This window comes from Leucoraja erinacea, chromosome 27 (genome assembly GCF_028641065.1).
Source record: "Leucoraja erinacea ecotype New England chromosome 27, Leri_hhj_1, whole genome shotgun sequence".
Classification (NCBI taxonomy): Eukaryota; Metazoa; Chordata; class Chondrichthyes; order Rajiformes; family Rajidae; genus Leucoraja; species Leucoraja erinaceus.
Genome location: NC_073403.1, coordinates 1918976 through 2061475, shown reverse-complemented (window position 1 = coordinate 2061475; position 142500 = coordinate 1918976). Strand labels below are relative to the sequence as shown.

Sequence of the window (142500 nt, the reverse complement as noted above, 5' to 3'; positions counted from 1 at the left end):
ACTGGTGCCTCCACAGACAGCCACCCCATGGTCCTTGACATATCTGGGTCAGGATCTAGTGACATCCAGAGTCCAAGACGACCGGAGACCCTTTTCTCCACTAAGGTTAGCCCTCGTCCTCCGCCTGTTCCACCGTTCAGGTCTTGGTTGGGTTGCTCTTTGTCAGAGACCTCCCCCTCGACCTTACCGCCATGGGTGGCCCTACCAGGAGCGTAGATAGCTCCAGACGGCATCGCTCTCAGGATCTCAGGACCACACAAGCTTCTCCTCCACAAGGTGACAATCCACGGAGAAGTTATTGTATTCTCTCTCCCTGTACGTTGTTCATCATTGGCCGAGATTCCACCTCAATTGGAACTGAGCAACAGAAAACCCAACAGTGTGTGAATTTACCTGGAAACATAGAAACATAGAAACGTAGAAATTAGGTGCAGGAGTAGGCCATTCGGCCCTTCGAGCCTGCACCGCCATTCAATATGATCATGGCTGATCATCCAACTCGGTATCCCGTACCTGCCTTCTCTCCATACCCTCTGATCCCCTTGGCCACAAGGGCCACATCTAACTCCCTCTTAAATATAGCCAATGAACTGTGGCCTCAACTACCCTCTGTGGCAGAGAGTTCCAGAGATTCACCACTCTCTGTGTGAAAAAAGTTCTCCTCATCTCGGTTTTAAAGGATTTCCCCCTTATCCTTAAGCTGTGACCCCTAGTCCTGGACTTCCCCAACATCGGGAACAATCTTCCTGCATCTAGCCTGTCCAACTCCTTAAGAATTTTGTAAGTTTCTATAAGATCCCCCCTCAATCTCCTAAATTCTAGAGAGTATAAACCAAGTCTATCCAGTCTTTCTTCATAAGACAGTCCTGACATCCCAGGAATCAGTCTGGTGAACCGTCTCTGCACTCCCTCTATGGCAATAATGTCAGATTAGGAGACCGTGGTAAAAGCCGTGGTAGATCTATATCTCTAAACCCAAGGGGGGGTTGTTTTGCCCCAATAGAAGGGGCAGAAGGTGGAATCTCTTTTTCTTCATCTTGCGTATGGCATTCACAGCCTAAAGTTGTGGAACAACTTGTTCTATTTGATCTTATCCTTAAACTGTGACCCCTTGTCCTGGACTTCCCCAACATCGGGAACAATCTTCCTGCATCTAGCCTGTCCAACCCCTTAAGAATTTTGTAAGTTTCTATAAGATCCCCTCTCAATCTCCTAAATTCTAGAGAGTAGACCATAGAACAATGCAGGAGAAGGAACAGGCCCCGTCGGCCCACATTATCTGTGCTGAACATGATGCCAAGACCCACTCTCATGTTCCTGCACATGTCCCTCCATTCCCTGCATATCCATGTGCTAATCCAAAAGGCTCTTATCCAAAATACACAATTCTTCAGGGGTAGACAAAAATGCTGGAGAAACTCAGCGGGTGAGGCAACATCTATGGAGCGAAGGATAATTTCTGCCTCACCCGCTGAGTTTCTCCAGCATTTTTGTCCACCTTCGATTTTCCAGCATCTGCAGTTCAATCTCCACTATAGGAAATAGGCAACGTTTCGGGCCGAAACCCTACGGGTTTCAGCCCGAAACGTTGCCTATTTCCTTCGCTCCATAGATGCTGCTGCACCCGCTGAGTTTCTCCAGCATTTTTGTCTACCTTCGATTTTCCAGCATCTGCAGTTCCTTCTTAAACGATTATTAAATGAGGAACAAAAATGGGCGCTTCTTAAATAACAACTGGAACTGAAGTTAGACATAAGGACATAAGGAAAGGGAGCAGGAACAGGCTGCTCCACTGATCAACCGCTCTCTTAGAATCAAGGCAGTCACACTGCCCGGTCCATCACAAGTGCTGACCCCCCTCCCCCCCCCCAAAGGGATCCAACATGCAAAGTTGGGATTATACAGTAGTTCACTGCCTCAATAACTGAGCAACAGCCCAACAGTGTGTGAATTTACCTGGAAGATAGAACATAGACCAATGCAGGAGAAGGAACAGGCCCCCATCGCCAGAGACCCCCACCACCCTGGCCATGCACTCATTTCACCCCTGCCATCGGGAAGAAGGTACAGGAGCCTGAAAACTGTAACATCCAGGTTCATAAACAGCTTCTTCCCTACAGCCATCAGGCTATTAAACGCTACTAACCTCCAATAAGGTCTGAACGACATATTCTTAGGGGGCCTGGTTTTTTGTCTTTGCACTATTATTGGGGTTTTTTTTTAATATATATTTTTTGTTGTTTATTATGTGTTTTACAGAGTGCGATGTTTACATATTCTGTTGAGCTGCTGCAAGAATTTACATTGTCCCGTTTCGCCACATATGACATTTCAACACTTTTGACTTGACTTTGTCTGGCCAAGTTGATTTCCCAAGATCCCAAAAATCTATCTCCCTCATCCTTGGAAACGGCATGGGCTTATTTTTGTCACACGGACCAAGGTATTGACTGAGTTCCCATAGCCTTTGAAGGAAATAAATCCCAATGGTTTACAATTTAGAATTAGAATTAGATTTAGAATTAGATTCCTTTATTGTCATTCAGACCTTTCGGTCTGAACGAAATTATGTTGCCTGCAGTCATACACAGAACAAATAAAAACAAAACATACAATAAACACAAATTAAACATCCACCACAGTGAGTTCACCAAGCACATCCTCACTGTGATGAAGGCAAAGTCTTAGTCTCCGTCTCTTCCCTCCTTGTTCTCCCTCTGCGCTGAGGCGATCGATCCAGGCCGGAGATTCCGCCCTCCAGTCCAGCGGACCTACGTGGTGATGTCACCGCCGCCGAAAGCCGGAACGCCGTCTCCGCTCCGAGACGGCCCGCCACAGCATCAGCTCCGGGCAACCGCCCCAGCTCCGGGTCCCGCAGCCGCTGCCCCAGCAGCAGTCCCTCCGCTCCGGGCCGCTGCCCCAGCTCCGGGTCCCGCAGTCTCAGCTCCGAGCCCCGCTGCATCAGCTCCAGGCCGCCGCCGAAAGCCAGAACGCCGCCCCAGCAAGTCGGGCCACTTCTGCCTCAGTCCCGAAGACGGCCAGCCTCTCGTTGGTGAGTCCTGGCTGGCTCTGCCTCCGGAGCCTCCAGGCCGCCAGCTCCGCCATTAGGCCTCAGTGCAGACGGAGGCAGAGAATGGGAATACCACACGAAAAAGTCGCATTCCACCGAAGGAAGAGACAGAGAACATGTTTCACCCCCCATCTAACACAACCCAACAAACTAAAACTTAACCAAAACAAGACAAAAAAACAACAGAAAAAAGTAAAGACAGACGGACTGCAGGCGAGCCGCAGCTGTTAACAGCGCCGCCACTTCCGGAAACTTCCGGCCCCTTCCAATGTGCCCTCGCCCAAGTACTAAATGATTCTGGGGCCGTTCCCAAGAGTTCTAGAGTCCACAACGTGAGGTAACATCTGTCTACATCTGCCCTTTCAAATCCCTCTCAAGAACTCGAACATTGGCACAGCGTGGTGGTGCAGCGGTAGAGTTGCTGCCTTACAGCGCCAGAGTCCCGGGTTCGATCCTGGCTACGGGTGCTGTCTGTACAGAGTCTGTACCTTCTCCCCGTGACCTGCATGGATTTCTCCGGGTGCTCCGCTTTCCTTCCAGACTCCAAAGGTGGACAGTTTTGTAAGTTAGGTACACAAAAAAGCTGGAGAAACTCAGCGGGTGCAGCAGCATCTATGGAGCGAAGGAAAAAGGCAACGTTGCCTATTTCCCCCGCTCCATGCAAAGAGTTGAACAATCTCCACTATAGGAAATAGGCAACGTTTCGGGCCGAAACCCTTCCGGGTTTCGTCCCGAAACGTTGCCTATTTCCTTCGCTCCATAGATGCTGCTGCACCCGCTGAGTTTCTCCAGCTTTTTTGTCTACCTTCGATTCTCCAGCATCTGCAGTTCCTTCTTAAACACAGGTTTGTAAGTTAATTGGCTTGGTAAAATTGTAAATTCTCCATAGTGTGTGTAGCGTGGTGTAAGAGTGCGGGGAGAGCTGGTCGGCGTGGACTAGGTGGCCCGAAGGGCCTTTTTCCGTGCCGGATCTCCAAAGTAAACCTAGGAAGCATCATAGATGTAGAACCATTATAGAATCATAGAGTCAGGCAGCAGGTAAACAGGCCCTTCGGCCCATCTTGCCAAGGGGCCAGTTTCAGCGGTATAACTCTGAAACTAAATAAAACGAAATATCTGAATCAATAAACTCCCATTTTTCTAAATTCCTTTCAGTATTTGACAACCTTCCTTAATCTCACTTCACATTTGAACTCCCTCAATCCAGTGAATGTACAGGCTCGAAGGAAAGTATATTCTTACTTCCTTCCCCCGTTGGCCTTGCAAAGTTTAATTTAGTTAAGTTGTGGAGCGCGGAAACAGGCCCTCTGGCCCAGCGAGTCCACGCAGACCAGTGCTCCCCGTACACTAACACTATCCTACACACACTAAAGGCAATTTACATTTTATACCAAGCCAATTAACCTACAAACCTGTGCGTCTTTGGAGTGTGGGAGGAAATCGAAGATCTCGGGGAAAACCCACGCAGGTCACGGGGAGAACGTACACACTCTGTACAGACAAGCTACCGTAGTCGGGATCGAACCCGGGTCTCCGGCGCTGTGAGGCAGCAACTCTACCGCTGCGCCACCGTAACGTTGGGGCCTAACGTTTGTTTGAGGCCCACCTTCTGAGATTATAAAAGGTCAAAAGGAATAGGAATAGAAATAGGCCATTCGGCCCGTCAAGTCTACTCTGCCAATCAATCATGGCTGATCTATCTCTCCCTGCTTGCCCCAATAATGTGGCTTTTTAACATTTTTCTTATTGCGAACACAAAGACTGATTTCCCTGGAGTTCTGCCCAGGATCCTGAAGCATCACACAGTTTGGAGATTAAATATCTGTATGGCTGAATTAAACATTGTCCAACTGGGCTTAATAAAAATAACTTGGACTTTATTTCTGTAATCCCATAATGTGTTTAATAGTGTGCCAATGGTTCTATTAGTGAAATATGAATAATAAAATGCTTATGTTAAATTGAAACTCCAGCCTTATCATTCTGCTGCACAATCATTGTTAATTCATGTTGACTGAATGATTTTAGCTGCTCAGTTCTGCTTAAATATGTAATTTACAGTTGATTCAACTGTGTTCATTCGACTGTAGTTAAAATCTGTGCAGGAAGGAACTGCAGATGCTGGTTTAAACCGAAGATAGACAAGAAATGCTGGAGTAACTCAGCGGGTCAGGCAGCATCTCTGGAGAGAAGGAATGGGTGTCCTTTCGGGTCGACACCCTTCTTCAGACTGAGAGTCGGGACTAGAGATATCGGACAAATGAATGGAAGACGTGCAAAAAGCAACAATAATCTAAGAAAGGTGGAGCCCACAATGGTCCATTGTTGGCTGTGGGAGAGGTGATAATGAGTTATGTGAACACTGATATTCAACAAGATGCTGGTGAAACTGGTTTGAGGACTGTCTGTGGTTACAGCTTGACTTACATACACCAGCTCCCTCCAGAAGTTGGGCAAGGCTCAGAAAAAAAGCAAATGGAAATGAATCACATTGTGAAGTGGTTTACATGTTGGGATCTCTTTCACTCCAAACGGGTATCACTGCAGAATTACCTTTCTGAATCGTGCCACATGGGCGGCACGGTGGCGCAGCGGTAGAGTTGCTGCCTCACAGCGCCAGAGACCCGGGTTCCATCCTGACCACGGGTGCTGTCTGTACAGAGTTTGTACGTTCTCCCTGTGACCACGTGGGTTTTCTCCGGGTGCTCCGGTTTCCTCCCACACTCCAAAGACGTGCAGGTTTGCAGGTTAATTGGCTTCGGTAAAATTGTAAATTGTCCCTCTCGTGTGTGTGTAGGATGGTACTAAAGTAATCTACATTAAACATACACCTGCCCACATCAGGACTGGGATTCCCTCTTTCCTTTTACTCGGTGGGTCGAAGCAGGCCCTTCTACCCACAGAGACCACGCAACCAGTGATCACCCCGAACACTAGCACACACACACACACACACACACACACACACACACACACACACACACACACTCACACACACACACACACACACACACACACACACACACACACACACACACACACACACACACACACACACACACACACACACACACACACACACACACACACACACACACACACACACACACACACACACACACACACACACACACACACACACACACACACACACACACACACACACACACACACACACACACACACACACACACACACACACACACACACCACACACACACACACACACACACACACACACACACACACACACACACACACACACAATTCTGCAGAAGCCAATTAACCTACAAACCTGTTCGCCTTTGGAATGTGGGAGTAAACCGGAGTACCCGGAGAAAACCCACGCAGTCACAGGGAGAACGTACAAACTCCGTACAGACAGGATCGAACCCTGGCCTCTGAGTTGAGTTGAGTTTAGTTGAGTTGAGTTTACTCATTTGAAAAAAAAAAAAATTTGAACGAAATTGGGTGCCTTGCAGTAATACAGAAAATAAAATAACACACACAATGAACACAATTAACATCCACCACAGCGACCCGCCGCAGCGCCACCACAGCCCCGAAGTGAGTCCGGGCTCTGCCTCCGGAGCCTCGAGGTCGGTCCCAGTCGGAGGGCACCAGCTCCACGATTAGCCCTCAGCCCAATTGTCTCTGTACTGTACACTGACAATGACAATTAAAATTGAATCTGAATCTGAATCTGAGATGGAGACAGAGATACGACAAAGAAAAGGTCGCAAACCCCCCCCCGAAGGATAGAGACTAAAACAAGTTTCTCCCCACCCCCCCACACATACACTCTGGCACTGGTAGGCAGCAACTCTACCTGATTCTCAAGGATAAGGCTCTGCCACTGGATACACAGAGGGGAATGAAGACAGCACTTTGATTGAAAATCTCACCAATGGGCACACCATTAAGCAAAGAACATAATGTCCATATCTAAAGCACACGGACTTGTGGCGTCCAGTTTACACTGAAGGTATTTCCAGACAGGCTGTTAGTGACCCAGACAGTCTGCTCCAACATGTCACTGTCCGAAAGGACATCAGAACTCCTTGCTGATTCCCTCCTCCGATCATAGTGAGAGATTCCTATCCGATTATTAATAGCACGTTCTTGTATAACATATAACATATAACAATTACAGCACGGAAACAGGCCATCTCGGCCCTACAAGTCCGTGCCGAACAACTTTTTTTCCCTTAGTCCCACCTGCCTGCACTCATACCATAACCCTCCATTCCCTTCTCATCCATATGCCTATCCAATTTATTTTTAAATAATACCAACGAACCTGCCTCCACCACTTCCACTGGAAGCTCATTCCACACCGCTACCACTCTCTGAGTAAAGAAGTTCCCCCTCATGTTACCCCTAAACTTCTGTCCCTTAATTCTGAAGTATGTCTGCTTGACTGTATGTTTTGTGTTTAGCGTTTAGAGATACAGCATGGAAACAGGCCCTTCGACCCATCGGGTCCACGCCAACCATGGATCCCTGTAAACTAATTCCATGTTATTCCCCTTTCCCATCTGACACTGTATGGGAGGGGGGGGGGGATATACAGGGGGCAATTAACCCACAATACTGCACATCTTTGAAATGTTGGAGGAAACCGGAGCACCCGGAGAAAACCCACGCGGTCAAAGGTAGAACATGCGAACTCCATTAAGACGGCACCCATAGTCAGGATCGAACCCGGGTCTCTGGCGCAGCAAGGCAGCAACTCTACCGCTGCTCCACCGTGCGTGCCCACACTCGATCTCGGAGCCGAGGTTCCCAGGAATCAGTAGAAATGTTGCATTTCATCAAGCAGGTTGTGGAGGCATAGAAACATAGAAAATAGGTGCAGGAGTAGGCCACTCGGCCCCTCGAGCCAGCACCGCCATTCAATATGATCATGGCTGATCATCCAAAACCAGTACCCGGTCGGTTCCAGCCTTTTCCCGCATATCCCTTGATTCCCTTCGCCCTAAGAGCTATATCTAATGAGCCTGTCCCACACAGGCGATTTTTCAAGCGACTGCCAGTGGCTGTCAAGTCTTAGCAGGTCGTTGAAAGACTGGCGACTGAAACGGCGACTGTCAGAGTGCAACACACACAAACACATTGCTTCCTGCACCAGCCAGTTATGCAGGCAAGGGACAGGGTGAGTGGGGGGGGGAGCGCTGTCTGAGTGAAGTTCACACGGTGCAAAGCCAATGTGATACAGACACACACCGCGATGAACAGGAAGGGTGGCGCAGTAATTAACGGTGAAAGCACAGCGTACGGGAAAAATCCTTTAAAAGAGGGCGAGAGAGGGGGGAGAAGGGGTGGGGGGGGAAGGAGTGGAGACAACATTTAAGAGGCCAGAGATACACGGCTGTGAAGCTCGGCGGACATTAACCTTACCGGTCGGTTATACTTGGTTCTGAAAACTACTGCTTATGTATTTTCTCCCCAATGAGCTGCGAATATTTACGAGAATGCGGGAGCTACTCACCACCTTGCAGGCGTCACCATGGCAACCTCCGGCGAACACGTGGCGATCTTGTGGTGAACTCATAGTCTCCTGCAGTTGCCTCAAATGTCGCGTAAGTGGGACAGGCCCATGACTCTCTCTTGAAATCTCTCAAGTCAATGGATATTTCTAAGGCAGAGATAGATAGATTCTTGATTAGTACAGGTGTCAGAATTTATGGGGAGAAGGCAGGAGAATGGGGTTAGGAAGGTGAGATAGTATGGCCATGATTGAATGGCGGAGTAGACTTGATGGGCCGAATGGCCTAATTCTACTCTAATCACTTATCATGACCTTATGAGGCTTTGACCCCTTCCCCCTTTCTGCTTGCAAATGTTAGTCTCTGTTACAGGCTATGATGAAAACCCAAAGCAAAGAGGCGGCACGGTGGCACAGCGGTAGAGTTGCTGCCTCACAGCGCCAGAGACCCAGGTTCGATCCTGACCACACGGGCTGTCAGTGCGGAGTTTGTACGTTCTCCCCGTGACCACTTGAAGGGAATTTTCTCCGGGTGCCCCAGTGTCCTCCAAAAACGTACAGGTCCAAATAATAAATCAGGGAAGGTCGTGCATCCGTGGATAACAAGGGAAATCAGGGAAAGTATCAAAACAAAAGATGAAGCGTACAAATTAGCCAGAAAAAGCAGACTACCAGAGGACTGGAAGAAATTCAGAGTCCAGCAGAGGAGGACAAAGGGCTTAATAGGAAAGGGAAAATAGATTATGAAAGAAAACTGGCAGGGAACATAAAAACTGACTGCAAAAGTTTTTACAGATATGTGAAGAGAAAAAGTTAAAACAAATGTAAGTCCCTTGCAGTCGGAAACACGTGAATTGATCATGGGGAACAAGGACATGGCAGACCAATTGAATAACTACTTTGGTTCCGTCTTCACTAAGGAAGACATAAATAATCTGCCGGAAATAGCAGGGGACCGGGGGTCAAATGAGATGGAGGAACTGAGTGAAATCCAGGTTAGCCGGGAAGTGGTGTTAGGTAAATTGAATGGAGTAAAGGCCGATAAATCCCCAGGGCCAGATAGGCTGCATCCCAGGGTACTTAAGGAAATAGCCCCAGAAATAGTGGATACATGAGTGATAATTTTTCAAAACTTTCGACAAGGTCCCACATAAGAGATTAGCATACAAACTTAAAGCACAGAACCAGTGGTGGTGTATCTGGACTTCAGAAGGCTTTCGACAAGGTCCCAACATAAGAGATTAGTATACAAACTTAAAGCACGGTATTGGGGGTTCAGGCATGATTTATGAAAGGTCATCCATGTCTGACGAATCTTATAGTGGAGGATGTAACTAGTAGCGTGGATAGGGGAGAACCAGTGGTGGTGTATCTGGACTTTCAGAAGGCTTTCGACAAGGTCCCACATAAGAGATTAGTATACAAACTTAAAGCACACGGTGGATAGAGAACTGGCTGGCAAACAGGAAGCAAAGAGTAGGGGTAAACTGGTCCTTTTCACAATGGCAGGCAAAGGGGAGATGCAACGAGACCTGGGTGTCATGGTATACCAGTCATTGAAAGTAGGCATGCAGGTGCAGCAGACAGTGAAGAAAGCAAATGGTATGCTAGCATTCATAGCAAAAGGATTTGAGTATAGGAGCAGGGAGGTTCTACTGCAGTTGTACAGGGTCTTGGTGAGACCACACCTGGAGTTTTGCGTACAGTTTTGGTCTCCTAATCTGAGGAAAGGCATTCTTGCCATAGAGGGAGTACAGAGAAGGTTCACCAGACTGATTCCTGGGATGGCAGGACTTTCATATGAAGAAAGACTGGATAGACTTGGCTTGTACTCGCTAGAATTTAGAAGATTGAGGGGGGATCTTATAGAAACTTACAAAATTCTTAAGGGGTTGGACAGGCTAGATGCAGGAAGATTGCTCCCGATGTTGGGGAAGTCCAGGACAAGGGGTCACAGTTTAAGGATAAGGGGGAAATAATTTAGGACCGAGATGAGAAAAACATTTTTCACACAGAGAGTCGTGAATCTGTGGAATTCTCTGCCACAGAAGGTAGTTGAGGCCACAGTTCATTGGCTATATTTAAGAGGGAGTTAGATGTGGCCCTTGTGGCTAAAGGAATCATGGGGTATGGAGAGAAGGCAGGGATGGGATACTGAGTTGGATGATCAGCCATGATCATATTGAATGGCGGTACAGGCTCGAAGGGCCGAATGGCCTACTCCTGCACCTATTGTCTATGTTTCTATGTTTTCTATGTAGGTCAATCGGTATCTGCAACTTGTAAATTGACCCTACTGTGGAGGATGGTGCTAGTGTACGGGGTGGTCGCTGGTCGGCACGGACTCAGTGGGCTGTATCCCCTAAGTCTAAAGTGTGCCATCTTAACTGGGCTACAGAAACACATGTTTTGGGGGATTTTTTTCTCCATAGGCATGGTACATATATATTTACTGTTCTTCCCTCTTAATCAATTGGTTTAGTATTTAGTCCAATGTATTACAAGCCCAATGAAGCACTTCCACCATGGCCACCGGCTACTTATATTACGCCTCTTTTTATTGAAACAATTGTTTACGCACGGTCTCATTTTGCGATCAGCCTCTTAAATCACCCAAATAATTTTTAATTCAGTTTATTGCCTTGTCTGGATGTGGAAGCCAAGTTGATTACTATTTCACATTTGGAAAAAAAGTAATACTTCACCCCCTTCTCATGAAACCAATTTAAAGTCAGTTAGCGAGGAAGTTAATATATTTATCTCATTGAAGTTTGCATATCTTCAGAATAATGTGGTGCCGTGCAGGGTCATCTTGTGTGGGTGGAAGAATCTGTCTTAATTGGAGCTAAAAATTAATTTAAAATAATTGTCCCAAAAGATGAGCTGGAACAGAAGAGTGATTTCATACCAATCCATTAAAACATTCCCTCAGTAATGTTAATCTCTGGTTTAGTTTAGTTTAATTTAGTTTAGTTTAGTTTAGTTTAGTGATAGAGTGCGGAAACAGGCCCTTCAGCCCACCGAGTCCGCGCAGACCAGCGATGCCCGCTCATTAACACTAGCCTACACACACAAGGGACAAATTACAGTATTTACCGAAGCCAATTCACCTACTAGAAACCTGTACATTATTGGAGTGTGGGAGGAAACCTGAGCACCCAGAGAAAACCCACGCAGGTCATAGAACCAACGTACAAACTCCACACAGACAGCACCTGTAGTCAGGATCGAACCAGGGTCTCTGGCGCTGTAAGGCAGCAACTCTACCACTGTGCCACTGTGCTGCCCTTTAGTTTAGTTTACACAGTAGGGTCAATTTACAAGTTACAGATGCCGATTGACCAACAAACATGTACGACTTTAGAAGGATGAGGGGGGATCTTATAGAAACATATAATATTATAAAAGGACTGGACAAGCTAGATGCAGGAAAAATGTTCCCAAATGTTGGGCGAATTCAGAACCAGGGGCCACACAGTCTTAGAATAAAGATGAGGCCATTTAAGACTGAGGTGAGAAAAAACTTTTTCACCCAGAGAGTTGTGAATTTATGGAATTCCCTACCACAGAGGGCAGTGGAGGCCAAATCACTGGATGGATTTAAGAGAGAGTTAGATAGAGCTCTAGGGGCTAGTGGAGTCAAGGGATATGGGGAGAAGGCAGGCACGGGTTATTGATAGGGGACGATCAGCCATGATCACAATGAATGGCGGTGCTGGCTCGAAGGGCCAAATGGCCTCCTCCATGTTTCCATGTTTCTAGTTGGTTAGTTTAGTTTGGTTCAGCTTAGTTTAGTTTCGAGATATATGATGGAAACATTCCCTTTGGTCACTGATCACCCGTTGACCGATGATCCACCGATCAATAATCACCCGTTCCCACTAGTTATGCCACTACACATTCGGGGCAATTTACAGATGCCAATTGTCCTACAAACCCGCTGGTCTTTGGCATGTAGGAGGAACCCGTGCAGTCACAGGGAGAACATGCAAAATCCACACAGGCAGCACCCGAGGTAAGGATCGAACCCAAGTCCCTGCCGATGTGAGGCAGCAACTCTACCGCTGTGCCACCGTGCCACCTGATGCAAGATTCGCTGTGCTCCCGCTATTCTTCTGGACATCCTAAAAGTTCAAATCTCATAATCCAGAATTCCTTACATCTTTCATTGACCGGTATTACTGCTTCAAGTCTCAGAGACTCGTTTTATTTTCTCATAGTGCCCTAGTTTACTTCATCTTGACTCCCCCACAACACTTCACTGGGAGGAGAGACAAACCACTCCTCAAAGACTGCTCACACCACGGACATTCCTTCATCTCTGGTAGAAGGCACCAGAGCTCAGAAGCAGGCACCACCAGATTCGAGAACAATTTATTTCCACGATTATCAGACTCGTGAACAGACTTCTCAAAAGCCTACAACCCAGCGGTATGAATATTGATTTATCTCTTCACCCCTCCCCCACCCAGTCGTACCAGCTTCAAAGTCATTGTCTGCAACTACTTATCACCTTGCCCACCGCTAACAGTCTGTTTCCTTACTTTTTTGCACATCTTTCATGCATGTGTTCTGTACCTCTCCACTTCACCGTCTATATCTCTCGTTTACCTTTCCCCTGACTCCCTCAGTCTGAAGACCTGAAACGTCACCTATTCCTTTTCTTCAGAGATGTTCTCTGGCCCGCTGAGTTACTCCAGCTTTTTGTATCTATCTCAAAAGCTAAGGACGTATTGATAGTATTTTGAAAAATATGTACCAAAATAAATAATGACAGAAAAAAACTACTTGGTTATAGAGTCATTACAAAATTCTTAAGGGGTTGGACAGGCTAGATGCAGGAAGATTGTTCCCGATGTTGGGGAAGTCCAGGACAAGGGGGTCACACAGTTTAAGGATTAAGGGGAAATCCTTTAGGACCGAGATGAGAAAAACATTTTTCACACACAGAGAGTGATGAATCTGTGGAATTCTCTGCCACAGAAGGTAGTTGAGGCCACAGTTCATTGGCTATATTTAAGAGGGAGTTAGATGTGGCCCTTGCGGCTAAAGGGATCAGGGGGTATGGAGAGAAGCAGGTACAGGATACCGAGTTGGATGATCAGCTATGATCACATTGAATGGCGGTGCAGGCTCGAAGGGCCGAATGGCCTACTCCTGCACCTATTTTCTATGTTTCTATGTACTGTCATAGATTCACGCAGCATGGAAACAGGCCATTCAGTATAAGATGGGTCTGAAGAAGGCGCCTTCTTATGCTGATTCCTCTCCAGAGATGCTGCCTGTCCCACTGAGCTACTCCAGCTTTTTGTGTCTATCTTCAGTATAAACCAGCATCTGCAGGTACACAAAAATGCTGGAGAAACTCAGCGGGTGCGGCAGCATCTATGGAGCGAAGGAAATAGGAAACGTTGCCTATTTCCTTCACTCCATAGATGCTGCTGCACCCGCTGAGTTTCTCCAGCAATTTTGTGTACCTTCGATTTTTCAGCATCTGCAGTTCCTTCTTGAACTCATTTGTACAATGGTGCCCTCTGCTGCCTTCTTGTAGATGTGATCCTTATAAGATTTACTTCAATGGTAATTTATAGTTGCCTTTTTGCATACAGTTCAGTGACAATCCTGCCATACATTAGGAGTAACCATGCTAAGTATAAGAGTGAGTGTCAGGCAGTAGACCATAACTGAATTCCTACACAAACTCGCTAGAATTTAGAATTTAGAAGATTGAGGGGGGATCTTATAGAAACTTACAAAATTCTTAGGGGAGAAACTCAGCGGGTGCAGCAGAATCTATGGAGCGAAGGGAATAGGCGACGTTTCGGGTCGAAACCCTTCTTCAGACTGATGGGGGGGGGGGGGGGGGGGGAGAAGGAAGGAAAAGGGGAGGAGGAGGAGCCCGAGGGCGGGCGGATGGGAGGGTGGGAGGAGACAGCTAGAGGGTTAAGGAAGGGGAGGAGACAGCAAGGGCTAGCAAAATTGGGAGAATTCAACGTTAATGCCATCCGGACGCAAGGTCCCCAGGCAGAATATGAGGTGCTGTTCCTCCAATTTCCGCTGTTGCTCACTCTGGAGGAGACCCAGGTTTCGGCCCGAAACGTCGCCTATTTCATTGGCTCCATAGATGCTGCTGCACCCGCTGATTTCTCCAGCAATTTTGTGTACCTTCGATCTCCAGCATCTGCTGTTCCCTCTTGAACAAAATTCTTAGGGGGTTGGACAGGCTAGATGCAGGAAGATTGTTCCCGATGTTGGGGAAGTCCAGGACAAGGGGTCACAGTTTAAGGATAATGGGGAAATCCTTTAGGACCGAGATGAGAAAAACATTTGTCACACAGAGAGTGGTGAATCTGTGGAATTCTCTGCCACAGAAGGTAGTTGAGGCCACACAGTTCATTGGCTATATTTAAGAGGGAGTTAGATGTGGCCCTTGGGGCTAAAGGGATCGGGGGTATGGAGAGAAGGCAGGTACAGGATACTGAGTTGGATGATCAGCCATGATCATATTGAATGGTGGTGCTGGTTTGAAGGGCCAAATGGCCTCTACTCCTGCACCTATTTTCTATGTTTCTATGTTTCTATAAGAGTTGCTATGTTTTCGTTATCATCTTGTAGTTTAATTTGCTTTGGTTTGGTTTGCTTCAGTTTGGTTTAGTTTGGTTTAGTTTAGTTTAGTTTAGTTTGGTGTGGTTTGGTTCGGTTCGGTGTGGTGTGGTTTGGTTTGGTTGGGTGTGGTTTGGTTTGGTTGTGGTTTGGTGTGGTGTGGTGGTGTTTGGTGTGGTTCGTGTGGTTTGGTGTGGTGTGGTGTTGGTGGTGGTGTGGTTTGGTTGGTGTGGTGGTGTGTTTTTGGTGTGGTGTGGTTTGGTGTGGTGTGGTGTGGTTTTGTGTAGGGTGGTGTGGTGTAGTGTGGTTTAGTTTGGTGTGGTGTAGTGGTGGTGTGGTGTGTGTGGTGTGGTGTGGTGTGGTTTGGTGTGGTTTGGTGTGGTGTGGTTTGGTGTGGTGTGGTGTGGTGTGGTTTGGTTTGGTGTGGTGTGGGAAGACGGATCTCGACCCAAAACGTTGCCCATTCCTCCTCTTCAGGGATGCTGCCTGACCCGCTGAGTTACTCCAGCATTTTGTGTCTAAGAATTTCATTGTTCCGATGTCAGTACATATGACAATTAAACACTCTTGACTATTCTGTTCAGATCAGTTCAGGTTAATGTCATGTGTACCGGAGAAAGCAGGCACGGGTTATTGATTGGGGATGATCAGCCATGATCACAATGAATGCCGGCGCTGGCTCGAAGGGCCGAATGGCCTCCTCCTGCACCTATTTTCTATGTTTCTAATAAAATTTCAGCAATTTCCCAAGCAGAAACAATTAGTTTAGTTTAGAGATGCAGCATGGAAACGGGCCCTTTGGCCCATCAAAGTCCAAGCCGACCAGCGATCCCCACACACTAATACTAACCTACACACACTAGGAACAATTTACAATTTTACTAAAGTAATTTCGCCTACAAACCTGTACATCTTTGGAATGTGTGCGGAAACCGTAGCACCCGGAGAAAACCCGCACAGGTCACGGGGAGAACATGCAAACTCCATATAGACAGCTCTGTACATCTGTAATTTCTGTTTGGTTATATTTGGTTATATCATTATAATTTCATTACATTATCACCAATCAACATTAATGATATCCATGAGATCCTTGTACTACCAATATTGGCTGATGCATTGATGATATTAATGATCACACCAACATCTCCAAGGACTCTATTCCTGCAGCGATCTTAAAATGGGAAAGAAAGAAATAGGAAACAAAAAAAAAGAGGAAAAGGCTTTTGGCACATTGGCCTTCGCCAATCAGGGTATTGAGTATAGGTTGGGATATTAAAAAAAATAGTTGTACAGGACGTTGGTGAGGCCACATTTGGAGTATTGTCTTCAGGTTTGGTCAGCCTGCTACAGGAAGGGTCATTAAGCTGAAAAGAGTGCAGAGAAGATTTACGAGGATGTTGCTGGGACCTCAGGGCCTGAGCTATGGGGAGAGGTTGAGCAGGCTAGGACTTTATTCCTTGGGGTGCAAGAGGCTGCTGGTTCAGTTCTAGAGTTTAGAGATACAGGGCAGAAACAGGCCCTTCGGCCCACCGGGTCCGCGCCGACCAGCGATCCCCGCACATTAACACGACCCAACACCCACTAGGGATAATTTTTACATTTACCAATCCAATTAACCTACAAACCTGTGCTGGAGAAACTCAGCGGGTGCAGCAGCATCTATGGAGCGAAGGAAATAGGCAACGTTTCAGGCCGAAACCCTGAAGGAAATAGGCAACGTTTCGGGCCGAAACCCTGAAGGAAATAGGCAACGTTTCGGGACGAAACCCTTCCGGGTTTCGGCCCGAAACGTTGCCTATTTCCTTCGCTCCATAGATGCTGCTGCACCCGTTGAGTTTCTCCAGCTTTTTTGTGTACCATCGATTTTCCAGCATCTGCAGTTCCTTCTTGAACAGGTTATACCTCTTGTTGCAATTGCAGCTCACATTTCCTTCAGATTTAGTCGTTTAGTTGGGAGATACGGCGTGGCCACAGGCCCTTCGGCCCACCAAGTCCGCGCCCTCCTACACGTGCGAGGGACAATTTACAATTATACCGAGCCAATTAACCTACAAACCTGCACGTCTTTGGAGTGTGGGAGGAAACCGAAGATCTCGGAGAAAACCCACGCGGGTCACGGGGAGAACGTGCAAACTCCCTCCAGGCAGAACCCGCAGTCAGGATCGAACCGGGATCTCTGCCTCTGCATTCGCTGTAAGGCAGCAACTCTACCGTTGCGCCACCGTGGCTGCCTAAATAGGGTGAATGCACTGAGTCCTTTGCCCAGAGTCGGCGCGGACTCGGTGGGCAGAAGAGTCTGTTTCCGCACTGTATCTCTAAACTAAACTAAACACTGTAAAGCTGCCGTAACTATGCCATCTGCTGGCCTACAGGCTTAGTTGTTAACTAGGCAATTACCGTAAAGCAAATCCTGTTTTCAAAGTGAACTGCTTAAACCCATGGGCATTGTTATTAATAATGCAGGATACACTTCATCACTTTAGTTCCTGAGTATAAATATCATCAACAATTTGTCCTGGACTGACCACATTGATGCTACGGCCAAGAAAGTTCGCCAATGCCCTTCTGCCCACCGAGTCGGCGCCGACCAGTGATCTGCGTACACTCACACTGTCCTACACACAAGGGACAATTTACGATCTTTACCAAAGCCAATTACTCACAAACCTCTACATCTGTCGACTGTGGGAGTGAACCAGAGCACCCGGAGAAAACCCTCGCGGTCACAGGGTGAATGAACAAACTCCGTACAGACAGCACCCATAGTCAGGATCAAACCCGTGTCCTTGGCGCTGTAAGGTAGCAGCTCTACCGCTGGGCCACCGTGCTGCCCAATTGATTTAAATCTAAATCCGAAATGAGAACAGTGGCTGGTGCACTGAAAAGTGACCAGTGTCCTCTAGAACAGCTTCAAATCTCACACACTGATACAAGGGGATCTAATAGAAAATTCTTAAGGGGTTGGACAGGCTAGATGCAGGAAGATTGTTCCCGATGTTGGGGAAGTCCAGGACAAGGGGTCAAAGTTTAAGTATAAAGGGGAAATCCTTTAGGACCGAGATGAGAAAAACATTTTTCACACAGAGAGTGGTGAATCTGTGGAACTCTCTGCCACAGAAGGTAGTTGAGGCCACAGTTCATTGGCTATATTTAAGAGGGAGTTAGATGTGGCTCTTGTGGCTAAAGGGATCAGGGGGTATGGAGAGAAGGCAGGTACAGGATACCGAGTTGGATGATCAGCCTTGATCATATTGAATGGCGGTGCAGGGCGAATAGCCTACTCCTGCACCTATTTTCTATGTTTCTATGTAAGTACAGAGCCCAGTGTCCCAGCACTTCTTGTTTAGCTTAGAGATACAGCGCGCAAACTGCGCCTTCGGCCGACCAAGTCTGTGCCAACCAGCGTACACTAGCACTGACTATCCTACACACGAGGGTCAAATTGAAATTCTTAGCAAAGCCAATTAACCTACAAACCTGTACGTCTTTGGAATGTGGGTGGAAAGTGGACCTCCCGGGTAAATCCCACGCAGTCACGGGGAGAACGTACAAACTCCGTACAGACAGCACCCGTAGTAAGGATCGAACCTGCGTCTCTGGCGCTGTAAGGCAGCAATTAACGCCCCAATTACCCAAGCCTTTGTCAGTTTTAAGATGAAGGGCCTGTTTCCGTGCTGTATCTTTCAATCAATCAATTCAATTAATCAAGTCACCTTTCTTCCTGACTCAGAGATCCGTGGATGGTGAATTATTGTTCTCTGCGCTTGAATCCTGGAATTCCTCTCCAACAGCACCAGAGAACTACTTCACCAAAAATACTGCAGCAGGTGACAACAAATAGGGACGAGCAAGAAATATTGGCCTTGTAATGACACCGCCATCCTGTTGATGAATAATAAAATTATTCTGTAATCCATGTATAAAATATAATAATTGCAAGGAGTTTAGTTTCGAGATATAGATTCGGAAACAGGCACTTCGTCCCACCTTCTACACCCCCCCCCCCCCCCCCCCCCCCCCCCCCCCCCCCCCCCCCCCCCCCCCCCCCCCCCCCCCCCCCCCCCCCCCCCCCCCCCCCCCCCCACCCCACTAAAAAAACTATCCTGCACACAACAGGGACAAGTAACAATCTTTACCAAAGCCAGTTAATCTACAAACCTGCACGTCTTTGGAGTGTGGGAGGAAAGTGGACCATCCGGGTAAATCCCACGCAGTCATGGGGAGAAGGTACAAACTCCGTACAGACAGCACCCATTGTAAGGATCGAACCCACGTCTCTGGCGCTGTAAGGCACATGGAAAAAACCCACGCAGTCACAAGGAGAACGTACAAACTCCGTACAGACAGCACCCGTGGTCAGGGTTGAACCGATGTCTCTGGCGCAGTAAGACAGCAACTCTACCACTACGCCGCTGTGCCGCCGAGTCTGACTGAATAAGACCCCTTATAATGTCCCCCTGGCTCAATCGTTCATTTTATTTACATCGCTTAAGAAATTACCAAAAATAATTTAGAAACACATCGCCTAATCTTTTCCAATTTTCATATTTATGGAAGATTCCTTATTTGCTTTGTGTAGATGTGATTGGTGTGGGACTTAATATAAACTTCTACAATATTATAAATAATCTTTCCCCAGAGGCCCTTTCCAACATTATTATTTAGTTCTTTCTCTTGGTTAAATATTAATTCTAAAAATAACTTACTTTCTCATTTGGTTTCTCAGAGGTTCCATGTTTTTTACTAATTGTTTCTTGTTTTCCAATTTCCTTTCATTATTGAAGCCTTTCTGCCTTCTTTGCTGAATTCTGACACATTTCCCAATCTATTGACTTACTGCTCTTTGTGACAACATTATACGCCTTCTCCTTTTATCTACTATTGCCTTTAACTTCATGTGGAGGCTTTGGAAAGGGTGCAGAGGAGGTTTACCAGAATGATGTCTGGATTTGTGAGTATTAGCTACAGGGAGAGTTTGAACGGAAGATAGACACAAAGTGCTGGAGCAACTCAGCACGTCAGGCAGCATCTCTGGAGAAAATGAATAACTGCTATTTCGGGTGGGAACTGTAGTCTGGAAACTGGGGCTGGAAAATCAGAGACCTGATGGCATAGGGTCTTCTTCTTTTATAACCATATAACAATTACAGCACGGAAACAGGCCATCTCAGCCCTACAAGTCCGTGCCGAACAACTTTTTTTCCCTTAGTCCCACCTGCCTGCACTCATACCATAACCCTCCATTCCCTTCTCATCCATATAACTATCCAATTTTTTTTAAATGATACCAATGTCCCACCTGCCACTTGCACTGGAAGCACATTCCATACCATATGAGTAAAGAAGTTCCCCTCAATTACCCCTAAACTTCTGTCCCTTAATTCTGAAGTCATGTCCTCTTGTTTGAATCTTCCCTATTCTCAAAGGGAAAAGCTTGTCCACATCAACTCTGTCTATCCCTCTCATCATTTTAAAGACCTCTATCAAGTCCCCCCCCTTAACCTTCTGCGCTCCAGAGAATAAAGACCTAACTTATTCAACCTATCTCTGTAACTTAGTTGTTGAAACCCAGGCAACATTCTAGTAAATCTCCTCTGTACTCTCTCTATTTTGTTGACATCCTTCCTATAATTGGGCGACCAAAATTGTACACCATATTCCAGATTTGGTCTCACCAATGCCTTGTACAATTTTAACATTACATCCCAGCTTCTATACTCAAATTTCGTGTCCATCTTGTTACAAATGTTGACGTCACTGTCATCATCCGTCCTGAAAAGGACGCAAGCTTCCGGCGACAATCAGTGGGAGCCATCACTTGTTGCAATAGATGATGGTGGCAGCAGAATTAGCTCAGGATACTTCCAGTTCCCAGCACCGCGATGTGGAGGCTTCTGCTGTGGGGCCATAGATAGGGTAGGCAGTCAGAATCTTTTTTCCCCAGGATGGAATAAATAGGGGCATAGCTTTAGGATGAGAGGGAACAAGTTTAAAGGAAATGTGTGGGACAAGTTTTTTTACACAGAAGTTGGTGAGTATCTGGAACACGCTGCTGAGGGGTTTGGCTGAAGCAGATATGTTAATGGCAATTACAAGACTTATAGATATGCCAGGAATGGAGAGATATGGATTATGTGCAGAAAGATAAGTGATGGTCTGGGCATTATTTTCAGCACAGACATTGTGGGCCAAAGTGCCTGTTCTTGTGCTGCACTGTGCTTTGTTCTCTGCTTAACCAGGCCTGGGATATTTATTCCTGTTTGGTATTTTCATCTCTTATGAATTACATTTGTAGATTATTGTGCTATCAGACATCACCCCCACTCTTGGACAAAGGATGTCAGATAAGGAGAGAAGAGCAGAGAAATGTTTCCATGAATGAAGCCCATGTCTCCCATGAATGAAGACGGCAGAGATGCTGGTTTCCATGAATAAACCCCACATCTCCCATGAATGGGGACACCATGGATGTTTGGTTCCCTGCCCCTTCACTGTCCATCTTTAAATCCTCCCTAAAAACTCACTTTTATTCACTGGCTTTCGACACTGGCTGAGACATTGTTCCTGTTTTTAGTGCTTTTAATGTCTTTTAATTTTTACTGTTTTTATAGTCCTGTCGTCTTAATGGTTTTTAGTAGTTTGTAATAACTTTTTGTTGACTTCCCATGTACTGCACTTTGTGGTAACTGATGTTGTCTAAAAGCGCTTTATAAATAAAGTTATTATTATTATAAGAACCTTGTATCTCACATGAACGAAGACCTCCAGGCATGCTGATTTCCATCAAACGAACCCCTTTTCATATTTGAATGAAGCCACACGGGCTGCTGATTGAACAAAAGAACCAGATTTCGCCCACGAATAAGCCTCAAATGTCTCCCATGCATGAAGACAAGGGATGAGTCTGAAGAAGGGTCCCGATCCAAAAAAGTCAACCATTCAGGGAATGCAGGAACGGGGAACCGATTGGGGATGGTCAGCCATGATCAGAGTGGTGAATCTCTGGAACTCTCTGCCACAGAGGGTAGTTGAGGCCAGTTCATTAGCTATATTTAAGAGGGAGTTAGATGTGGCCCTTGTGGCTAAGGGGATCAGGGGGTATGGAGAGAAGGCAGGTACAGGATACTGAGTTGGATGATCAGCCATGATCATATTGAATGGCGGTGCAGGCTCGAAGGGCCGAATGGCCTACTCCTGCACCTATTTTCTATGTTTCTATGTTTCTATCACATTGAATGGCGGTGCTGGCTCGAAGGGCCGAATGGCCTCTACTCCTGCACCTAATGTCTATTGTCCTTCTCTCCAGAGATGCTGCCTGTCCCGCTGAGTACTCCAGCATTTTGTGTCTTCCTTCGGTTTAAACCGGCACCTGCAGTTCTTTCTTACACAAGGCACAAGGGATGGTGGTTGGGTTTCCCTGAAAGAGTCCCCATATATTATATCTCCAATGAATGAAGACACTGGCAAAGATCCTATAGCTATAAGATCTTTGGACACCAGGGATCTTGTTTTGCTTGAAAGAGTCCCCATGTCTATCTCCCATGAATGAGGACACAGGTTTCCATGAATGAACCCCAAAATCTCCCCATGAATGAAGAGCTGGTTGTTGTGAATGAATGAGCGCAATGACGTCATCGCGTAACGGGCGGCCACCTCCCCCCCCCCCCCCCCCCGCCGCGCGTGACGTCACCGCGCGCCAGATGTGTCCTCCGTCATCGCGTGGGGAGAGCGCGCCCACTCTTCACTAGGGGGGTATCTAGGCTCGTTCTAGACATTTTAAAGCATCATCGTAAGGGGAAGATTATCTATATGTGGGGGATAAGCGTATTTAGTGTTGGTAGAGCAGGTGTGGAGGTTGTGTGGGTGCAGTGGGGGGGTTTAGGGGGGTATTAGGGGAGGTGGGTGGTCATGAAACCCCCCCCCCACCGGGGGAGGAGTTGGTTTGCACCGGCGGGGTGGAGCGGGCGGCTCTGCGCATGCTCGGTTTTTTCCGGCGGACGCCATCGAGGCGCCATGAGGTGGGAACCGGCCGGTGGTCAAGGGCTGGCTCAGGTCAAGGGCTGGCCGGGGACGGGGGGAGGGGGGGTCAAACTCAGGCCCGGGGGGGAGTGGGGAGTGGGGGGCTCAGGCCCGGGGAGCAGGACCGGGGGACTGGGGGGTCAAACTCCGGCTCAGGCCCGGGGGGTGGCTCCGGCCCCGGAGCGGGGAGTGGGGGGTCTCAGGCCCGGGGAGCGGGGGGGGTCAAACTCAGGCTCAGGCCCGGGGACCGGGGGGTCAAGCTCAGGCCCGGGGAGCGGGGACTCAGGCCCGTGGACCGGCGGTCAAGCTCAGGCCCGGGGAGCGGGGACCGGGGGTCAAGGGGGTCAAACTGGCCGGGGACCGGGAGCGGGGGGTCAAGCTCAGGCCCGGGGAGCGGGGACCGGGGGGGGTCAAACTCAGGCCCGGGAGCGCGGGGAAACTCGGCTCAGGCCCGGGCCCGGGCGGGGGGTCAAACTCAGGCTCGGGCCCGGGGAGCGGGGGGTCACTCAGGGGGGAGCGGGGGGTCAAGCTCAGGCCCGGGACCGGGGGTCAAGCTCAGGGAGCGGGGACCGGGGGTCAAACTCCGGCTCAGGCCCGGGGGATTGGTCTCTCCGGCCCAGGGAGCGTGGAGTGGGGGCCGGGGGTCAAGCTCAGGCCCGGGGAGCGGGGGCTCAGGGTCAGGCCCGGGGACTCGGGCCCGGGGCGCGGGCACAGACCGCCTGTTCCCGGCAGCAACGGCCTGGGGAGGCCTCGGGCCCAGCGGGAGAGGGGAGAGGATCGGGGAGCGGCCTGTGGAGGACCAGCCTCGGCCCGCTCTCCTTACTCTGCCGCCACACGGTGCACAGAGCCCGGGTTAGGGGGAGGAGGAGGGGGAGGGGAGAGGAGAGCGCTATGGGCTAGAATTGATCGGATGGGCCGAATTGTCCTTTTGCATCGTGAGGGAGATACAAGGCGCATCATTGTCAGATAGACGAGCAGGAGCTCCGCGGGTTGAGCAGCATCTGGCGAGGGGTGGGCGTTTCGTGTCTGTATCAGTCCTCACGCAGGGGGGGTTCGATCATTCCTTAATGTAGAAACAATACTACAGACGCTAGTCTATTGCAACGATAGTCACAAGTGATGGGAGAGCAGAATTGGGTAATTCGGCCCATCGAGTCTACTTCGCCATTTAATCGTGGCTGATCTATCTCTGAAGACGGGTCTCGATCCGAAACGTTGCCTATTTCATTCACTCCATAGACGCTGCCTTACCTGCTAAGTTTCTCCAGTATTTTTGTCTACCTTATATCTCTCCCTACTAACCCCTTTCTCCTGCCTTCTCCCCATAACCCCCGACACCCGTACTAATCAAGAATCTTATCTGTCTCTGCCTTAAATATATCCACTGACTTGGCCTCCACAACCTTCTGTGAAGTGCTGGAGTAACTCAGCAGGTCAGACAGCATTGATTGATACATTATTATCACAGTGAAATTCTTTTGTTTTGCATACCCATCGCAAGAGAGCCAATTAACCAACAAACCTGCACGTCTTTGGGATGTGGTAGCAAACCAGTGCAACAGTAGGAAACCAACCTGGTCACAGGGAGACCGTGCGAACTCCACATGGGCAGCACAGATCTCCCTCCACATGTAGATCGGGGAGAACCCGGATCACATGCGCTGTGCGGCAGCACCTCTGGTGGAAAGGAGATGGTCACCGTTTCAGATTGAACAGAAACTGACAATCTTATGAGGTTCCTCCAGCATATTCTCTCTTATGTCACCAGAACACAACAGATAATGATGGGTAAAAACAAAATGCTGGAGTAACCCTACCCGAAATGTCAGCCATTTCTTCTCTCCAGAGATGCTGCCTCACCCGCTCAGTTACTCCAGCATTTTGTGTCTTATCAATCATTTTCTGTCTTGTGTTCCAGAAATGTCACCCTCTGGGACATTTCTGCAGGGACACATGACAATAAACTCACTTGAGTTGAGTTACTCCAGCACTTTTTCTCTACCTCGATTTTACCAGCATCTGCAGTTCTTTCTAACACAGATAATGGTAGCTCCTTCCTGCAAATGTGGTTCTGCTAATGTCACATAGATGCTGCCTCACCCACTTGGTTAGTTGCACTTAACTGCAGGTACCCTTTGCAACCTCTATCCACATTTTTTCAAAGACTTAAATAACTTTCCTCTGGTTTTTTTCTGTCATCAGTTTTAATATCTTGTGGGGCTAAGGGAAGTGTATTGGGGGTGGAAAGCTAGTCACAAATTGTACATGACACTGACCTGTAATTGGGTGTGATAAAAGTTCCTTCCAGTGTATATTTATTCCGTGTACCTTCAATCCCTTCAAATGCGCTCTTCTGAATCTGAAAAACTAAAATATTCGGAGGTAGATAAAAATGCTGGAGGAACTCAGCGGGTGAGGCAGCATCTATGGAGCGAAGGAATATGTGACATATTTCGGGTTGAGACCGTAATTGCATATAACGTTAAAAAGAAGTAATAAATTTATTCCTCGTGAGCAAACTCCATCTTTTTTTAAACCTATTGCCAGTCAGATGTTTGCTTTGATTTCCACTTTCTGCCCATTCACTGTAGTGTGGAGTCCTTAATAGACCAAACATCCATCATCTCTATGATCCTATTCGATTAATGTTTTCAAAATCTTTCTTCAATGAGCCACTTTTGGGGATTTTTAATCTATCTGCTAATTTTGGTTTCCTTGATAGTGGGTAATATCTATCATATCACCTAATATGTGACATGGGGAGCGTTGGAGGAAGGTAGCATGGCATTTAGTATGTTGCATTTTTCAATTTGGTTTTGACATTGCTGAGGTGTATTTTAAGGCTCATCTTAACCCCAACCAGAATACAGAATAACCAGGAATTATGCATTTATCCAGGCATAAATTTGTTTTGTTCTCTTTTTCAATACAGTATGCTTAGGCTTCAAAAGAGGCTTGCCTCCAGCGTTCTGCGCTGCGGGAAAAAGAAGGTATGGCTGGATCCCAATGAAACCAATGAGATCGCCAATGCCAATTCTCGTAAGTATAGGCTTTAATCTGATCTTGTTCATCCTTATTTTTCTGCCTCTGTTACATGCCTTGTTTATCATTTTGGTATTGAACATGTAGACCTAGTTGACGTTAAATATGATGCAACAGACTACAGCTTAAATGTATGACTGAGATTATTCTTTATTGGTCAGATAATTGTTTTTATTTCAGTAGGGTGCTAAATTTAATCCACTTAAATAATCTAAATTCTTAGCTAGCCTGGGCGGGGCGGGTGGGGGGGGGGGGGAGAGATATGTAATTCTTAAAATACCCAATGTTTCCTTAGTTGTGTAGTTGTAAATTGTCCCTCGTGTGTAGGATAGAGCTAGAGTACAGGTGATCGCTGGTCGGTTTGGACTCGTTGGGCTGAAGCACCAGTTTCCGAGCTGTATCACTAAACTGAGATAAAGGATTGGGCAAGGAAATGGACTTGAGGCACACGAAAAACTAAAGATTTTATTAAATGGCAGATGGTTTTAATTGAATGTGTGACCAATTCCCGTTAATTTGTCAACTATTTTGTACAGTATTTTTAGCTCCAGTAATTCCGCTTCTGCTTGGATTTTTATTGTGTAGAGGTAAAATATTACTAAACAGTGAGTTTCTTCATCAACCCTCCTTCCTGTGTCTAGGTCAACAGATCAGAAAGCTGGTTAAAGATGGCCTGATTATTCGCAAACCTGTTACGGTGCATTCTCGTGCTCGATGCAGGAAAAACACCATTGCACGCAGGAAGGGCCGGCATATGGGAGTTGGTACGTGCTGTTCCTTCAGTCCAAAAATTAAATATGTCGCAGGAACTTCCATTTTGTCCCTTTATTTGGTCCGAGTCTTGGGTACAGGGTGAATATATTGCATTCTAGTACTTTGACATTAAAGTAATTGATGTAACCAAATGGGTTTATTTTGTTAGCTGTAATATGACTTCTGGTGGGAGATTTAACCCTGGGCACTTACTAGTAGTTAGTAACCACACTTCCCCATCCCTGCTGGTAGTTAGTAACCACACTTATAGTGAGCAGAAATGAAAACTCCTAACCCACTCCCCAAGCCATCCATCAAAAAGTCGTGATGGCCACCAATGTTTAGTGCTCTGATTGCTTGACAGCTTGCAAGTGGGTTAGGCGTTTTCATTCTTGTTCAGTCGGCGTGATCTGGTGGGATGTTTTTAGAAGTTTATTATCTACGCCAGGCCTTAGTTATGTGTTAATGGCGGACTATTTTGTGAAATGACCTGTGTGTGACAAAACTTGTCCTTTAATTCCGTTATGGAAATGCAGAGTCACTGAATTGTCCAGCAGCTACTATAGAATAAATGAGGATGGGTTCTGACCCGAAACGTCACCTATTCCCTTTTCTCCGGAGATGCTGCCTGACTGGCTGAGTTACTCCAGCATTTTCTGTCTCTCTTTAGAATAAATGCAAATTCAAATTTCATACATTCTGTGTTGACCTATTCAGCAGTCACCTTGGGTGACTCCATTACCGACAGAAAATCATCTTGTGTTTCCTCTTAACTTGCGTCAACGCAGTTGTTTGCATCCTGCTTCTTAATTTTCCAGCTTCAGTTGACCAGAGTAATGATCATTTGGTGGTAATTTCCCCTGGGCGTATTTGTGTTGATTCTGATTCCTGTGCTTCGTATGTGATTGTTAACCTTTCCTTTGGGTGTGCTCCTGGGCAGGTAAGCGCAAGGGTACAGCCAATGCCCGTATGCCTGAGAAACTGTCATGGATGAGACGAATGAGAATCCTGAGGCGTCTACTTCGCAGATACAGGGAGTCGAAGAAGATCGATCGCCACATGTGAGGTTTCATTTATTATTATGATGTCTGGAAAAGCCACGTCTGAAGGTTGAGAGTTAGTCTTTGAGGATGTGCTTGGCCCATACGCAAAGCCCAAATGGTTGTAGTATTCTCTTCCCCACCCCTCCTCCTTAGCCTGAGCTATGTGGGAACCAATCTCCCATTCCTTCTTTCCAGAGATGCTGCTTGTCCCGCCTGCTGAGTTACTCCAGCTTTTTGTGTTGATCTATGCGGGAGCACTCAGTTACAAACACAGAGGAATACAGCACAGGAACGGGCACTTTGCCCACAATGTTCGTACCCAACATGGTCACCTTATAGAGGTGTACATTTATTTTCTCCAGAGTGGGGGAAATTATGAACCAAAGGACATGGGTTTAAGGTGAGGAGGGAAAAGATTTAATGGGAACCTGAGGGGCGACTATTTTACACAAAGGGTGGTAGTGTACGGAACAAGCTGCCGGAAGAATTAGTTGAGGCAGGTACAATCGCAACGTTTAAGAAACATTTGGACAGATACACAGAAAGGACAGATTTAGAGAGATATGAACCAAATGCAGTCAGATGGGACTCGTGTAGACGGGCAAGTTGGGCCGAAAGGCCTCTTTCCATGCTGCATGACTAGTTGAAGTTCAAGTGAGTTTATTGTCATGTGTCCCTGTATAGGACAATGAAATTCTTGCTTTGCTTCAGCACACAGAACATAGTAGGCATTTACTACAAAACAGATAAGTGTGTCCATATACCATAATATAAATATATACACACATGAATAAATAAACTGATAAATGTGCAAATAACAGAAAATGGGTTATTAATAATCAGAGTTTTGTTCGAGCCAGGTTTAATAGCCTGATGGATGTGGGGAAGTAGCTATTCCTGAATTGCTAAATTAAACTAATTTCATGGCATATAAATATCAGTGGAACGTTTAATTTCACAGTGTGTAGGAAAGAACTGCAGATGCTGGTTTAAATGGAAGGTAGACACAAAATGTTGGAATATCTCAGGAAGTCTGAAAAAGGATCTTGACCCGAAACATCACCCATTCCTTCTCTCCAGAGATGCTGCCTGTCCAGCTGAGGTACACCAGCATTTTGTGTCTACCTTTAATCTCACAGGTCAATTAGATTATGGTTAATCCATCTTTTTTTACTCATAACTGATTTAAAACTAAAAATTGACCCAGCATCACTGCTTCCTTGAGGGATAGAGATGCAAATGTGCTCTGCTTTTGCCTTTGCTGACTCACCTGATCTATTGACATCTTGATGAGCTTGTGGTTCTATCTGCGATGCCTGTAATTATTTAATTGCAAAAAAAAAAAATTATGAATGCAGAATTTGGGGAATTTTGAGCATTTATACTCCATGGTCTTGAGATACTAATCTCAATGTTCCCTACTACCTGCGCCCCTGGCTAAAATCAATTAGGTTAATTAAATCCACTTGAATCTTTCTAATGAAATTCAAAATGAAGCTGGGTACTGTGGTGTACAATAAAATTGTCCGTGTGTTCTGGAAAGTGACTGAAATACTTCCCGAGTTCCCATTTACTAATTGGAAAGTCGCCTTGTGGCAAATAATGCAAAAATTGGATTTCAGAATACTAAATTCAAACTAATTCTGTCCACTTGGAAGTCGAGCATGAACATTTTAAATTGTAAATGGAAATCTGTACTGCATTTTTCTATAATTTATTCATTTACCTTGAACAATATTATTGTTTGAAATATTTTATCCTCGAGGGAATCTTAAAAGAATGTCATCAACTTTCAGCAGTCTGAACGGATAACAGCTGTGTTTCTTTGACACTATCTGTGCAGGTATCACAGTTTGTACCTTAAGGTGAAGGGTAATGTGTTCAAGAATAAGCGCATCTTGATGGAACACATTCACAAGCTGAAGGCAGACAAGGCTCGCAAGAAGCTACTGGCGTAAGTGTTTGTATAGATCTGCAAGAAGTACTTCTGATTTAGATTGCCATTTAATTTTAGACTGGGTATGAATGTGTTAGACTCTTGGGGTTGGTTAATCCATATTTCTAATTGTCTAAGCTTCAGCGCCTATTTGAAGAACCTTTTAATTGAATCATGTTTCAAACTTGATCCAAAAATAGCTTTTCGTTTTTTTCATTCAATAAGACTTGCTGTGTTGACCACTGCTTCAATCCTGCCCTACCGCAGTTACTCAGTTTATTTAGAAATACAGCGTGGAAACCGATCCTTTAACCCACCAAGATTGTACAGACCTTACACTGCTTCCATCCTACACACTAGGGACAATTTACAGAGACCTAATGAACTAACAAACCTGCCGCATTTGGAAACTGGGATTAAACCAGAGCATCCCGGACAAACCCCACACACTCGCAGGTAGAATGATACAAACTCCGTACAGTCCGATAGTCATGGTCGAAACTGGGTCTCTGCCGCTGTTGGGCGTTGCAGTGGTAGAGTTGCTGTCCCACAGCGCCAGAGAGCTAGCTCCGACCCTGACTGCCAGTGCTGGCTGTCTGTCTGGAGTTTGTACATTCTCCCTTTGATCACGTGGATTTTCTCTGGTTGCTCCGGTTTCCTCCCACATTCCAAAGACAGGTTTGTAGGTTGATTGGCTTCTGTGAATTGTCCCTAGTTTGTAGGATAGTGCTAGCGTATAGGTCGATCGCTTGTCGGCACAGCTGAAGGGTTTGTTAGCACACTGTATCTCTAAAGTCTAAAAGCGTACCACTGGGCCACCCTTAGACCTTCTCAGTCCTTTATTATTTTGCTATGTGTAAACTTGGTCGTATTTCCACTATATACATTAGCATCCAAAGTTCTTGTCTATCCTTCCTCACTCCACCCTTCACTCCAGTGCTTCCTGGCCTACACCTGTTATGGCTCCCAGTTCAACGGGACTGATTTCTAAAGACCTTTTTTTGATCTTTTCCCCTCTTTCTAATCACCCTCTGACGTACAAAGTGGTGGAGTAACTCAGAGAGGTTCTCCAGGTGTGCTGCCTGACCTGCTGATTTATTCCAGCACTTTGTTTTTTTCCCCATTATGAACGAGCAGTTCTATAAATCTGCAGTTCCTTGATTCTATACCCTCTGACATTGTGCTCCATTTTTTTTGGCTGCACGTTTATCATTGTTGTAGATGCTCTACCACTCTTGGCTACCAGGGCCCAGGGCTTTATCTTTTCCTTACCAAGTGTGCTATTTATGAAGATAGACACAAAATGCTGGAGTGACTCCGGGTCAGGCAGCATCTCTGGATAAAAGGAATAAGTGACGTTTCAGATCAGGAACCCTTTTCAGACTTTCGTCTATATTCAGTGGAGTCTGAAGAAGGGTCTCGACCCGAAACGTAACTCTTCCTTTTCTCCGGAGATGCTAGCTGACCCGCTGAGTTGCTCCAGCATTTTATTTATTTTTTTGGCGTGTTTGTAGTTCCTCCTTACTACTATTTAAGGACACTTTGAGTGTTTTTGGTCAGTTGTCATAATGTCTTGTATGGCCGTGGATTGTTGATAAAGTCCTTGTGATATATTTTGGTGCATTGTTCTATTAATGCGTATGAGCAGATATAGTTGTATATGGGTTAATCAACGGGTGTTCAAACTAGCACCATAGCAATTATCTGCGTTGCTGTTCGAAAAAGCAGCACATTTAGATCTTGGCATGCTGCTCTGCAGCTGATGCAATGTTGCTGACTGGAGTTCATTGTGTTGCAGTGACCAGGCTGAAGCTCGGAGAACCAGGACCAAGGAAGCTCGTAAGCGCCGTGAAGAGCGTCTGCAGGCCAAGAAGGAAGAGATCATCAAGACTCTCTCCAAGGAAGAAGAGTCTAAAAAATAAGCTGATCATCTTGTACAGACTTAACTAATTAAAAGCTGATCATTGTGCAGCCTTGGTCGAGTTGGTTTACTTGAGGAAGTAGAAGTGTTGGCGTGCTTTCTTGGTTGCATTGTTGATGTTCAAGTTAGCGTGTATTGTCGCTATGGTACAGTGTGATTTGAGTTACCATACAGCCTCACTAAGTGAAAACATAGAAACATAGAAATTAGGTGCAGGAGTAGAGGCCATTCGGCCCTTCGAGCCTGCACCGCCATTTAATATGATCATGGCTGATCATCCAACTCAGTATCCCGTACCTGCCTTCTCTCCATACCCTCTGATCTCCTTGGCCACAAGGGCCACATCTAACTCTCTCTTAAATATAGCCAATGAACTGGCCTCAACTACCCTCTGTGGCAGAGAGTTCCAGAGATTCACCACTCTCTGTGTGTGAAAAAAGTTCTCCTCATCTCGGTTTTAAAGGTTTTCCCCTTATCCTTAAGCTGTGACCCCTTGTCCTGGACTTCCCCAACATCGGAAACAATCTTCCTGCATCTAGTCTGTCCAACCCCTTAAGAATTTTGTAAGTTTCTATAAGATCCCTCTCAATCTCCTAAACTCTAGAGGGTATAAACCAAGTCTATCCAGTCTTTCTTCATAAGACAGTCCTGACATCCCAGGAATCAGTCTGGTGAACCTTCTCTGCACCCCCTCTATGGCAATAATGTCCTTCCTAAGATTTGGAGACCAAAACAGCACGCAATGCTCCAGGTGTGGTCTCACCAAGACCCTGTACAACTGCAGTAGAACCTGCTCCTATACTCAAATCCTCTTGCTATGAAAGCCAACATGCCATTCGCTTTCTTTACTGCCTGCTGCACCTGCATGCCTACCTTCAATGACTGGTACCATGACACCCAGGTCTCGCTGCATCTCCCCCTTACCCAATCGGCCACTTCACAATCAAAAGCATTTAACATAGACATCCACCACAGTGGAAGCCACGTTCCTCACTGTGATGGAAGGCAATAAGGTTCAGTCATCTTCCCCCTTTGTGGCTGAACAAAATCCTATTGGGTAATCCCCGGTTGTAACGCACCATGGAGGGGGGAGGGAGGTGGGTGTTGTTATTGTTGATTGTGCACTATAACTGAGTAAAGGATTAATGTGTATATAGAAACAAACAACTGCAGTTGCTGGTTAATACACAAAAGGACACAGAGTGCTGGAGTAACTCAGCGGGTCAGGCCACATCTCTGGAGAACATGGATAGGTGACATCTCAGGGGGGCAGACCACTCTTCGGACTCTTGGTCCAGAACCGGATCTGGTGAGTTGACGGCCCTGGCTTGCTAGTGGCCGGGAGGTAGGTGGGAGTTGGCGGAGTCGTTGTTCACGGGCGCAGGTGGTGGTGGAGCTTACTACAAGAGCCGGCTCGGCCTAGGAGAGATTGGTATGGTAGTAGCTGGGATGGCAGATGCGGAAGGGTTAGGGTGGCATTCACAACCCAGCCTGGTAGTGAAGGTTGGCAGGTCACTCCGCTACAAACCAAAATCTTTTATAAGGAGGTCTGTAAAAACGAGGGTTTACTGTTGATATTTAGGTGGAGCAAGAGGCAGAAATAATTGGAATCTATATAGACCCCAAACATAATGGGGGGGGGGGGGAGTACACTATAAATCAGCAATTCTAGCAAGGCAGGTGCAGTATCCATGGGCCTTTGATCTATGTATAGACTGAGCAAACCGAAGGAACTGTCATGGAAGATGAATCCTTGGATTGTTGAGGTTTTTTCAGATCAGTGTGTTTAGAAGCAACAAGGGAACTGACTATTTAAGATGTTATAGAAACAGAAAATAGGTGCAGGATGAGGCCATTCGGCCCTTCGAGCCATTCATTGTGATCATGGCTGATCATCCCCAATCAATAACCCGTGCCCGCCTTCTCCCCATATCCCTTGATTACACTAGCCCCTAGAGCTCGATCTAACACTTAAATCCATCCAGTAACTTGGCCTCCACTGCCCTCTGTGGCAGGGAATTCCACAAATTCACAACTCTGGGTGAAAAAGTTTTTTCTCACCTCAGTCTTAAATGGCTTCCCCTTTATTCTAAGACTGTGTGTGGCCCCTGGATCTGGACGGCCCAACATTGGGAACATTTTTCCTGCATCTAGTTTGTCCAGTCCTTTGATCATTTTATATGTTTCTATAAGAATTCCCCCTCCTTCTAAACTCCAATGAATACAAGCCTAGTCTTTTCAATCTTTGCTCCTATGACAGTCCCGCTATCCCAGGGATCAATCTCGTGAACCTATGCTGCAGTGCCTTGTTATGCAATGTTAAAATTGGTGATCTGGTCAGAGGCAGTCTTTTCCCCCACAGTAGGGAGGAATGCCAGACACCATTTTGTATAAATATTTGAAGTCATTTAGATCTATCTGAAACCAGGGTCTTAATTCTGAATGAACTATACCACAAAGACATTAGGTCCACATTAGTTGTAGACTGGCAACCTACATTTGAAGGTCAGACAGAAAAGGGATGGTTGGCTTTTTACCTCGGTGACTGCCAATCACCACCACCCCCTGGACACTTATTATTATTTATTCAAATCATTTGCTATGTCACTCTTCCAGGGAAATGCTAAATGCATTTCGTTGTCTCTGTACTGTACACTGACAATGACTATTAAAATTGAATCTGAATCTGAAGAGTTCGTTTAGTTTAGAGATACAGCACTGAAACAGGCCCTTCGACACACCCAGTCCCACCGACCAGCGATCCCTAATAGCCCTGTCCCACGGTACGCGTTCATTCCAAGAGCTCTCCCGAGTTTTAAAAAAAATCAAACTCGTGGTAAGCACGGAGAATGAATGTAGCGGGGACGTCTCTTAGCGCTAACGGCAGGTACTCGAGAAGACTCGCTAACGGCAGGCAAGCACGGGAAGACTCGTGAAGATTTTTCAACACTGATGGAAAATGTCCACGAGAGCCCCGAGTACCGACGAGTGGCCGTTACCGTAAATCTCCGACTTCGAATCAGGGCAAACTCGGGAGAACTCTTGGAATTAACTCGTACCGTGGGGCAGGGGTATAACACTAACACTATCCCACGCCACACTAGGGACAACTTACAAATTTACCAGACCAATTAAACTACGGACCTGTGTGTCTTTGGAGTGTGGGAGGAAACGGGAAAACCCATGCAGGTGATGGGGAGAACGTACAAACTAGACACCTGTAGTCGGGATCTAACCCGGGTCTCTGGCACTGCAAGGTAGCAACTCTGCTGCTGTGCCCACTTGCCTTGAATTGAAACGCAGCACAGCACGCAAATAGTCCTTTCAGCCTACAGATTCCTTCCATTGGCCCACATTGAGAAGGCAGGGATGGGATACTGAGTTGGATGATCATATTGAATGGCGGTGCAGGCTCGAAGGGCCGAATGGCCTACTGCTGCACCTAATTTCCAAATTAGTAGGAATATACAGAAGCCATTCAACTTACAAACCCACTTTAGGATGTGGCAGAAAGCCCACGTGGACACAACAAGCGTGCAAATTCCACACAGACAGCACCCGAGATCAGGATTGAACCTGGCTCTCTGGCACTGTGAGGCAGCAGCTTTACCTTGAATAATTTAAAAGTTAAATCTAAACCTTTAAGGGAACTAAACCAGAATATTGATCCAGTATAAACTAAGAATTGCAGACGCAGGTTTACAAAAAGACACAACATGCAACTTAGCAGGATGGAGAACATGGATAGGTGATAGAATAAAATAGAACTGCAGATGCTGGTTTATACTAAAGATAGACGTGTAATCTTTACGGGCTGCACGGTGACGCAGCAGGTGCAGCTGCTGCCTCACAGCGTCAGAGACCCGGGTTCGATCCTGACCTTGGGTGCTGACTGTGAAATTTGTACTATCTCCCCGTGACCACATGGGTTTTTTCCGAGTGCTACAATTTCCTCCCACATCCCAAATTTGCAGATGACAAAGCTGGGTGGCAGTGTGAAGTGTGCGGAGGATGTTATGAGAATGCAGGGTGACTTGGTCAGGTTGGGTAAGTGGGCAGATGCATTGCAGATGCAGTTTAATGTGGATAAATGTGTGGTTATCCACTATGGTAGCAAAACCAGGAAGGCAGATTATCATCTAAATTGTGTCGTTGGTAAAAGGGGAAGTACCATATATACACATATAACAATTACAGCACGGAAACAGGCCATCTCGGCCCTACAAGTCCGTGCCGAACAACTTTTTTCCCTTAGTCCCACCTGCCTGCACTCATACCATAACCCTCCATTCCCTTATCCATATGCCTATCCAATTTATTTTTAAATGATACCAACGAACCTGCCTCCACCACTTCCACTGGAAGCTCATTCCACACCGCTACCACTCTCTGAGTAAAGAAGTTCCCCCTCATGTTACCCCTAAACTTCTGTCCCTTAATTCTGAAGTCATGTCCTCTTGTTTGAATCTTCCCTATTCTCAAAGGGAAAAGCTTGTCCACATCAACTCTGTCTATCCCTCTCATCATTTTAAAGACCTCTATCAAGTCCCCCCCTTAACCTTCTGCACCACAGAGAATAAAGACCTAACTTATTCAACCTATCTCTGTAACTTAGTTGTTGAAACCCAGGCAACATTCTAGTACATCTCCTCTGTACTCTCTATTTTGTTGACATCCTTCCTATAATTTAAATCTTTTTATTTGAATTTTGAATTTGACAGCAATTTGCATACATACAATGATAACATACAGTGATAGTCAGGACATAATTGTACAACAGTATGTAAACAATCCTCAAAACCCTTACCCACCCTGTCAGGACCTGGAGAGTTATCCACTTTTATATTTTTCAAAAGTGTCAGTACTTCTTTTATTTTGAACCTCATAGTATCCATAGCTACTCTACTAGTTTCCCTTACCTCACATAATTCAATATCCTTCTCCTTGGTGAATACCAAAGAAAAAACATTGTTCAATATCTCCCCCATCTCTTTTGGCTCCGCAGATAGCTGTCTACTCTGTCTCTCCAATGGACCAATTTTATCCCTCGTTATCCTTTTGCTATTAGTATAGCTGTAGAAACCCTTTGGATTTACTTTCACCTTACTTGCCAAAGCAACCTCATATCTTCTTTTAGCTTTTCTAATTTCTTTCTTAAGATTCTTTTTACATTCCTTATACTCCTCAAGCACCTCATTTACTTCATGCTGCCTATAATTATTGTAGATCTCCCTCTTTTTCCGAACAAGATGTCCAATTTCCCTTGAAAACCAGGGCTCTTTCCAATTTTTACTGTTTCCTTTCAACCGAACAGGAACATAAAGCTTCTGTACTCTTAAAATTTCCCCTTTAAATGTCCTCCATTTCTCTTCTACATCCTTCCCATAAAACAAAATGTCCCAGTTCACTCCTTTTAAATCATCTCGCATCTCATCAAAGTTAGCCTTTCTCCAATCAAAAATCTCAACCCTAGGTCCAGTTCTGACCCTCTCCATAATTATATTGAAACTAATGGTATTGTGATCACTGGACCCGAAGTGCTCCCCAACGCATACCTCCGCCACCTGTCCCGTCTCATTTCCTAACAGGAGGTCCAGCACTGCCCCTCCTCTAGTAGGTACCTCTATGTATTGCTGCAAAAAACTATCCTGCACACATTTTACAAACTCCAAACATCCAGCCCATTTACAGAATGTGTTTCCCAGTCTATGTGTGGAAAGTTGAAATCTCCCACAATCACGACCTTGTATCTGCTATCTCCTTACATATTTGCTCTTCCAATTCTCGTTCCCCATTTGGCGGTCTATAATACACCCCCATCAGTGTTGCTACACCTTTCCCACTTCTCAGTTCCACCCAAATAGCCTCCCTAGATGAGCCCTCCAATCTATCCTGCCAAAGCACTGCTGTAATATCTTCCCTGACTAGCAATGCAACACCTCCACCTCTTGCCCCTCCAATTCTATCACACCTGAAGCAACAAAATCCTGGAATATTTAGTTTCCAATCACAGCCCTCCTGCAACCATGTTTCACTGATCGCCACAACATCATACTTCCAGGTGTCTATCCAGACTCTAAGCTCATCCACCTTTCTTACAATGCTCCTAGCATTAAAATATGCACATTTAAGAAAACCCCCGTCTCTTATTCTCTGTTTATTTCCTTTTTTTTCTTTCTCCTCTTGTGTCCGAGTGCTTCCCTTTTCTGCTTCCTGCCTCCCATTCTGTCTACTACCTTTCTCTATTTGAGTCCCTCGCCCCAACCATTCTAGTTTAAAGTCTCCCCAGTAGCCTTTGCAAATTTCCCCGCCAGGATATTGGTCCCCCTCGGGTTCAAGTGCAACCCATCCTTTCTGTAGAGGTCCCACCTTTCCCAAAAGAAGTCCCAATGATCCAGGAACTTGAATCCCTGCCCTCTGCACCAGTCTTTCAGCCACGCATTTATCCTCCACCTCGCTCCATTCCTACTCTCACTGTCGCGTGGCACAGGCAGTAATCCTGAGATTGTTACCTTTTTGGTCCTTTTCCTTAACTCTCCTCCCAACTCCCTAAATCCTCCCTTCAGGACCTCTTCCCTTTTTTTACCTATGTCATTGGTACCTATATGTACCACGACCTCAGGCTCCTCTCCCTCTGATTTCAGGATATCTTGGATGCGTTGAGACACGTCCGAGACCTTGGTACCATTACAACGGGATCTGGGGGTCCTTGTTCAGTCAATGAAAGTAAGCATGCAGGTACAGCAGGCAGTGAAGAAAGCGAATGGCATGTTGGCCTTCATATAAGAGGAGTTGAGCACAGGAGCAAAGAGGTCCTCCTGCAGTTGTACAGGGCCCTAGTGAGACCACACCTGAAGTATTGTGTCCAGTTTTGGTCTCCAAATTTGAGGAATGATATTCTTGCTATTGAGGGAGTGCAGCGTAGGTTCACAAGTTTAATTCCCAGGATAGCAGGACTGTCATATGCTGAGAGAATGGAGCGGCTGTGCTTTTATACTCTGGAATTTAGAAGGATGAGAGGGAATCTTATTGAAACATAAGATTATTAAGGGTTTGGACACGCTAGAGGCAGGAAACATGTTTCCGATGTTGGGGGAGTCCAGAACCAGGGGCCACGGTTTTAGAATAAGGGGTAAGCCATTTAGAATGGAGATGAGGAAACACTTTTTCACACAGAGAGTTGTGAGTCTGTGGAATTCTCTGCCTCAGAGGGCTGTGGAGGCCGGTTCTCTAGATACTTTCAAGAGAGAATTAGATAGGGCTCTTAAAGATAGCGGAGTGAGGGGAGAAGGCAGGAACGGGGTACTGATTGTGGATGATCAGCCATGATCACATTGAATGGCGGTGCTGGCTCGAAGGGCCGAATGGCCTACTCCTGCACCTATTGTCCATTGACCTCAGACAGAGTGGTTCTGATCAAAGATCCTATAGCAGAGCAAGATAGGCTACTCCTGCTAAATGCAACGGACTGACGTATAGTACGCTATGGAGGGGATCATGGGCATTTTTCCACGCCCATTTTAGCAACCTGAGCCTACCTAACCCGACCCGACTCGCACTGTAATCAATGTTAGGATCTTTGGTTCTGATAGACCGATTGTTGGTTAGGGACGGGGTGGTCCTGAGAACAATGCTCAGTTGCAAATTACAGAACTGGTTAACCAGCTTTTAGTGGAAGGGAGGTGTTGGAGTTTGTAAGCTACCCCAAGCGAAATACGAGGTGCTGTTCCTCCTATATATGTGTGGCCTCACTCTTGCAGTGGAGTGGCAAGGCAGATCAGTTTCTGTATCTTTAATAGTACTGGAGTTTGACAATATATAATGCAACGGTACTCTGCCACCACCTATCATTATAAAACAATGCCGTATTGTCACTGCTTGACGTGGACGTTGCCCAAATCATTCAAGCTTGCCGGCAATTGCTAAATGACCTGCTTAATAATTGTTATTCCGCAACTGCAAGGATGCTCGAATGACTCTGCCACAATTGTGCTGTTGCTTTGACGGAAGAAAATTACCTGCCCGTGCAGACTGGAGGGTCAACCTAGTATTTTGCCAACAGCAGCGCTTGCCGTGGGAGAGTGAGGAGGGCAACTGCAAAATGGTGGCAACGAGAAAATCCGTCATCCTTTCTGGCAAACGTCCCATTGCTTTGTTGGCTGAGGCTCAAGTGACCTCCTTTTGCAGCGTTAAAAAAACACCATCGTCCTCTGTTGTGCAAATTGCTCTCCGTTCTTTAACCGGAGGGACAGAGAGGTTCTGTCGGAGTTGTATTAAGCCATGGTCACACCACAGTTTGTTTATGAGAGCTCTGTGTCACTGCACAACAGGCATCTGTTACATCACAAGATCATAAGACACACTAGACTAAGTTCACACGAGAGGGCTGGTTCCCCCAACGCAATATTCCACCTCTCCACCAATTCTAATACTGCGGTGGGGGGCGGGGGCTTTCTGGAGCGCTAGTATGGGTGTTGTGGGCCAAAGGGACTGGTTTCCAGAGGGCTAGTATGGACATTTTGGGCCGAATGGATTCTTAGGCTGGCAGCTCAGTCACTCAGGCCTGGTGGGCTGGCAGCTCAGTCACTCAGGCCTGGTGGGCTGGCAGCTCAGAAACTGCCAGGAATTCTGCCCAAAACAGGTGAGAGACTGTGAGAGAGAAGGGGGAGAGGTTGGAGAATCAATTTTAGACATATTTCATCTTTTTCTGCCGATCACAGCAATTGAGGAGGAAAGTCTATCCTGGCCTGGATCTCACAGGGAGCAAATGAAGGGAGGGAGAAAAATACTGGGGTGAGGTTTAATACTTGCAGGATGAATGCAATGATGGGCCGAAGGAACTCCTGGGCTAGTACAGACCTGATGGGCTGAAGGGGCTCTTTGGAAAAAAAATCGGAGTGAAATCTCAGTGAAAGGCACTTTTTCTGGACTTTTCCTGGCCTGGCACGGGCCTTTTGGGCCAAAATGCCCCTCCTGGGCTAATATGGGCAGTTTGGGCATAATGGACTGGTTTAAAGCACAGGGCAGGCTCAAGCCAAAGAGCTGATCGCATTTTCACTTCATTTCCATTGCCATTGCACTTTCAAGCACAGGACAGGCTCAAGCTAAACAGCTCATTGCATTTTCACTTAATTTCCATTGCCATTGCAGTTTCAAGCACAGGGCAGGCCAAACAACTAATTTAAATAAGGGCTAACAAATCATTTATTCAAGTACTTTGCAGACTCACAGTATTCTGTAGTTTCCCAGCTCAGACAGAGAGTCATGACCTCTCACCATCTTGCAGACAGACTGAGCCACACCCACACTTCCGGGTTTTACAGTCCCTCCTGCCAAAGGGGCGTGGCCTTCATGGTGGTGATTGACAGGAGAGAGAATCTAAAGATTTTTTAAACACTAATAAGTCTTTTATTTTTCATCGATGGAAAAAATCCTCAGGGCCTGCGCAGCGGAGGAGGACTCTGAGTAAGATGGCCAAAAAATCACAGCCATATGTGGTAACGTTTTATTTTCTAAAATCAAAGCACATTGCAAACAGGAAGTGGTCAAGATGACACTTTTAATTATATAGATAAGCGGTCCTGAGCTACCAGCTACCTCATTGGAGTCAAGAGACAAGAGTGTTTTATCATCATTTGTCCCAGATAGAACAATGACATTCTTACTTGCTGCAGCACAACACAATATGGAATCATAATAAATAATATAACAACACAGAAAAAAAAAGTGTACAAACAATAACAGTGCAATAATAATAATAATAGTCTATTGTCGTTCATAGCTTACGAGGTTGTAGTGTTTGATAACCTGATGATGGATGGAGGGAAGAAGCTGTTCCTGAACCTGGATGTTACAGTTTTCAGGCTCCTGTACCATCTTCCCGATGGCAATGGTGAGGTGAATGTGTGGCCAGGATGGTGTGTGTCTTTGATGATGCTGGCTGCCTTTTTGAGGCAGTGACTACGATAGACCCGATTTCAATCCTGACTGCGGGTGCTGTCGGTGCGGAGATTTACGTTCTCCCTGTGACCCGGGTTTTCCCCGGGTGCTACGGTTTCCTCCCGTACTCCAAAGACGTACAGGTTTGTCGGTTAATTTGTCTTTGGTAAAAATTGTGTTAGTTGGTGTATGGGGTGGTCGCTGGTCGGCGCGGACTGTTCCCGTATCCGCACGGTATTTCTGAACTGAAAACCAAACTAAACCAGACAACAAAGGTACAGTGATACATCTCAATAGACAATAGGTGCAGGAGTAGAGGCCATTCGGCCCCTTCGAGCCAGCACCGCCATTCAATGTGATCATGGCTGAACATCCCCAATCAGTACCCCGTTCCTGCCTTCTCCCCATATCCCCTGACTCCGCTACCTCTAAGAGCCCTATCTAGCTCTCTCTTGAAAGCATCCAGAGAACCGGCCTCCACCGCCCTCTGAAGCAGAGAATTCCACAGACTCACAACTCTCTGTGAGAAAAAGTGTTTCCTCGCCTCCGTTCTAAATGGCTTACCCCTTATTCTTAAACTGTGTGTGTGGCCCCTGGTTCTGGACTCCCCCAACATCGGGAACATGTTTCCTGCCTCTAGCGTGTCCAACCCTGCAACAATCTCCAATTGGGATGGTGTGTGTTTGAAGGTGAACGTACAAGTTCCCATCTGCCTGATACCCTTGTCCTTCTTTACTTTTAGTTTTAGTGATACAGCATGAAGACAGGCCATTCGGCCCACCAAGTCCATGCCCACCACTGATCACCCATCCACTGGATAAGTATGTAAAGCAGTTCTGGGTAGTGAAAGTCGTCCAAGAGGTGGAAAGAAAAGGGTTAATAACTGCAAGGCATGGGTAATAAATTAGGGCACAGGGGATGCTGTTCATAAACTACAGTTCAGCCTTCAACACGATAGTCCCCACCAGACTGGCCGGGAAGCTACTGGAATTGGGGCTCAACACCTCCCTGTGTGCCTGGGTCCTGGACTTTCTCACCGCCAGGCCCCAGGTAGTCAAGATGGGAGGGAATACATCGAAGTCCCTCACCCTGAGCACAGGATCACCCCAGGGTTGCGTCCTCAGCCCCCTATTGTACTCCCTGTACACACATGACTGTGTGGCTAGGTTCAGCTCCAATTCAATAATTAAGTTTGCTGATGACACTGTGGTGGTGGGCCTGATCTCAGACAATGATGAGAAGGCCTACCGGGAGGAGGTGGCTGATCTAGCACTCTGGTGCCAGGAGAACAGCCTCCTCTTGAACATCAAAAAAACGAAGGAGCTGATCATGGACTTTAGGAGGGCACATCATCCGAGGACGTACACTCCATTGAGGATGAATGGGGATCCTGTGGATAGGGTGAACTGTTTTAAATATCTGGGAGTCCACATCTCCGAGGATATGACATGGTCATCACACGCCTCAGCACTGGTGAGTAAGGCAAGGCAGCGCCTTTACCACCTCAGGCAATTGAGGACATTCAGAGTGTCTCCGAGGATCCTCCAGTGCTTCTACACAGCGGCGGTGGAAAGCATCTTGTCCGGAAACATTACCATCTGGTTTGGGAATTGCTCTGCCAAGGACAAGAAGGCTCTGCAGAGAGTAGTGCATTCGGCCGAACGCACTATGGGAACTTCACTCGCCCCCCTGCAGGAACTATACAACAGGAGGTGCAACTCCAGAGCAAATAAAATCATGGGAGACCCCTTCCACCCCTGCAACGGACTGTTCCAGCTGCTACGGTCAGGCAAACGCCTCCGTTGCCATGCGGTGAGAACGGAGAGGTTGAGAAGGAGTTTCTTCCCAGAGGCAATTCGGACTGTAAACGCCTATCTCACCAGGGACTAACTCTACAGAACGTTTTTCCTTCCATTATTTATAATGTAAAAGAATATGTGTGTTATGATTGTGTTTATAATTTGTTTGGTTGTTTTGTTGTTTGTCTTTTGCACAAAAGTCCGCGAGCATTGCCACTTTCATTTCACTGCACATCTCGTATGTGTATGTGACAAATAAACTTGACTTGACTTGACTTGATACTATGAGTGCTTTCACGAATATCTCATCTCACTTCCTCATCGACCCCACCCACTAGGCACAATTCTACAGAAGCCAATTAAACTACAACCCCAATGCTCTGGTTATCTCCCACATTCCAAAGACGCACAGATTTGTAGGCTGATTGGCCCGGTATAAGTGTCAATCTAGTTTAGTTTAGATCACACCTGGAGCATTGCGTACAGTTTTGGTCTCCTAATCTGAGGGAAGACATTCTTGCCATAGAGGGAGTACAGAGAAGGTTCACCAGACTGATTCCTGGGATGTCAGGACTTTCATATGAAGAAAGACTGGATAGACTCGGCTTGTACTCGCTAGAATTTAGAAGATTGAATAGAATAGAATAGAATAGTTTCTTTATTGTCATTGTAACATGGGCCATGTACAACGAAATTTAAAATGTCAGCCAGTCAGTGCAGCATTCAAACATTTCTAAAGCTAACGAAACATCCACGGTAAAATAATAAAGATAAGCAAATAAATAAAAATCACAGACAAAGCACGCATACACACCCAACCCTCCATCCTTCTGTCGATTTCACCGTTACCACAGTCCCTTAGTCTGTATCGCCCCTGCGTTCCTTGGCGGCCACATTTAGTGCTTTTATAGCAGTGGGGTAAAAACTGTTTTTTAGTCTATTTGTCCTTGTCCTTGTGGATCTGTACCGTCTGCCTGACGGCAACAGTTCAAACAGGGAGTGTCCGGGGTGGGAGATGTCCTTTATTATATTCTGGGTTTTTTTGGTGCAGCGGGAACTGTGTAGGTCCTCCTTGAAGGGGGATCTTATAAAAACTTACAAAATTCTTAAGGGGTTGGACAGGCTAGATGCAGGAAGATTGTTCCCGATGTTGGGGAAGTCCAGAACAAGGGGTCACAGTTTAAGGATAAGGGGGGGAAGAATTTTAGGACTGAGATGAGAAAAACATTTTTCACACAGAGAGTGGTGAAACTCTGGAATTCTCTGCCACAGAAGGTAGTCGAGGCCACAGTTCATTGGCTATATTTAAGAGGGAGTTAGATGTGGCCCTTGTGGCTAAAGGGATCAGGGGGGTATGGAGAGAAGGCAGGTACAGGATACTGAGTTGGATGATGTTGGATGAACTTTCCCTCCAGCTCCCTGCACTTCTGTGTACTCTGAGCCAGAAGTTCCTGGGCGTTCCGTTCCCTCTCCTTTGCCTCTACCACCTGGCATTGGAGGAATTCCTGGGCATTTCTGTGGGACTCCCTTGCCTGTAAGATACACTGCCTGGCTTTACTGCATTCCTCAGATAGCCCTTCCCCTTCTCTACAACTTTCTTCAGCGCTGGCCCTAGCTTCTCTCAGTTGCTCTTCCAGTCTATCTAACTGTCTCTGCATTTTTGTTACCTGCTGTGATAGGCACGCTAGCCAAACTGCCTTTTCCTGCCCTTTATTATACGCCTTGCTTTCCGTCCAAATTCCTGTCGGGATTATGGTGGGATATGATAAAAGGTTGAATTGACCAGAGTGTCCTGATGAGGGAAAACAGAAACCAAGATGGACTCAAAGCAAGTCTAAAATGTACAGGCTTTATTAAACAATGAGAAATCACCAACACTACATAATACGTGGCTAAACCTATGCTTTAAACTAAGACTATGGACGGAAAACTATCGGGCTCGTCGTAAAACTTACTTTGCACAATTTTAACCCCCTTTTATCTTCTTAACCTCTATCCTATTTTGGGAATTTCATCAGGTCACTGGGGTACTTACAGTTGGGCTCATGAGCCGTCCAGCAGAGCAGAAAAAGAGAGAGAGTTCTGGCTTGACTCTTGTTTTTATACCTGAGCTTACTTTGAAACCCCCAGGTGGTCCTCTGGATGAAAAGGGTTCTTTTGATGATTCCCAGTTTCGATCTCGCATGAACAATAGGCTTCCGATGATAAGGGGTTTGCTGATGTCATGAACCCTCAGCCTGATCGTTATCCCGTCGCCTCGACGGGCTCCTATTGTCTCGATGGAGAAGTCATCCAAGATGGTGTTTAAGAGGGAACTGCAGATGCTGGAGAATCGAAGGTTACACAAAAAAGCTGGAGAAACTCAGCGGGTGCAGCAGCATCTATGGAGCGAAGGAAATAGGCAACGTTTCGGGCCGAAACCCTTCTTCAGACTGATCGGGGGCGGGGGTGGGTGGGGACAAGAAAGGGAAAAGGAGGAGGAGCCCGAAGGCTGGGGGATGGGAGGAGACAGCAGGGGGGCTGAGGAAGGGGAGGAGACAGCAAGGACTAACAAAATTGGGAGAATTCGATGTTCATGCCCCCGGGATGCAGACTCCCCAAGCGGAATATGAGGTGCTGTTCCTCCAATTTCCGGTGCTGCTCGCTGTGGCCATGGAGGAGACCCAGGACAGAGAGGTCGGAGACGGAGTGGGAGGGGGAGTTGAAGTGCTGAGCCACCGGGAGGTCAGCTTGGTTATTGCGGACCGAGCGGAGGTGTTCGGCGAAACGATCGCCCAACCTCCGCTTGGTCTCACCGATATAGATCTGCTGACATCTAGAGCAGCGGATGCAATAGATGAGGTTGGAAGAGATGCAGGTAAACCTCTGTCGCACCTGGAACGATTGCTTGGGTCCTTGAACGGAGTCGAGGGGGGAGGTAAAGGGACAAGTGTTGCATCTGCTGCGGCCGCAAGGGAAAGTGCCCGGGGAGGGGGTGGACCGAGAGGGAAGGGAAGAATTGACAAGGGAGTTATGGAGGGAGCGGTCTTTGCGGAAGGCAGATATGGGGGGAGATGGGAAGATGCGGCCAGTAGTGGGGTCACGTTGGAGGTGGCGAAACTGACGGAGGATTATTTTTTGTATGTGACGGCTGGTGGGGTGAAAGGTGAGGACTAGGGGGACTCGGCCCTTGTTGCGAGTGGGGGGATGGGGAGAGAGAGCAGTGTTGCGGGGTATGGAAGAGACCCTGGTGCAAGCCTCATTTATGGTGGAGGAGGGGAACCCCCGTTCCCTGAATAATGAGGACATTTCAGATGTCCTGGTGTGGAACGCCTCATCCGTGGAGCAGATGCGGCGTAGACGGATGAATTGGGAGTAGGGGTTGGAGTCCTTACAGGAAGCAGGGTGGGAAGAAGTGTAGTCCAGATAGCCATGGGAGTCAGTGGGTTTATAGTGTATGTCGGTCAGAAGTCTATCACCTGCAATGGAGATAGTGAGGTCAAGGAATGGTAGGGAAGTGTCGGAAATGGTCCAGGTGTATTTGAGTGCCGGATGGAAGTTAGTGGTGAAGTGGATGAAGTCAGTCAGTTGTGTGCGGGTGCAGGAGGTGGCACCAAAGCAGGCGTCGATGTAGCGGAGGTAGAGGTCGGGGATGGGGCCCTGGTATGTATTGAACAAGGATTGCTCGACGTAACCTACAAATAGGCAGGCATAGCTGGGGCCCATGCGTGTGCCCATAGCTACGCCTTGTATTTGGAGGAAATGGGAGGAGTCGAACGTGAAGTTATTGAGGGTAAGGACCAGCTCCGCTAGGCGGAGGAGAGTGTCAGTGGCTGGGTATAGGTTGCTTCTCTGGTCGAGGAAGAACCGGAGGGCTATGAGACCATCGTGGTGGGGGATGGAGGTGTAGAGTGATTGGACGTCCATGGTGAAGATGAGGGGGTGAGGGCCTAGAGAATTGAATGCGCGGAGACGACGGAGAGTGTCTGAGGTGTCTTGGACATAGGTAGGGAGGGATTTAACCAAGGGTGATAGGATGGAGTCAAGGTATTTGGAAATGAGTTCGGTGGGGCACGAACAGGCGGAGACAATGGGTCTTCCGGGACAATCGGGTTTGTGGATTTTAGGGAGAAGGTAAAATCGGGCTGTGTGGGGCTGGGGAACGATGAGGTTGGAGGCTCGGTCGGGTAGGGCATTGGAGTGGATGAAGTTGGTGATGGTGCTGGAGATGGTGGCCTGGTGCTCGTCAGTGGGGTCATGGTCCAGGGGTAAGTAGGAGGAGGTGTCCGATAGTTGGCGCGTGGCCTCAGCTTTGTAGAGATCGGCGCGCCAGACTACCACGGCACCTCCCTTGTCAGCGGGTTTGATAACCAAATCTGGGTTGTTGCGGAGTGAGTCGATGGCAGAACGTTCCTGTGGTGAGAGATTGGAGTGAGACAGGGGAGTGGAGAAGTTGAGGCGGTTGATGTCGCGACGGCAGTTATTGATAAAAAGTTCTAAAGCCGGAAATTGGCCACGAGGGGGGTTCCACGAGGAGGGGGTGCGTTGGAGACGGGAAAAGGGGTCATCAGTGGGGGGCGAGGACTCCTTCCCATGGAAGTACGCTGTGAGGCGGAGGCGACGGTAGAAGCGCTCCAAGTCGTGGTGGGCGTGGAATTCAGCAGGTGGTCAGCAGATCATCGGATGTCAGCAGATCTATATCGGTGAGACCAAGCGGAGGTTGGGCGATCGTTTCGCCGAACACCTCCGCTCGGTCCGCAATAACCAAGCTGACCTCCCGGTGGCTCAGCACTTCAACTCCCCCTCCCACTCCGTCTCCGACCTCTCTGTCCTGGGTCTCCTCCATGGCCACAGCGAGCAGCACCGGAAATTGGAGGAACAGCACCTCATATTCCGTTTGGGGAGTCTGCATCCCGGGGGCATGAACATCGAATTCTCCCAATTTTGTTAGTCCTTGCTGTCTCCTCCCCTTCCTCAGCCCCCCTGCTGTCTCCTCCCATCCCCCAGCCTTCAGGCTACTCCTCCTTTTCCCTTTCTTGTCCCCACCCACCCCCGCCCCCGATCAGTCTGAAGAAGGGTTTCGGCCCGAAATGTTGCCTATTTCCTTCGCTCCATAGATGCTCATCCAAGATGGTGATTGAGCTTGGGCTGGCCTGTTTACCACCGTCTGCTGAGGCTTGGTTCCTTCCTTTGTGTATACAAGATAATCTCGTTATCTCCGTCTCAGCCTTTCCTCCCCACACCATTCGCCCAGTTGTTTGATGCGCAAGTCCACAGGCCAGACAGGTTTGTGGATTGGGGGTTTTTCCGTTGCAGCCAGCAAATTTGTCTTTTTAAAATGTCCATGTCCTTATCCGAGTTCTTCCATGATTTTGGAGGATTTGCCCCGATAACTTACAATGATCAGCCATGATCATATTGAATGGCGGTGCAGGCTCGAAGGGCCGAATGGCCTACTCCTGCACCTATTTTCTATGGTTCTATATATATATTGATATGTGTGTGTGTATGTATATGAAGGAAATGCAGCTGCTGGTTTACACCGTAGACACAAAATGCTGGAGTAACTCAGCGGGAACAGGTAGCATTCCCTCTATGTGAGGGAAGGGTCGAGGACCTTCTTCAGACCCGGTGTCGACCCGAAACTCATCCACCCATTCCTTCTATCCAGAGAATTTTTTTTTCCTCTCGTTTAGTATAAGAGTAGAATTAGGCCATTCGGCCCATCAAGTCTACTCCACCATTCAATCATGGCAGACCTATCGAAGGCAGGTAGATACAAAATGCAGGAGTAACTCAGCGTGACAGGCAGCATCTCCAGAGAGAAGGATGCTTCTTCAGACTGGTCTATCTCTCCCTCCCAACCCCATTCTCCTGCCTTCTCCCCAAAACCCCTCGACATATTCTGTTGCACTGCTGCAAGTAAGAATGCCATTGTTCTATCTGGGACATACGACAATAAAACACTCTTGGCTCTCTGGGATTCCTCCGGCACTTTTGAGTTTTGCCCAAGATTCCAGCATCTGCGGCTCCCTTGTGTCAGCAGCCTGTTACTATTAGCCTGCAGTTGCCGCTTGCAGTTCCAACACGGCAATGCTGCTCACAATCAAATGCAGCTTGCCAGCGACGGTGAAAACCAAAGATAGAAACATAGAAATTAGGTGCAGGAGTAGGCCATTCGGCCCTTCGAGCCTGCACCGCCATTCAATATGATCATGGCTGATCATCCAACTCAGTATCCCGTACCTGCCTTCTCTCCATACCCTCTGATCCCCTTGGCCACAAGGGCCACATCTAACTCCTTCTTAAATATAGCCAATGAACTGTGGCCTCAACTACCCTCTGTGGCAGAGAGTTCCAGAGATTCACCACTCTCTGTGTGAAAAAAGTTCTCCTCATCTCGGTTTTAAAGGATTTCCCCCTTATCCTTAAGCTGTGACCCCTTGTCCTGGACTTCCCCAACATCGGGAACAATCTTCCTGCAGCTAGCCTGTCCAACCCCTTAAGAATTTTGGAAGTTTCTATAAGATCCCCTCTCAATCTCCTAAATTCTAGAGAGTATAAACCAAGTCTATCCAGTCTTTCTTCATAAGACAGTCCTGACATCCCAGGAATCAGTCTGGTGAACCTTCTCTGCACTCCCTCTATGGCAATAATGTCCTTCCTCAGATTTAGAGACCAAAACTGCACGCAACACTCCAGGTGTGGTCTCACCAAGACCCTGTACAACTGCAGTAGAACCTCCCTGCTCCTATACTCAAATCCTCTTGCTATGAAAGCCAACATACCATTAGCTTTCTTTACTGCCTGCTGCACCTGCATGCCTACCTTCAATGACTGGTGTACCATGACACCCAGGTCTCACTGCATCTCCCCCTTTCCCAATCGGCCACCATTTAGATAATAGTCTGCTTTCCCGTTTTTGCCATCAAAATGGATAACCTCACATTTATCCACATTATACTGCATCTGCCAAACATTTGCCCACTCACCCAGCCTATCCAAGTCACCTTGCAATCTCCTAGCATCCTCCTCACACCTAACACTGCCCCCCAGCTTAGTGTCATCCGCAAACTTGGAGATATTGCCTTCAATTCCCTCATCCAGATCATTAATATATATTGTAAATAGCTGGGGTCCCAGTACTGAGCCTTGGGGTACCCCACTAGTCACTGCCTGCCATTGTGAAAAGGACCCGTTTACTCCTACTCTTTGCTTCCTGTTTGCATATTGTTTACATACTGTTTGCATATTGTTTACATACTGTTGTACAATTATGTCCTGACTATCACTGTCTGTTATTATTGTATGTATGCAAATTGCTGTCAAATAAAAAGATTTAAATTATAGGAAGGATGTCAACAAAATAGAGAGAGTACAGAGGAGATTTACTAGAATGTTGCCTTGGTTTCAACAACTAAGTTACAGAGATAGGTTGAATAAGTTAGGTCTTTATTCTCTGTGGCGCAGAAGGCTAAGGGGGGACTTGATAGAGGTCTTTAAAATGATGAGAGGGATAGACAGAGTTGATGTGGACAAGCTTTTCCCTTTGAGAATAGGGAACAGTAGAACGAGGAGCGGCCTCCAACAGGAAGAGACCGGGGACTCAGGTGTCGACTCACCGTTGCCGTCGCGGAGCTGGCCGAGTCCGGAGCGGTGGAGGAGCGCTGCTGCTGCTGATGCTGTTGCTGCTGCTGCTGCGGCTGCTGCCGGAGAGTCGGAGGCTCTCTACAGGTCTGTGGACGACGGCGCCGGGAGCCCACGGCTCCCTGGAGAGAGACCGCTTTTCGGGGCTTCTGCGGCGGCGACTTCTCCCGCCCGAGTTGCGGGGTCGAAGAGCTCCTGGAGCAGGGCCTGACACCACTGCCCCGCGCGGCTGGAATGGCCGCGGACTCTGCGAGCGCACACCGGGGGCTCTAACACCAAGACCCGGTGTGCGACCTCGCACCACCCGGCGTGGCTTTAATGGCCGCGGGACAATCGCCATCGCCAGCCGGGGGCTATGACTTTGACTCTGACATCGGGGGGGGGGGAGAGTGCAGTGGAGAGATAAGTTTATTTGGCCTTCCATCACAGCTATGTGATGGATGTTTATGTTAAATGTAATTATGTTGTGTCTGGGGTCTATTTGTGTGTAATGTATGGCTGCAGAAACGGCATTTCGTTTGGACCTCCAGGGGTCCAAATGACAATTAAATTGACTCTCTCTCTCTCTAACCTCCCTGCTCCTATACTCAAATCCTTTTGCTATGAAAGCTAACATACCATTCGCTTTCTTCCTATATCTGCTATAAGATCTTTGGTGAAAACCGTGTACAGTAAATAGCATCACACCGGCCCTGAGGCTTGGAGGCTGCAAATCTGAAGAGGTTTTCTGAAGAGATAGGAAGTCCCTCCTTTCGCGACGCAATTGGCTGCATGGGGAAGGGGGAGATGAGAGGGAGAGGTCTTGCCTTGCACAATGATTAGTTGGGAGCCTCGTCTATCACTGGCCACTGACCTTGCTCAGAAATTCAAGTCGACAAGGATGAATTGCTGCTGAAGGGGGGAGACTCATTCCTGGGTCTGTTTTTTTTTTTTTGCTTCCTCTGGAGACGAGGTGCATCAGGCGAATACAACAAAAAAATAGAGGTTTCTCTAGCCTGCAAGCCTGCAGTGAAACAAGACTGTGTTAAAATTCAGTCCTGCTTTGTTTTGAGGTCCTTTGAATTTACGCAAGGGGACGGCAGGAATGATATTATAGGGGGCGGGGTGAAAAGGGAGTGAGTGTGAGGGGGGGAGAGGGAGAAAGAGAAAAGAGAAAAGAGAGAGAAAGAAAAAGAAAGAGAAAGAGAGAGAGAGAGATAGAGAGACTGAGACTGCTGTGCTCGCTGAGTCGGACGCTCTCACAAGGGTATGGCCAGCGCGGTACAATGTTGCATTTCCATGTAGCCAGGAGCAAATGCAAACCTTGCCTCCACCGCATTTTCGACAACACACTGGAGACGTAGCCAATGAATTATTATTACTCTTCTGTGATCCACGCCGGCTGGCTGTAAAGAGAAGGGAGGGGGGAGAGGGAGAGAGGGTGAAAACCAAAAAAAAAAAAAAAAAAAAACCCGCAAAATTAGAAAAATCACCGTTAAATGAAGAAGGAACCAGCAAAAATCTCTGCCTCTGCGACCAGCATGGCTCCAATGTGTTCCTTCAGGAAGGTCCTGGTGATTAGCACGGTTTTCGTATTTCTGCTGGGGATAATGCATTTTGACTCGCTCGACTACAGGTAGGCTGGGGCAATATGATGGGTCTGTTTTTCTTGGGGTGGGTGTGGGGGTGAGGTTTCTGCTGCTGCTGCTGCTGCTGCTGTTTGTCGCAATGTTGTGTGTTTTGCGTGTGTGTGTGTGTGTTTGAGATGGGGCCATCTCTCTGCTCGACAAAAAACAAAAAGGCGCAGATGGCGTGTTTCATACAAGAGAGCCAACAAAACCACACACGGTCGCTGGGTTATCTCAGCAGGTCGGGCAGCATCTGTGGTGGTGGTGGCAAATTTGGACCCCTTTTGTTTCCAGGTCGGGACCCTGAACCCAACAGGGTCCAACGTATAGGAAAAGAACTAGAAATGCTGGGTTACATCGGAGGTAGACACAAAACGCTGGAGTATCTCAGCGGGACAGGCAGCGTCTCTGGAGAGAAGGGATGGGTGACGTTTCTGAGTCGAGACCCTTCTTCAGACTGTTTTATTGACATTAAAAACAGGCCCATTAAATTCTTACTTCCAGCAGCACAGCTGGCGTGTAACGACATGAATTTGTCGGAAGGAACTGCAGATGCTGGTTTACACCAAAGATAGACACAAAATGCTGGAGTAACTCAGCGGGTCAGGCAGCATCTCTGGAGAGAAGGATCAGGGCTGAGAAACGAGGTGTACAATAGACAATAGGCGCAGGAGTAGAGGCCATTCTGCCCTTCGAGCCAGCTCCGCCATTCAATGTGATCATGGCTGATCATCCCCAATCAGTACCCCGTTCCTTCCTTCTCCCCATATCCCCTGACTCCGCTATCCTTAAGAACCCTATCTGGCTCTCTCTTGAAAGTATCCAGAGAACCGACCTCCACTGCCCTCTGAGGCAGAGAATTCCACAGACTCGCCACTCTCTGTGAGAAAAAGTGTTTCCTCGTCTCCGTTCTAAATGGCTTACTCCTTATTCTTAAACTGTGGCCCTTGGTTCTGGACTCACTCAACAATCGGGAACATGTTTCCTGCCTCTAGCGTGTCCAAACCCTTAACAATCTTATATGTTTCAATGAGATGCCCCTCATCCTTCTAAACTCCAGAGTGTACAAGCCCAGCTGCTCCATTCTCTCAGCATATGACTGTCCCGCCATCCCGGGAATTAACCTGGTGAACCTACGCTGCACTCCCTCAATAACAAGAATGTCCTTCCTCAAATTAGTGGGTCAAAACTGCACACAATACTCCAGGTGTGGTCTCACTAGGGCTCTGTACAACTGCAGAAGGACCTCTTTGCTCCTATACTCGACTCCTCTTGTTATAAAGGTCAACATGCCATTCGCTTTCTTCACTGCCTGCTGTACCTGCATGCTTACTTTCATAGACTGATGAACAAGGACTCCCAGATCCCGTTGTACTTCCCCTTTTCCAAACTTGATGCCATTTAGATAGTAATCTGCCTTCCTGTTTTTGATACCAAAGTGGATAACCTCACATTTATCCACATTAAACTTCATCTGCCATGCATCTGCCCACTCCCCCAACCTGTACAAGTCACCCTGCATTCTCATGGCATCCTCCTCACAGTTCACACTGCCACCCAGCTTTGTGTCATCTGCAAATTTGCTAATGTTACTTTGAATCCCTTCATCCAAATCATTGCTGTATATTGTAAATATCTGGGGTCCCAGCACCGAGCCTTGCGGTACCCCACTAGTCACTGCCTGCCATTCTGAAAGGGACCCGTTAATCCCTACTCTTTGTTTCCTGTCTGCCAACCACTTCTCTATCCATGTCAGCACTGAACCCCCAATACCATGTGCCCTAATTTTGCCCACTGATCTCCTATGTGGGACCTTATCGAATGTTTTCTGAAAGTCCAGGTACACTACATCCACCGGATCTCCTTTGTCCATTTTCCTAGTTACATCCTCAAAAAAATTTCAGAAGATTAGTCAAGCATGATTTCCCCTTCGTAAATCCATGCTGACTCGGACCAATCCTGTTACTGCTATCCAAATGTGTGGCCACAGAAATAGGCTACAGTGTGCCTGTGTGTCTGAAGAAGGTCCCTGACTCCACAAACATCACCTATTCCTTTCCTCCAGAGATGCTGCCTGACCCGCTGAGTTCCTCCAGCACCGTGTGCTGTGATTAAGATTCCAACATCTGCAAATCCTTGTGTCTGTTTCCACATTATTGGGTGAAATTTGCCCACAGCTTTGCAAAGGGCAAAGTTGATAATAATATCCTGACACTAGTGAATATCTAAGTTCCCCCAGATAGTGATAAACATTTTTTTCAAATCCATATTTAATATTATTGCAATGGAAGCAGAAGGAATTTGTAAATGTGGTGGGATCTGAATGTTCTTGATACGACAAGTAAAATGAAGAACAAGAATGAAAACCAGTTAACAAAACTACTAAACATGACCTGCGAAGAATTTGGGTTTGTTAATGTCTGGAGGCATTTTCACCCTCTACAAAGAGACTACACACATTACTCAATACCACACTCAGTTTACTAAAAATAGACTATTTCTTAATGCAGGAAGGAGACTGCTATTGGGTAACGGATTGCAGAATTGGTGTGGCAGATGTATCAGACCATAATGCCATATATAATAATAATAATAATAATAATAATCTTATTTATATAGCACATTTTTAGTCCATTTGCATTGACCCCAAAGTGCTTCACATAATTACATTACATTTACACACAGGCAAATTTACTTAACAATTCTTAACAATAATATACTTAACAATTCAAATGGACAGCAGAAGGAATGACACAGTGCGCGATTAAATGTTGGAATACTGAATGATCAAACAATTGTTAATGATATTCAATTGGAAATGGAAAGTTATCTAGAGGAGAATGACAATGGGGAGCTGGACCCATCCATACTATGGGACTCATTGAAGGCTGTTATACCAGGTAGGTTTATAGCCAGGGCATCGCCAGAATGAAAACATACAATAAGTTGATATCAGACCTGAAGGATTTAGAACAGAAGTACAAAAATAATATCTACTGCAGTTGTACAGGGTCTTGGTGAGACCACACCAGTAGTATTGCGTACAGTTTTGGTCTCCAAATCTGAGGAAGGACATTATTGCCATAGAGGGAGTGCAGAGAAGGTTCACCAGACTGATTCCTGGGATGTCAGGACTGTCTTATGAAGAAAGACTGGATAGACTTGGTTTATACTCTCTAGAATTTAGGAGATTGAGAGGGGATCTTATAGAAACTTACAAAATTCTTAAGGGGTTGGACAGGCTAGATGCAGGAAGATTGTTCCCGATGTTGGGGAAGTCCAGGACAAGGGGTCACAGCTTAAGGATAAGTGGGAAATCCTTTAGGACCGAGATGAGAAAAACATTTTTCACACAGAGAGTGGTGAATCTCTGGAACTCTCTGCCACAGAGGGTAGTTGAGGCCACAGTTTCTTTGGCTATATTTAAGAGGGAGTTAGATGTGGCCCTTGTGGCTAAGGGGATCAGGGGGTATGGAGAGAAGGCAGGTACGGGATACCGAGTTGGATGATCAGCCATGATCATATTGAATGGTGGTGCAGGCTCGAAGGGCCGAATGGCCTACTCCTGCACCTAATTTCTATGTTTCTAATAAGGACCAGAGAACTTATAAGCAAATGGAAGATTTGAGGGGACAAATGGATGGAATATTGGGTCAAGAGGTGGAGAAATAAGCAAGATTTGTAAAACAGGCACATTATGAGCTAGGCCCTAAATCCACTAAAATACTTGCCCGGAGCCTATGCAAACAACCGGCTGACAACACCATGCACAAAATTAAGGACCCCCGTACACAGAAATTGAAGAGTAATCCAAAAGAAATAGAATATATCTTCCAGGAATATTATAAAGAATTATATACACAAACGTCTACAGTAGATGGGGAATCAATGAGGACTTTTTTTAAGTACAATAGATCTGCCCCTGTATTGGAGAGACAGAAAATAAAATAATCACAGCAGAAATATCACTGGAGGAGATAGATAAGATAATTGGTGGGATGAAGACAAACAAGGCCCCAGGCAGCAATGGTTTCCCTATAGAATGGTAAAAAATATTTTGGAATGAGCTGAACCCATTTCTTCTGAGAATCTTTAACTGGTTTATCAAAGACCCCCCCCCCGTCATGGAAAGAGGGAATTTTAATATTAATCCCCAAAGAGAACAGAGACAAGGAAAATTGTACCAACTACAGACCGATATATCAATTCTAAATGTGGACTATAAATTGTATTCTTCAATTAGCTCCAAACGATTTGAAAATTTCATGCCAGATTTAATTGATGAAGACCAGACTGGTTTTATAATAGGCAGACAAATGCAGGACAGTATTAGAAGTACCCTACATATTATACATAAGATTCAAAAGGAAAGTACGCGCGCTGCCCTGATAATCCTAGATGTGGAAAAGGCTTTTGATGGGGTTAATTGGGAATTCTTATACCAAACACTAGAAAAATTTGGCTTTAACGAAGATTCAATTCAAGTTATTAAAGCAATTTACCAGCAACCTACTGCAAGAGTCAAGGTGAATGGGTCCTTAACTGAGAGATTTGTGTTGGGAAGAGGAACGTGACAGGGATGTTGTCTTAGCCCTACCCTGTTTGCTATATATATTGAACCATTGGCTCAAGCGATTGGTCAAGATGGGGAACTGAGGGGAGTGACTATAAGAGACCTTTTTGCAGATGACGTAATGATGTATCTCACGGAAGTAAACACCTCATTCCCAAGGATGATGGGGATCATAGAGACTTTTATGCAGGATATAAAGTGAATATTTCAAAACTTTAAGCCAAGTTCTGTGCCTTCCACCACAGTGATGAATGCTGTGGTGGATGTTTGTGTCAAATTTTTATTGTGGTTGTGTGTTCTTTATTACTGTACCGTTGCTGGCAACCCAAATTTCCACCGACCCTGGTTGTGTGGCAATTAAATTATATCAATATCAATTGTGCTCCTCCAGAAGAAATCAAACAGATGTATAATATTAAATGGGATTCAAAATCAATCCAAGGGTTACAGTAAGCAAAACATATATCAATGCTGCACCCGCTGAGTTTCTCCAGCACTTTTGTGTACCTTACTTATATCAATGTTGTATGGGGCCAATTATACTCACAGCAATATAAACAGGATATAGAAAGATGGTTCACCTACCCAATGGATTTTAGTAGTAAGATAAATGTGGTGAAAATGAATATTTTGCCAAGGCTGTTGTACTTGTTTCAACCTCTACCAATAGCGGTAGCATTAAAACAATTCACGGAATGGGATAAATTAATATCTAGATTTATTTGGGAAGGAAAGAAGGGCAGAATTTGATACACAACACTCCAGTTGCCAAAGGACAAAGATGGAATGACACTTCCAAATTTTAGGATACATTTCTATGCAGCCCAACATCGACCACTAATTAATTTGTGTGAGGACAGATATATAGCTAGGTGGAAAGTGACTGAGACGCATATCCCTGACTTCCACATCCAAACACTCTTGGGAGAAAAAGCGCTTCCTGGATATATCAGGAGTATAATCGATCCAATAACGACATTTACTTTAGAAACCTGGTTCATAGAAACATAGAAATTAGGTGCAGGAGTAGAGGCCATTCGGCCCTTCGAGCCTGCACCGCCATTCAATATGATCATGGCTGATCATCCAACTCAGTATCCCATCCCTGCCTTCTCTCCATACCCCCTGATCCCTTTAGCCACAAGGGCCACATCTAACTCCATCTTAAATATAGCCAAAGAACTGTGGCCTCAACTACCTTCTGTGGCAGAGAATTATATAGATTCACCACTCTCTGTGTGGGAAAAAAAATGTTTTTTCTCATCTCGGTCCTAAAAGATTTCCCCCTTATCCTTAAACTGTGACCCCTTGTTCTGGACTTCCCCAACATCGGGAACAATCTTCCTGCATCAACCCCTTAAGAATTTTGTAAGTTTCTATAAGATCCCCCCTCAATCTCCTAAATTCTAGCGAGTACAAGCCGAGTCTATCCAGTCTTTCTTCATATGAAAGTCCTGACATCCCAGGAATCAGTCTGGTAACTCATGTATGACTCAACATTTATAGAGTGGATGAAGAAAGGAATGACTGCATTTTGTACTGTTATTCAAAATGGAGACCTAAGAAGTTTTCAAGATTTGAAGGATAGATTTGCACTTCGGAACCAAGACTTGTTTAGATACCACCAACTGAGAGATTATTACAATAAAAAAAGTAAAAAGGGAGGCACTCGAAGAAAATAACCCAGTGGTCGAAGTGATAGTTAATGTCAAAAAACATCAAGGATTATTTATAAAAATGTTATCATAGTGTAATGGAATGTCAAGCTAAAACTGCATTTTATGTAAAATTTAAGTGGGAAAAGGAATTGGACATCATAATCTCAGAAGAGGAATGGCATCATATGCGTGTAACGCTTCAGACATCCACTAATTCACAAAAATGGAGAGAATTTAATTGGAAACATTTGATTCCTTTCTTTAGTACACCTAACATAAAAAGCAAGCAAATTGTAAGGCAGCAATCATGCTGGAGGCAATGTGGCCAAACCATGCACATATCTTCTGGAGTTGCCCCAAAAATAGAACCATTTTGGGAAAGTCAAGTCAAGTCAAGTCAAGTTTATTTGTCACATACACATACGAGATGTGCAGTGAAATGAAAGTGGCAATGCTCGCGGAACAACAAAACAACCAAACAAATTATAAACACAATCATAACACACATATTATTTTACATAATAAATAATAGAAGGAAAAACGTTCTGTAGAGTTAGTACCTGGTGAGATAGGCGTTTACAGTCCGAATTGCCTCTGGGAAGAAACTCCTTCTCAACCTCTCCGTTCTCACCGCATGGCAACGGAGGCGTTTGCCTGACCGTAGCGGCTGGAACAGTCCGTTGCAGGGGTGGAAGAGGTCTCTCATGATTTTGTTTGCTCTGGAGTTGCACCTCCTGTTGTATAGTTCCTGCAGGGGGGTGAGTGGAGTTCCCATAGTGCGTTCGGCCGAACGCACTACTCTCTGCAGAGCCTTCTTGTCCTTGGCAGAGCAATTCCCGAACCAGATGGTAATGTTCCCGGACAAGATGCTTTCCACTGCCGCTGCGTAGAAGCACTGGAGGATCCTCGGAGGCACTCTGAATTTCCTCAATTGCCTGAGGTGGTAAAGGCGCTGCCTTGCCTTACTCACCAGTGCTGAGGCGTGTGATGACCATGTCATATCCTCAGAGATGTGGACTCCCAGATATTTAAAACAGTTCACCCTATCCACAGGATCCCCATTTATACTCAATGGAGTGTACGTCCTCGGATGATGTGCCCTCCTAAAGTCCATGATCAGCTCCTTTGTTTTTTTGATGTTCAAGAGGAGGCTGTTCTCCTGGCACCAGAGTGCTAGATCAGCCACCTCCTCCCGGTAGGCCCTCTCATCGTTGTCTGAGATCAGGCCCACCACCACAGTGTCATCAGCAAACTTAATTATTGAATTGGAGCTGAACCTAGCCACACAGTCATGTGTGTACAGGGAGTACAATAGGGGGCTGAGGACGCAACCCTGGGGCGATCCTGTGCTCAGGGTGAGGGACTTTGATGTATTCCCTCCCATCTTGACTACCTGGGGCCTGGCGGTGAGAAAGTCCAGGACCCAGGCACACAGGGAGGTGTTGAGCCCCAATTCCATTAGCTTCCCGGCCAGTCTGGTGGGGACTATCGTGTTGAAGGCTGAACTGTAGTCTATGAACAGCATCCTCACGTAGCCCCCCTTCTGGCTGTCCAGATGGGAGAGAGCGGTGTGCAAGACCTGGGAGACCGCATCGTCCGTGGACCTGTTCGGACGGTATGCAAACTGCAACGGGTCCATGTTCCGAGGGAGGAAGGCGCAGATGTGATTCTTCACCAGCCTCTCAAAGCATTTCATGACTACCGAGGTAAGGGCCACCGAACGGTAGTCATTCAGACAGGCTGGGGAGGCATTTTTTGGTACCGGTACAATGATGGATTTTTTGAACTGAGTGAATTCAGAATTAAAGGAGGTATTAGGATATATAGTCTCCAAGAAGTGTTCCATTTTATACCTGGGTAACATAAATACAGTGGTGCAGAAGGAACATCATTATAGACAATAGACAATAGGTGCAGTAACCATATAACCATATAACAATTACAGCACGGAAACAGGCCATCTCGGCCCTACAAGTCCGTGCCGAACAACTTTTTTCCCCTTAGTCCCACCTGCCTGCACTCATACCATAACCCTCCATTCCCTTCTCATCCATATGCCTATCCAATTTATTTTTAAATGATACCAATGAACCTGCCTCCACCACTTGTACTGGAAGCTCATTCCACACCGCTACCACTCTCTGAGTAAAGAAGTTCCCCCTCATATTACCCCTAAACCTCTGTCCCTTAATTCTGAAGTCATGTCCTCTTGTTTGAATCTTCCCTATTCTCAAAGGGAAAAGCTTGTCCACATCAACTCTGTCTATCCCTCTCATCATTTTAAAGACCTCTATCAAGTCCCCCCTTAACCTTCTGTGCAGTAGTAGGCCATTCGACCCTTCGAGCCAGCACCGCCATTCAATGTGATCATGGCTGATCATCCCCAATCAGTACCCCGTTCCTGCCTTCTCCCCATATCCCCTGACTCCGCTATTTTTAAGAGCCCTATCTAGCTCTCTCTTGAAAGCATCCAGAGAAACTGCCTCCACCGCCCTCTGAGGCAGAGAATTACTTGGTTAAAATTCTACTCACAGCTGGCAGGAAGGTCATTGCAAGAAACAGACACACCCAGACTTAATTCAATGTTTAGACGTAGTACAGGAAGTATTTGTCATGGAGAAAATGACATATTCTCTAAGGGAAAGAAGACGAGTTTAACAGAAAATGGGAAAAATGGATTAGGTATAGAAATAAAGACATCAACACTGTATAATTTAATTGACAATAATGTAAGTTATTGAAAAATGTTTTAATCAGGACATAGTTCTGTATACTGCATCATTAATTGTAAACTGTTCTATTTTTGGTAGAACAGCTCCCCTGTTGTACGTTTTCACTGCGTTGTTCTATGTTTAGTTGTTATATTTGCGTTTTATTTGTGGATGCAGAGAAGCAATAAAATCTAAGGTGAAAAAAAAAGAGAAATGTGCCCACAGCATCACAGAATTCTGTCAACTATGTGGAAGGGGAAGTCTAGCCTCTCCTCATAACCCCACACATCTTCCCCTCTTCAATCTCCAATTCTTCACTCTGAAGAAGGGTCTCGACGGCAAAAACGGGAAAGCAGACTATTATCTAAATGGTGGCCGATTGGGAAAGGGGAGATGCAGCGAGACCTGGGTGTCATGGTACACCAGTCATTGAAGGTAGGCATGCAGGTGCAGCAGGCAGTGAAGAAAGCGAATGGTATGTTAGCTTTCATTGCAAAAGGATTTGAGTATAGGAGCAGGGAGGTTCTACTGCAGTTGTACAGGGTCTTGGTGAGACCACACCTGGAGTATTGCGTACAGTTTTGGTCTCCAAATCTGAGGAAGGACAGTCTTGCCATAGAGGGAGTGCAGAGAAGGATCACCAGACTGATTCCTGGGATGTCAGGACTGTCTTATGAAGAAAGACTGGATAGACTTGGTTTGTACTCTCTAGAATTTAGGAGATTGAGAGGGGATCTTATAGAAACTTACAAAATTCTCAAGGGGTTGGACAGGCTAGATGCAGGAAGATTGTTCCCGACGTTAGGGAAGTCCAGGACAAGGGGTCACAGCTTAAGGATAGAGGGGAAATCCTTTAAAACCGAGATGAGAGGAACTTTTTTCACACAGAGAGTGGTGAATCTCTGGAACTCTCTGCCACAGAGGGTAGTCGAGGCCAGTTCATTGGCTATATTTAAGAGGGAGTTAGATGTGGCCCTTGTGGCTAATGGGATCAGGGGGTATGGAGAGAAGGCAGGTACGGGATACTGAGTTGGATGATCAGCCATGATCATATTGAATGGCGGTGCAGGCTCGAAGGGCCGAATGGCCTCCTCCTGCACCTATTGTCTATGTGTCTATGTTTCTATGACCCAAACCGTCACCTACCCATAATCTTATTTACTATGTGCCTCGTTGTCAACTTCCCCTCTGCTAACAATGAATCATTATTTCCGTGATGGTCGCCAGCATTGATTTGTCGTTTTCACACCATATCCTTCCATCTCTCCAGCCTCTCCCCCCCCCCCCCCCCCCCCCCCCCCCCCCCCCCCACCCCACCGCACTCCATCAACCAGTTCCACACTTTGCAATGATGTATCTCTCTTGGGATCTCATCACCCACAGCCAGTAGTTGACCATCAGAACCAAAGATTATAGAGGAGCTCCTCTATAACCCCACCCAAAGCGTCACCTATCCATTTTCTCCAGAGGTGCTGCCTGACCCGCTGAGGCCCCCAACATCTTGTGTCTATGGTATAAACCAGCATCTGCAGTTCATTTTGTTTTACATTCCATCTCCGGAGATGCTACCTGACCCGCTGAGTTATTTATGCACCTTGGGGCCTATTATTTTGTAAACCAGCATGTGCAGTTCCTTGTTTCTACTTCTATGTATGGGTCAGGGTGGACTCGGTGGGCCGAAGAGCCCCAATCCATTCTGTATCTTTAAACAAAAATAAATGGGGTGGGAATTGCGAATGTCTATTTCCTGATGGAGAACTTACTGTGGGGAACTTGGAGTTGTGAGTAATGTACTTAACTGTACCATCAGGATGAGCAGAAATCATCAGACCAAGTATTTTCTCACTGGGCCAAAAGAAATGTGTTCAGCATGGGCAAGTTGGGCCGAAGGGCCTGTTTACGTACCATGACTTTAATTAAGTGAATTAGACTGAAGACGGGTCTTGACCAGAAATGTCACCCATACCTTCTCTCCAAAGGTGCTACCTGTCCCGCTGAGTTACACAAGCATTTTGTGTCTACCTTCGATTTCTGCAGTTCTTTCCTACGCTGAATTAGGAACTACCCTGTGCCACTTCTTGTAAAGGAACGGTGTTGTGTAATAGAGCCATGTAGAATAGAAACAGCCCCAACTTGCCCACGTCAACCACAATGTCCCATTTCCACTCCTTCCATCTGCTCCGTTTGACTCGCTTCCTTCAAAACCCTTTCCTCTCCATTAACCAGTCGAGCACTGGCAATAATCACTGCCTGCTCTATGTTTAGTTTGCTTTAGAGTCAAGTCAAGTCAAGTTTATTTGTCACATACACATACGAGATGTGCAGTGAAATGAAAGTGGCAATGCTCGCGGACTTTTGTGCAAAAGACAAACAACAAAACAACCAAACAAATTATAAACACAATCATAACACACATATTCTTTTACATAATAAATAATGGAAGGAAAAACGTTCAGTAGAGTTAGTCCCTGGTGAGATAGGCGTTTACAGTCCGAATTGCCTCTGGGAAGAAACTCCTTCTCAACCTCTCCGTTCTCACCGCATGGCAACGGAGGCGTTTGCCTGACCGTAGCAGCTGGAACAGTCCGTTGCAGGGGTGGAAGGGGTCTCCCATGATTTTATTTGCTCTGGAGTTGCACCTCCTGTTGTATAGTTCCTGCAGTGGGGGCGAGTGAAGTTCCCATAGTGCGTTCGGCCGAACGCACTACTCTCTGCAGAGCCTTCTTGTCCTTGGCAGAGCAATTCCCAAACCAGATGGTAATGTTCCCGGACAAGATGCTTTCCACAACTTAGAGAGTTTGTGGGCTGGCACAGTGGTGCAGCGGTAGAGTTGCTGCCTCACAGCACCAGTGACCCAATTTCCATCCCGACTACGGGTGCTGTCTGTACGGAGTTTGTCCGTCTTCTCCCTGTGACCCGAGTGAGTTTTCTCCAAGATCTTCGGTTTCCTCCAAAGGCGTACAGGTTTGCAGGTTAATTGTAAATGATCTCTAGTGTGTGTAGGATAGTGCTAGTGTGCAGGGATCACAGACTAGGTGGGACGAAGGGCCTGTTTCCGCGCTGTATCTCTAAACTAAACAAAAAAAAACTTAAGATCCAGGGATCACCCCATACACCCGCACTATCCTACACACACTAGGGACAATTTACAAATTTTACCAAAGCCAATTAGCCCAAAGCCCGCACGTCTTTGGAGTCAAGTCAAGTCAAGTCAAGTTTATTTGTCACATACACATACGAGATGTGCGGTGAAATGAAAGTGGCAAATGAGTGTGGGAGGAACCCGGAGCTCCCGGAGAAAACCCCCGCACACGGTCAAAGGGAGATCATGCAATCTCCGTACAGGCAGCACCCGAGGTCAGGATCGAACCTGGGACTCTGGCGCTGTGAGGCAGCAACTCTACCGCTGCGCCACCGTGCCCACCATGTTGGTGAAGTTTCAAAGGCATAAGGATGAAATTAATTATTGTGCCCTTTCGAAGGATAAAAGGTCAGTCCTGTGGCTCAGTATAAATAGCCAGGAGTAGATACTGAAATGAGATGAGAGTCTAAATGCAGAGGTGTCAGCACTGCTGCTAATCCAAGTTTTTATGATAGCAGGTTGCCAGACTAAAAAGCTATCTATCATTGCCTTATGGGAATAAACGCTGATCATTTAGAAGTCCATCATTACATTGCGTAATGTGCAAATTACATGAGTCTGCTCAGTAAGAATGATTAAAGCTGTCAGCACCTTTTCACCGACCTGTGTGTGTGTGTGTTTGTGTTAAAGGTGCAGTCTTCTTCTTCGCAGCAGCAGAATGAAGCAGCATAGAGGCAGGCTTTCGGGCCTAGTGCAGGCATCCCTCTATGGGTGCCACTTTGTCACATGTACCAAGGCACAGAGAAATTATTTGATTTTGCAGACAATGCGCTAAGTACTCAAAGAATCACCGCGTACCTGGAGGCGGCAATGTTACAAAAGTATGCGATGTAGTCCCGGTGGGGCCCTCTTTGTTCTCAGTGGCCCCCCCACCCCACCGTTCTCCGGGTCCCTATACGTTGTCGGTGGCAACCCCCCCCCCCCCCCCCCCCCACCGCTGCTCCTTGTTCTGTGAAGCTCCCCCGTGCTGGTTCCCTCCTTGTTCTCGGCAGCCTCCCCTCCCCTCGCCTCCCCTCCCCTCCCCTCCCCTCCCCTCCCCTCCCCTCGCCTCGCCTCGCCTCGCCTCCCCTCCCCCCCCCACCCCTCCCCTGCCTTCTCTCCATACCCCCTGATCCCTTTAGCCACAAGGGCCACATCTAACTCCCTCTTAAATATAGCCAATGAACTGTGGCCTCAACTACCTTCTGTGGCAGAGAATTCCACAGATTCACCACTCTCTGTGTGAAAAATGTTTTTCTCATCTCGGTCCTAAAAGATTTCCCCCTTATCCTTAAGCTGTGATCCCTTGTCCTGGACTTCCCCAACATCGGGAACAATCTTCCTGCATCTAGCCTGTCCAACCCCCGAAGAAATTTGTAAGTTTCTATAAGATCCCCCCTCAATCTTCTAAATTCTAGCGAATACAAGCCGAGTCTATCCAGTCTTTCTTCATATGAAAGTCCTGCCATCCCAGGAATCAGTCTGGTGAACCTTCTCTGTACTCCCTCTATGGCAAGAATGTCTTTCCTCAGATTAGGAGACCAAAACTGTACACAATACTCCAGGTGTGGTCTCACCAAGACCCTGTACAACTGCAGTAGAACCTCCCTGCTCCATGCTGTACGACTTAACTAAATTAAACTGTGTGCAAATTAAGGCTTGTGAATTTAATTATATCTACACCTCATGGTTTGAGGTTATTTGGCCCATTGAGTCTACGCCAGCTCAGAGCAACCATTAATTTTAATCCACTAGGTAATAATAATAATAATACATTTTATTTTTGAGCGCCTTTCAAGAGTCTCAAGGACACCTTACAAAAATTTAGCAGGTAGAGGAAAAACATGCAAGGGGAATGAAATAAATAGTAGAGACATGACTAGTACACAAAGTAAAGACAGAATTCAATACAAAACACAATATGAGGCAATTAATGCACAGATGAAAAGGGAGGGGGACGTGGGGCTAAGGATAGGCAGAGGTGAAGAGATGGGTCTTGAGGCGGGACTGGAAGATGGTGAGGGACACGGAATTGCGGATCAGTTGGGGGAGGGAGTTCCAGAGCCTGGGAGCTGCTCTGGAGAAGGCTCTGTCCCCAAAACTGCAGAGGTTGGATTTGTGACAAAAATGCTGGAGAAACTCAGCGGGTGAGGCAGCATCTATGGAGCGAAGGAACAGGTGACGTTTCGGGTCGAGACCCTTCTTCGGACTAAACCGCTAAATCAGATACCCTCCAAATGCACCCCTACCCCTTTTAGGGACAGGCTTGTTACTGCATGTTCACATGTCTTAGAGACAGAATTAGGCCATTCGGCCCATCAAATGGGTGTGGTGGGGATGTTTGCACCAGCAGGAGAGTCTAGGACCAGAGGCCATAGTTCAGAATTAAAGGACGTACCTTTAGAAAAGGGATGCAGAGGAATTTCTTTAGGCAGAGTGTGGTGAATCTGTGGAATTCACTGTGGAGGCCGTCAGTGGATATTTTTAAAGCCAAGACAGATAGATTCTTGATCAGTACAGGTGTCGGGGGTTATGGGGAGAAGGCAGGAGAATGGGGTTAAGGTGGACAGATAGATTAACCATGATTGAATGGCGGAGTAGACTTGAAGGGCCGAATGGCCTAATTCTGCGCCTATCACATGAACTTATGAGTCTTCTCTGACATTCAATCATGCCTCTTTGTAACTCTTTATATATCAGAAGAAACTTTTGGTTCTCTCTTTTATGTTATAACCATATAACCATATAACAATTACAGCACGGAAACAGGCCATCTCGGCCCTACAAGTCCATGCCGAACAAATTTTTTTTTCCCCTTAGTCCCACCTGCCTGCACTCGTACCATAACCCTCCATTCCCTTCTCATCCATATGCCTATCCAATTTATTTTTAAATGATACCAATGAACCTGCCTCCACCACTTCCACTGGGAGCTCATTCCACACCGCTACCACTCTCTGAGTAAAGAAGTTCCCCCTCATATTACCCCTAAACTTCTGTCCCTTAATTCTGAAGTCATGTCCTCTTGTTGGTCAGCTTACCTCTATACTTCATCTTTTCTGCCTTTTCAGTTCCCTTATGTTGATTTTTTTTTTAAACCGCCCAATCATCCAATTTTCAGCAAATCTTTGCAATATTCTATCCTTTTCTTTTACATTAATGCTGTCTTCCTTTGTCAGCCACAGTTGCCTCATTCTCCCCATAGAATCTTTCTTCCTCAATGGCACTTCCTCTTTCACACTGAGCGTAATACTGATGTGGACAGGTCTGTCTGTGTATAACACTAGGGCACAGTACTGATGGGGGCAGGCCTGTTGCTGTACAGTCCAGGGGTACTTTCAAGAGAGAGCTAGATAGGGCTCTTGAAGATAGCAGAGTCAGGGGATATAGGGAGAAGGCCGAATGGCCTACACAAATCAAGAGAGTTTATTGTCATGTGTCCCAGATAAGGCAATGAAATTCTTGCTTTGCTGCAACACGACAGAATATTGGAGGCATAAATACAGATCAGATCAGTGTGACCATATGCCATAGAATATATATATATATATATATATATATACACACACACATCAGTAAACAGATAACATGCAATAGGTTGTTATAGTTCATAGTTTGTTTGAAGTTGTGTTTAATAGCCTGATGGCTGTGGGGAAGCAGCTGTTCCTGAACCTGGATGTTGCAGTCTTCAGGCTCCTGTACCTTCTACCTGATGGCAGCGGAGAGATAGAATAGAATAGAATAACCTTTAATAATCCTTTACAGGAAATTACAGTGCCACAACAGCTTCAAGACAGACATAACACCACACATTTCAACAGATATCTTCAATACATAATAAGTTAAAATTTTTGTGCATTATAAAACCTTATAGCAGCTGGTATACAAGACTTCCTATGTCTCTCCGTTTTGCACATTGGTGCAATCAGTCTCTGACTGAAGATGCTGCACTTGATCACCTTCAGGGCGTGGAGTGGGTGAGTGGGGGTCCTTGAAGATGAGTGTGTGGCCAGGATGGTGTGGGTCCTTGATGATGCTCCTGTACTACTACTACTACTACTGCTCCTATTGTCTACAGTACTGGTGGAGAAGGGCCCAGACCTTCTCTCCAGAGAAGCTGCCTGTCCCACTGAGTTACTCCAGCATTCTGTGCCTATTGTAGATTCTTGCTGAGGACAGGTGCCGGGGGTTATGGGGAGAAGGCAGGAGAATGGGGTTGGGAGGGAAAGACAGAGCAGCCATGATTCAATGGCGGAGTAGACATGATGGGCCGAATGGCGTAATTCTGCTCCTATCGCTTATGAGCGCAGCGGTAGAGTTGCTGCCTTACAGCGCTGGAGACCTGGGTTCGATCCTGACTACGGGTGATGTCAGTACGTTCTCCCCATGGCCTTGTGGGTTTTCAACATCTTCAGTTACCTCCCACACGCCACAGTAGGTTAATTGGCTCGGTATAAATGTTAAATTGTCCCTAGTGTGTGTAGGATAGTGTTAATAGAAACATAGATACATAGACAATAGGTGCAGGAGTAGACCATTCGGCCCTTCGAGCCTGCACCGCCATTCAATATGATCATGGCCGATCATCCAACTCAGTATCCCGTACCTGCCTTCTCTCCATACCCCCTGATCCCTTTAGCCACAAGGGCCACATCTAACTCCCTCTTAAATATAGCCAATGAACTGTGGCCTCAACTACCTTCTGTGGCAGAGAGTTCCAGAGATTCACCACTCTCTGTGTGAAAAATGTTTTTCTCATCTCGGTCCTAAAGAATTTCCCCTTTATCCTTAACTTGTGACCCCTTGTCCTGGACTTCCCCAACATCGGGAACAATCTTCCTGCATCTAACCTGTCCAACCCCCGAAGAATTTTGTAAGTTTCTATAAGATCCCCCCTCAATCTTCTAAATTCTAGCGAGTACAAGCCGAGTCTATCTAGTCTTTCTTCATATGAAACATAGAAACATAGAAACATAGAAATTAGGTGCAGGAGTAGGCCATTCGGCCCTTCGAGCCTGCACCGCCATTCAATATGATCATGGCTGATCATCCAACTCAGTATCCCGTACCTGCCTTCTCTCCATACCCCCTAATCCCCTTAGCCACAAGGGCCACATCTAACTCCCTCTTAAATATAGCCAATGAAGTGGCCTCAACTACCCTCTGTGGCAGAGAGTGCCAGAGATTCACCACTCTCTGCGTGAAAAAAGTTCTTCTCTCTCGGTTTTAAAGGATTTCCCCCTTATCCTTAAGCTGTGACCCCTTGTCCTGGACTTCCCTAACATCGGGAACAATCTTCCAGCATCTAGCCTGTCCAACCCCTTAAGATTTTGTAAGTTTCTATAAGATCCCCCTCTCAATCTCCTAAAATTCTAGAGAGTATAAACCAAGTCTATCCCGTCTTTCTTCATAAGACAGTCCTGACATCCCAGGAATCAGTCTGGTGAACCGTCTCTGCACTCCCTCTATGGCAATAATGTCCTTCCTCAGATTTGGAGACCAAAACTGTACGCAATACTCCAGGTGTGGTCTCACCAAGACCCTGTACAACTGCAGTAGAACCTCTCTGCTCCTATACTCAAATCCTTAAATGAAAGCTAACATACCATTCGCTTTCTTTACTGCCTGCTGCACCTGCATGCCTACCTTCAATGACTGGTGTACCATGACACCCAGGTCTCGCTGCATCTCCCCCTTTCCCAATCGGCCACCATTTAGGAATAAAAGTCCTGCCAGAGGAATCTCTATAGAACCTTCTCTGTACTCCCTTATGGCAAGAATGTCTTTCCAGACTAGGAGACCAAAACTGTATGCAATACTCCAGGTGTGGTCTCTGCAACTGCATTAGAACCACCCTGCTCCATGCTGTACGACTTAACTAAATTAAACTGTGTGCAAATTAAGGCTTGTGAATTTAATTATATCTACACCTCATGGTTTGAGGTTATTTGGCCCGTTGAGTCTACGCCAGCTCAGAGCAACCATTAATTTTAATCCGCTAGGTAGACAAAAATGGCAAGAATGTCTTTCCTCCGATTTGGAGTCCAAAACTGTACACAATACTCCAGGTGTGGTCTCACCAATACCCTGTACAACTGGGTACAACTTTACAAATGTGCGGGGATCGCTGGTCAGCGCGGACTCGGTGGGCCAAAGGGCCTGTTTCCGTGGCGTGTCGCTAAAGCAAAGTAAAGACAAACCTGGTGAACATTTTAACAGCATGATAGACTTTAACGGAAGTGGTATATGGTGCGTGCCGTGGCTTCTGAGCCATCTGTGAAGACAGCCACCACAAACGGGCATGGGCCCTACACTGATATAGTTTGTGCAGGTTGGTTTTGGGTTGAACAAGCCGTTAACCTGCAGCCACACTGCTGTGGTCTGCAAGGTTGCTTGTCAACAGGGTTACTATAAGATCCAGCCCATGTTTCCCGCACAGCAGAATGTAGACGCAAAATGCTGGAGTAACCCAGCGGGACAGGCAGCATCTCTGGGGAGAAGGAGTGGGTGACGTTTTGGATCTTCACACCCAACACACTCCCCATACTCATCTCTGCACAATTCCTGATCGCACCCTCACCCCCTCAATGCCCCACTCCATCCTCATCTCCTCGCCCGATCATTGTCCCACTGAGGACCCTTCCCCACCGCCTCGCGCCCCCCCTGGCACTTCACCAACCCCATCATTTCACCCCCTTCACCCCTCCACACCCTCCCCCTTGCAGCACGCACCATTCCTTGGCCTTAACCATCACTTCACCCCCCCACTCACACTCGGCACCCTACCCCCTCACTTCACCCCCTCATTGTCCCTCACCATCCCCTGCACCCTTTGCCAACCCCAGCACTCTGCCCCAACATCATCCCCCTCAGCCCCCTACCCTATCCCTCCATCCACACAAGCCCATCGTCAACTCCAGCAACCTCCCCTATTAGATGAGGGCTCCATAGATGCTGCTGCACCCGCTGAGTTTCTCCAGCATTTTTGTCTACCTTCGATTTTCCAGCATCTGCAGTTCAATCTCCACTATAGGAAATAGACAATGTTTCGGGCCGAAACCCGTAGGGTTTCAGCCCGAAACGTTGCCTATTTCCTTCGCTCCACAGATGCTGCTGCACCCGCTGAGTTTCTCCAGCATTTTTGTCTACCTTCGATTTTCCAGCATCGGCAGTTCCTTCTTAAACACATCCCCCAATTATCTCACCCGCCAACCCAGAACCCAACTTCATCACTTAGTTTAGTTTAGAGATACAGCGTGGAAACAGGCCCTTCGGCCCACCGGGTCCGCGCCGACCAGCGATCCCCGCACATTAACACTATCCTACACCCTCTAGGGACAATTTTTACACTTATACCAAGTCAATTAACCTACAAACCTGCACGTCTTTGGAGTGTGGGAGGAAACCGAAGATCTCGGAGAAAACCCACGCAGGTCACGGGGAGAACGTGCAAACTCCGTACAGACAGCGCCCGTAGTCGGGATCGAACCCGGGTCTCCGGCGCTGCATTCGCTGTAAGGCAGCAACTCTACCGCTGCGCCACCGTGACTGTCCTTCTCCCCGTCCATATCTCTCCACCTTCTCCTCACTTCTCCACCTCCCCCCCCCCCCCCCCCCCCCCCACACATCCCTCTCTCTGAGACTCTAGTTAATAGGAGGGGGGGTACATCGGGTAAATGCACAGAGTCACTTGCATGGGGCAGCCTTTGCACACTGAGGGGCAGTCGGCATTTAGAATGAAATTGGGCAGTTTACACCCCAGTGGTATGAACATTGACTTCTCCAATTTCAGGTAGTCCCTGCTTTCTCCCTCCTTCCCCTCCCCTTCCCAGCTCTCCCACAGCCCACTGTCTCAGCCTCTTCCTTTCTTCTTCCCGCCCCCACATCCGCCTCCACCCACAACCAAAGATGTCTAAAGAAGGGTCTCGACCCAAAACCTCACCTATTCCTTCACTCCACAGATGCTGCCTCACCTGCTGAGTTTCTCCAGCATTTTTGTCTACTTTAGATTTTTCCAGCATCTGCAGTTTTTTCTTAAACTCTTAAGCATTTAGAATGATAATAATAATAATAATAATAATAAGTTTATTTATATAGCACATTTATAGTCAATTTTCATTGACCCCAAAGTGCTTTACATAATTTAAAAATCAGTTCCATACAAAGCATAAAGACGGGTTAACAAAATAATAAAATGCATAAACAGGACACAACATGTAACATAAACATCCACCACAGCATTCATCACTGTGGTGGAAGGCACAAAAATCTGCCAGAGGAGGTAGTTGAGGAAGGTACGACCACCTTGCTTAAAACCCATTTGGATGGGTACATGGATAGGGCAGGTTTAGAGGGATATGGACCAAATTCAGGTGGACGGGACTAGTGTAAATGGGACACGTTGGCTGGCCTGGGCAAGTTGGGCCAAAGGGTGAAGGAAGGAACAGCAGACGGAATGTGTAGGAAGAGTCTGAAGAAGAGTCTTGACCCCAAACATCACCTATTCCTTTGGATGGGCACATGGTTGAATGAATGAGTTTATTGGCCAAGTATTCACATACAAGGAATTTGCCTTGGTGCTCCGCCCGCAAGTGACAACATGACATACGACTTACAGACAAGTGAGGAGGATATGGATTATGTGCAGGCAGATGAGGGATGGGCTTGGCTTCATGTTCGGCACAGACATATCTGGGCGGGAGTTGTTCCTGTTCTACCTTGTACTCTCTCTATATAATTCTCACCAATCTACATTCATGGCCTTCCGTTGCCAAGTTCCAAAGGACCCGTGATCGAGTCTCTTGGCAGTTCTGTATAGGAAGGAACTGCAGACGCTGGTTTAAACCGAAGATAGATAGAACACAAAAAGCTGAAGAAGTCTCTCGACCCGAAAACGTACATAGATACTTCAGTCTGAAGAAGGCTCTCGACCCGAAACGTACATAGATAAGGAAGTGTATAGATTAGGAAGTGTAAGGTGTGAAAACAGGACAAAGGGAATGGAGATCAAGGGAAATGGAGAATAGATCATTGTTAGCTGGGAGAAGGTAATCACAAAACAAACAGATAAAATATAGTTGGAGGCAGTAAGACTGGTCGGAGGTAGACAAAAATGCTGGAGAAACTCAGCAGGTGCAGCAGCATCTATGGAGCGAAGGAAATAGGCAACGTTTCGGGACAAAACCCTTCCTCAGACTGATGGCGGCGGGAGAAGAAAGGAAGAAAGGAAAAAGGAGGAGGAGCCCGAGGGCTGAGGGATGGGAGGAGACAGCAAGGGCTAACAAAATTGGGAGAATTCAATGTTCATGCCCCCAGGATGTAGACTCCCCAGGCGGAATATGAGGTGGTGTTCCTCCAATTTCCGGTGTTGCTCACTCTGGCCATGGAGGAGACCCAGGACAGAGAGGTCGGATGGGGAATGGGAGGGGGAGTTGAAGTGCTGAGCCACCGGGAGGTCAGGTTGGTTATTGCGGACCGAGCGGAGGTGTTCGGCGAAACGATCGCCCAGCCTCCGCTTGGTCTCACCGATGTAGATCACCTGACATCTAGAGCAGCGGATGCAATAGATGAGGTTGGAGGAGATGCAGGTAAACCTCTGTCACACCTGGAAGAAGGTAACCACAAAACAAACAGATAAAATATAGTCAGAGGCAGTAAGACTGGTCGGAGGTAGACAAAAATGCTGGAGAAACTCAGCGGGTTGGAGAACTGGGAAGGGGGAGGGGATGGAGGGAGAGGGGAAGCAAGGGCTACTTGAAGTTAGAAACATAGAAACATAGAAATTAGGTGCAGGAGTAGGCCATTCGGCCCTTCGAGCCTGCACCGCCATTCAATATGATCATGGCTGATCATCCAACTCAGTATCCCGTACCTGCCTTCTCTCCATACCCTCTGATCCCCTTGGCCACAAGGGCCACATCTAACTCCCTCTTAAATATAGCCAATGAACTGGCCTCAACTACCCTCTGTGGCAGAGAGTTCCAGAGATTCACCACTCTCTGTGTGAAAAAAGTTCTCCTCATTGCGGTTTTAAAGGATTTCCCCCTTATCCTTAAGCTGTGACCCCTTGTCCTGGCATTCCCCAACATCGAGAACAATCTTCCTGCGTCTAGCCTGTCCAACCCCTTAAGAATTTTATAAGTTTCTATAAGATCCCCTCTCAATCTCCTAAATTCTAGAGAGTATAAACCAAGTCTATCCAGTCTTTCTTCATAAGACAGTCCTGACATCCCAGGAATCAGTCTGGTGAACCTTCTCTGCACTCCCTCTATGGCAATAATGTCCTTCCTCAATTTTGGAGACCAAAACTGTACGCAATACTCCAGGTGTGGTCTCACCAAGACCCTGTACAACTGCAGTAGAACCTCCCTGCTCCTATACTCAAATTCTTTTGCTATGAAAAATATTAGAGGTACAGAAGTGTGAAAAAGCACTGACTCTCAGTCTGAAGAACGGTTTCGACCCGAAATGTCACCCAGAGATTCTGCCTGTCCCTCTCTCACTTTGTGTGTGTGTGTCTCTCTTCTATTGCTAGTTCTGGGAGCTTTCTAACGAGTCTTTCTTGAATGTAACTCTCCCTCTAACTTTTATTCTACTGCCTTCCGCCTGTTCCTTTTCTCTTGCAGGTACGTGACTCAGCTGTCTAAGCTAAAGCTTCAGAATGTGTTCAGCTCTACATTGCAAGGCAATGAAAGTGAGAGGAAGAGACAAAATGAGAGTGAGAGAGGGGACAGAGAGTGTGAAACATGTACATCCAGGTAAGGAGTGGCGCAGTGCCATAGCCCCAGGTTCGATCGCGGCTACGGGCGCTGCCTGTACGGAGTTTGTACGTTCTCCCCGTGACCTGCGTTGGTTTCCTTCCTCCTTCCTTCAGTTTCCTCCCACACTCCAAAGACGTGCAGGTGTGTAGCTTAATTGGCCTGGTATAAGTGTCAATTGTCCCTAGTGTGTGTGTGTGTGTGTAGGGTAGTTATTGTGCAGGGAACGCTGGGCTGTGCGGACTTGGAGTGCTGACGGGCCTGTTTCCGTGCTGTATTTCTCTGACTAAACTAAACTTGCAATGGGAATTCCCATACTTTGTGTGCTGTGACCCACACGGGATTTCTCCGGATGCTCCTGCTTGCTACTAAAGATTTACAGGTTTATAGGTTAATTGGCTTCTGTAAATTGTTGCTAGTATGTAGGGCACCGCTAGTGTATGGGGTGATTGCTGGGCCAAAGGGCCTGCTTCCACGCTGGGTCTATAAAGCCAAGAGTGATATCGAGTGGCATTTGGTCACTAACGCCTAGGGCTGCCAACTTCCTCTCTCCCAAATAAGGGACAAACGGTCAAAGTACGGGACAAATTCCCGACGGCAATTCGTTGACCGACTCAACTGGGTGAATGATGAGTTGGCCCGGGTGCTGGACTGCACACAAGGCCCAGCCGGCGGGGCAGCTGAGGAGCTTTGTCCTGGGCACACAAAGTCCGGCCCCCCCCCCCATCCAACTTATAACCATATAACAATCACAGCACGGAAACAGGCCATCTTGGCCCTACAAGTCCGTGCCGAACACTTACTCTCCCCTAGTCCCATCTACCTGCACTCAGACCATAACCCTCCAGTCCTTTCCCATCCATATAACCATCCAATGTATTTTTAAATGATAAAATCGAACCTGTCTCCACTACTTCCACTGGAAGCTCATTCCACACAGCCACCACTCTCTGAGTAACGAGGTTCCCCCTCATGTTACCCCTAAACATCTGTCCCTTAATTCTGAAGTCATGTCCTCTTGTTTGAATCTTCCCTATTCTCAAAGGGAAAAGCTTGTCCACGTCAACTCTGTCTATCCCTCTCATCATTTTAAAGACATCTATCAAGTCCCCCCTTAACCTTCTGCGCTCCAGAGAATAAAGACCTAACTATGAACCGATGTTTGGCCGTGAGAAGGAAGGGTGGTGGAGTCGGCAGCAAGCGAAGGTCCGAATGTCGGACAGCTGGCCGGGCTGCCGACCGACCGACGGGGCCACAGGCGAGGTGCTGCTGCTGCACTCCATGGGCTGCACTACGTCGGGACGGGTGAGGCGGGGGCCGGACGTGGCGCTCCGACCCGACTGTCCCCTCGACCCAAGGAGTAGCAGCGGTCAAATACGGGACAAGTGCTGTCCCGTACGGGGCAAACCAATTTAGCCCAATATACGGGATGTCCCGGCTAATACGGGACAATTGGCAACCCTACTGACACGTGGTTTGGGCCAGAGCACATCTGAGCCTTGGGCCAGAGTGCAACAAGCTGCTGAATTCTGAGATTGACACAGCACGCAATGAGGTGGAGAGATATCTCAGCAGGAACGATTGCGGGTCAAAGCATCTCTGGAGAAAAAGTGGACAGGTGATGGTTTGACGGGTCAGGGACCTTTCGTCAGATAGATTGTGAGGGGGGGGGGGGGACCAGGAAGTAAGAAAATACCAGGACAAATCAGGGCCAGCAACAGATGACATCAGGCAGGGAAGTTCCCCCTGATAGGGTGATTGTTGGCTGGAGTTGGTGTATCATTGCAAACTGTGGAACTGGTTAAGCAACTTGCAATGGAGGGAGGGAGGGGGAGGGGAGGGAGGAGCAGAGTGTTTCTATAAGTTACCCAAAATTAGAGAATTCAATGTTCATGCTACCCAAGCGAAATTCTGACTAAAGTTGATACTGACGGACCTTGATATCTTGGCTGCATTTGGCCAAGTGGGGTTTGATCCTGACCTTGGCTGCTGTCTGTGTGGAGTTTGCACGTTCTCCCTGTGACCACGTGGGTTTCGCTGAGAGCGTTCTTCCGACGCCCGTATCATCTGACGAGAGGGCGTGAAACATCGGGACACCGTTGCGGCAACTGCGGAGGCTTCAATAGGCCCCGACCACGGGTGAACAAGAGGAGGAGGACTGAACATTATTGCCTTCCCTCACAGTGGGAAACGTTGATTCTGCTGCGGGGGGGGAGGGGGTGTGTTTTATGTTTAATATTAAATGTTAAATGTTTATCTTATTCATGTGCTGCATGGTAAAAGCCCTGCCCCCACGGTACGAGTTCATTCCAAGAGTTCTCCTGAGTTTGCCCTGATTCGAACTCGGAGATTTACGGTAACGGCCGCTCGTCGGTACTCCGGGGCTCTCGTGGACATTTTTCATCGTGTTGAAAAATCTTCACGAGTCTTCCCGTGCTTACCTGCCGTTAGCGAGTCTTCCCGAGTACCTGCCGTTAGCGCTAAGAGACGTCCCCGAGCTCCGACGTACCCGCTACGTTCATTCTCCGTGCTTACCACGAGTTTAATTTTTTTTAAACTCGGGGAGAGCTCTTGGAATGAACTTGCACCGTGGGACAGGGCATGAACTCAAATTTCACTGCACCAGTTGGAGTATGTGACAATAAATGTCCTTTGTCCTTTGTCCTTTGTCCTCCCGGGTGCTCCGGTTTCCAATGCCATCCCAAAGCCATCCCATGCTGGTTTGTAGGATAATTGGCCTCTGTAATTTGCCCCTAGAGTGTAGAGAGCGGATGAGAAAATGGTATAACATGGAAGTAGGGTGAATGGGTACTCGATGGCCAGCTAAGACTGGATAGGCCAAAGGTCCCATATCCGTGCTGTATCTCTAAACTATACAAAACCGGGAAAAGGACACAAAGTGGTGGAATCATTCAGCAGGTCAAGCAGCATTTATGGAGAACAGGGGGATAGGGGACAGAGAAGGAACTGCAGATGCTGGTCTATACTGAAGATGGACACACAATGCTCAAGTGAAAGTCTGAAGAATGGTTCAGAACTGAAATGTCACCTATTCCTTTTCTACTTGAACATGGAGAGGTGATGTTTCAGGTTCATACCCTTCTTCCATCATAAAGTCTTGGCCTGAAAGGGTCTCCTATCTCCATGTTCTCCAGAGATACTGCCTGACTTGCTGAGATACTCCAGCACTTTGTGTCCTTTTGTGTATTAACCAGCACCTGCAGATCACGTTTCCACCATTTATACTAAACATATGTCAATGGATGTCCAATGGATGGAGTCCTATATTGCTCCATGAAAGACAATGTCTGGCATCAATCATCCCAGCACCAGGAGATTGCTGCAAGAGTGAGGTGGCACGGTGGTGCAGCGGTAGAGTTGCTGCCTCACAGCGAATGCAGCCCCAGAGACCCGGGTTCGATCCTGACTACGGGTGCTGTCTGTACAGAGTTTGGACATTCTCCCCGTATGCACTGGTATGTAGGTCTAATGCAGTCCTTGTTTTCTAATGGGATTGTCTGCAATAACGCCTTGGATAATGCACGGATATTAGTTCTTTTCACGGATGTTTTGGCCGTTGTCTGAGTCCAATGGTGTCCGAGGCCCAAACCTCTTCAATGATAGCTACTTTATCATTGACCTTCGTTGCATCGTTGGTTCACCAGACTGATTCCTGGGATGGCAGGACTTTCATATGAAGAAAGACTGGATAGACTCGGCTTGTACTCGCTAGAATTTAGAAGATTGAGGGGGGATCTTATAGAAACGTACAAAATTCTTAATGGGTTGGACAGGCTAGAATGAGGAATATTGTTCCTGATGTTGGGGAAGTCCAGGACAAGGGGTCACAGTTTAAGGATAAGGGGGAAATCCTTTAGGACCGAGATGATAAAAAACATTTTTCACACAGAGAGTGGCGAATCTCTGGAATTCTCTGCCACAGAAGGTAGTTGAAGCCAGTTCGTTGGCTATATTTAAGAGAGAGTTAGATGTGGCCCTTGTGGCTAAAGGGATCAGGGGGTATGGAGAGAAGGCAGGTACAGGATACTGAGTTGGATGATCAGCCATGATCATATTGAATGGCGGTGCAGGCTCGAAGGGCCGAATGGCCTACTCCTGCACCTATTTTCTACGAGTGCATAAAACCACATGAGATCCTGGCATGGACTGGCAAAGGACAATAATGTTTGTATTACAGGAACGTCCGGCACTGACTTTTCCCCTCCAGCCATGTTGTTTTAAATGTGCCGTTCCAAATGGGCGGCAGGCTGGCGCAGTGGTAGAGTCACTGCTTTACGGTGCCCGAGACCCAGGTTCGATCCTGACTACGGGTGCTTGTCTGTACGGAATTTTACATTCTTCCCGTGACCCGCTTGGGTTTTCTCCGAGATCTCCTTTTTATTCCCACGCTCCAAAGACACAGTGAGGAATGCGGAGGAGTCATTGTGGTAGATGTTGATGTTAAAATGTGTTTTGTGTGTTCTGTTGCTTTTGTATTTGTACGGCTGTGTGGCAAATCAAATTCCTCGTATGTTGCAAAACATACTTGGCTAATGAAGGATTATTGGGATTGTTTGTAGGTTAATTGGCCTGGCATTAATGTAAAACTGTAGTGTTAATGTGCAGGGATCGCTGGTCGGCGCGGACCCGGTGGTTACCATTCTGTATCTCTAAACTAAACTAATAATAAACTGCACTAACATTAAGTAACACACTTGTAATGCATTCCTTCAATTAACACCTTTTTTTCCCTATTTAGTCAACTCCTAAACTTGTTCCCACAAGAATGGAATGCTTCAGACTGTGAAAGTATTTACAAGTGGATCACATCATCTCGTATTCAACGGTGAGACTTTCATTTCTTCTTTTCTTAATTATGTTTTAGGTTTGTTAGAGTCATGGAATGATACAGTGTCGAAACATTCCCTTCGGCCCATCTTGCCCGTACCGGCCAACATGTCCCAACTGCGCTAGTCCCACCTGCCAGCATTTGGCCCATATCCCTCCAAACCTGTCCGATCCATGTATCTGTCCAAACTTCTTCTTAAATGTTGGGATAGTCCCAGCCTCAACTACCTCCTCTGGCAGCTTGTTCCATACACCCACCACCCTTTGTGTGAAAAAGTCGCCCATCAGCTTCCTCGATTCACCTACTCTGGGCAAGAGGCTCTGTGCGTCTACCCGATCTCTTCCCCTCATGATTTTATTCACCTCTATAAGATCACCCCTCGTCCTCCTGCGCTCCAAGGAATAGAGTCCCAGCCTACTCAACCTTTCCCTGTAGCTCAGACCCTCTAGTCCTGGCAACATCCTCGTAAATTCCAAGGATCTGGGTCATGCGTAGAGGATTCCTAGTCATTCCCAGGATAAAACATAGAAACATAGAAATTAGGTGCAGGAGTAGGCCATTCGGCCCTTCGAGCCTGCACCGCCATTCAATATGATCATGGCTGATCATCCAACTCAGTATCCTGTACCTGCCTTCTCTCCATACCCCCTGATCCCTTTAGCCACAAGGGCCACATCTAACTCCCTCTTAAATATAGCCAATGAACTGGCCTCAACTACCTTCTGTGGCAGAGAGTTCCAGAGATTCACCACTCTCTGTGTGAAAAAAGTTCTTCTCATCTCGGTTTTAAAGGATTTCCCCCTTATCCTTAAGCCGTGAGCCCTTGTCCTGGACTTCCCTAACATCGGGAACAATCTTCCTGCATCTAGCCTGTCCAACCCCTTAAGAATTTTGTAAGTTTCTATAAGATCCCCTCTCAATCTCCTAAATTCTAGAGAGTATAAACCAAGTCTATCCAGTCTTTCTTCATAAGACAGTCCTGACATCCCAGGAATCAGTCTGGTGAACCTTCTCTGTACTCCCTCTATGGCAATACAGGATGCGAGTCGTGTGTGCATTGTCCATCGCTGGTACCCTTGGGAAGGTGGGGGTGACCTGTATCCTCGGACCACGGCCGTGCTTCTGATGGAGCTGTTCTCACAGTGATGTTACACCCAGCAATGGTTCAATGGTGTAGGCAGCAACTGCAGATGCTGGTTTTAATCGAAGATAGACATAAAAACCTGGGCTGAAAGTCACGGGAGCTGGAAACGAGAGATCCAGGCGATGATGTAGAGAGATATCTTTTTCACCCAGAGAGTTGTGAATCTGTGGAATTCTCTGCCACAGAAGGCAGTGGAGGCCAATTCACTGGAGAGAGTTTTCAAGAGAGAGTTAGAGTTAGATTCAGCCATGATCATATTGAATGGCGGTGCTGGCTCGAAGGGCCGAGTGGCCTACTTCTGCCTATTTTTCTACGTTTCTAAGAACAATGAACGGTTCAATGGTTCTTATCACACGTACTGAGGAGGGACAGTGATCTTCTTCATTTGCATACAGTTCAGTAAATTACTACCAGACATAAATGCAATTCCAGATTAAGTACAACGTGTATCGGTGTAGCTTCTTGAGACCATATTCGAAAGCCGCCAGGTTTTGGCACCGTTTTCAATGTCCAAGCTGCAGATGACTATAAACACAGAAACAAAAAATAGGTGCAGGGCGTAAGCCATTCAGCCCTTCCAGCCTGCACCGATCATCCAGAATCAGGACCCTGTTCCTGCTTTCTCCTCATATCCCTTGATTCCATTAACCATAAGAGCTATATCCGACTCTCTCTTGAATACATCCAGTGAATTGGCCTCCACTGCCTTCTGTGGCAGAGAATTCCACAGATTCACAACTCTCTGGGTGAAAACGTTTTTCCTCATCTCTGTCCTAAACGGGCTGTCCCTGGTTCTGGACTCCCCCAACATGGAGAACATTTTTCCTGCATCTAGTCTGTCCAATCCCTTAATAATTGTATATGTTTCTATAAGAATCCCTCTCATCCTTCTAATCCTGGCCCAGTTCAACTACCTTCTCTGCCACAGAGGGTAGTTGAGACCACAGTTCATTGGCTATATTTAAGAGAGAGTTAGATGTGGCCCTTGTGGCTAAAGGGATCAGGGGGTATGGAGAGAAGGCAGGTGTGGGATACTGAGTTGGATGATCAGCCATGATCATATTGAATGGCGAATGGTGCAGGCTCGAAGGGCCGAATGGCCTCTACTCCTGCACCTATTTTCTATGTTTCTATGTTTCCACAGTGGGAATGTTTGTTGGATTGTTGTCTGTGGAATGTTGGGAGATATGAGACCCCACAGACGTACAATAATGAGAGGCATAGATAGGGGTCGTATCTCAGGATGAAAAAATCCAATATTAGATGCGTAGGTTTAAAGTCAGAGGGCCAATGATTAACAGTGATGTGCGGGGAAAATATTCTACACGGGGGGGGGGGGGCAGTGAGTGCCTGGAACACGCTGCCAGGCTTGGTCGTGGAGGCAGATACGATAGTTTTAAGATGGACAGTGATTTTAAATTAGATCGTCAAATAGGCGCGGTAGTTAAGTCCAGCTTCTTTCATTTAAGGCAGCTGGCAAAGGTGAAGCCCATTCTTGAACGACAGCATTTTGAAACAGTAATCCACGTCTCGGCTGGATTGCTGTAACGCACTTTATTTTGGAGTTGGCCAACCTTCCCTTGCACGTGTCCAGTTGGTCCAGAATGCTGCTGCTCGCCTTTTAACTGGGACACGTAAGAGGGAGCACATAACGCCTATTCTGGCCTCCCGCCACTGACTGCCTGTGAACTTTACAGTTCATTTTAAGATTCTTTTATTTGTTTTTAAATCTTTAAATGGTCTCGCCCCGCCTTACCTCTCTGAGCTGCTTCACCCCTACGCTCCTGCTCGTCAGCTGATCAGCTGCTCCTGGAGGTACCGAGGTCTAAGCGGAAGCTCAGAGGGGATAGAGCCTTCTCTGTTGCTGCTCCGACATTATGGAACACTCTACCTTTGCACATTAGACAGGCCCCTTCACTGTCCATTTTCAAAACTAGTCTAAAAACCCTTTTCTATTCCTTGGCTTTCGCCCCTGCATGAGACTTTGCTCCTGTTTTAGTGTGTCTATTATTGTTTTTACTGTCTTTTAATGCTTTTATTGGTTTGTTTTATGTTTATGATTAGCCATGTACAGCACTTTGTTGCAACAGCGGCTGTTTTTAAAGTGCTCTATAAATAACATTCAGTTTGGTTGCATTTAAGAGGCTTTTGGATAGGCACTTGGATATGCAGGGAATGAAGGGATGTGCATCATGCACTGGTGGATATGAGATGGTCTGGAGGTAGTCCATAGTGTTCCCTTGTGTAGGAAGGAACTGCAGATGCTGGTTTAAACCGAAGATAGACACAAAGAGCTGGAGTAACTCAGCGGGACAGGCAGCATCTCTGGAGCGTAGTAATGGGTGACATTTCGGCTCGAGATCCTTTCTTCAAATTGCCAGATTTTCCAATCTGAAGATGGATCTCGACCCGAAACGTCACCTGTTCCTTCTCTCCGGAGATGCTGCCTGTCCCGCTGAGTTACTCCGGCTTATTGTGTCTATCACAGTGTTCCCTTGTTGGAGTGGGAACAGGATTGTGCAGGTCGGCACAAGAATCTGCCGTCTGCAGTAAGTAGTTGTTGGGCACCTGGAACGCGGGACTTAAGGGCCTGTCCCACTTACGCGATCTTTCCGGCGACTGTTTTGGTTTTGGTCTCCTAATCTGAGGAAATACATTCTTGCCATAGAGGGAGTACAGAGAAGGTTCACCAGACTGATTCCTGGGATGTCAGGACTTTCATATGAAGAAAGACTGGATAGACTCGGCTTGTACTCGCTAGAATTTAGAAGATTGAGGGGGGATCTTATAAAAACTTACAAAATTCTTAAGGGGTTGGACAGGCTAGATGCAGGAAGATTGTTCCCCATGTTGGGGAAGTCCAGAACTAAGGGTCACAGTTTAAGGATAAGGGGGAAATCTTTTAGGACCGAGATGAGAAAATCATTTTTTACACAGAGAGTGGTGAATCTGTGGAATTCTCTGCCACAGAAGGTAGTTGAGGCCACACAGTTCATTGGCTATATTTAAGAGGGAGTTAGATGTGGCCCTTGTGGCTAAAGGGATCGGGGGGTATGGAGAGAAGGCAGGGATGGGACACTGAGTTGGATGATCAGCCAAAAACTCAGCGGGTGCAGCAGCATCTATGGAGCGAAGGAAATAGGCAATGTTTCGTCCCGAAACCCTTCGGGTTTCGACCCGAAACGTTGTCTATTTCCTTTTGGGTTTCGGTCCTATTTGAAGCCAGTTGAGGCCACAGTTCATTGGCTATATGTAAGAGGGAGTTAGATGTGGCCCTTGTGGTTAAAGGGATCAGGGGGTATGGAGGAGAAATGCAGGGATGGGATACTGAGTTGGATGATCAGCCATGATCATATTGAATGGCGAATGGTGCAGGCTCGAAGGGCCGAATGGCCTCTACTCCTGCACCTATTTTCCATGTTTCTATGACTGACCGCACCCGTCATAGTCGCAGCAGGTCGCCGAAAATGTTTCCAACACGTTTAAAATCCAGCGGCGGCGAGCAGGAAACGGTAGGACTCTTTGGGCGTCTACTCACGACCGCACAAACGACACATGTCCTACATCCCCGGGGACCAACGTCTACTTAACCTGCAAACGTGCACGTCTTTGGCGCGAGGGAGGAAACCGGAGCATCCGGAAAAAACCCACGCAGGTCACGGGGAGAACGTACAAACCCCACGCCGTCAGGATCGAACCCAGGACCCTGGCTCTGTACGGCAATAACTCTGTCAATTAGCCAACAGCTGAAATGACCAGAGAAAACCCTTAGCGGTGGAAGAGGAGCAGTAGATATAAAGTCACCCTGTCCTTCACAAACATCAAAACCTGATACATCATAGAAACATAGACAATAGGTGCAGGAGTAGGCCATTCGGTTTCGAGCATCTCACCGCCATTCAATATGATCATGGCCCCTCATCCAACTCACTGTATCCCATCCCTGCCTTCTCTCCATACCCCCTGATCCCTTTAGCCACAAGGGCCACATCTAACTCCCTCTTAAATATAGCCAATGAACTGTGGCCTCAACTACTCCTCTCAGATGGCAGAGAATTCTAGCAGATTGCACCACTCTCTGTATGAAAAATGATTTTCTCATCTCGGTCCTAAAAGATTTCCCCCTTAATCAGTCAACTGGTGAACCCTCTTCTGCACTTCCCCATGATCGGGAACAATTTCCTGCATCTAGCCTGTCCAACCCCTGAAGAATTTTGTAAGTTTCTATAAGATCCCCCCTCAATCTTCTAAATTCTAGCGAGTACTCAAACCAAGTCTATCCATCTTTCTTCATGGGAGTCCTGACATCCCAGGAATCAGTCTGGTGAACCTTCTCTGTAATCCCTCTATGGCAAGAATGTCTTTCCTCAGATTCGGAGACCAAAACTGTATGCAATACTCCAAGTGTGGTCTCACCAAGACCCTGTACAACTGCAGTAGAACCTCCCTGGTCCTATACCCAAATCCAAACACACGTTCTCACGAGAAGGTTATTCAAACGTATTGCAAGCTGTTACAAGGATTGCTTTACAGTCAGGTGCTTTGGAGAACGTTGCATCATGTTCTATTCCTGTTCCACACATGGAGTGACCCAGTCTGTGCAAGGAAAGGTTCCCAATCTGCTTTGAGACACAAAACACTGTGGTAACTCAGCGGGTCAGGCAGCATCTCTGGAGAAAAGGAATGGGTGACATTTCCGTTCGAGAGAGACCGTTCTTCAGACTCTCCGAAGACCCTTTGGAGATGGGTGTCCCATTCAGTTCGGTTTAGTTTGTTGTCACGTGTACCTAGGTACAGTAAAATTCTTTTGTTGCGTGCTTGCTTGCGATCTAGCCAGCATGATCATACTAGCGGGAGAGTCTGGGACCAGAGGTCACAGCCTCAGAATTAAAGCACATTTTTTTAGGAAGGAGATGAGGAGAAACATCTTCAGTCAGAGGGTGGTGAATCTGTGGAATTCTTCAACACAGAAGGCTGTGGAGGTCACGTCAGTGGATATATTTAAGGCAGAGATAGATTCTTGATCAGTACGGGTGTCAGAGGTTACGGGGATAAGGCAGGAGAATGGGGTTAGGACGGGGAGAGAGGCCAGCGGAGTAGACTTGATGGGCCGAATGGCCTAATTCTGCTCCTATCACTTGTAATTACAATCTGTCTATTTACAGTGTATAGATACATGATAATTGTATTTTGCTCAGACTTGCACCTGACCTTGTTCCCCCACCATTCATCCACGCACTGCATACTGTCTGAGATCCGTCTACAGACAATTTGAAGAAGGGCCTCCACCCGGAATGGCACCCATCCCTTCTCTCCAGAGATGCTGCCTGTCCCGCTGAGTTACTCCAGCATTTAGTATCTATCTCCGCTGTAAACCAGCATCTGCAGTTCCTTCCTACCCAACCTGCTTTTCACTGATTGATTTGTTGATGGAATGAAGGATACACCTTGAAGACAGGACCTTCGGCCCGACGGGTCCGTGCCGACCACACTCCCACCGTTGCACCCACTGCCTACTGCGGGTAATTTGCGGAGCCCTGTTAATCTACAAACCCTGCGATGTGGGACACAGCCACACGGAGAACGTGCAAACTCCACACAGGCAGCAGCCGAGGCCGGGATCGAACTCGCGTCTCTGGCACTCTGAGGCAGCAGCTGTGCCACTGTGCCGCCCTGATTTCTGCGATCATTTTTATTCCATTACTCCCATTCATTGCCAATGATATCCGTGAGACCCCACCAACACTGGTACTGCCAGATACGTTGATGGAATTAAAGAGCGTACTCAAATCGCAATGAACTCTGTGTAGGGAGGTACTGCGGACACTGGTCTACACCAAAGATAGACATTAAATGCTGGAGTAACTCAGCGGGTCAGGCAGCTTAGCTGGAGGGAAGCAATGGGTGACAATAGACAATAGGTGCAGGAGTAGGCCATTCGGCCCTTCGAGCCAGCACCGCCATTCAATGTGTTCATGGCTGATCATCCACAATCAGTACCCCGTTCCTGCCTTCTCCCCATATCCCCTGACAATGCTATCTGTAAGAGCCCTATCTCGATGTTTCGGGTCGAGACCCTTCTTCAGACTGAGAGTCGGGGGAAAGGGAGACACAGAGATATGGAAGAGAATCTTGGTGGGCCACAGGGAAGAGAGGAGATACCCTTCACACTGCTCGTAGCGGGGGGGGGGGGGGGGGGGGGAATGTGTTTTTAGTTTCGAGATACGTGGCAACAGGCCCCAGTCCACGCTGACCAGCGACCCCCGCACACCAACGCTATCCTAGGGACAGTTTACAGTTTTACTGGAGCCAATTAGAAACATAGAAATTAGGTGCAGGAGTAGAGGCCATTCGGCCCTTCGAGCCTGCACCGCCATTCAATATGATCATGGCTGATCATCCAACTCAATATCCCGTACCTGCCTTCTCTCCATACCCCCTGATCCCCTTAGCCACAAGGGCCACATCTAACTCCCTCTTAAATATAGCCAATGAACTGGCCTCAACTACCCTCTGTGGCAGAGAGTTCCAGAGATTCACCACTCTCTGTGTGAAAAAAGTTCTTCTCATCTCGGTTTTAAAGGATTCCCCCTTTATCCTTATGATCTACCTCTCCCTCCTAACCCCGTTCCCTTGCCTTCTCCCCATGGCCCCTGACACCTGTACTAACCTGTACACTGCAGTGCATTTTAAAGTAATGGATACTTGCTTTAAACGTTCCATGCTGTTCGGCCTTTTGTCTTGCAGGCAGACCGAAGGCGATGTCATTAAAAAGGTGACGCATGTTATGAATTGCCCATGGCAACAGCATAAAGCAGCAGCCAAGGCCTTCAGGTACGGCTCCAAGCGCGGGTGAGGTCTTTCGCAGAGGGTTTACAGCACGGAGACAGGCCGTTCGGCCCACCTGGTTGATACTGGCCCATCTGCTCCATCCGAGCCAAGCCGTCCAACATGGCGCCCAACCCGGGCGTCATAGAAGTGGAATTGCAATCGCCCGGCTCTCTTCTCTCTCCTCCTACAGACAGGGCCGTCTAAACACATGGGGACACTGGGCAGTTGCCTGGGGCCCCACCAGCACAGGGAGAGAAGGAACAGGCGATGATTTGGGAGTTGGGGCATTTTACAGAGGGGCCAATTAATCTTCCAAAACCCCTAGGTCTTTAGGGATGTGGGCGAAAACCTCAGCTCAATCTATCTCTTATAGAAACTTACAAACTTCTTAAGGGGTTGGACAGGCTAGATGCAGGAAGATTGTTCCCGATGTTGGGGAAGTCCAGAACAAGGGGTCACACAGTTTAAGGATAAGGGGGAAATCTTTTAGGACCGAGATGAGAAAACCATTTTTCACACAGAGAGTGGTGAATCTCTGGAATTCTCTGCCACAGAAGGTAGTTGAGGCCACAGTTCATTGGCAATATTTGAGAGGGAGTTAGATGTGGCCCTTGTGGCTAAAGGGATCAGGGGGTATGGAGAGAAGGCAGGTACAGGTAGGCAGCGCGACTCTCGTCAGCAGCGGCCTCTGCAGCCCGTCTGCGTTTTTATTATTTTTTGTCGATGTTTTTATGTAGTTTTTTTCTATTTTTCTGTTGGGGTGTGTGTGTGGGGGGGTGGGGGTGGGGTGACTGGGAGGGGGTAATAATCTAATCTATCTCTCCAGATTCCAGAGCGGGTACGGAGCGGTGGTGGAGCGCTGCTGCTGCTGCTGCTGTTGCTGCTGCTGATTTGGAGGCTGCAACTGCGGGTCTGGCGGATGGCGGAACCAGGAGCCCGCGGGTCCCTGGAGGGAGACCGCTTTTCAGGGCTCCCGCAACGGCGACTTCTCCCGCCCGAGTTGCGGGGTCGAAGAGCTCCTGGAGCGGGGCCTTACAGCACCGCCCCGCCCCGCGCGGCTTGCAATGGCCGCGGGACTCTGCGAGCGCACGCCGGGGGCTCTAACATCAAGAACCCGGTGTGCGACCTTGCATCACCCGGCGTGGCTTTAATGGCCACGGACAATCGCCATCGCCAGCCGGGGGCTTTGACTTTGACTCTGACATCGGGGGGGGGGAGAGAGTGCAGTGGAGAGATAAGTTTTAAAGTTTTGTTGGCCTTCCATCACAGCGATGTGATGGATGTTTATGTAAATTATGTTGTGTCTCGGGTCTATTTGTTTGTAATGTATGGCTGCAGAAACGGCATTTTGTTTGGACCTCAAGGGGTCCAAATGACAATTAAATTGAATCTTGAATCATGAAACTTGAGGATACTGAGTTGGATGATCAGCCATGATCATATTGAATGGCGAATGGTGCAGGCTGGAAACCCAAGGGAGGACTTGGCCAGAAGAAGACACAAGGAACTGCAGTTGTTGCAGTTGTTGCAGATGTTGCAGATGCTGCAGATGTTGCAGATGCTGCAGTTTCTCGTCTCTTCTTCTGGCCAAGTCCACCCTTGGGTTTTGCATCTGCGTTGACTCGCATCAACCTCTCCAATTCCAGCGCACAAAGTTGCCCATGGTCTCGGAGCTCCAGCAACGTTCCTTGAATGAGTCTTGGTGAGTAACCGCAGGTTCCTTGTCTTTCAGATGGGAGCTGAGGAGGTGCTGTGATGCGGCACACAACTGCCTGGTGACGCAGAGTAACATCCCGGCGGGGACAGAGGTGACCTACGAGGGGGAACCCAAGAGGAAGATACGGATCACACACCAGATCTCTGCTTTGTTTCCCAAGGTGAGCTTGACGTTCTGTTTAGTTTTAGTTCAGCTTAGAGATGCGGTGCAGAAACAGGACCTTCGGCCCATCGAGTCCGCGCCGACCAAGATCCCCGCACACTAACTCTGTCCTACACACACACACACGCACACACACGCGCGCACACACACACGCACGTACACACACACTCACACACACACACATGCGCACACACGCACGCACACACACGCACGCACACGTGCACGCACACACACACACACGCACACACACACACACATACGCGCACACACACACACGTGCACACACACGCGCACACACACACACACGCGCGCACACACATACACACTCATACACACACTCATACACACACACACATAAACACACATACACACTCACACATGCGCACATACGCGCACACACACACACGTGCACACACGCGCGCACACTCACGCACACGGGATAATTTTTCCACCAACTCACAACTCATCGACACTCTGGGGACGACCCACCCCCGTCTCTGGAATGTGGGAGGACCCAGGGACCATCAGGACCATTCCAGCCATTCAATCGTGCCTGGACTATCTTTCCCTCTCAACCCCATTCTCCTGCCCTCTCCCCATAACCCCTGACACCAGAACTGCTCAAGAATCTCTGCCTTAAAAGTACTCATTGCCTTGGCCTCCACAGCTGTCTATGGCGATCAATAATGCTCTCCTACCAGGGGTCGGGGGTTATGAGGAGAGGGCAGGAGAATGGGGTTAGGAGGGAGAAATAGATCAGCCATGATTGAACGGCGGAGTAGACGTGATGGGCCGAGTGGCCTGATTCTGCTCCTATCACTTATGACCACGAGCCTGCAACTTCCTGCCTCCCTGCCCTTGGTGTGGAGTTTTAGACAATAGACAACAGGTGCAGGAGTAGGCCATTCGGCCCTTTGAGCCAGCACCGCCATTCAATGTGATCATGGCTGATCATCCCCAATCAGTAACCCCGTTCCTGCCTTCTCCCCATATCCCCTGACTCCGCTATCTTTAAGAGCCCCATCCAGCTTTCTCTTGAAAGCATCCAGAGAACCGGCCTCCACTGCCCTCTGAGACAGAGAATTCCACAGACTCATAACTCTCTGTGAGAAAAAGTGTTTCCTCGTCTCCGTTCTAAATGGCCCACCCCTTATTCTTAAACTGTGGCCCCTGGTTCTGGACTCCCCCAACATCGGGAACATGTTTCCTGCCTCCAGTGTGTCCAAACCTTTAACAATCTTATATGTTTCAATGAGATGCCCTCTCATCCTTCTAATAATAATAATAATAATATTATATTTTATTGTCATTGCACATAAGTGCAACGAGATTTGGTATGCAGCTTCCATCCGATGTCATAACTTCGTAAACTGCAGTGTGTACAAGTCAAGTCAAGTCAAGTTATTTGTCACATACACATACGAGATGTGCGGTGAAATGAAAGTGGCAATGCTCGCGGACTTTTGTGCAAAAAGACAAACAACAAAACAACCAAATAAATTATAAACACAATCATAACACACATATCCTTTTACATAATAATTGATGGAAGGAAAAACGTTCAGTAGAGTTAGTCCCTGGTGAGATAGGAGTTTACAGTCCGAATTGCCTCTGGGAAGAAACTCCTTCTCAACCTCTCCGTTCTCACCGCATGGCAACGGAGGCGTTTGCCTGACTGTAGCAGCTGGAACAGTCCGTTGCAGGGGTGGAAGGGGTCTCCCATGATTTTATTTGCTCTGGAGTTGCACGTCCTGTTGTATAGTTCCTGCAGGGGGGCGAGTGAAGTTCCCATAGTGCATAGCAAGCCCAGCTGCTCCATTCTCTCAGCATATGACAGTCCCGCCTTCCCGGGAATGAACCTTGTAAACCTACGCTGCACTCCCTCTATAGCAAGAATGTCCTTCCTCAAATGTTGTTTGCTCGGGGAGTGGGTTGGGGCACCTTCCCCTGGGGTTGACGGCTTGCTCTTGGTCTGCAGGAAACTCCCCTCCGAAGACAGAAGTACAAGCAATGCGCGGTCATCGGGAACAGCGCCATATTGACCAACAGCAGTTGTGGCTCCAACATCGACTCGGCCGAATACGTGTTCCGGTGAGTTTCACATAGTTCAGCTTCAGTTCAGAGATCATGATCACAGACGACATTCTTCAAGGGAAGTGCATGTCGCATTTCTAACAGTGAAAGGCCTGGATAGAGTGGATGTGGAGAGGATGCTTCCACCAGTGGGAGAGTCTGGGACTAGAGGGCATAGCCTCAGAATTAGAGGATGTTCCTTTAGGAAGGAGATGAGGAGGAGTTTTGTTAGTCGGGGTGGTGAATCTGTGGAATTCATTGCCACGGAAGGCTGTGGAGGCCATGCCGATGGATATATTTAAGGCAGAGATAGATAGATTCTTCATTAGTACGGGCGTTAAGGGTTATGGGGAGAAGGCAGGAGAATGAGGTTAAGAGGGAGAGATAGGATTGGATGGCATAGAAGACTTGATGGGCCGAATGGTCTCATTTTTATCCTATCATTTATGGACATGAAAGTGAGGAATGGCCTAAGGAACAGCTCAGGCCTTTAGACTTTAGAGATGCAGCGTGGAAACAGGCCCTTCGGCCCATCGAGTCCGCACCAACCACACACTAACACTAACCTACATAGAAACATAGACATGGAAAATAGGTGCAGGAGTAGAGGCCATTCAGCCCTTCGAGCCTGCACCGCCATTCAATATGATCATGGCTGATCATCCAACTCAGTATCCCATCCCTGCCTTCTCTCCATACCCTCTGATCCCCTTAGCCACAAGGGCCACATCTAACTCCCTCTTAAATACAGCCAATGAACTGTGGCCTCAACTACCTTCTGTGGCAGAGAATTCCACAGATTCACCACTCTCTGTGTGAAAAATGTTTTCCTCATCTCGGTCCTAAAAGATTTCCCCCTTATCCTTAAACTGTGACCCCTTGTTCTGGACCTCCCCAACATTGGGAACAATCTTCCTGCATCTAGCCTGTCCAACCCCTTAAGGATAAGGTTTCGAAGGATGAAAAAGTTACTTATTTTAACTACTAAACCAGGTTCGCTTCTTAATAAACAGACACCACACAAACTGTTTGGTAGACCAGTTCAAAACTTTACTTAACATCGGCCGATGGAAGGGAGCGAGAATTCCAGTCAAGTGACCAACACAGACACTTGACTGTCCTCAGCCACCTTCCCTGAACAACAGAATTACATTGCCTTAAATAGGGTTTTTGTGTCCCCTTAGCACATTCCACAGACATTAGTCATGGTCAGAGGTACAGGAAAAGGTTTCCACAGAATGCATCACATCAAACCTTTTGTTTACATGGTACAAGATATACTAAAAACATTGGCCATTTGCTTTAGGTCATTTTATCTCCAAATAGACCACCCTAGCTCTTTTCGCTGCTTCCTCTGTCATTTGGTCCCTCATAAACATAGGTCATTTGTTTACAAAGATGTGACTAGCTATTTCTCTCTTCCTTTATTGCCTCCTCCCCATAAACATTGGTCATTTGGTTTATGGCATCTTACTTCAAAGATATCTCTCCAGCTCCTTCTCTCTGCCTGTCACTTGGGAGACAATGTTATAGGATTTATTATCTCACACACACCGCAACCTAAGGCAAGCCTAATTTGAGACTAAATATAAGCTGTAAGCTAGCCAAGAAGTCAATTTAATATCTTCTTATATTTTTAACTAAAATTCGGCTTCATCAAGGATATGGGCCAAACGCTGGAAAATGGGAATAGTATTAGATGGGGCATCTTGGTTAACATGCAAGAGTTGGGCTGAAGGGTCTGTTACAATGCTTTGTGTCACCTTGACTGGAAGTAATCTCAGGGGTTGGTGGACTGAAGCGCTGGTGTTTTGCGTTCTCCAGGTGCAATCTCCCTCCCATGGGTGAGGCCTACGCCCAGGACATCGGAACGAAAACCAACTTGGTGACAGCAAATCCGAGCATCATTACAGAGAGGTGAGGGACCGTCTTCAACAGCATGGCAGGCAGGCATGGTGGCACAGCGGGTAGAGTCACTGGCTTACAACGCCAGTGACCCGGGTTCGATCCTGACGGCGGAGTTTGTACGTTCTCCCCGTGACCACGTGGGTTTTCTCCAGTTCCCTCCCACCCTCCATAAGACGTACAGGTTTGTAGGATAATTGACTTTGATTAAAATTATAAATTGTCCCTAGTGTATGTAGGATAGTGTACAGGGCGATCGCTGGTCGGCATGGACTCAATGGGCCGAAGGGCCTGTTTCCGAGCTGTGTCTCTAAAGCAAAGTCTACAGACACTTGCCAATGGATAGTTTTAACATAGAAACATAGAAATTAGGTGCAGGAGTAGAGGCCATTCGGCCCTTCGAGCCTACACCGCCATTCAATATGATCATGGCTGATTATCCAACTCAGTATCCCATACCTGCCTTCTCTCCATACCCCCTGATCCCCTTAGCCACAAGGGCCACATCTAACTCCCTCTTAAATATAGCCAATGAACTGACCTCGACTACCCTCTGTATCAGAGAGTTCCAGAGATTCACCACTCTCTGTGTGAAAAAAGTTCTTCTCATCTTGGTTTTAAAGGATTTCCCCCTTATCCTTAAGGTGGAGATTGAAAGATTCCCGATTATGTACGGGTATCAGGGGTTATGGGGAGAAGGCAGGAGCATGGGGTTGAGAGGGTAAGATAGATCAGCAGTGATTGAATGGCGGAGTAGACTTGACGGGCCGAATGGCCTAATTCTCCTCCTTTAGGGCCTGCATGGCCCTTGTTGATTTTTCGGAGATGGCCGTTGTCATATCAGGGGGGGTCGCCAAAAGACATTTCAAAATCCAGCGGCGACAAAAAAAATGTTGGTACACTTGAAAAAATCGGCGCGCGTCCATAGGTCATTTACACGCCGTGTGTCACGCCATGAATTTTTCGGTGACCCGATATGTCAGTCAATGATGCCGGCAGTCGCCAAAAAAAAAAAATCTCCGAGTGAAGCAGGCCCTTTTCACTTATGAATAGAATAGAACAGAACAGAATATGTTCATTGTCATTGCACAAAACTGAGCAACGAAATTCCATTTGCTTCTCCTCCGTTAAAAGAAATACAACACGACACCAATGCACATATGTACAGTTAATAGTAGAATATAAATACATTTTTAAAAGAGACTAGACCAAGGGCAGACCCGTTGGGTCTGCTCCCCCAATGGTGTGATCGCCCAACCCAATATTCCACCATGCACCCGTCTCCTCCAACGGAACTGAAGCCGTTCCCAAATGTAAGATTCCAGCACTCCCCTGCCTCCCACAGCAGTGGATTAAAAAAAAATTCCAATTGCACCTCCCCTGCCTGCTGCAGCAGTGAAAAGTTCAGAGTGTTCCTGTCTTGCAACTTTGTTTTGAAGTGTGTTGGAAGCTGATAGGAAGGAGCAGCCGTCAACGAATCAAAAGGCAGAAAGGCAGCCGGACGCCACACAGTTTTAATATATAATAGATTAAAATAATTTAGCGGTATTCCTCGAAGTTACTTCTTGCTTCCCCAGTGTTCACTTCTGAACACGAAGGCAACAGGGCAGGCAGCATGTGTGGAGAACATGGATAGGTGACGTGTTTGGGTCGAGATCCTCTTTAGACCTGCTTGTTTATTAAAAATTTGAATGAGACGATTGTGTGTGTTTTCTCTCCACACAGGTACGGAAACCTCCAGGACAGGAGAAGGCCATTTTACACAAACCTGAGTGTCTACAACGAAGCTCTCCTCCTCCTGCCTGCCTTCTCCTACACCAAAAACACCGTCCTTTCCTTCCGCGCCCTCTACACCTTGCAGGACTTTCAGGCCAAGCAAGAGGTGGTCTTCTTCAACCCCTCGTACCTGAAGCATCTGAGTGACTTCTGGAACGGGAAAGGCGTTCAGGCCAATCGCCTCTCCACTGGCTTGATGGTGACCAGCATCGCCATCGAACTCTGCGAAGAAGTGCGGGCTTATGGCTTTTGGCCATTCGGGGTGAATGTACACGGGCAGGTTATATCACACCACTACTTTGACAATCAGCAGCCCAAGCCCGACATTCACTCCATGCCCTTAGAGTATCAGCACCTCCTGCAAATGCACAGTAAAGGGATCATCAAACTTCAGATGGCTCAGTGCCAGACTGATCCATAGGAAGGGGGCAACATTTAACGTCAGATCTGTAGGACGTTAGACTGCTGGCCAAAGTAAGATGATTGGGAAAGCAATAGCTCGGATAGCTTGACGTTGAATCGGGAGGGGTCTTTCAGGTCTAGCATTGCCTGTGGCTTGTACCTGATGGTTGAGTGACGTTGATTTTTTTTCTCCATTTGGGGAACATCTAGATGATTGGACTTGTTTAGCCACCCAGAGATTATCGTGTGGTCATTGACAACTAACCAAACATGCCCGGTCGATGTTGGGAGACAACCTTCTTCACGGCAAGCGAGGGCGGCCTAAGGAGCAGCTCATGGCTTTAGACTTTAGAGATACAGCATGGAAACAGGCCCTTCAGCCCATCGAGTCCACACCAACCAGCGACCCCCATGCACCAGCACCAGCACCATCCAGCACAAACATTTACCATTTTTACCGAAGCCAATTAACCTACAAACCTGTACGTCTCTTTGGATTGTGGGAGGAGACCAGAGCACCTGGAGGAAACCCACGCAGTAACAGGGAGAACGTACAAACTCCATATAGACAGCACCCGTAGCCAGGATCGAACCCAGGTCTCTGGCACTGTAAGGCAGCAACTCTACCGCTGCACCACCGTGCCGCTAACTCTGTAGGTGATAGGAAGATGTCAAGGTAGGAGAACACAAGGAACCAGCAGCATAGCCAACTTTTCCCTTTGCCTTCTCCGAAATCTTGGGACTCTTTGCTCTTAAGTGACATTTAACTGTTCCGTCCTCCAGAATTGGTGAATAATTTCAATTTTTTTTTTTTGGGTAACTTTTCCCATTATACCCCAAAGCCTTTTACGGCAATGAAGTATTTTTGAGGCCTTGTAATATAGGAAACCCAGCAGCCGGGCATAACATAGGCAGCTCCCATAAACATATGTAATAGTAGCCAATGACAGACACAAAAAGCTGGAGTAACTCAGCGGGTACGACAGCATCTCTGAAGAGAAGGAATGGGTGCATTTCAGGTCGAGATCCTTCTTGAGACTGAGAGTCAGGGGACAGGGAAACGAGGGATATAGATGGTGATGTAGAGAGATGCAGAATGAATGAAAGATGTGCAAAAAAAGTAACAATGATCAAGGAAATGTCATTGTTAGCTGTGACCTAGGTGAAAATGAATTATAGACAATGAGACTCAATACGAGGACTTTGAAGCTGGTATGGCTTTGTGGGAGGGATGGAGATAGAGAGGGGTGCAAGGGTTACTTGAAGTTGGGGAAATCAATTATCACACCACTGCCCAAGCAAAAAGGAGGTGCTGCCCCTCCAATTTGACCGCACTCTTGACAGTGGAGGAGGCCCAGGACAGAAAGGTCAGTGTGGGAATGGGAAGGGGAGTTAATGTGTTTAGCAACCGGGGGATCAGATAGGTTTCAGACATAAATATTGGTTAGGACTCAAGGAATAACTCTGCAACAGGAAGATCTCCATCAGTCAGAGTATTGAGTATAGAAGGTACACAAAATTGCTGGAGAAACTCAGCGGGTGCAGCAGCATCTATGGAGCGAAGGAAATAGGCGACGTTTCGGGCCGAAACCCTTCTTCAGACTGAGCATCGAGTATAGAAGTTGGGAGGTCATGTTGCAGTTGTACAAGACGTTGGTGGGACCGCATTTAGAATATTGTGTTCAGTTCTGGGCACCATGTTATAGGAAAGATATTGTGGGAATCGAGGACGAGAGGTTCAAGATGAAGGGGAAAGGATTTAATAGGAATACGAGGGGTAACTTTTTTTACACAGAGGGTGGTGGGTGTATGGAACCAGCTGCCAGAGGAGGTAGTTGAGGCTGGGACTATCCCATCGTTTAAGAAACAGTTGGACAGGTACATGGATAGGGCAGGTTTGGAGGGTTATGGACCAATGGCAGGCAGGTGGGACTAGTGTAGCTGGGACATGTTGGCCGTTGTGGGCGAGTTGGGCCGAAGGGCCTGTTTCTACACTGTATCACTCTATGACTCTGTAACTGCAAAATCGGAGGAAGCTATTTTAATAATTCAATCTATCATCTTGCTGGCATTGAGGGAGGGATTGTTATCTTGGCACCATGTTAGTAAGCTCTCTATCTCCATCTTGTAGACATCAGTGTTCCATGTCTGGAGTGGAGCCACCTGCAAGTGCAGTTAGAGCTGAACTTGGGCACGCAGTGGTAACTTGATTAGTACGGGTGCTGGGGATTATGGGGAGAAGGCAGGAGAATGGGGTTAGGAGGGTCGGGTAGATGAGCCATCATTGAATGGCGGAATAAACGCGTTGGGCCAAATGGCCTATTTCTGCCCCTTTCACTTTTGAACGTAGGACTGTAGAGGGAGAAAAGCCAAGGTCTAATAACACATCTTTGAAGGGCATCGGAGTTGAGATTCAACGTGGGGAACATCTTCCTGTCTATCCTCACTAATTTTGGTCAATGGGTCATGAAGTTGGTGTGGAACTGCAAAATAGGCAGAGGAAGCCATTGTACATCAAGTAGACCCATCTACAATGAATATACCGTCTACCTTAGTCAAAATATTCTTCTCCTTTGAGGCAAGCTCAGCAGAAGGCTGAGAAACTATTCCCCCTTTCTCTAGATGTGTGTGGGAAGGAACTGCAGATGCTGGTTTACATCAAAGATAGACACAAAATGCTGGAATAACTCAGTGGGACAGGCAGCATCTCTGGAGAGAATGATTAGGGTCAAGTCCCTTCCTCAGACTCTTTATGGAGATTTTCTCCTCTAGAATTTTTTTACTTTAAGTCTAGACTTTGAAGGGAAGAGGCAGAGTGAAACAGTGAAACTAGACACAAGGAACCGCAGATGCTGGTGTACAGAAATAGGACACAGAGTGCTGGTGTAACCGGAAGAGTCCCCACTCCACAAACGTCACCCATTCCTTCTCTCCAGAAGATGCTGCCTGTCCCGCTGAGTTACTCCAGCTTTGTGTCTCTCTCTGTGTATAGAATACCGACTCAAACTGCCTGTGGCACAATAGGCAAGAAATCAAGTGCGTAAAGGGCCTGTCCCACTTGGGTGTAATTTGCGTGTCATTTACGCGACAGTGACTATCGCGGGAAAACCGTCTAACGGTACAACAGTAGCGCGCCAAGTGCTCTTGAGGGCCCTGCTTCTTTTGGGAGCCATTTGCAATGTCGTTGGTACTTAGTCCGATCTACGTGGCAAGGATTTTCCCAGTGGAAAATTGCAAAATTACGCGCGCTTTATACCCGGGTGGTCACGTGGCGCGGCGCTCAAATGGAGCGCCGACGGCATACGGGCGGCGCATGGTTACTGACGTTGACGCACAATAAATTAACATAGGCAACGTTCGTGCGCCACCGTGCGTAACTACACGTACACCGTCAGTACGTCAGCGTGCGCAAGGTCACAAAGGTGGCGCGCGAGGATTTTGAACATTCCAAAATCGTGGGGCACCGCGCGTCACTGCATACGTCACGACTCATCACCACGCGACATGCGCGCATAGTGACACGCCAACCAATTTTTAGGATGACGTGCAAATGAGACAGGCCCTTGACGAGCTACTTGGACAACTTGCGTTGGTCAGCCCAGTTGCCAGCGGCTGTGCTCCAGCCTTCTGTTCAAAAAACGGGTTGGTGGCATTTGAACGTGAAACCACCAGGTTGATGTCACGATGACTTCACGAGGGGCAAATGCAGGAGACAGCAAACCTGTTCTACTCTCCACTAGGAACTCATGCCAGCACCAGCCATCTAACCAAGCCATAACCTCCTGAACCTGCAAGCAATGGGCCATCGATGGGAAACGCTGTATGCTGTTTCTCTGTCTAGATCGAAAGCTTGACTAAACTATTGAAGATTCATCACCTGAATGTATTATGGGATTGTTTTAAATATAGTTAACAGAATAAATGGAAATAAAGATATATTTCGCAATCGACCCAGTTAAATGGTACCACACAAGAGGATGTTGCATGGGCTTGAGGGCCTGACCTATAGGGAGATGTTGAACAGGTTAAAGGGAGAGGTTGAGCAGTGTAGGACTCTCTTCCTTGGAGCGCAGGAGGATGAGGGGTGACCTTAAACGTGAGGGGAACAGATCGGGTAGGCACACAGAGTCTTTTGTCCAGAGTAGGGGAATCGAGAACCTGAGGACATACGTGGGTTTGCGAGGGGGAAAAGATTTAATAGGAACCTGAGAGGTAACATTTTCACACAAAGGGTGGTGGGTGTATGGAACAAACTGCTGGAGGAGGTAGTTGAGGCAGGTACTATCGTAACGTTTAAGAAATGTTTAAGATACCCGGATAGGACAGGTTTAGAGGGACATGGGCCAAACGCAGGCAGGTGGGACTAGTGTATGTGGGACATGTTGGTTGGTTTGGGCAAGTCGGGCCGAAGGGCCTGTTTCCACACTGTATGACTGAGTGTGATCAAGCCAAAACCACAAGTACAACAGGTAGCACAGAGAGAGAAAGATATCAGCGTGCAGTGCGACAGACACTATTTTTGACATACACTTTTTCCGTAAGGGCTGCAATGAAGTGTATTGTAAGTTAGTAAGTAAGTTTATTGGCCAAGTATTCACATACAAGCAATTTGCCTTGGTGCTCCGCCCACAAGTAACAACATGACATTCAGTGACAGTTACGAATGACTCAGAAAACACGAAACATTAATAATAATAAAACATTAATGATAAAACACCATTGATCAAGCACGTGAACCAACACAATAACAGATCAAAGGGAGGCTACAGGTTTCTGGCTGTTGAGTAGAGCAACTACTCGTGGATAAAAACTGTTTTTATGTCTGGCTGTGGCAGCTTTGACAGTCCGGAGTCGCCTTCCAGAGGGAAGTGATTCAAAGAGTTTGTGGCCAGGGTGAGAGGGGTCAGAGATGATCTTGCCCACTCGCTTCCTGGCCCTTGCAGTGTACATAGAACAGTACAGCACAGGAACGGGGCCTTCAGCCCACATGACGGCGTGAGGCAGCAACTCTACCGCTGCGCCCAGTTGCTGATCCAAGCTGTGACGGAGGCCGATAAATATGCCTTGTCCAGTGCATCTGTGGAAGTGGATAGAAACATAGACATAGAAAATAGACATAGAAATTAGGTGCAGGAGTAGGCCATTCGGCCCTTCGAGCCTGCACCGCCATTCAATATGATCATGGCTGATCATCCAACTCAGTATCCCGACCTGCCTTCTCTCCATACCCCCTGATCCCCTTAGCCACAAGGGCCACATCTAACTCCCTCTTAAATATGAACTGTGGCCTCAACTACCCTCTGTGGCAGAGAATTCCACAGATTCACCACTCTGTGTGGAAAATATTTTTCTCATCTCGGTCCTAAAAGATTTCCCCCGTAACCTTAAACTGTGACCCCTTGTTCTGGAATTCCCCAACATTGGGAACAATCTTCCTGCATCTAGCCTGTCCAACCCCTTAAGAATTTTGTAAGTTTCTATAAGATCCCCCCTCAATCTTCTAAATTCTAGCGAGTACAAGCCGAGTCTATCCAGTCTTTCTTCATATGAAAGTCCTGACATCCCAGGAATCGGTCTGGTGAACCTTCTCTGTACTCCCTCTATGGCAAGAATGTCTTTCCTCAGATTAGGAGACCAAAACTGTACGCAATACTCCAGGTGTGGTCTCACCAAGACCCTGTACAACTGCAGTAGAACCTCCTTGCTCCTATACTCAAATCCTCTATGGCAAGAATGTCTTTCCTCAGATTAGGAGACCAAAACTGTACGCAATACTCCAGGTGTGGTCTCACCAAGACCCTGTACAACTGCAGTAGAACCTCCTTGCTCCTATACTCAAATCCTCTATGGCAAGAATGTCGTTCCTCAGATTAGGAGACCAAAACTGTACGCAATACTCCAGGTGTGGTCTCACCAAGACCCTGTACAACTGCAGTAGAACCTCCCTGCTCCTATACTCAAATCCTTTTGCTATGATGGGAGCCCTTGGAGACACGGAGAACTTTTCTGTGAAAGTGGAGGCGTTGCTGTGATTTCTTGACCGCAGCTCCAGTCCAGTGTGGTTCGGCCAGTCGAGGTTGTTGGTAACTGTGGGGAGTGTGTGCACCATCTCATTTTATAAGGTAAATAACAAGGTCCATCATCTCGCTGACCTTGAGAGAGAGGTTTAAGAAAGAACTGCAGATGCTGGAAAATCGAAGGTAGACAAAAATGCTGGAGACGTGGAAAATGCGGGTGAGGCAGCATCTACGGAGCGAAGGAATAGACGACTCTTCAGACTAAACTGAAGAAAGGTCTGGATCCGAAACGTCACCTATTCTTTTGCACCATAGATGCTGCATCACCAGCTGAGTTTCTCCAGCATTTCTGCCTACCTTTGAAGGAGTGGTTGTTATCCCGACACCATGTTTTCCAGCTCTTTATCTCCTTCCTGCAGTTTGACACATTGTGTTCAATATCTGACCCAGTACGTTGTGTCAGTGTAGATGTTGTAGTGTAGCAGTGTAGTACGGAGTGCTACAGTGTAGAAACAGGCCCTTCGGCCCAACTTGCCCACTCTGGCCAACATGCCCCAACGACACTAGTCCCACCTGCCCGCGTTTGGTCCCTATCCCTCCATACCAGCCCTATCCATGTACATGTCTAACTGCTTCTTAAATATTGGGATAGTCCCTGCCTCAACTACCTCCTCTGGCAGCTCGTTCCATACACCCACCACCCTGTGTGTGAAAAAGTTTCCCTTCAGATTCCTATTAAATCTTTTCCCCTTCACCTTAAACCCATGTCCTCTGGTCCTCGATTCCCCGACTTTGGGCGTTTTTTGTGAGAGACTCCGTGCATCTAAGTTGCAGATTACAAGCCATGTGCAAACTTGTACGCGGAGTGGGAGTGGGAGCCTGGTTACACGGTTGTGACTCTATAGAGAGTACAGTGAAGTTCAGAGAACGCACCTTTGCTGAGCATCGGAGTTGGACACCATTGGGTGGAGCACGTTTTGCCCTCTCTCCTCACTGATGGTGGATGGGTCAAGGAGGTGAGAGAGAGAGAGGTTGAGGCCAAGGTTTAGGCATTTGGAGATGAGTTTCAAGTTAGCTTTTATTGTCCCATGCACCAATTAAGGTACAGTGATATTCGAGTTACCATACGATAGTGAAAAGCAACAATACACACAGCCACATAATATATCATTTAAAATAAACATCTACCACAGGGGAATCCACATTCCTCACTGTGATGGAAGGCAATAAGGTTCAGTCACCTTCCTCCTTTGTTCACCCGTGGTCGGGGCTGTTGAACCCGACGGTCCGATGTCCAAGCCCTCTCGTCGGGATGATGGAAACTCCGGCATTGGGACGGATTGGAGCACGGAGCTGCACGGAGCTCCCGAGTCGGCCTCTTCTTACCGGAGACCGCGCGCGGGCTTCACGGTGTTAAAGTCTTACCGGAGACCGCGGGCTTCACGGTGTTAACGTACGACATACGCTCATCCAATTTAAAACATTACATAGATTATATTATTCAAAAACTAAATTAAATAAAATCTTCCCTAATGTTTCACCAATCTGTGATAAATGCCTATGTCAAGAAGCTACCATAGCGCACTCTTTTGTTTCTTGTACAAAAATCCAAAAATTCTGGTATGAAATATTTGATATTTTTTCAAAAATAATCAAAATAAAACTGGTACCAAAACCAGAATGGATTATCTTCGGAATATCGGAAGGTAACCCTGAACTAAACGTGTTTCAGAAGAATTTATTTAATTACGGGCTAATAATGGGAAAAAAGCTTATACTTAAATTCTGGAAAAAATGCGCCCACACCAACAATAAAAATGTGGATATCAAATATGTTTGAAACATTACATCTGGAAGAGATGAGATTCCTCCTAGCAGGTAAAGCAGACCAATTCCAAAAGACGTGGTCTATGTTTCTGGACCTATTACAAGTATGAGGTGCAATAGTAATTTAAATAAACAAATAAATAAATAAGTGGTATCAGGACCTGGTAACGGGAGATAAAGCAACAAAAACAGACTTGGTTGGTAGTCCCCTTTCTGCGGAGTTTAATGTTATAATAGAGCGATTGTTCCTATTTTCTCTTTCTTTCTTTTCTAGGGTCTATTTTCTCACTTTACTTCCTTCTCTAACTTCTTTTCTAAGGGGCTTTCTTTTCCCAACACTCTTGCACTTCACGACTCTCGCGCACTTTCTTTACTTTCCTTACTTCTACCTTTTTCTTAAAGCTCAAAAAAAAATGAAGCGGTACAAAAAATGTATTAAGATATATGTGTTGTGTAGAATTGTAATTTACCGTACTTCTAATAAAAATAAAAAAAAATAAAAATAAATGAATAAAAAGTCCATGGGCCCCGCAGTTGGAGCTCTTCACCGGCGATCATCGCCAAAGGATGGCAGGCTCCGCGATGTTCGGGTCCGCGCGCCCACGGCTTGAAGCTCCGGGCCGGTCTTCAGGAAAGGCCGCACCGCTCAACGTCGTTAGGCCGCGGAGGGGGGGACGGAGATGCGACACAGAGAAAAATTGTATCCCTCTCGTGGTAAGTGACTGAAAAAAGTATCCCCCAATTCTCACATCCCACCCCCCACATAATACAGACCAAGAAACACTAAAATATACTTTTAAAACAATAAAAACAGGACAGACAGACTGTTGGCGAGGCAGCCATTGAACGAGGAGGGGGGATATGGATTATGTACCTGTTGATACATAATGGAAGATAGACACAAAAAGCTGGAGTAACTCAGCGGGACAAGCAGCATCTCTGGAAAGAAGGAAATGGGTGACGTTTCGTCAGACCGACATCACGGACACATACTGATCATCCTGTCCTTGGCCTCTTTCTTGGTCATGGTACACCAGTCATTGAAAGTAGGCATGCAGGTGCAGCAGGCAGTGAAGAAAGCGAATGGTATGTTAGCATTCATAGCTAAAGGATTTGAGTATAGGAGCAGAGAGGTTCTACTGCAGTTGTACAGGGTCTTGGTGAGACCACACCTGGAGTATTGCGTACAGTTTTGGTCTCCAAATCTGAGGAAGGACATTATTGCCATAGAGGGAGTGCAGAGAAGGTTCACCAGACTGATTCCTGGGATGTCAGGACTGCCTAATGAAGTAAGACTGGATAGACTTGGGTTTATACTCTCTAGAATTTAGGAGATTGAGAGGGGATCTTATAGAAACTTACAAAATTCTTAAGGGGTTGGACAGGCTAGATGCAGGAAGATTGCTCCCGATGTTAGGGAAGTCCAGGACAAGGGGTCACAGCTTAAGGATAAGGGGGAAATCCTTTAAAACCGAGATGAGAAGAACTTTTTTCACACAGAGGGTGGTGAATCTCTGGAACTCTCTGCCACAGAGGGTAGTTGAGGCCACAGTTCATTGGCTATATTTAAGAGGGAGTTAGATGTGGCCCTTGTGGCTAACGGGATCAGGGGGTATGGAGAGAAGGCAGGTACGGGATACTGAGTTGGATGATCAACCATGATCATATTGAATGGCGGTGCAGGCTCGAAGGGCCGAATGGCCTACTCCTGCACCTAATTTCAATGTTTCTATGTTTATCATCGTTACTTTTTTGCACATATTTCATTCGTTGTTCTTTATCTCTCTACATCATCGTCGATATCTCTCGTTTCCCTTTCCTGTGACGTTCAGTCTGAAGAAGGGTCTCGAGCCGAAACGTCGCCCAGTTCTTCTCTCCGCAGACTCCATCATTGGCATATCCTTATTTATAAGACTATCCTCGGTGTTCTTCCTTCATACCTGCAGAAGTATGTAATTCGAAAAAGCACAGGAACTTATCAGCTTCTTTCTGAGGACTTGTTCTTATTAATTGCACCTAAAGTCCGTACTGAACTGGGGAAAAGGGCATTTAGTTATGCTGCTCCCTTTGCATGGAACCAGCTGCAGAATGAACTGAAACTTAAGGAGCTGGTTTCTATAAACAGATTTAAATCCCTTCTTAATGATGTTGAAGCAGGCTCTTCTGTCTGTACATGCTCTGTTTGATGATGTTCTGACTGTGACTCTATTTATATCTTCTCTGTTGTTTTTTAAATTATTGTCCGTAACTGTGGAACTGTGCTGCTGCCTGTCTTGGCCAGGACTCTCTTGTAAAATAGATTTTTAATCCCAATGAGACTTCTCCTGGTTAAATAAAGGTTAAATAAAATAAAAATAAAAAATGCTGCCTGTCCCGCTGAGTTAAGGGCCTGTTCCACTTTCACGACCTTTTTAAACTCGTGGACATTTTTCATCAGGGTAGAAAAACGCCCCAACCAATTTGATGCCACGACTATCTACGACTGCCATCACAATAGACAATATGTGCAGGAGTAGGCCATTCGGCCCTTCGAACCAGCACCGCCATTCAATGTGCTCATGGCTGATCATCCCCAATCAGTACCCAAGTTCCTGCCTTCTCCCCATATCCCCCGACTCCGCTATTTTTAAGAGCCCTATCTTGCTCTCTCTTGAAAGCATCCAGAGAACCGGCCTCCACCGCCCTCTGAGGCAAAGAATTCCACAGACTCACAACTCTCTGTGAGAAAAAGTGTTTCCTCGTCTCCGTTCTAAATGGCTTACTCCTTATTCTTAAACTGTGTGTGTGGCCCCTGGTTTTGGATCATGACCTATCTATGACCTACCTACGACCTCGTGACGACCATGCTGCGAGTACGAGTCAAGGGCAAACTCAGCAGAGGTCATGAAAGTGGGGGCAGTCCCTGTACTCCAGCTTTTTGTGGCTGCACAGATAATAATGTAGACACAAATGTACATGCCTTGGCACAATATTCGACACAGACCTTGTGGGCTGAAGGGCCTGTTCCTGTACTGTACTGTTCTATGTTTCTTGCACACCTTCAATTATATCAGTATATCTAATTTTTGTTAAGAAGACTAAAACCATACACATTAGCCAGGTTTAGTCTCATTAAGGCCGTGTAACATCACTCCTTTTTTTCCCAAATTGATTTCCCAATCAAGATTAATATAATTGGGCATTCCGTTTCCTTGTTCTATGCCACTTACCCATTTGTTAGCTTTCATTATCTTGCGTTTAGGGAGATATATTTGAACAGCGTTATTTCCCCAGCTGTCTCCATTAAAAATAAATTGGGTGGCCTCAGATTTTTCCAAAATATCTCATCAACACACATAGAAATATCCACTCATTCTCACCGAGCCCACGGCCAACAATGGCCTGTTCCCTTTATCATTGTTTATTTTTTTGCACATCTTTCATTCATTTGTCCTATATCTCTCTACATCACCGTCTATATATCTCTCGTTTCCCTTCCCTCCCCACCAACTCTCAGTCTGAAGAAGGGTCTCGACCTGAAACGTCACCTATTCCTTTCCTCCAGAGACCCGCTGAGTTACTCCAGTATTTTGTGTCTCTTAGGAATAACTTGCTCCCTCAATCAATGGGTTAACAGAGACTGTGAAGCAAAGGCCAAGCTCTAGTTCCTGCATGATCCCACCTGTAACAGCTCGTCATTCTGAGAAAGACACTTCCTTGTATCCGTTAGTCAATTCTCAATCCATGCCAATATATCACAACTCAGCATAAACTAAACATAGAAACATAGACATAGAAAATAGGTGCAAGTGGAGGCCATTCGGCCCTTCGAACCAGCACCACCATTCATTGTGATCATGGCTGATCGTCCCCTATCAATAACCCGTGCCTGCTCCCCATATCCCTCGACTCCACTAGCCACTAGAGCTCTATCTAACTCTCTCTTAAATCCATCCAGCGATTTGGCCTCCACTGCCCTCTGTGGCAGGGAATTCCATAAATTCACAACTCTCTGGGTGAAAAACCTTTTTCTCACCTCAGTCTTAAATGACCTACCATTCATTCTAAGACCGTGGCCACTGGTTCTGGACTCGCTCAACATTGGGAACATTTTTCCTGCATCTAGCTTGTCCAGTCCTTTTATAATTTTATATGTTTCTATAAGATTCCCTCTCATCCTTCTAAACTCCAGTGAATACAAGCCTAGTCTTTTCAATCTTTCTTCATATGACAGTCCCGCCATCCCAGGGATCAATCTCGTGAACCTACGCTGCACTGCCTCAATCACAAGGATGTCCTTCCTCAAATTAGGAGACCAAAACTGTACACAATACTCCAGGATGTGGTCTCACCAGAGCCCTGTACAACTGCAAGACAACAGACATTTATTGTCACATACACCTATTGGTGCAGTGAAATTTCAGTTGCCATTGCAGCACACCAATAAAATGAACACAACATTATAGAATGTAACATTAAACATAAAAACATCTACACTACACAAAACGAAACAAAACAAAACTACACTACACTAGGAAAGACATTCTTGCCATAGAGGGAGTACAGAGAAGGTTCACCAGACTGATTCCTGAACTGTCAGGACTTTCATATGAAGAAAGACTGGATAGACTTGGCTTGTACTCGCTAGAATTTAGAAGATTTGGGGGGGGGGGGGGGGATCTTATAGAAACTTACAAAATTCTTAGGGGGTTGGACAGGCTAGATGCAGGAAGATTGTTCCCGATGTTGGGGAAGTCCAGGACAAGGGGTCACAGTTTAAGGATAAGGGGGAAATCTTTTAGGACCGAGATGAGAAAAAAATTTTTCACACAGAGAGTGGTGAATCTGTGGAACTCTCTGCCTGTAACGGGTATAGCTTGGACCCAATAGCAGCACAGAATCAGGCAGGTATAATTGGTCATGAACTTTATTACGATACTGTAACACAGAGTAGTAACACAGGAATGGGTACACCGTACTCACACAGAGGCTCAGGATTGAGCGAGGGTTCCGAAGAGGGGCAGGCAGGAGACGTAGTCGGGGTAGCGGAAGGTCCGGTAACCAGGAGATCCAACACACGATGCAAACAAACCAGCGAGGGACAGACGAAGGGAGAGTCGAAGCCAGGCAGGAAGTCGAGGAGCCGTTGCAGGGATACACCAAACAGCCCAGGAGAGAGGCAGACAGAAACCAGGAGGTACGGGACGAAGGCCGTGGTCAGGGACAGAAGGCTGAGGTGATATCCGGAATGACGACAGGACGGGATGGTCAGGGGCAGGCAGGTTCCAATCCGTGTAGGCAGTCGGGAAATCGCTGGAGAGTCTTGCATGAACGCTGAGAACAATCTGGCACTGTGTGAGCGGTGAGGAGAGTCTATATACCAGGTTAATTGGTGATCAGAGGCAACTGAGTGCAACAGGTGAGGAGAGTTGGGCTGATGAGAGGGGAGTGGCAGGCGAGGAGAAGGAGGGACCGGTGGAAAAGTATCGGGAGGTGAAGTGGATCAGAATGAGGAGAGGGCAGACTGTGACACTGCCACAGAAGGTAGGTGAGGCCACAGTTCATTGGCTATATTTAAGAGGGAGTTAAATGTGGCCCTTGTGGCTAAAGGGATCAGGGGGTATGGAGAGAAGGCAGGTACAGGATACTGATTTGGATGATCAGCCAAAAACTCAGCGGGTGCAGCAGCATCTATGGAGCGAAGGAAATAGGTAACGTTTCGTCCCGAAACCCTTCGGGTTTCGACCCGAAACGTTGCCTATTTCCTTTGGGTTTCGGCCCTATTTGAAGCCAGTTGAGGCCAGTTCATTGGCTATATTTAAGAGGGAGTTAGATGTGGCCCTTGTGGCTAAAGGGATCAGGGGGTATGGAGAGAAGGCAGGTACGGGATACTGAGTTGGATGATCAGCCATGATCATATTGAATGGCGGTGCAGGCTCGAAGAGCCGAATGGCCTACTCCTGCACCTGTTGTCTATGTTTCTGTTTCTACTACACTAAACTAAACTCTACAAATGTGAACTAATTATCATCACAAGCCGTGACCAAAGTTCGGAGCTGAAGGGTGTTTGACATTTACGAAGACCCTGATAAAAAGGAAAGGTTGTGGAAAACATTATTAAAAAGGAAGAATGCGGAATTATTAATGAGGAGTATAATAGCAGAAAACTGAGGCAGGACAAGAGGATGAGGCAGAGTCAACATGGATCTATGAAAGGTAATTACATTTCACTATTACCATTAGTTGAGGATGTGACTGGAATAGAAGGGTTTATAAGGGAATGGGTGGAACTGATGCATTTAGATTTTCAGAAGGATCTTGATGAAGACTTCATGTTGCAGTTGTACAAGATGCACTTTAGATTTTAGACTTTAGAGATACAGCGTGGAAACAGGCCCTTCTGCCCACTGAGTCCCTGCCGACCAGCGATCACCCCGTACACTAGCACGCACTATCCTGCACGCTAGAGACAATTTCACAATTTTTCCCAAGCTGATTGTCCTACAAACCAGTACATCTTTGGAAATCGGAGCACCCTGAGCAAACCCACGCGGTCACAGGGAGAATGCACAATCTCCGTACAGACCTTTACCACTTTACCACCTCAGGCAATTGAGGAAATTCAGAGTGTCTCCGAGGATCCTCCAGTGCTTCTACGCAGCGGCGGTGGAAAGCATCTTGTCCGGGAACATTACCATCTGGTTTGGGAATTGTTCTGCCAAGGACAAAAAGGCTCTGCAGAGAGTAGTGCGTTTGGCCGAACGCACTATGGGAACTTCACTCGCCCCCCTGCAGGAACTATACAACAGGAGGTGCAACTCCAGAGCAAATAAAATCATGGGAGACCCCTTCCACCCCTGCAACGGACTGTTCCAGCCGCTACGGTCAGGCAAACGCCTCCGTTGCCATGCAGTGAGAACGGAGAGGTTGAGAAGGAGTTTCTTCCCAGAGGCAATTCGGACTGTAAACGCCTATCTCACCAGGGACTAAATCTACAGAACGTTTTTCCTTCTATTATTTATTATGTAAAAGAATATGTGTGTTATGATTGTGTTTATAATTTGTTTGGTTGTTTTGTTGTTTGTCTTTTGCACAAAAGTCCGCGAGCATTGCCACTTTCATTTCACTGCACATCTCGTATGTGTATGTGACAAATAAACTTGACTTGACTTGACTTGACTTGACTTGACAGCACCCGTGGTCAGGATCGAACACGGGTCCCTGGCGCTGTGAGGCAGCAACTCTACCATGCAGCCCCAAACTCTGAGCACCCTGTCAGTTTTGGCACACCCTGCAATAGGAACGGTGCCACGAAGCTGGAAAGAGTGGAGATATTTCAGAGGATGTTGTCTGGGCTTAAAGTAATGAGCTGTAGTGAGAGGTTGGTCAGGCTAGGACTTTATTCCTTGGTGCTCAGGAGGATGAGGTGTGATTACACTCACAGCTGCATAGATACTGGAGGGTGAATGTACAGAATCTTCTCCACAGAGTAGGGAAATCAAGAGTTAGACGCGTTAGTAAGAAATATTTAATAGAAGCCTGAAGGGAAACCTTTTCACACAGGGGAGGGTGGGTATATGGACCAACCTGCCAGAGGAAGTAGTGGAGGCAGGTGTAAGGACAGCTTCACCATTGGCAGCCCAGCCAGTCTGTTTTTTTTTGTTTTTTTTAAAAGTGTGTGTTAATGTTGTGTAAATGTTCTCTGGTTTGTTTTTTTGTGGGGGAAGTGGAGGGGGAGGGGATGGGGGGGTGGGGGTGGGGGGAGGGGGGGGGGGGAAGGGAGAACGGGACTGGCACTGACTTAACATCGGAGCCGATCCCTTGCCTGGGATCAGCCATGACCATATTGAATGGCGGTGCAGGCTCGAAAGGCCGAATGGCCTACTCCTGCATCTATTTACTATGTTTCTATGTTTCTCCCCTTGATTTTGTTAGCCCTGAGAGCTAACTCTAACTTTCTAAATCTACAGGAAGTGGGTTAGAAATACTGAGTTGTGAAACATTGGCATGGATTGAGAATTGATTTACAGATACAAGGAAGTGTCTTTCTCAGAATGGCAAGCTGTTCCAGGTGGGTTAATGCAGGAACTGGAGTTTGGCCTCTGTTTCCCAGCCTGTGTTAACCCATTGAGTGCAAGTTATTCTTAAAATAGACACAAAATACTGGAGTAACTCAGAGGAAAGGAATAGGTGACGTTTCAGGTCGAGACCCTTCTTCAGACTGAGAGTCGTGAGGGGGGGACGAGAGATACAGACAGTGATGTGGGGCGATGGAGAACAAATGATTGAAAGATGTGCAAAAAAAGTAACAATGAGAAAGGAAATAGGCCATTGGTGGCTGTGGGCAAGTAGGTGTTTCTATATGTGTTGATGAGATATTTTGGAAAAATCTGAGGCCACCCATTTCAAAACAAATCTTTATCTGACCTCTCGTAACCATCCAGCGAATCGGCCTCCACTGCCTTCTGTGGCAGAGAATTCCACAGATTCACAAATCTCTGGGTGAAAATGTTTTTCCTCATCTCAGTCCTAAATGGCCCACCCCTTATTCTTAAACTGTGTGACCCCTGGTTCTGGACTCCCCCAACATGGGGAACATTATTCCTCCAATAAACTAACATGATGTTTCCAATGTAATGGTATGTATATATATATATCTATAATAAACTAATTCTAATTCTAGTTGGAGTTTGGTTTAATTTCTTGGATTTTACCGGTAATAACTCGCCTGCTGCATGGCAACACTTAAAAAGTATTGCAAAATGCTCTGGGATGGCAAAGGCACTATCAAAATACAAACCTGTCGCTTGCTGGCCCAATGGGTGAATGGTCCATGCCTTCACCAGACAGAAGATGGCAGTACTCTCCTATTTAACTTGTGCAGGAAAGAACCGCAGATGCTGGTTTAAACCGAAGATGGACACAAAATGCTGGAGTAACTCAGCGGGTCAGGCAGCATCTCTGGAAGGAAGGAGTGGGTGACGTTTTGGGTTGCGTCTGAAGAAGGGTCTCGACCCGAAATGTCACCTGTTCTTTCTCTCCAGAGATGCTGCCTGTCCCGCTGAGTTACTCCGGCGTTTTGTGTCGATCTCCTTTTTAATGTTAACCATATAACCATACACCAATTACAGCACGGAAACAGGCCATCTCGACCCTTCTAGTCCGTGCCGAACACATATTCTCCCCTAGTCCCATATACCTGCGCTCAGACCATAACCTTCCATTCCCTTCCCGTCCATATAACTATCCAATTTATTTTTAAATTATAAAAACGAACCTGCCTCCACCACCTTCACTGGAAGCTCATTCCACACAGCCACCACTCTCTGAGTAAAGAAGTTCCCCCTCATGTTACCCCTAAACTTCAGTCCCTTAATTCTCAAGTCATGTCCCCTTGTTTGAATCTTCCCTACTCTCAGTGGGAAAAGCTTTTCCACATCAACTCTGTCTATCCCTCTCATCATTTTAAAAACCTCTATCAAGTCCCCCCTTAACCTTCTGCGCTCCAAAGAATAAAGACCTAACTTGTTCAACCTTTCTCTGTAACTTAGTTGCTGAAACCCAGGCAACATTCTAGTAAATCTCTCTGTACTCTCTCTGGGCCTTTTCAATTCAGAGATGTTGAGAAAACCCAACTATTTTTTGCCGGGTTTTCAGATGACCTGCAGCTGATATGGACTTTGTTTTATCAGCGAGCAGTCCTATTCAAGCAGCTCTTCGGCCCAACTTGCCCACTCCGACCAACATGTCCCATCTATTCCAATCCCCATTCTCCTGCCCTCTCCCTGTAACATACAGCATGGGAACAAGCCCTTTGATCCTGACTATGGGTGGTGTCTGTACGGAGTTTGTATGTTATCCCTGTGACCACGTGGATTTTCTCTGAGTGCTGCGGTTTCCTCCCACACTCCAAAGACTCAGTAACTCAGCAGGACGGGCAGCATCTCTGGAGAGAAGGAACGGGTGAAGTTTCGGGTGGAGACCCTTCAACTTTTTACCACGAGTAGTGAGTGGCTCAACTCAATAACTCGTCTGTAGCCCCCTTTTGCTCTGGTATTTTATTTCATTCACGTGTTTAAACTATAATGTTTTATTCTTAATGTTTTAATGTTTTAATGTTTTATGCTTAATGGTTTACTGTGTGTCGACTTGTTACTTGGGAGCGGAGCACCAAGGCAAATTCCTTGTATGGGAATATACTTGGCCAACAAACGTATTGATTCATTCTTCAGACTCGACCCGAAACACCACCCATTCCTTCTCTCCAGAGAAGCTGCCTGTCCCTCCCGCTGAGTTACTCCAGCTTTTTGTGTCTGTCTTCGGGTTAAACCAGCATCCGCAGTTCCCTCTTACGCATTCCCTAAGACGACAGCAGAGAGGGCTATAGTACCAGTAAAGCACTCGGCAGCTGCCTGCAACATGGCCAGGCCAATCTTCTCATTGCTCAGTCTCCCTTGCAATAAAATGCCATTAAGTGCGTAATTGATTGAACTCCTGAGCATGCACTGGTGGTTATTCCAAGAGCCTCGTCTCTTCTCCAATTCTGCTGCTGCTTGGAGATAGATCTCATTTACAAAACTCCCAGGGAAGTGATACGGCCTGTAATGGCTGTGTCTGACCCAGCAACATTTGCATTGGAGCCAAATTGCATTGTTTGCAATTACTCTGTAAAGCCGAGGTAATTGCCAGTGGATGCTTGGAGTTGGATGAGTTCAGTTCTTAATAAACCTTCATCACCTTCTGAAAAATCTCCGTCAAGTTAGTAAGACATGACCAGCTGCATTAAAAGCAATGCCGACTGTCCCTAATTAACCCATTCCCTTCATAGTAATGAACCCTGTAAACTAGTGTATGTGGCTAAAGGGCCTGTCCCACTAACGTGACTTTCCGGTGACAGTCCTCGACCTTCAAACTCGAGGGCACACGCCTGAAAAACCTCAAGCTGGATCGACCGTCAACACACACGCACACACACGCGCGCACGCACACACACACGCACACACAGACACACACACACACACGCACACACACACACACACACGTACACACACACACCCACACACACGCACACACACACACACGCACGCACACGCACACACACACACACACACACACACACACACACACACCCACACACACACACACACACACACACACACACAGAGACGCACACACACACACACACACACACACACACACACACACACACACACACACACCCACACACACACACACACACACACACACGTACACACACACACACACACACACACACACACACACACACACACACACACACACACACACACACACACACACACACACACACACACACACACACACACACACACACACACACACACACACACACACACACACACACACACACACACCCACACACACACACATACACACACACACACACACACACACACACACACACACACACACACACACACACACACACACACAACCACACACACACACACACAACTGAGCCAATTAAAATGCCGGGTCAGCGAAGGAGATTGCCTACGGCTGCCCTCGACTGCCTGTATCTACATGGTGACCCCACTCCACTGCACTACGAGTTAATAAGAGCGATGCCAACCAAATTTTACTCACGGAAAATCTTTCAACTGCTGAAAAATTTTCCTCGACCAAACTGAGGCCACGGGTATTCGGGAACTTCCCTCAAGCATGAAGGAGAGTTCCAGTGACCATCTAGGACCTCCTAGGACCACGTGTCGACCCTGCTGTGAGTTCGAGTCTAGCACAAACTCTTCTAAACTCTGATTATTAATAACCCATTTTCTGTTATTTGCACTTTATCAGTTTATTTATTCATGTGTGTATATATTTATATTATGGTATATGGACACACTGATCTGTTCAGTAGTAAATGCCTACTATGTTCTGTGTGCTGAAGCAAAGCAAGAATTTCATTGTCCTATACAGGGACACATGACAATAAACTCACTTGATTTGACTTGAGATTAGGTCGCCCAAGTGGGACAGCCCCTTAACTTTGCTTTTATGCGATGAATTATTATATAAAAACACCGCGTGCTTTGAATCTGCAGAACCGCCTCTTGCTTGGCCCCTCTTCTCTGACAAGTTCTTGTGAATAAAGTCATCACAGTTTGATAGTCACTCTCGTCTGGTGTAAATGATTCCGACAACGTAAATGTGAAAATGATCTAGAGAGGAATGATCTGTAGATGGGGCCCCGACCCCAAACACCATCTGTCCATAGATAAATAGAAAATAGGTGCAGGAGTAGGCCATTCGGCCCTTCCAGCCTGCACCACCATTCAATATGATCATGGCTGATCATCCAACTCAGTATCCTGTACCTGCCTTCTCTCCATACCCCTGATCCCCTTAGCCACAAGGGCCACATCTAACTCCCTCTTAAATATAGCCAATAAACTGTGGCCTCAACTACCCTCTGTGGCAGAGAGTTCCACAGATTCACCACTCTCTGTGTGTGTGAAAAATGTTTTTCTCATCTCGGTCCTAAAGGATTTCCCCCTTATCCTTAAACTGTGTGACCCCTTGTCCTGGACTTCCCCAACATCGGGAACAATCTTCCTGCGTCTAGCCTGTCCAACCCCTTAAGGATTTTGTAAATCCATCATCTGGGGTTAAAGATTCCACAAGACTGGGGTCTGTACAGTTTTCAGCTGAGGTGGAAAAATGTTTCCCCACTGCAAGGTTTGTTCAAGTCTCCCAAATCAAGTACAACGATGCAACCGTCAATGCAGCACCCTGACTGTTTGAGAGGCACGGTGGCGCAGCGGTAGAGTTACTGCATTACAGCGCATGCAGCGCCAGAGACCCGGGTTCGATCCTGACCACGGGTGCTGTCTGAACGGAGTTTGCACGTTCTCCCCCTGACCACGTGGGTTTTTTCCTCCGAGATCTTCGGTTTCCTCCCACACTCCAAAGACGTGCTGGTTTGTCAGTTAATGGGTGTGGGTGTGTGTGTGTAAATTGTCCCTAGTGTGTGTGGTAGGTGAGATTGTGTTAGTGTGCGGGGATCGCTGGTCGGTGCGGACTAGGTGGGCCGAAGGGCCTGATTTCGCGCTGTATCTCTAAACCAAATTAGGCCAAACTAAAAATGTGATTGTCTCAGAATGAGGTGCTGGCCATGTTGACGGGAAAGTGGAAGAACATTGCATATCATCCATCAATTCCCACTCCTAGTGTGCAAATTGTCCGTCACTCTTCCCACTTTAGGATGGCATTAGCATTGCTTTCCTTAGTTCTTGCAACATGAGATGAAAGCAGATATTTTTATCGAAGATAGACACAAAATGCTGGAGTAACTCAGTGGGACAGGCAGCATCTCTGGAGAGAAGGGATGGGTGATGTTTCGGGTCGAGGCCGTTCTTCAGACTGAGAGTCAGTGAGTCTTCACACTTCTGTACCTCTAACTTCAAGTAACCCTTGTTTTCCCTCTCCCTCCATCCCCTCCCAGTTCTCCGACCAGTGTTACTGCCTCCGACTACATTTTATCTGTTTTGTTGTTACCTTCTACTAGCTAACAATGACCTGTTCCACACATTCCTTGATCTCCATTCCCTTTGTCCTGTTTTCACACCTTACACGTCCTTATCTATGTACCTCCCACTCCCCTGACATCAGTCTGAAGAAGGGTCTCGACCCGAAACGTCACCCATCCCTTCTTTCCACAGATGCTGCCCGTCCAGCTGAGTTACTCCAGCATTTTGTGTCCATCTTCGATTTAAACCAGCACCTGCAGTTCTTTCCAAGAGATATTTTTGTCTCTCAGTCTATTTCCTTTTTAGGATGAGAAAGGCACACTGCTGCTTGCCAATGTGACTCTGCTGGGAACAGGCTTACTTGAAGATAGCTGATGTTTAGCTGGGAGCAAGTTCAACATCCGAGCCCAAACAAAGAGTTTTTGTTATGTTCTGTTCCCCATCCCCAAATAAGGCTGAATTTACAGAGGAAACCCAAACAATTTGACTTCATAAGTTCAGAAGTGATAGGAGCAGAATTAGGCCATTCGGCCCATCAAGTCTACTCTGCCATTCAATCATGGCTGATCTATCTCTCTCTCCTGACCTCGTCCTCCTAGGAGCCTTCTCCCCATAACCCCTGACACCCTTACTTGACCAACACAAGGCATTGACTCCAACACAAGGCATTGACTCGACCTGTTAGTTATCAAGTCTTCTTATCGAGAAGACACATCACAAGATTGGACATCGTTCAGGCAGAGTTGAACACACATCTCGGCATCTGCATCTTCAGGAGTTTTAACATACCCAATCAGACACACATTTCTCAATGGGTGGCACGGTGGCACAGCGGTAGAGTTGCTGCCTCACAACGCCAGAGACCCGGGTTCAATCCCGACTACAGGTGCTGTCTGTACGCAGTTTGTACCTTCTCCCCGTGACCTGTGTGGGTTTTCCTCCCACATCCCAAAGACGTGCAGGTTTGAAGGTTAATTGGCTTCTGTAAATTGGCCCTAGTGTGTGGGAGAGAACTAAAGTTTGGGTGATCGCTGGTCAGCATGGACTCGCTGGGCCGAAGGGCCTGTTTCCACACTGTATCTCTAAAACTAAATATAAACAGAAACTGGATAATGGGTAGCAAAAGGAACATAGACAATAGGTGCAGGAGTAGTGGCCATTCGGCCCTTCGAGCCTGCACCACCATTCAATATGATCATGGCTGATCATCCAACTCGGTATCCCATCCCTGCCTTCTCTCCATACCCCCTGATCCCTTTAGCCACAAGGGCCACATCTAACTCCCTCTTAAATATAGCCAATGAACTGTGTGGCCTCAACTACCTTCTGTGGCAGAGAGTTCCAGAGATTCACCAGTCTCTGTGTGAAAAAAGTTCTTCTCATCTCGGTCCTAAAGGATTCCCCCCTTATCCTTAAACTGTGACCCCTTGTCCTGGAATAGTGTGACTTTGTAAAATTCTTGATTAGAATGGATGTCAAGGGTTACGGGTAGAAGGCAGGAGAATGGGGTTAGGGGGGGAGAAAGATCAGTCTGAAGAAGGGTCTCCACCCAAAACGTCACCCATTCCTTCTCTCCAGAGACGATGCCTGCCCCGCTGAGTTACTCCAGCATTTTGTGTGTATCTTCGATTGATCAGCCACGATTGAATGGCAGAGTAGACTCGATGTAGGGAGTGCAGAGACGGTTCACCAGACTGATTCCTGGGATGTCAGGACTGTCTTATGAAGAAAGACTGGATAGACTCGGCTTGTACTCGCTAGAATTTAGGAGATTGAAAGAGGATCTTATAGAAACTTACAAAATTCTTAAGGGGTTGGACAGGCTAGATGCAGGAAGATTATTCTCGATGTTGGGGAAGTCCAGGACAAGGGGTCACAGCTTAAGGATAAGGGGGAAATCCTTTAAAACCGAGATGAGAAGAACTTTTTTCACACAGAGAGTGGTGAATCTCTGGAACTCTCTGCCACAGAGGGTAGTCGAGGCCAGTTCATTGGCTATATTTAAGAGGGAGTTAGATGGGGCCCTTGTGGCCAAGGGGATCAGGGGGTATGGAGAGAAGGCAGGTACGGGATACTGAGTTGGATGATCAGCCATGATCATATTGAATGGCGGTGCAGGCTCGAAGGGCCGAATGGCCTACTCCTGCACCTAATTTCTATGTTTCTATGATGGGCCGAATGGCCTTATTCTACTCCTATAACTTGTGAACTTGTGAACTTTGATCTGTGTGCTCACTGATTATTTCAGCTGTGGCCTGACTTGAGCCAGGCTTCCAGTTTGTTGCTCTTTGTGGCTGAAATATCTATATTAACAAATCATGGGAAAATATCGGTTTTGTCTAATCAACTGAGTAGCAATCATCGGCACTTGTAGCTTTGAAGCATGGAATTTGAGATTGTGGCTGTTACATGGTTGAGAGGAAATATATAAAAGCCCAATTTCAGTTTAAAAAAAAAAAAAAATCTCTTTTGCATCTCTTTCATCTCTGTCGAGACTAATATAGATATTTTCCGACTGCTAATACAAACAGCCTCATTAAGTCTCCACAGCAGCAGTGATAGATTCAGATTCAGGATTCAGATTCAATTTTAATTGTCATTGTCAGTGTACAGTACAGAGACAACGAAATGCATTGCAAATCCATTGATAGGATTTTCATATTGTATTTTGTACAATGCCTTAAAACCACCTCCATCGTGCCGGTGCCAAAACACTCCACTGCGGCAAGCCTCAACGACTTCCGCCCAGTTGCACTTACCCCCATCATCACCAAGTGCTTCGAGAGGCTGGTCCTGGCACACCTCAAAAGCTGCCTACCCCCCACATTGGATCCCTATCAGTTTGCCTACTGCAAGAACATGAGTACAGAGGATGCCATCTCAACGGCACTTCACTCCGCCCTCTCCCACCTCGACAACAGAGGCACTTACGTAAGAATGCTATTCATCGATTACAGCTCAGCATTCAACACCATTATACCATCAAAACTGATCACCAAACTCGGTAACCTGGGCATCGACCCTTCCCTCTGCAACTGGATACTGGACTTTCTAACCAACAGACCCCAGTCTGTGAGGTTAGACAAGCACACCTCTTCAACCCTCACCCTGAACACCGGCGTTCCACAGGGCTGTGTGCTGAGCCCCCTCCTCTACTCCCTCTTCACCTATGACTGCACACCTGTACATGGTACTAACACCATCATCAAGTATGCAGATGATACAACGGTGATTGGCCTCATCAGTAACAACGATGAGCTGGCCTATAGGGAGGAGGTCCTGCACTTAGCAGCATGGTGCACTGACAACAACCTGGCCCTTAACTCCAAGAAGACCAAGGAGCTCATTGTAGACTTCAGGAAGTCCAGAGGCGGCACGCACACCCCCATCCACATTAACGGGACGGAGGTGGAACGTGTTTCTAGCTTCAGGTTCCTGGGGGTCAACATCTCCGATTACCTCTCTTGGACCCACAATACCTCAACACTGGTCAAGAAGGCTCATCAGCGTCTCTTCTTCCTGAGGAGACTGAAGAAGGTCCATCTGTCTCCTCAGATCCTGGTGAACTTCTACCGCTGCACCATCGAGAGCATCCTTACCAACTGTATCACACTATGGTATGGCAACTGCTCTGTCTCCGACCGGAAGGCACTGCAGAGGGTGGTGAAAATTGCCCAACACATCACCGGTTCCTCACTCCCCTCCATTGAGTCTGTCCAAAGCAAGCGCTGTCTGCGGAGAGCGCTCAGCATCGCCAAGGACTGCTCTCACCCCAACCATGGACTGTTTACCCTCCTACCATCCGGGAGGCGCTACAGGTCTCTCCGTTGCCGGACCAGCAGGTCCAGGAACAGCTTCTTCCCGGCGGCTGTCACTCTACTCAACAACGTACCTCGGTGGCTGCCAATCACCCTCCCCCCCACCCCGGACACTCCCCCCCACAGGAAAAAAAACAAAAAAAAATAAAAACACTCAGACTGTATGCACGTAAATAGATTTATTTATTGCTCATATTCTATGTTGCTCTTCCAGGGAGATGCTAACTACATTTCGTTGTCTCTGTACTGTACACTGCACAATGACAATTAAAGTTGGATCTGAATCTGAATTTAAACCACTTGTATTTTGTGAAAACTTGCTCTGGGGATTGGGGCAGTGTGTGAAGAAAATCCAGGAGAAGGACGGTAAATATTCCAATGCTGGAGTAACTCAGAGGGACAGGCAGCATCTCTGGAGAGAAGGAATGGGTGACGTTTCGGGTCGAGACAGGCTAGAAGGGGTTGGACAGGCTAGTTGCAGGAAGATTGTTCCCGATGTTGGGGAAGTCCAGGACAAGGGGTCACAGCTTAAGGATAAGGGGGAAATCCTTTAAAACCGAGATGAGGAGAACTTTTTTCACACAGAGAGTGGTGGATCTCTGGAACTCTCTGCCACAGAGGGTAGTCGAGGCCACAGTTCATTGGCTATATTTAAGAGGGAGTTAGATGTGGCCCTTGTGGCTAAGGGGATCAGGGGGTATGGAGAGAAGGCAGGTACGGGATACTGAGTTGGATGATCAGCCATGATCATATTGAATGGCGGTGCAGGCTCGAAGGGTCGAATGGCCTACTCCTGCACCTAATTTCTATGTTTCTATGTTTCTATGAGACTGACAGAGTGAATGGGCAAGCAATGTCCCCCCCCCCCCCCCCTTTGGATGAAGAAGCCACTGCAGCAGCTCACTGCTGGTCTTTCCACATCTGCCAGGGAGTTGGGACATTTTTTTTCCCCTAAAACTCTCGTCCGTATTTCAGCAGCTTCTGTTCGTGTAGATTGCCGGAGAGAGCGGAGAGTCTGAAGGGAACTGTGGCCGTCAGCTGTTTGCCCGAGAAGGTCTGGGCTTCAGCGTGAAGCCGTGGCGAGTCCAGGGTGAGGAGAGTTGCCAGATGTCCCGCACATCTGCCGCTCCGTCACGTCCCTGGACCCTGCCGTTCCGCTCGGGCCAATCTGCCTCCGCCACTCCCCGCCAAGCGATCGGGATATTCCTGACCTGACGGCACGCCGGTTATCCTACAAACCTGTACGCCTTTGGAGCGTGGGAGGAAACCGGAGCGCCCGGAGAAAACCCACGCGGTCACGGGGAGAAGGTACAAACTCCGCACAGACTAAGCGACCGTAGTCGGGGTCCAGCCCGGGTCTCCGGCGCTGCAAGCCGCTGTAAGGCAGCAACTTCACCTCCCCGTCACCCACCCTGAATTTCCTCCTCCCTACTCCAAGTCACGCGAGGAATAGATTGGGTGAACACACAGTGTGGGAAGGAACTGCAGATGCGGGTTTACACCCAAAGATTGGCACAAAATGCTGGCCTAGCTCAGCGGGACAGGCAGCATCTGTGGAGAGAAGGAATGGGTGACGTTTCGGGGTCGAGACCCTTCCTCTTGCCCAGAGTCGGGGAATGGAGAACCAGAGGACATCGGCTCCACACGTCCAAGGGTGGTGACGACTGCAGGCCCGCAGCAGCCTGGGGCTCGATGGTCCGGGCACCGCCCATAATATCTAGAGCATGGACTAGACTCAGATAATGGTGCCATCTTGTATATCGGCTCGGTGGATCATTTCTGTCCAATTTGCTAATCGGTATGTGCTTAGGTGTAGCACTAGTTGCCAGGACTTGAGGGCCTGAGCCACAGGGAGAGGTTGAACAGGCTTGGAGCGCAGGAAGATGAGGGATGATCTTATAGAGGTGTATAAAAGCAGGCAATATATATGATAGACATTTATTTATCCCAGGAGGGACATTGTTCTGGCAACAGCCATAAAACACAACAAGACACATGAAACATGAAATTAAAGTGACAGGGTTGGGGATGAGTGGGGAGGGGGAGGGGGAGGGGAGTCAGTCTTGCACTATTCGATACATTTCAATGAGATTCCCCTTCATCCTTCTAAACCACAGCGAGTACAAGCATGAAGTCATAGTGTGGAAACAGGCCCTTCAGCCAAACTTGCCCACACCGGCCAACATGTCCCAGCTACACTAGTCCCATCTACCATATCCCTCCAAACCATGTACCTGTCTAACTGTGTCTTAAATGTTAGGATAGACCCAGCGTCAACTGCCTCCTCTGGCAGCTCTTTCCATACACCCACCACCCATTGTGTAAAAATGTTACCCCTCAGATTCATAGAAACATAGAAACATAGAAATTAGGTGCAGGAGTAGGCCATTCGGCCCTTCGAGCCTGCACCGCCATTCAATATGATCATGGCTGATCATCCAACTCAGTATCCCGTAACTGCCTTCTCTCCATACCCCCTGATCCCCTTAGCCACAAGGGCCACATCTAACTCCCTCTTAAATATAGCCAATGAACTGGCCTCGACTACCCTCTGCGGCAGAGAGTTCCAGAGATTCACTACTCTCTGTGTGAAAAAAGTTCTTCTCATCTCGGTTTTAAAGGATTTCCCCCTTATCCTTAAGCTGTGACCCCTTGTTCTGGACTTCCCCAACATCGGGAGCAATCTTCCTGCATCTAGCCTGTCCAATCCCTTAAGAATTTTGTATGTTTCTATAAGATCCCCTCTCAATCTCCTAAATTCTAGAGAGTATAAACCAAGTCTATCCAGTCTTTCTTCATAAGACAGTCCTGACATCCCAGGAATCAGTCTGGTGAACCTTCTCTGCACTCCCTCTATGGCAATAATGTCCTATTTAAGATTCCTATTAAATCTTTTCCCCTTCACCTTGAACCTATGTCCTCTGGTCCTCGGTTCCCCCACTCTGGGCAAGAGGCTCTGTGCATCTACCCGAGCTATTCCTCTCATGATTTTATACACCTCTATAAGATCACCCCTCATCCTCCTGCGCTCCAAGGAATAGTGGCCCAGCCTACTCAACCTCCCCATAGCTCAGAGCCTCTAGCCCTGGCAACATCCTTGTATATCTGTGTTCAAGAAGGAACTGCAGATGCTGGAAGATCGAAGGTAGACAAAAAAAGCTGGAGAAACTCAAACGTTGCCTATTTCCTTCGGGGTTTCGGCCTGAAACGTTGCCTATTTCCTTCGCTCCATAGATGCTGCTGCACCCGCTGAGTTTCTCCAGCACTTTTGTCTACCAGATCTGTATGTTAATTGGCTTCTGTATACTGTTTAAGAAGGAACTGCAGATGCTGGAAAATCGAAGGTAGACAAAAATGCTGGAGAAACTCAGCGGGTGCAGCAGCATCTATGGAGCGACGGAAATAGGCAACGTTTCGGGCCGAAACCCTTCTTCAGACTGATTGTATATTTTCTCTATACCCTTGTGTCGGTGTGAATATTGATTTCTCTAACTTCAAGTGACTCTGGCATTCCTTCTCTCCCCATCCCTCCCACACCCAGGTCACATCAGCGTCTCGTTTTCACCCAAGAACAGCGAACAATGGCCTGTTGCCTTCATCATCGTTAATTTTTGTTTTGCATATCTTTCATTCATTGTTCTTTATCTCTCTACACCATCGTCTATCTCTCCCGTTTCCACAACTAGTCTGAAGAAGGGTCTTGACCTGAAACGTCACCTATTCCTTCTCTCCGTAGATGCTGCCTGTCCCGCTGAGTTGCTCCAGCATCTTGTGTCTATCTTCCCTGTACCCTTTCCAGCTTGACAACATCTTCTCTAAGACATGGTGCGCAGAACTGAACACAACATCGCCAAGGACTGCTCTCACCCCAACCATGGACTGTTTACCCTCCTACCATCCGGGAGGCGCTACAGGTCTCTCCGTTGCCGAACCAGCAGGTCGAGGAACAGCTTCTTCCCGGCGGCTGTCACTCTACTCAACAACGTACCTCGGTGACTGCCAATCACCACCCCCCCCGGACACTTATCACATTATTTATTAAAATCATTTGCTATGTCGCTCTTCCAGGGAGATGCTAAATGCATTTCGTTGTCTCTGTACTGTACACTGACAATCACAATTAAAATTGAATCTGAATCTGAATCTGAATCTGAATCTAAATGCGATCTCACCGACGTCTAAATGCCAAAGACCCTATAGCGGAGCAAGATAGAACACTCCTTCTAAATGCAACGGGCTGACGTGTAGTACGCAACGGAGAGGAACGCGGGCCTTTCTTTCATCCATTTCAGTAACCGGACCCGACCCGACCCCACCCGACCCGACCCGACCCGACCTACAGTGTAATCAACGTTGCGGGGGAACATTTTCAGAATTACAATTCTGAAAATGAGGAGAAGATTTTTACCAAAGAACGTTTATTTTTACCAGGATGTTTCCGTAAACGGCTTCCATCTCCGCGCTAGTATCTTTGCTCCGCTACGGGATCTTTGGTGCGGAGACGGAAGCCGGTTACGGAAATGGGGCCGAAAATTCCCCACGGAGCTGCCCACGACCGCGCTCCGTCTTTTTCGTCGAGTGATCCATCTCGCTCGCTGTTGGACTGTTACCAACGTTACCGTCAAAACACTTCAGGTCGACTTTCACCCACCATGTCTGTGCCACATGTTATCACCTCCCCTGGAGATGCTGCTGGTGCTCACACTGGGCTGGCCGCAGTTAGTTGTTGAAGGTGAGGTTGACAACACTCTGGGTGAATAAGCACACAGCTGAAACATACAATTGCATCTCCTCTTTATTTACCTCTGTGTCGAACACAACCCCATCCCATCGTCTCTCCGCCTAATTACACATTTCACCCAGCTCTCGAAGGATTGCGAGCATTCGGAGGCTGAAGGTACAATTACTGTCAGCTTCTGGAAGAACAATTAGTTCCTGTGGATTCCTCTCACACCAAGGACTGTCTCTGGGAACGTTAGTTACTGGTTTGAATCACCCCACACTCAGGAGCAGCTTCTTCCCCTCTGTAACCAGTCCTTCCTTACAGAGGTTCACTTGCACCCCCTCCAACCTCATCGACTGTATCTGCTGTTACTGGCGGGGACTCCTGTACATCGGCAAGACCAAGCGCAGGCTCGCTCAACACCTCTGCTCTGTCCGCCTACACCTACCTGATCTCCAGGTTGCTGAACACCTACACTCCCTCTCCCATTCCCACGCTGACCTTTCTGTCCTGGGCCTCCTCCATTGTCAGAGTAAAACCCCTGTCCCCACGGTACGAGTTCATTCCAAGAGTTCTCCCCGAATTTGCCCCGATTCTAACTCGGAGATTTACGGTAACGGCCACTGGTCGGTACTCGGGGCTCTCGTGGACATTCTTCATCATGTTGAAAAATCTTCACCAGTCTTCCCGTGCTTACCTGCCGTTAGCGAGTCTTCACGAGTACCTGCCGTTAGCGTAACGAGCCGCTGAGAGACGGCCACGAGCTCCGACGTACCCGCTACGTTCATTCTCCGTCCTTACCACGAGTTTGAATGTTTTAAAACTCACGAGAGCTCTTGGAATGAACTCGTACGGTGGGACAGGCCCAGGACAAATTGCAGGAACAGCACCTCATATTTTGCTTGGATAGCTTACACCCCAGCGATATGAACATAGACATCTCTAACTTCAAGTAACCCTTGCTTTCCCTCTCTCTCCATCCCTCACCTTCCCAGTTTTCCGCCCAGTCTGACTGTCCCTGACTACATTTTATCTTTGTCTGCTTCATTGTCACCTTGCCCCAGCTAACAACGATCTATTCTACCTCGAGCTTCATCCTTTGGATATCTCGTTTACACACCTTACCCTTCTGTGTCTCTATCTCCCATGACTCTCAGTCTGAAGAAGGGTCTCCATTCCTTCACCCATTGCTTCTCTCCAGAGTTGAGTTACTCCAGCATTTTGTGTCCATAGTCAGTGAAAGCCAGCATAGAAACATAGAAAATAGGTGGAGGATGAGGCCATTCGGCCCTTCTAGCTTCAAACTTCTAACCATAAAGCCCTGAGCCACCTTGACAATGGAACACTCCTCATTGTGATCATGGCTGATCGTCCCTAATCAATAACCCGTGCCTGCCTTCTCCCCATATCCCTTGATTCCACCAGCCCCTAGAGCTCCATCTAACTCCCTATTAAATCCATCCAGTGACTTGGCCTCCACTGCCCTCTGTGGTTGGGAATTCCACAAATTCACTACTCTCTGGGTGAAAACGTTTTTTCTCACCTCAGTCTTAAATGACCTCCCCTTTATTCTAAGACTGTGGCCCCTGGTTCTGGACTCGCCCCACATTGGGAACGTTTTTTCTGCATCTAGCTTGTCCAGTCCTTTTATAATTCTCTATGTTTCTATAAGATACCCCCTCATCCTTCTAAACTCCAGTGAATACAAGCCTAGTCTTTTCAATCTTTCCTCATATGACAGTCCCGCCATCCATCTGCAGTTCCTTCCTCCACAGTCCTTCCTTACACTGGGCTGCTGTCCGATTCACCTCTACCCCATTGTGGAGATTGGACTTTGCCTCTAGAACTGTTGCTTTCCAATGCTGAGAAGTATATTCTGCACTCTGTATAGAAACATAGAAACATAGAAATTAGGTGCAGGAGTAGGCCATTCGGCCCTTCGAGCCTGCACCGCCATTCAATATGATCATGGCTGATCAGCCAACTCAGTATCCCGTACCTGCCTTCTCTCCATACCCCCTGATCCCCTTACCACAAGGGCCACATCTAACTCCCTCTTAAATATAGCCAATGAACTGGCCTCAACTACCCTCTGTGGCAGAGAGTTCCAGAGATTCACCACTCTCTGTGTGAAAAAAGTTCTTCTCATCTCGGTTTTAAAGGATTTCCCCCTTATCCTTAAGCTGTGACCCCTTGTCCTGGACTTCCCTAACATCGGGAACAATCTTCCTGCATCTAGCCTGTCCAACCCCTTAAGAATTTTGTACGTTTCTATAAGATCCCCTCTCAATCTCCTAAATTCTAGAGAGTATAAACCAAGTCTATCTTCTCCTTTGCTCTGTCTATTATACTTGAGTTTGAACTGATTGTGTCTATGTATGGTATATCTGATCTGTGTTGATAGCATGAAAAAACAAAGCATTTCACTGTAGATAGACACAAAATGCTGGAGTAACTCAGCGGGACAGACAGCATCGCTGGTGGGAAGGAATGGGTGATGTTTTGAATGGAGACCCTTCGTCAGACTGAGAGTCAGCGTGCGTTTTCCCACTTCCAACCATCAGGTGCTTGAACTGCCCCAGCACAGCCCTGAGCCCAGCTGGACAACGGAACACTACTGACCTCCTTTTGCACTGCCCTGGACATGCTTTCTCCTTCTGCATGTTTGCACTAATGTCTTGTTGTATGCACCATAACTCTTCCACGACAACGGTAGAGCTGCTGCCTTACAGCGAATGCAGCGGCGGAGACCCGGGGTTCGACCCCGACTGCGGGTGCTGTCTGCACGGAGTTTGCACGTTCTCCCCGTGACCTGCGTGGGTTTTCTCCGAGATCTTCGGTTTCCTCCCACACTCCAAACACGTACAGGTTTGTAGGTTAATTGGCTTGGTGTATGTAAAAACTGCCCCTAGTGGGTGTAGGATAGTGTTAGTGTGCGGGGAGCAGGGACTGGGTGGGCCGAATGGCCCTGTTACCGCGCTGTATCTCTAAACCAAACCAAATATATATTTTTCTGTTCACTGTTTGATGTACCATGCATTATTTATGTTGTTATGTGTTTGATTTGGTGTGCCTGCAATGCTGCTGCAAGCATGATTTTCAAAGTGCCTCCATCTTATTGTACTTGTGAAAGGGTGAAATAATATTTCCTTCAATAATATTTAGGCCGAATGGCCTAATTCTACTCCCATCACTTGTGACCTTACGATACCCCCCCTCAAATCATTCTACCATATAGTTTAAATCTATACCCTCGTGTTACCCTTGTACGCGCTAGAATTTAGAAGATTGAGGGGGGATCTTATATATTATTAAATCACAATCACAATAATACGTTATTAGCCAAGTATGTTTTGCAACATCCAAGGAAGTGTTTAGCTTTCTCGTATGGATAGACTCGGCTTGTACTCGCTAGACTTTAGAAGATTGAGGGGGGATCTTATAGAAACGTACAAAATTCTTAAGGGGTTGGACAGGCTAGATGCAGGAAGATTGTTCCCGATGTTGGGGAAGTCCAGAACAAGGGGCCACAGTTTAAAGATAAGGGGGAAATCTTTTAGGACCGAGATGAGAAAAACATTTTTCACACAGAGAGTGGTGAATCTCTGGAACTCTCTGCCACAGAAGGTAGTTGAGGCCACAGTTCATTGGCTATATTTAAGAGGGAGTTAGATGTGGCCCTTGTGGCTAAAGGGATCAGGGGGTATGGAGAGAAGGCAGGTACAGGATACTGAGTTGGATGATCAGCAATGATCATATTGAATGGCGGTGCAGGCTCGAAGGGCCGAATGGCCTACTCCTGCACCTAATTTCTATGTTTCTATGTTTTTTTACTTCTTATTTACTCTTTCGAAGCCTGTAATAATTTAATACACCTCCTCAGTTGGCTTCTGTGCCTCATCCGAGCTAACTGCACCTCAGTCTAAACCTAAACTACAGGATAAAGAACTTGGTTATGGCGAGTGGGAAAGTCAGCTAATCCCTAACACATTTTCCCCATTGGGACCGTTCTGGAGCAGTTTCTTCCCGACAACTCGCTGGAGTTTAGAAGAATGAGGGGGGGGGGGGGGCACATTGAAACGTACAGAACAGTGAAAGGCTTGGATCGAGTGGATGTGGGGAGGATGTTTCCACTAGTGGGAGAGTCTAGGACTAGAGGTCACATCCTGAGAATTAAAGGAGGTTCTTTTAGGAAGGAGATGTAGAGAAATTTCTTCAGTCAGAGGGTGGTGAATCTGTGGAATGTTTTGCCAAAGAATTCTGTGCAGGCCACGTCAGTGGATATTTTTAAGGCAGAGATAGATAGATTCTTGATTAGTACAGGAGTCAGAGGTTACGGGGAGAAGGCAGGAGAATGGGGTTAGGAGGGAGAGATAGATCAGCCATGATTGAATGGTGGAGTAGACTTGATGGGCCGAATGGCCTAATTCTATTCCAATCACTTATGACCTTATGACCTTGCAACCATCGTGCTATTAGAAACATAGAAACATAGAAAATAGGTGCAGGAGTAGGCCATTCGGCCCTTCGAGCCTGCACCGCCATTCAATGCTGTACTGTTGTGTTGTGTCGTGGACTTTCTGTGTTTGTGCTTTTTCTTTTTTTTAATTCAATTCAATTTTATTTTTAAGATGTTTTATTATTTATTATTTATTTATTTTTATGATACTGCCTGTAAGGAAAATTCATTTCGTTGTCTCAAATTGAGACAATGACAATAAATTTGAATACAATACAATATGATCATAGCTGATCATCCAACTCAGTTGAATACTTTCGATGGATATGGGCCATGGTCTCCAAATCTGAGGAAGGACATTATTGCCATAGAGGGAGTACAGAGAAGGTTCACCAGACTGATTCCTGGGATGTCAGGACTGTCTTATGAAGAAAGACTGGATAGACTTGGTTTATACTCTCTAGAATTTAGGAGATCGAGAGGGGATCTTATAGAAACTTACAAAATTCTTAAGGGGTTGGACAGGCTAGATGCAGGAAGATTGTTCCCGATGTTGGGGAAGTCCAGAACAAGGGGTCACATCTTAAGGATAAGGGGGAAATCCTTTAAAACCGAGATGAGAAGAACTTTTTTCACACAGAGAGTGGTGAATCTCTGGAACTCTCTGCCACAGAGGGTAGTTGAGGCCAGTTCATTGGCTATATTTAAGAGGGAGTTAGATGTGGCCCTTATGGCTAAGGGGATCAGGGGGTATGGAGAGAAGGCAGGTACGGGATATTGAGTTGGATGATCAGCCATGATCATATTGAATGGCGGTGCAGGCTCGAAGGGCCGAATGGCCTACTCCTGCACCTAATTTCTATGTTTCTATGTTTCTATTCACAGGCAGGTGGGACTAGTGTTGGTGGGTCATGTTGGCCATTGTGGGCAAGTTTACAGGCTGTAAGACTCCATAACTCCATGTCACCAAACTGAGCTTCGAACTACGAGTTGCCTTGGTTTCACTTTTGTTTTCTTCTCCACTAATATATGGTGGTGTTTTTATTAATAGACCATTTTTGTTGTTGTTTGCCTGTTACGTTATGTATCGAGGGCTGTATTTACAGACCTGCCGTGTGTCTGCTGGGAGTAAGAATTTCACTGCTGCCTTGCACACGGTAATCATGGGCTTTGCAACACTTGCGTTCTTCACCGCAGAGGATATTTCACCATGAAAGTCGCCTCTGATGGTCACGCCTGCAACACAGATACATCCAGGTAAATGTGATCTCAGAGTCACCGCATGTAGAATTACACAGGAATAAAGCAAGATTAATCACAGGTTGCCAATCCGGGACGTTTCTAGTTTCTTATAATGAGCTATTCCGCTCCAAATATAACCATGCCAGGGAGAAACAAGGGTGCTAAATCTATTAAGGGTATTATTAGTAATCTCTGAAGCACAACAAGGCAGATTTATGACACTACTGAAGGCTTATTTTTATAAGGAGGCAAAATTAGACACAGAACACGGTGGAACCAAGGTGCGTTGATTTATAGATCTGAGGGCATTGACTCATAGATACATCTTATCCACAGCAGTAATGAAACAGCAAAGATGTTATTTCAATAGATCGGGTCTTTTACCCAGAGTAGGGGAATCAAGGACATGGGGACATGGGCTCAAGGTGAGAGGGGAAAGAATTAATACCTGAGGGGCAACTTTTTCACGCAGAGGGTGGTGGGTGTATGGAACAAACTGCCAGACATCGGTTGCTGCCCGACAGCGCCAGAAACTCGGATACGACCCCGACTACGGGCGCTGACTGTACGGAGTTTGCACGTTCTCCCCGTGACCTGCGTGGATTTTCTCCAAGATCTTCAGTTTCCTCCCACCTTCCAAAGACAGACAGATTTGTAGGTTGATTGGCTGGGTAAAATTGTAAACTGTCCCCAGTGTGTGTAGGATAGTGTTAGTGTGCGGGGATCGCTGGTCGAAGCGGACTCGTTGGGCCAAAGGGCCTGTTTCCGCACTGTATCTCTAAACTAAACTAAATATCCACCATCATGAAGTGCTTTGAGAGTGTGGTTATGGAACACATCAAATCCAGTCTACCAAGCAACCTCGACCCACTGCAGTTTGCCTATCGGTACACCAGGTCCATGACTGGTACCATCTCCCTGGCCCTACACTCACCCCTGGGACACCTGGATAAGAGAGACACCTATGTTAAACTCCTATTCATAGACACCAGCTCTGCTTTCTGTCCCATTATCCCAACCAAGCTCAACTCCAAACCCGTGGAACTTGGAGTCAGCACTCATCCCTGCCACTGGAATCCTCGACTTCCTGACCCACAAAGCCCAGTCAGTGAGGACAGGGGACAGATCATCCTGCATGATAATCCTCAACACTGGTGCTCCCCAAGGATGCGTTCCCAGCCCCCATCTATACTCCTAGTCCACCCACCACTGTGCAACCACAGATACACACACGCACACACATACACACACGCACGCACACACATGCACACACACACACACACACACACATGCACACACATGCACACACACATACACACACGCACGCACACACATGCACACACACACACACACACACACACACACACACACACACACACACGCACACACACATGCACACGCGCGCACATACACGCACACGCACACACACACACACATGCGCGCGCGCACATACACACACACACACTGTCACATGCACACACGTGCACATATGTTCACATGCACATGCATAAACACTCACACATACTACTGCTCACACACGCACAAACACACTCTCATATGCACACATACACTCACACACACATGCTCATACACGCACATGCAATTTCACACACACATGCGCTCACACATGCATATACACTGTCTCACACACACACACACACACACGTGCACACACATAAGCACACTGCCACACGCGTACTCACACACATGCCCACTCATGCACACACTCTCACATGCACACGGTCACACATGCATATGGCTGAATGGCCTAATTCTGCTCCTATGACCAATGAGGTACTTTCCAGTTCTTCATCCCACCCTCTCCCAGTGCCCCTGGAGTGAGTTTCCTGATTTAACCAAGCCTTAGTTTAATCCGTTTCATTCACGTGCACTAAAGATATTTTATAGCTCCATGTAGATTTGGGGCCAGGGGAAATCAAATGGGACCAGCTTGGATGGGGGCGCCTTTGTCACTCAGTACAGACAAAGATGGGCCGATGGGCCTGTTTCTGCACTGTGACTATGACTTTCTGTTCACGAGATGTTAAAACAGACCAAGGTTGAGTAACGGCCTACTGTGGCTTACACAGCTGTTCATCGACAAACGCGACGATTTGATTCGTACAACTTTGAGGGGTTTCTATTTTTTTTTAAATAATTACATCTGAGCGCGGCTTTAATATAAATGATCAGCGGGGAATGTCACGGTGAGCCACGGGCACATTCATCTGGAACTAACTTTTATTCTATGTCGCCCACTCCCCTCGATTTAATAACATCTAATTATTTTTAATTTCACGGGGAACAAAAAATGTTGCTGATGTCATCCCCGGCGCTCCTGCCTGCGAACCAACGCAGAGATTAGCATACAGATCTTGCAGATTGGATTGGAAAGGTAGGCAGCTCTCGCTGGTGGCAGGGAAGGGAGACAATGTTTGATGCATCTATCTGGCACGCATTTGCTGGCATTTCAAGTGGCCATCTGTTGTGCATCTGCAACCTCACATCATCTGAGCCACTCCACTTCTCTGAGGTTTCTTCGGCGTGTAGAGTGGATGCCCCTTTCGTTGGAAATGGCCAGACTCACAGATGGTGATTGGAATCCATAGTCTTTTATTAGCGACTCTGCAGAGGAAACACAAGGTGCTTTCATCTCAGCACGCATACTATTAGTCAAAGATCCTATATCTCATCCTGGATCCGATCTCCCCGACCGCGGGAGAGCAAAGAAGGGACGAGATTTGAACATTTTGTTCGCCTTCCATGGCAGTGGGGAGTGTGGAGGAGTCACTGTGGTGGATGTTTATATTAAAATGTGTTTGGTGTGTGTCCCAGTGCTATTAGGCAAGATAGACCACTCCTGCTAAATGCGATGGGCTGACGTGTAATAGTACGCAACGGAGCGGAACGTGGGCCTTTTTTTCATCCATTTCCGTAATCGGACCCGACCCGACCCGACCCGCAGCGTAATCAACGTTGCGGGGGAACAGTTTGTGTTAATAAATTACAATTCTGAAAATGAGGAGAAGATTTTTTACCAAAGAACTTTTATTTTTACGAGGATGTTTCCGTAACCGGCTTCCCGTCTCCGCGCTGGTTATCGTTGCTCCGCTACGGGATCTTTGGTGCGGAGACGGAAGCCGGTTACGGAAATGGGGCCGAAAATCTGCCCATGACCGTACTACGCATTTTTTGTCGAGTGATCTATCGTGCCCGCTGTAGGATCTTTGCTATTAGTCTGCCAGAGAGAGAGAGAGCGATTTCTAATAAGCCTGTGGGTGGAGACACAGTATGAGTGACCTCTCTCTCCGCATCTTTACCACACTTTTATTTATTACTGTCATGTTCTATCCATCTCTCCCTTTCTTCTCTCTCCCTTTCACTTCCCAGCCTATCATCAACTAGTGAGCGGCCTTGAGCTGCCACACTGGGGACCCTTGGACTATCTTTAAGAAAGAACTGCAGATGCTGGAACAATCGAAGGCAGACAAAAATACTGGAGTAACCCAGCGGGTGAGGCAGCATCTAAGGAGCGAAGGAATAGGCGACGTTTCGGGTCGAGACCCTTCAAATGTTTGCCCGGTACTTTTTACAGGTTCTGAAGGAGATAATGTTGAAGGAGCTGCAGATGCTGGAATCCTGAGCAAAACACAAAGTGCTGGAGTAACTCAGGGCAGCATCTGTGGGGGGAATGGACAAGTGGACAGGCTACATTTTAGGTCAGGTCCCTAGTTCTTGAGACAGTTTGTAGTTGGAGTTACAGAGAAAGGTTGAACAAGTTAGGGCTTTATTCTTTGGAGCGCAGAAGGTTAAGGGGGGACTTGATAGAGGTTTTTTAAATGATGAGAGGGATAGACAGAGTTGACGTGGATAAGCTTTTCCCACTGAGAGTAGGGAAGATTCAAACAAGGGGACATGACTGTGCTTGTGATCCAGGTGAGATGGCGGAGGGGAGGGTGGGGGGCAAGGAGGGGAAGTTTGATGCCCCATCTTCACTAGTCCCACCTGCCTGCGTTTGGCCCATATCCCATTTTAAGGATAAAGGGGAAATCTTTTAGGACCGAGATGAGAAAAACATTTTTCACACAGAGAGTGGTGAATCTCTGGAATTCTCTGCCACAGAAGGTAGTTGAGGCCACAGTTCATTGGCTATATTTAAGAGGAAGTTAGATGTGGCCCTTGTGGCTAAAGGGATCAGGGGGTATGGAGAGAAGGCAGGTACAGGATACTGAGTTGGATGATCAGCCATGATCATATTGAATGGCGGTGCAGGCTCGAAGGGCCGAATGGCCTCTACTCCTGCACCTATTTTCTATGTTTCTATGTTTTATCCTCTAAACCTGTCCTGTCTAAATGTCTCTTAAACATTGCGATAGTCCCTGCCTCAACTACCTCCTCCGGCAGCTCGTTCCATACACCCACCGCCCTTTGTGTGAAAATGTTACCCCTCAGGTTCATATTAAATCTTTACCTCCCCTCCTTAACACCCACCCATGTAGAAGGAAGTAACACTGTATTGTCATTCGTGAGAGGGAAAGCAGCAGTTAAATTGTTTCTGAAGCAGAGACCTGCTTGCGTATAAGATTCAAACTTGGCTGGGACCCAAACCCAAACACATTGACTTATGCCATAATCTTTTTAGTTCTCAGAGCAAAAGTAAGACATTCGGCCCATCTAGTCAACTCTGCCATTCAATCATGGCTGATCTATCTTTCCCCCATTCAATATGATCATGGCTGATCATCCAACTCAGTATCCTGTACCTGCCTTCTCTCCATACCCCCTGATCCCTTTAGCCACAAGGGCATCTAACTCCCTCTTAAATATAGCCATTGAACTGGCCTCAACTGGCTTCAAATAGGGCCGAAACCCAAAGGAAATAGGCAACGTTTCGTCCCGAAACCCTTTGGGTTTCGACCCGAAACGTTGCCTATTTCCTTCGCTCCATAGACGCTGCTGCACCCGCTGAGTTTTTGGCTGATCATCCAACTCAGTATCCTGTACCTGCATTCTCTCCATACCCCCTGATCCCTTTAGCCACAAGGGCCACATCTAACTCCCTCTTAAATATAGCCAATGAACTGTGGCCTCAACTACCTTCTGTGGCAGAGAATTCCACAGATTCACCACTCTCTGTGTGAAAAATGTTTTCCTCATCTCGGTCCTAAAAGATTACCCCCTTATCCTTAAGCTGTGTGACCCCTTGTTCTGGACTTCCCCAACATCGGGAACAATCTTCCTGCATCTAGCCTGTCCAACCTCTTAAGAATGTTGTACGTTTCTATAAGATCCCCCCTCAATCTTCTAGATTCTAGCGAGTACAATTTCTCCTGAGGTGCTTGGCCCTGGCCTCCAGTGTGGAACTTCAAACCAAACCCCCCCTGACTCAGGGTTGGTGATTGAAACAATCTTAAACAAGCTTCAATGATAGATGCTCGCACTGCTGGGTGTAGTTTATCATCTGCGATTCAAGTTATTAATAACCCTGGATTTATAAGAAAAATATTAATTACAAACCACTCAGTCCCTGATGCTACAAGATATAAAAGCAATTAAATATGAAGCGTATAATTCTCTACAGCACGTCAAAATATTCTGTTCTATTCCCTTTGCAGGCAAACCAAGTGTTCAACTGATCTGTGGCTTATTTTTATTCACCCAGTGCCCGTATGTCTACTGCAGTTGTACAGGGTCTTGGTGAGACCACACCTGGAGTATTGCGTACAGTTTTGGTCTCCTAATCTGAGGAAGGACATTATTGCCATAGAGGGAGTGCAGAGAAGGTTCACCAGACTGATTCCTGGGTTGTCAGGACTGTCTTATGAAGAAAGACTGGATACACTTGGTTTATACTCTCTAGAATTTAGGCGATTGAGAGGGGATCTTATAGAAACTTACAAAATTCTTAAGGGGTTGGACAGGCTAGATGCAGGAAGATTGTTCCCGATGTTGGGGAAGTCCAGGACAAGGGGTCACAGCTTAAGGATAAGGGGGAAATCCTTTAAAACCGAGACGAGAAGAACTTTTTTCACACAGAGAGTGGTGAATCTCTGGACCTCTCTGCCACAGAGGGTATTTGAGGCCAGTTCATTGGCTATATTTAAGAGGGAGTTAGATGTGGCCCTTGTGGCTAAAGGGATCAGGGGGTATGGAGAGAAGGCAGGTACAGGATACTGAGTTGGATGATCAGCCATGATCATATTGAATGGCGGTGCAGGCTCGAAGGGCCGAATGGCCTACTCCTGCACCTAATTTCTATGTTTCTATGTTTCTATGTCCTAACTTGTAATTCAAGTGATTTGGAATATAAGGTGGGTGTTCATTTAAAATTGAATGGCATCCTTAATCAAGCCTCAAACATCAATCAGGTCAAAGAGGGGATTTCAGTCTGAAGAAGGGTCTCGACCCGAAATGTCACCCGTTCCTTCTCTCCAGAGATGCTGCCAGTCCCTTAAGAATTTTGTAAGTTTCTATAAGATCCCCGCTCAATCTTCTAAATTCTAGCGAGTACAAGCCGAGTCTATCCAGTCTTTCTTCATATGAAAGTCCTGACATCCCAGAAATCAGTCTGGTGAACCTTCTCTGTACTCCCTCTACGGCAAGAATGTCTTTCCTCAGATTAGGAGACCAAAACTGTACGCAATACTCCAGGTGTGGTCTCATTTCCAAATTAGGAATGGTATACTAGCAGTCCATGTCTTTAGATTTCTGTTTTTAGAGATAGACCGCGGAAACAGGCCTTTAGGCCAACCGAGTCCATGCTGACCAGCGACCACCCCACACACTAACACTATCCTATGCGTTTGTGACCATTTACAATTTTCACTGAAGCCTATTAACGTACAAACCTGCGCGTCTTTGGAGGAAACCGGAGCACCTGGAGAAAGCCCACGCAGGTCACAGGGGGAACGTGCAAACTCCGTACAAACAGCACCCGCAGTCAGGATCGAACCTAGGTCTCTGGCGCTGAAAGGCAGCAACTCTACCGCTGTGCCAGCCCTAAAATGAAGCAACAATCCCATTCTGTACAGCCTGGTTCTATATCATCACCTCTTTGTTTTTGTCTGTACGTCTCCTTGTCTGGAAGCTCTGCTGCAGGAAATGGAAGTGGGACTGATGAGCAATTGGGCCGAATGGCCTCCCCCCCTCCCCCCTCGCCTCATCTGCAAATCTACTATTACCCCTTGCATGGGTGATGTTAAGCCAATGGTATTTGACATCAGCGGAACAGGACAGATGTTCAAGAAGGAACTGCAGATGCTGGAAAATCGAAGGTAGACAAAAATGCTGGAGGAACTCAGCGGGTGAGGCAGCATCTATGGAGCGAAGGAAATAGGCAACGTTTCGGGCCGAAACCCTTCTTCAGACTGATGTCGGTGGGGGATGGGGGTGGGGGCAGGAAAAAGAAAGGGAGAGGTGGGCTGTGAGGGAGCTGGGAAGGGGAGGGGAAGGAGGGAGAAAGCAAGGACTACCTGAAATTGGAGGAGTCAATGTTCATACCGCTGGGGTGTAAACTGCCCAAGTGAAATATGAGGTGCTGCTCCTCCAATTTGCGCTGGGCCTCACTCTGACAATGGAGGAAATGGAGGTATCTCTCTACTCAGGCTATCTTGTGTGTTTGTACAGGTTCTATGTAACTTTGAGCAAACAACAAACAGTCAAGAGTCAAGAGTCAAGAGTCAAGAGTCAATTTAATTGTCATTTGGACCCCTAGAGGTCCAAACGAAATGCCGTTTCTGCAGCCATACTTTACACACAAATAGACCCAGACACAACATAATTACATTTTACATAAACATCCATCACATAGCTGTGATGGAAGGCCAAAAAAAACTTATCTCTCCACTGCACTCTCTCCCCCCCGATGTCAGAGTCAAAGTCAAAGCCCCCGGCTGGCGATGGCGATTGTCCCGCGGCCATTAAAGCCACGCCGGGTGGTGCGAGGTCGCACACCGGGTCTTGGTGTTGGAGCCCCCGGTGTGCGCTCGCAAGTACCCGCGGCCATTCCAGCCGCGCGGGGCAATGGTGTCAGGCCCCGCTCCAGGAGCTCTTCGACCCCGCAACTCGGGCGGGGGAATTCGCCGTTGCAGGAGCCCCGAAAAGCGGTCTCTCTCTAGGGATCCGCGGGGCTCCCGGCGCCGCTGTCCGCAGACCCGCAGCAGCAGCCTCCGACTCAGCAGCAGCCTCCGACTCAGCAGAAGCAGCAGCAGCAGCGGCAGCAGCAGCAGCAGCGCTCCTCCACCGCTCCAACCGCTCCGGACTCGGCCAGCCCCGCGACGGGACAGTCGGGGAAACTCAAGGGGTCAGGCAGCATCTGTGGAAGGAAAGTTCCATCTATAGATGCTGCCCCCTGGCCCATTTAGTTCCTCTAAGCAGGTTTGTTTTTTTACATTGAGTCTGTTTTGTTGCCTGGTTACACCATCAGTAATCTCTTTTGCTTTCAATATAACCTCACTGCTTTGTGTACTTTGTGCCTCTATATAGATGAAAAGGTGCTGCTATGAATATCATTCCCTTTTATTAACGATGCACTATTCTTTTTGAAGGTCTAGGCATCTGAATACCAGTTCCATGTCTCCGTGTAGCCATTATGTCAATTAGCCTCCACTCCTTATTCCTTCTGCCAAAGTGTAACACTTTATATTTCGAAGGTAGGCACAAAATGCTGGAGTAACTCCGCGGGACAGGCAGCATCTCTGGAGAGAAGGAATGGGTGACGTTTCAGGTCGGGCCCCTTCTTCGGACTTCAGACTCGATCCAAAACATCGCCCGTTCCTTCTCTCCAGAGATGCTGCCTCACCCGCTGAGTTACTCCAGCATTTTGTGTCTACCTTCCATATAAACCAGCATCTGCAGTTCTTTCTTACACACTTGCACTCCCTCAATAACAAGAAGCTGGTGGGATTTTTCTCGGAGGGGATCGATTGCCATGTGGATGTCTCCCGGAGATCTCACTAGTCTCTCTTCCCTGGGTTTGAGCCTTCTGGATGATGCACTACAGTCCAGGCGATGGACAGAGCAGGGGAACCTCAGATGCTGGAGTAGCAAAGGGTGGTCATGTCGGGGGTGTCTTTCATATGAAGAAAGACTGGATAGACTCAGCTGGTACTCGCTAGAATTTAGGAGATTGAGAGGGGATCTTATAGAAACTTACAAAATTCTTAAGGGGTTGGACAGGCTAGAGGCAGGAAGATTGTTCCCGATGTTGGGGAAGTCCAGGACAAGGGGTCACACAGTTTAAGGATAAGGGGGAAATCCTTCAAGACCGAGATGAGAAAAACATTTTTTACACAGAGAGTGGTGAATCTGTGGAATTCTCTGCCACAGAAGGTAGTTGAGGCCAGTTCATTGGCTATATTTAAGAGGGAGTTAGATGTGGCCCTTGTGGCTAAGGGGATCAGGGGGTATGGAGAGAAGGCAGGGATGGGATACTGAGTTGGATGATCAGCCATGATCATATTGAATGGCGGTGCAGGCTCGAAGGGCCTCATGGCCTCTACTCCTGCACCTATTGTCTATGTTTCTATGTATCTATGTCGGGGGTGTCTTTCATCCTCCGAGTTGTTCTTTGTGACTATCTACAGCTCCTCTGGTTCCAGGGAGGGTGCAATGCCAGTGAGTTGGTCGATGTTGTCAGTCTTGGTAGGCTTCATGCATCCACTGATGTAGCGACAGATGGTGTTTGGTACAGGATTAATCTTCCTTGCATTAGCTGAGCGCTCCCATACTGCGCAGACATAGCAGGGGCATTCTCGTCGCGGCCCCTGTCAGATTCGACAAGGATCTGCGACTCCTGCTGCCACACCACCCACTGCCTTCATCGCTTCTCAATATTAAATTCCATGTCTCACTTGTCATCCATTAGCCGTGTGCTGTCCATTGCTGCACATGTTTAGCACACTTCTAAGCCTTGCCCCATCCTCACGGTTGGCCACTGTACACTGCACGCACATGTTTTGGTTCCCTAATTTGAGGAACGACATTCTTGCTATTGAGGGAGTGCAGCGTAGGTTTGTCAGGGATGTCAGGACTGTCTTATGAAGAAAGACTGGATAGACTTGGTTTATACTCTCTAGAATTTAGGAGATTGAGAGGGGATCTTATAGAAACTTACAAAATTCTTAAGGGGTTGGACAGGCTAGATGCAGGAAGATTGCTCCCGATGTTGGGGAAGTCCAGGACAAGGGTCACAGCTTAAGGATAAGGGGGAAATCCTTTAAAACCGAGATGAGAAGAACTTTTTTCACACACAGAGAGTGGTGAATCTCTGGAACTCTCTGCCACAGAGGGTAGTCGAGGCCAGTTCATTGGCTATATTTAAGAGGGAGTTAGATGTGGCCCTTGTGGCTAAGGGGATCAGAGGGTATGGAGAGAAGGCAGGTACGGGATACTGAGTTGG

General features: G+C 47.1%; 2 protein-coding genes across 3 annotated transcripts; both read left to right on the top strand.

The window, feature by feature from the left end:
- Positions 1-23050: 23050 nt before the first annotated feature.
- On the top strand, positions 23051-31926 carry rpl19 (ribosomal protein L19). Its single transcript, XM_055656801.1, has 6 exons — positions 23051-23182; positions 26116-26222; positions 26867-26989; positions 27919-28039; positions 29865-29975; positions 31756-31926. Exons 1-6 carry the CDS (start codon positions 23073-23075, stop codon positions 31877-31879), a joined length of 696 nt encoding a protein of 231 aa, XP_055512776.1. The 5' UTR covers positions 23051-23072; the 3' UTR covers positions 31880-31926.
- Positions 31927-52248: 20322 nt separating this feature from the next.
- LOC129710082 (alpha-2,8-sialyltransferase 8F-like) lies at positions 52249-100464 on the top strand. Of its 2 annotated transcripts, XM_055656795.1 has the most exons (8): positions 52249-52857; positions 75538-75669; positions 80429-80515; positions 88410-88496; positions 90226-90370; positions 92351-92463; positions 94270-94362; positions 96076-100464. In XM_055656795.1, exons 1-8 carry the CDS (start codon positions 52721-52723, stop codon positions 96545-96547), a joined length of 1266 nt encoding a protein of 421 aa, XP_055512770.1. In that variant the 5' UTR covers positions 52249-52720; the 3' UTR covers positions 96548-100464. The 2 variants fall into 2 exon arrangements, with proteins under 2 accessions (XP_055512770.1, XP_055512771.1); XM_055656796.1 differs by lacking the exon at positions 75538-75669.
- Positions 100465-142500: the final 42036 nt, after the last annotated feature.

Bases quoted from the DNA above. Each gene is read 5' to 3' on its own strand.
- rpl19 (XM_055656801.1), top strand. From the start codon at position 23,073: ATGAAACCCCCCCCCCACCGGGGGAGGAGTTGGTTTGCACCGGCGGGG. The intron at 23,183-26,115 runs GTGGGAACCGGC...TTTTCAATACAG, and splicing joins CGCCATCGAGGCGCCATGAG to TATGCTTAGGCTTCAAAAGA. The intron at 28,040-29,864 runs GTGAGGTTTCAT...CTATCTGTGCAG, and splicing joins AAGAAGATCGATCGCCACAT to GTATCACAGTTTGTACCTTA.
- LOC129710082 (XM_055656795.1), top strand. From the start codon at position 52,721: ATGAAGAAGGAACCAGCAAAAATCTCTGCCTCTGCGACCAGCATGGCT. The intron at 52,858-75,537 runs GTAGGCTGGGGC...TTTCTCTTGCAG, and splicing joins TTTGACTCGCTCGACTACAG to GTACGTGACTCAGCTGTCTA. The intron at 80,516-88,409 runs GTGAGACTTTCA...TTTGTCTTGCAG, and splicing joins ACATCATCTCGTATTCAACG to GCAGACCGAAGGCGATGTCA.